The following is a 121,953-nucleotide window of genomic DNA, read 5'->3' on the forward strand; positions in this document are numbered from 1 at the left end:
CTTGCAACGCAACGCATTGGTGCCTTGCTGTGTCTCTGATGGCTCACCGGCTGATTGGACATGTGAACCTCTTGGCACTGTTGGTGCTGAATCATGTGGATATCAAACAATGACTGGCTGGACAAAACTGACAACTAATGAAATAACTTTGTGGGATTGTGACCGTCGGGGTGGGGGGAGGCTGTACAGTGAGCCGTCAGTTCTGCGCGCTGGGCCTATGGCGGGCCACTCTGCATGCTGGCTCTGACTCTGTGGACTGTTGGTGGAGTTTCCACCCCCGGCTGTCCACTATATATTGAGCTCAACATTCCACCCCAAGCACACTGGCACATGCAGGTACCGGTAAGACTTCATGTCCATTGTTGTTGATTTTATGTTCTTTGACAGTTTTTCCAAAGTCTTTTCAGTTTGACTTCTGCTAATGTTATCCCACATTGCATTATTGTCATTTTGGATATAGGGGGCATAACACATTAGCATTAACATTACATGTAGGATGTGTTTAGAGTGTCATCTTTGTGTTCTTTAGTTTTCACCCTCACCGAATGGTTCACTATGGCGTCGGACCACCAGAAGTCTGTAACCAAGCAGCAGCAGGCAGGCACCAGTGCGTTTAAGGTACAAGGACATGCAAGCAGACTGACTCTTTACAAAATCAAGCAAACTGAAACAGACTGAGCACAGAGGACCCCTGCACAGAGAACCGCAATGGAATGTAGGCATATAGCAGGTTTATTGTCCCAGAGACACATTTGGCACTGTTAACACAGCAGGCAACTGGCTTGGTACATGGGTATCCAGCCCAGCAGGCAAACATCTTTCCAAGTGAGCAGCAGAAGAATTATCCAAGGTACAAGCAGTAAGTCAGTGCACAGAGATGCATCATACCAGATGTACAAATTCAAGACAATGAGGAAAAACTCAGGTAATGTGTTTGCAGCAAAGGTGTGTATCAGAGGCAGAACAGTGCAGGACTATCGGTAGACAGTATGGCCACAGGCTAACGGCTAGCAGCTTATCCATGGGATAAGTATAAAGCACACAATGTCTTCGTGAGAAGAGCAGAAAAGTAGAAGGGATAGGAAAAAATATAAAAACACACACAAAAAAAGGTAAAACTGCAGGGCTATTGGACTGGCAGTCGTGTCCCTCAGCGCCGAATATAAACAGGAGCTTGGTCCCCAGACACATTCGGCATAAAATTTCTGACCAATCAGATGCGTTCTTTACAGTGGGGTGAAAAAGTATTTAATCAGCCCCTGATTGTGCAAGTTCTCCTACTTAGAAAGATGAGAGAGGTCTGTAATTTTCATCATAGGTATATTTCAACTATGAGAGACAAAATGAGAAAACAAAATCCAGGAAATCACATTGTAGGATTTTTTAAAGAATTTATTTGTAAATTGTGGTGGAAAATAAGTATTTGTTCACCCACAAACAAGCAAGATTTCTGGCTCTCACAGACCTGTAACTTCTTCAAGAAGCTCTTCTGTCCTCCACCTGTTACCTGTATTAATGGCATCTGTTTGAACTTATCTGTATAAAAGACACCTGTCCACAGCCTCAAAGAGTCAGACTCCAAACTCAACCATGACCAAGATCAAAGAGCTGTTGAAGGACACCAGGAAGAAAATTGTAGATGTGGACCAGGCTGGTTTAGAGTGAATCTACAATAGTTAAGCAGGTTGGTGTGAATAAAGCAACTGTGGGAGCAGTTGTAAGAAAATGGAAGATATACAAGACCATTGATAATCTCCCTCGATCAGGGGTTCCACGCAAGATGTCATCCCGTGGGGTCAAAATGATGGTGAACAAAAATCCCAGAACTACACAGAGGGACCTGATGAATGACCTGCAGAGAGCTGGGACCAAAGTAACAAAGGCTACACACTACACAGAGAGGGACTCAAATCCTGCAGTGCCAGGCGTGTCCCCCTGCTTAAGCCAGTACATGTCCAGGCCTGTCTGAAGCTTGCCAGAGAGCATATGGATGATCCAGAAGAGGATTGAGAGAATATCATGTGGTCAGTGAAACCAAAATAAAACATTTTGGTAAAAACTCAACTCGTCATGTTTGGAGGAAGACAAATGCTGAGTTGCATTACAAGAACACCATATCTACTGTGAAGCATGGGGGTGGAAACATCATGCTTTGGGGCTGTTTTTCTGCAAAGGGGACAGGACGACTGATCCGTGTTAAAGGAAGAATGAACGTGGCCATGTATCGTGAGACTTTAAGCCAAAACCTCCTTCCATCAGTGAGAGCATTGAAGATGCAACGTGGCTGGGTCTTCCAGCATGACAATGATCCCAAACACACCGCTCAGGCAATGAAGGAGTGGCTCCATAAAAAGCATTTCAATGTCCTGGAGTGGTCTAGCCAGTCTCCAGATGCAAATCCCATAGAAAATTTGTGGAGGGAGTTGAAAGTCCATGTTGCCCAGCGACAGCCCCAAAACATCACTGCTCTAGAGGAGATCTGCATGGAGGAATGGGCCAAAATACCAGCTACAGTGTGTGCAAACCTGGTGAAGACTTAAACGTTTGACCTCTGTCATTGCCAACAAAGATTATGTTACAAAGTATTAAGTTGAACTTTTGTTATTGACCAAATACTTATTTTCCACCATAATTTACAAATAAATTCTTTAAAAATCCTACAATGTGATTTCCTGGATTTTTTTTTTCTCGTTTTGTCTCTCATGAAGTGTACCAATGATGAAAACTACAGATCTCTATTATCTTTCTAAGTAGAACTTGCACAATCAGGGACTGACTAAATACTTTTTTGCCCCACTGTATAATCTTTTTAGTTTATTGATTTACAGTGATGAGCTTTTTCATCCACGGTTTTTTGCAGCTGCTCGACTCGTCCTCACCTCTTAAAGCGCGGTGATCAGCACACCTGCACTGAGCTTTACAAAGACATTTTTATACTTTTTTTCCTCCTTTATTTAGAATTCTGAGCTGAGCCACTCTGTATCTGCTCGCTTAAAACAGCTGATCCTCCGCGACGCGTCAACAACTAACACTATGTTCCACTCAAATGCACCTAAACTCTCTTTCTGAGGACCACATGATGTGAAAATGCAATAAAACTTTCTTACCTGTAAATCTGGACATGTTTTCTGCATAAATAAATGTTATCCATTCTTTGTGCGCAAACGCCAAAGCAGGGGCAAATCCAGATGGAATGGGGGCGTGGGGCAAGGATGTGCCCCACGCCCTCACAACACCCCTAGATTAAAGGTCCAGTTTTGAAGCCGTTTTTTACTACAACTACTAATATTGCTTAAAATAATAATTTCGACAAGTAAAATGTTGAGAGAATTTAAATGTTAGAAAAATGTTAGAATTTAATAGTTACATTTATAAACAATGTAGGTTTGAAATTGCAAGTTTTACTGTTACAGTGCTGTCAACAGTTAAATATGAGGTCAAGAGAGAGGTCTTTATTTTACTTTTTATAAAACAAGTATTTATTTTCATTGAAGTCAAGAAAGGGTGACTATAAAGTGAGTTTTGGCAAAACAGGTATCATTGTCATGTTGAGGTGGCAGAGGGGTGTTGTTGGCAGCTGGGAAAAGTAACTAAAAAAGTAACTAGTAATCTAACTTAGTTACTTTTACAATTGAGTAATCAGTAAAGTAACTAAGTTACTTTTTCAAGGAGTAATCAGTAATTGGATTACTTTTTCAAAGTAACTGTGGCAACACTTGATTTGTTAATGATCAAAAACAAAAACCTCATAAGAAGGGTGGAAAATGCATGTTTTTAGTACGTTTTATCAGATAAAATAAGAATTATATTTAAACTAGCCCCTCTTTAAAGAGCTTCAGTAACATTATAAATGCACATGTATGTGTATTATATACCACGTGTGAGTATTTTAGGGTTCTTATTTTATTTTCTGCTTGTCCACAGTTGATAAACTATGAGCAGGAAAACTTCCAAGGACGGTGTCATGAGCTGACTGGTCCCTGTAACAACCTGCAGGAAGCCGGTGTGGAGAAAGTGGGCTCCATCCTGGTGCTGTGTGGACCGTGAGTGTGGGCCACAGACGCTAAGACAAACATTACACAGCCAGTGGAAGTGGGCACGTTTTTTGTCCCCGCAGACCAAACATTCGGTCCAAATCACTTCACTCAGTGTGACAGAAATGAGTGGCAGGTTGTCGGCTGTTTTAATTGGACAACAAGGTTATCTTGTGTTCAGGAGGACTTCAAAACACAGTCAGGGGAGAAGCAGGCCATCACTGGAAGAAGAATCCGTAGATACAAGAGTGAATCTGTAACTGTATCCGTCTGTGACGCCCGGGTGTGAAACTTGTAGACATTAGTGATGGTTTCACATTGGAATGAAGGAATTAAGGAAAGAAGGAAGTACAGGGAGTTTGCATGTATGTGCTGGGTGGGGGAGGGGTGTGTGTGTGTGTGTGTGTAGAGGTGTGATGATGCATCATGAATCGTGTTAATCCTGCATGAAGCCTGTATTGACTCATGTTTTTTTTAATACCATAAAAAGTTAACTGCTGCACAGAAGAAATAACAAATCACAATCAGAATCATAAATGATTTATAAAACATACAAATAGGAAATGCATAACATGAATGATGACAATTTTAGTTCAAAATAGTTTCTTCAAACATTCACCACAGATGACTTTTGACATTAGTGTGAGCAGTGACGTAATTATGTATCGTGATACGCAATGAATCATGATAGGTGCATTATGATATACAATGGTCTCTCGCTATAACGCGGTTCACCTTTCGCGGCCTCGCAGTTTCGCAGATTTTTTTTTTACCGTAATTTTGCATGCTTCTTTTTTTTTTTTTTACAGCACATTGTGTTCTGCGTCCTTATCGGGATGGCTGGTCGTGGCACCGGTCAGCATCACCGCGATTGCTCTCACTGCCTCCGATGCGCTTACTGAGTCTGCGGGCTCGGTAAACGCCACAGCGGGCCACTCACACCGCCCTCCTGCTGTGCGGAGCTGCGGACAACTCTGGCAACAGGTCCAGAGACTACACTCGCTGTTGCGCTCTGGCAGCCACAAGGACAGGCTTCTTGCGGAAAAATCCGCAGCGCCCGCTGCATGGTCTCGGTAACCACAGCCGCAGAGCTTCGTGGGCCATGACTTGGATTCTTTGCGAGTCCCACATCCGTACCCCCGGAGGCAGTGGGCGAAGGGAGAGCACACGCATTGTGTTCTGCGTGTGTCTGTTTATAATCTTCTCATCCAGAAGAAAAAAGGGAGTGTTTGCACAGGTGAGAAAAGTGAGAAAATGTTAATGCCTGTTTGAGAAAAGTGTATAAAGTGTGTAGTGAGGGGTTTTACAGCCTTAAAACATCTATAATAATTGTAAAAACTGACGCTGACTACTTCGCGGATTTCGCCTATTCCGGATTATTTTTAGAACGTAACTCTTGCGATAAACGAGGGACCACTCTATATCATATCATGGAGCATGAAGTCTCCTCTTTGTACTGTGGTAAAATAACAGCTCCACTGGCACTTGAGCAAAGTTAAGACCGAAAAGCAGTTGGACCTTGGCAGCAGTATGTGCTGTCTGAGTCCCCTGATCAACCCTTGATCAACCATCACACAGTACAAGTCAATGCAGGTTCTTTCCACAGGTTCTGTGTTGCACTTTAAGTCAAAGTGGTGACTGTGAGTGAACACATTAGCCTTTTTCTTTGTTTCAGGATGAAGCATCCCCAGACATAAAGAACAGATGTGTGCAAACAATTGACAACTGTATGTTAAAAACTCGGGAGGAGCTCAGAGTCGAGCCGCTGCTCCTCCACATTGAAAGGAGTGAGTTGAGGTGGCTCGGGCATCTTTTCCAGATGCCCCCTGGACGCCTCGCTGGAGGGGTGTTCCGGGCACATCCCATTGGGAGGAGGCCCCGGGGAAGACCCAGGACACGCTGGAGGGACTACATCTCTCGGATGGCTTGGGAACGCCTTGGGGTTCCCCCGGAGGAGCTGGGGGAGGTGTGTGTGGATCGGGAGGTCTGGGCGGCTTTGCTTGAGCTGCTGCCCCCGCGACCCAACTCCAGATAAAGCAGAAGAAAATGGATGGATGGATGTTAAAAATATTCATTTACAAATGTTTTAATCCACTTAAAACTGGACGGAGGTGATCTTTGATCCATGATGCTATCATCCCTTTAAAAAAATTTAAGTTGGTCTGACCAGTATATTTTTAAATATGTGAACATGTAGAACAGAGACGTGATGTCATGCAGTATGAGCCAGTCAGGGGATTCTGCCAAAAGAATCAATAATGAAGGGGCTGAAAATGTGCAGCACTTCAGACATGACACTCGACCTCGACTTTGCTCCTGTACCTGATGTTGTTCCTGTCCTTGATGATGTTCCTGTTGTTCCTGTCCCTAATGCTGTCCTTGATGTTGTTCCTGTCCCTGGTGTTGCTGTTGTTGTTGTACCTGATGTTGTTGTTTTCCTTGACATTGTTCCTGTCCCTGATGTTGTTTTCATCCTTGATGTTACTGTTCCTGATGTTGTTCCTGATGTTCTCGTCCTTGATGTTGTTCCTGCTGTTCCTGTTAATGTTGTTCCTGTCCTTGATGTTGTACCTGTTGTTTCTGCCCCTGATGTTGTTCTTGTCCATGTTGTTGTTCCTGTTATTCTCGTCCTTGATGTTGTTTCTTTCCCTGATGTTGTTCTCATCATTCATGTTGTACCTGTTGTTCCTGTCCCTGATGTTGTTCTCATCCTTCAAGTTGTTCCTGTTGTTCTTGTCCTTGATGTTGTTCTCGTCCTTGCTGTTGTTTATTTCCCTGATGTTGTTCCTGTCCTTGATGTTGTACATGTTGTTCCTGTCCCTGATGTTGTTCTCATCCTTGATATTGTTCCTGTTGTTCTCATCTTTGATGTTGTATCTGTTGTTCCAGTCCCTGATGTTGTTCTTGTCCATGATGCTGTTCCTGATGTTCTCGTCATTGATGTTTTTCCTGCTGTTCCTGTCTTTGATGTTGTTCCTGTCCCTGATGTTGTTCCTGTTGTTCTTGTCCTTGATGTTGTTCCTGTCCCTGATGTTGTTCCTGTTGTTCTTGTCCCTGATGTTGTTCTTGATGTTGTTTCTTTCCCTGATGATGTTCCTGTCCTTGATGTTGTACCTGTTGTTCCTGTCACTGATGTTGTTCCTAATGTTCTTGTCCTTGATGTTGTACCTATTGTTCCTGTCTCTGATGTTATTCTTGTCCTTGATGTTGTTCCTGTCTCTGATGTTGTTGTTGTCCTTGATGTTGTACCTGTTGTTCCTGTCCCTGATGTTGTTCTTGTTCTTAATGTTGTTCTTGTTGTTCCCTTCCTTGATGTTTTACCTGTTGTTCCTGTCCCTGATGTTGTTCTCATCCTTGATGTTGTTCCTGATTTTCTAGTCAATCAATCAATAAATTTTTTTATATAGTGCCAAATCACAACAAACAGTTGCCCCAAGGCGCTTTATATTGTAAGGCAAGGCCATACAATAATTATGTAAAACCCCAACGGTCAAAACGACCCGCTGTGAGCAAGCACGTGGCTACAGTGGGAAGGAAAAACTCCCTTTTAACAGGATTGAAACCTCCAGCAGAACCAGGCTCAGGGAGGGGCAGTCTTCTGCTGGGACTGGTTGGGGCTGAGGGAGAGAACCAGGAAAAAGACATGCTGTGGAGGGGAGCAGAGATCGATCACTAATGATTAAATGCAGAGTGGTGCATACAGAGCAAAAAGAGAAAGAAACAGTGCATCATGGGAACCCCCCAGCAGTCTACGTCTATAGCAGCATAACTAAGGGATGGTTCAGGGTCACCTGATCCAGCCCTAACTATAAGCTTTAGCAAAAAGGAAAGTTTTAAGCCTAATCTTAAAAGTAGAGAGGGTGTCTGTCTCCCTGATCTGAATTGGGAGCTGGTTCCACAGGAGAGGAGCCTGAAAGCTGAAGGCTCTGCCTCCCATTCTACTCTTACAAACCCTAGGAACTACAAGTAAGGCTGCAGTCTGAGAGCGAAGCTCTCTATTGGGGTGATATGGTACTACGAGGTCCCTAAGATAAGATGGGACCTGATTATTCAAAACCTTATAAGTAAGAAGAAGAATTTTAAATTCTATTCTAGAATTAACAGGAAGCCAATGAAGAGAGGCCAATATGGGTGAGATATGCTCTCTCCTTCTAGGCCCCGTCAGTACTCTAGCTGCAGCATTTTGAATTAACTGAAGGCTTTTTAGGGAACTTTTAGGACAACCTGATAATAATGAATTACAATAGTCCAGCCTAGAGGAAATAAATGCATGAATTAGTTTTTCAGCATCACTCTGAGACAAGACCTTTCTGATTTTAGAGATATTGCGTAAATGCAAAAAAGCAGTCCTACATATTTGTTTAATATGCGCTTTGAATGACATATCCTGATCAAAAATGACTCCAAGATTTCTCACAGTATTACTAGAGGTCAGGGTAATGCCATCCAGAGTAAGGATCTGGTAGACACCATGTTTCTAAGATTTGTGGGGCCAAGTACAGTAACTTCAGTTTCATCTGAGTTTAAAAGCAGGAAATTAGAGGTCATCCATGTCTTTATGTCTGTAAGACAATCCTGCAGTTTAGCTAATTGGTGTGTGTCCTCTGGCTTCATGGATAGATAAAACTGGGTATCATCTGCGTAACAATGAAAATTTAAGCAATACCGTCTAATAATACTGCCTAAGGGAAGCATGTATAAAGTGAATAAAATTGGTCCTAGCACAGAACCTTGTGGAACTCCATAATTAACTTTAGTCTGTGAAGAAGATTCCCCATTTACATGAACAAATTGTAATCTATTAGACAAATATGATTCAAACCACCGCAGCGCAGTGCCTTTAATACCTATGGCATGCTCTAATCTCTGTAATAAAGTTTTATGGTCAACAGTATCAAAAGCAGCACTGAGGTCTAACAGAACAAGCACAGAGATGAGTCCACTGTCCGAGGCCATAAGAAGATCATTTGTAACCTTCACTAATGCTGTTCTGTACTATGATGAATTCTAAAACCTGACTGAAACTCTTCAAATAGACCATTCCTCTGCAGATGATCAGTTAGCTGTTTTACAACTACCCTTTCAAGAATTTTTGAGAGAAAAGGAAGGTTGGAGATTGGCCTATAATTAGCTAAGATAGCTGGGTCAAGTGATGGCTTTTTAAGTAATGGTTTAATTACTGCCACCTTAAAAGCCTGTGGTACATAGCCAACTAACAAAGATAGATTGATCATATTTAAGATCGAAGCATTAAATAATGGTAGGGCTTCCTTGAGCAGCCTGGTAGGAATGGGGTCTAATAAACATGTTGATGGTTTGGATGAAGTACCTAATGAAAATAACTCAGACAGAACAATCGGAGAGAAAGAGTCTAACCAAATACCGGCATCACTGAAAGCAGCCAAAGATAACGATACGTCTTTGGGATGGTTATGAGTAATTTTTTCTCTAATAGTTAAAATTTTGTTAGCAAAGAAAGTCATGAAGTCATTACTAGTTAAAGTTAATGGAATACTCAGCTCAATAGAGCTCTGAGTCTTTGTCAGCCTGGCTACAGTGCTGAAAAGAAACCTGGGGTTGTTCTTATTTTCTTCAATTAGTGATGAGTAGAAAGATGTCCTAGCTTTACGGAGGGCTTTTTTATAGAGCAACAGACTCTTTTTCCAGGCTAAGTGAAGATCTTCTAAATTAGTGAGACGCCATTTCCTCTCCAACTTACGGGTTATCTGCTTTAAGCTACGAGTTTGTGAGTTATACCACGGAGTCAGGCACTTCTGATTTAAAGCTCTCTTTTTCAGAGGAGCTACAGCATCCAAAGTTGTCTTCAATGAGGATGTAAAACTATTGACGAGATACTCTATCTCACTTACGGAGTTTAGGTAGCTACTCTGCACTGTGTTGGTATATGTCATTAGAGAACATAAAGAAGGAATCATATCCTTAAACCTAGTTACAGCGCTTTCTGAAAGACTTCTACTGTAATGAAACTTATTCCCCACTGCTGGGTAGTCCATCAGAGTAAATGTAAATGTTATTAAGAAATGATCAGACAGAAGGGAGTTTTCAGGGAATACTGTTAAGTCTTCTATTTCCATACCATAAGTCAGAACAAGATCTAAGATATGATTAAAGTGGTGGGTGGACTCATTTACTTTTTGAGCAAAGCCAATAGAGTCTAATAATAGATTAAATGTAGTGTTGAGGCTGTCATTCTCAGCATCTGTGTGGATGTTAAAATCGCCCACTATAATTATCTTATCTGAGCTAAGCACTAAGTCAGACAAAAGGTCTGAAAATTCACAGAGAAACTCACAGTAACGACCAGGTGGACGATAGATAATAACAAATAAAACTGGTTTTTGGGACTTCCAATTTGGATGGACAAGACTAAGAGTCAAGCTTTCAAATGAATTAAAGCTCTGTCTGGGTTTTTGATTAATTAATAAGCTGGAATGGAAGATTGCTGCTAATCCTCCGCCCCGGCCCGTGCTACGAGCATTCTGACAGTTAGTGTGACTCGGGGGTGTTGACTCATTTAAACTAACATATTCATCCTGCTGTAACCAGGTTTCTGTAAGGCAGAATAAATCAATATGTTGATCAATTATTATATCATTTACCAACAGGGACTTAGAAGAGAGAGACCTAATGTTTAATAGACGACATTTAACTGTTTTAGTCTGTGGTGCAGTTGAAGGTGCTATATTATTTTTTCTTTTTGAATTTTTATGCTTAGATAGATTTTTGCTGGTTATTGGTAGTCTGGGAGCAGGCACCGTCTCTACGGGGATGGGGTAATGAGGGGATGGCAGGGGGAGAGAAGCTGCAGAGAGGTGTGTAAGACTACAACTCTGCTTCCTGGTCCCAACCCTGGATAGTCATGGTTTGGAGGATTTAAGAAATTGGCCAGATTTCTAGAAATGAGAGCTGCTCCATCCAAAGTGGGATGGATGCCGTCTCTCCTAACAAGACCAGGTTTTCCCCAGAAGCTTTGCCAATTATCTATGAAGCCCACCTCATTTTTTGGACACCACTCAGACAGCCAGCAATTCAAGGAGAACATGCGGCTAAACATGTCACTCCCGGTCCGATTGGGGAGGGGCCCAGAGAAAACTACAGAGTCCGACATTGTTTTTGCAAAGTTACACACCGATTTAATGTTAATTTTAGTGACCTCCGATTGGCATAACCGGGTGTCATTACTGCTGACGTGAATTACAATCTTACCAAATTTACGCTTAGCCTTAGCCAGCAGTTTCAAATTTCCTTCAATGTCGCCTGCTCTGGCCCCCGGAAGACAAGTGACTATGGTTGCTGGTGTTGCTAACTTCACATTTCGCAAAACAGAGTCGCCAATAACCAGAGTTTGATCCTCGGCGGGTGTGTCGTCGAGTGGGGAAAAACGGTTAGAGATGTGAACGGGTTGGTGGTGTACACGGGGCTTCTGTTTAGGGCTACGCTTCCTCCTCACAGTCACCCAGTCAGCCTGCTTTCCCGACTGCTCGGGATCTGCCAGGGGGGAACTAACGGCGGCTAAGCTACCTTGGTCCGCACCGACTACAGGGGCCTGGCTAGCTGTAGAATTTTCCACGGTGCGGAGCCGAGTCTCCAATTCGCCCAGCCTGGCCTCCAAAGCTACAAATAAGCTACACTTATTACAAGTACCGTTACTGCTAAAGGAGGCCGAGGAATAACTAAACATTTCACACCCAGAGCAGAAAAGTGCGGGAGAGACAGGAGAAGCCGCCATGCTAAATCGGCTAACAGCTAGTAGCTACGCTAAGCTAGCGGATTCCTAAAAACACGCAAAGTGAATAATGTGTAAATAATTTAGAGGTGATTCAGCAGAAGGAGTGCTTTAGTTAAGGCACGTAAAGATTACACTGGGAAACAAATCGTAATCTAGATAAGTAGATCAATCTAACTGCGCAGATTAAACAGCTAACAGATACAGAAAAACACCGCTGTGCTCCGGAACAGGAAGTGATACAATACCGCAGTGAGAGCCAACCACCAGTAGAGGCAAGCAAGAGCAGAAAGCCCTTTAGTCCTTGATATTGTTCCTGTCCCTGATGTTCTTGTCCATGATGCTGTTCCTGCTGTCCCTGTCCTTGTTATTGTTCCTGTTTCTGATATTGTTCCTGTTGTTCTTGTGCTTGATGTTGTTCTCGTGCTTGATGTTGTTCCTGTCACTGATGTTCTTGTCCATGATGCTGTTCCCAATGTTCTCGTCCCTGATGTTGTCCTTGATGATGTTCCTGTCCCTGATGTTGTACCTGTTGTTCCTGTCTTTGATGTTGTCCTTGTCCTTGATGTTGTTCCTGTCCCCGATGTTGTCCTTGATGTTGCTTCTGTCCCTGATGTTGTACCTTTTGTTCCTGTCGCTGATGTTGTTCTTGTCCTTGATGTTGTTCCTGTCCCCGATGTTGACCTTGATGTTGTTTCTTTCCCTGATCTTGTTCCTGTCCTTGATGTGTACCTGTTGTTCCTGTCCCTGATGTTGTTCCTGTTGTTCTTGGCCCTGATGATGTTTTTGTTCTGTCAGATGGGTGGGCTACGAGCAGGCCCAGTGTAAGGGGGAGCAGTATGTGTTTGAGAAGGGGGAGTATCCTCGCTGGGACTCCTGGACCAACAGCAGACGCAGTGACACCATCATCGCCTTCCGCCCAGTTAAAGTGGTAAGAAAGCAAGTAACCCAGGGACAATGATGAATGAATGAAAGCACTGCTGTTGCATACTCTCATGTAACATATAACTGTGATGAGTTACTTCCTAAAATAACATTTCTGCATAACTGAAATAAGGGGGGGGGGGGGGCATGGAGTCTTAGTGGTGACCACTGTTACTTCACAGCAAGAAGGTCATGGGATCGCTTCCCACCTGGTCCTTTCTGTGTGGAGTTTGTATGTTCTCCTTGTGTTCTCACGGATTCCCTCCAGGTTCTACGGCTTCCTCCCACTTCCAAAGACATGCAGGTTAAGTGTATTTGACACATCAAAGTGATCATGTCTGTGAGACCCAAAAATCCTTTGGACACAGGAATTTTGTCCAAACATGGGGAACGTGTCGTTAATGATTCAAGGTCTTCATTTAAGGACTCTATGTGCTGAATCATGGAAAAACCTAATGTGCTGTTTGTCGGCTATATGTATTTTTTCTTTAATCCTCCCAAACAATCCTTGTGCAAAAACAGAGACAAAGTTACTGAAGATTGAAGTTATTAACGTTTGTTTGCACCACAGGTGCCACAAACATTGTCTCCACTGCCAGCACACCATCATTACAAACCTGAAGTCCCCTCAACTGGTGGCAGCATGGGGCTTGGACAGTAAAACTGTAGGTGAACGTGTGAGTGAGCAGGCGGGTGAGTTCCTGTCTCATCGCTTGTGTTAGCAATCACTCAAAAACCATAAGTGCTACCATCTTGAAAGACACCAAATTACACTCCCTGGCCACTTTATTAGGTACACCTTGCTAGTACTGGTGTCGCAGACTGAACGGTCCCCCTACAGATCACCCCCCCCCCCACCTTGACTGCGCATGTGTCATTTCAGAGCCTCAGCAGCGATGAACACATTAACACCTCATTTCTGCTTAAAACTGACTTTAGAATGATTTAAGCGGTTTTACTTTGACATATGATGGTTAATTATCACATTTGATTGGTTTGGGTGTAGAGAGTCAGACTCAGAGAGTCAGAGTCAGACGTGCTGCTGTGGCGCTCTGATTGGTCCCCCGTCTTTTATGATGAAATAATGCTGAATTTATGTGTAAATGATTGTTGTACAAAAGCTTCAGATATCTGTCGCTGAGACAGATGATAACGGAAGTGCAGTTTGAAGCAGAAACGAGGTGATAATCGGTAAATCGCAGCTGATGCTCCGAAATGACGCATGTGCAGTGAAGGCAGGGCGGACTGATCTGTAGGGCGACTGTTCAGTCTGCAACACTGGGTTGGACCCTCTCTTGCCTCCCGAACTGCCTTCATTCTTCAGGGCACAGATTCAACAAGGTGTTGGAAACCTTCCTCAGAGATGTTGGTCCATATTGACATGACAGCATCACACAGTCGCCCATGCAGCCAGTCTGTCCATTCTCCTCATGACCTCCGACATCAACAAGGGGTTTTCATTTACACAACTGCAGATCATTGGACATCTTCTCTTTTTCAGACCATTCTCTGTAAACCCCAGAGATGGTTGTTTGTGAAAATCCCAGGAGATCAGCAGTTTCTGAAATACTCAGACCAGCCGTCTGGCACCAACAACCACGCCACATTCAAAGTCCCTTAAATCCCTTTTCTTCCCCATTCTGATGCTCAGTTTGAACTTCAGTGGGTCGTCTTCACCACGTCTAGATGCCAAAAAGCACTGAGTTGCTGCCATGTGATTGGCTGATTAGCTGTTTGTGTAAACAAGCAATTGAGCAGGTGGACCTAATAAAGTGTCCAGTGAGTGTATAATAAAGACAAGTCAGCTTTCATCTGGTCAACTTTGATGCATCAGATCAATAAAAAAAAACAACAGCGTTGTATTGCCTCTGTAATGTGTCATAGACATGTCTGCCCCCTGCTGGATGGGTAGTGGATGCTGGATGGATTATGCCGACAGCCCTTCAGGTTTCAGCCTTAAAGCAGACTTGGTCCTGATTAATACTTGGCTGGGAGACCTCTGAGGAAGACCAGGGACTTGCTCATTCTCAGTTGACAGAAGAGAAGTTATTGTTAAGAAGTTAAACTACTTGTCAAAATTAAATGTAGCATTTGGGCAAATCAGTAGTTCGGGCAAACCTTCTAAACCAGACAAGAGAGAGAGAGCAATTACAGAGGCACTTATGTGGGCAAACTCTGGGACTGCACCAAGTGGCAAATGTCTATGTCCTCAGATGAAGCCCTATGCTGGAAGAAAATGTTGTAGATCCTTGATTGGCCACTTGAGGCTGGGTCCAAAATGGAGCAAATGGAGCACTTTCTAGCCACTGTAACAGTGGCTTCCAGTGGATTGTTTGCTGTTGTGACGCTCTTCTAAACTTTACACGGTTGTATATGTTTCTTTTATTTCTGTTTAGCACTATTCTGGTTGTTAAGTGTATCTGCTCTGAATCTTATTTAACTACAGTCCTGTTGTGACTCGATAGCAGTTAGCATTCGCTTGTTGTGAATTTTAGGTCATTATTTTACTCCTGTATAAATCTTAGGAGTGGCTAGCATTTTCGCTAGCGGGTAGCTTGCGGTAGTTAGTTCAAACCCCCCCCCCCCCCATTTCTTTAATACTTCTGTTAGTTTTTTTAGTGTAGCTAATTGTTTAGCTACATTAGTGGTTAGCTTATTCATTATTGGTTAGCTCGTGGTTAACTCGTACTTGCTTGGTTATACTCTTGAATTTTTGAGTGCACAAAGTACACTACTTTACACCCTCCGTAAATCCTGCATGATGGTAGAAGATAGGGTGGCTCACTTAGAGAGCCTTGTCCGTAAGTTAGAACAGCTTCTTAGCTCAGTGGAGATAGATGTTACGGGCACTCCAGATGAGGTTAGTGTCGGGCCGGCTAGCGAGCCCATTAGCATCAGCCTAGAAACACCGGCTGTGGAGGAAGGCTTTCGGACTGTGGCTAGGCAGAGGAAGCCCTGTAGGGCTTGGTGCCCAGTTGCGGTACCCCAATAACACTCACCACTGCAAACTGTGAATCAGTTCTCCCCCTTGGATTTGCCTGATGTTAATTCTCTGAGCCCACGAGTGACTTCCACTCCTGACTCCATGCCGAAACGCCGGACTTTAGTATATCACCCGCAAAGTCAGGTTACAGACGCCATGTGACGTTAAATGTATTCCTGGAGCCAGAGCTCTCGACATCACATCCCATCTTAGGGTGCTGAAGCTGCAGAAGGGAAGACAGACTAAGGGACATGACATGAGATATAGTCAGATAGTTATTCACGTCGGCACCAATGATGTCAGGATGAAGTACTCAGAGGTCACAAAAATGGACATAGAGAGGACTTGTGACCTTGCCAGAAAGATGTGTCGGCATCGATTAATAATCTCTGGTCCCCTCCCCTCCCGGGGTACTGATGAGGCGTTTAGCAGGCTGACATCGTTAAATAGGTGGCTGGCGCAATTTTGTAGACAGCAAGGCTTTAGCTTTATTGATAACTGGCCTTTGTTCTGGGGCCGCCGTGGCTTACTGATGCCAGACGGCCTCAGCCCTACTGGGGAAGGCGCCGCTATCTTGTCTGCGAACATAGATAGAGCTCTACAGGGAGGGTAACATTAAGAATTTACAGCAGGCCATGGAGCAGGTGATTGGAGACCCTGCAAGGCTTATGACAAATGTGGGTGTGGAATCCATTAGCTTAGCGGGTTAATTAGTGCAGAAAATCCACTACGGTGATAGTGCAGTTTATCTGCCAGGGAGGGAAATTCAAAGTTGAGACTAGGGCCTGGTTCCGTAGCCATGTCCATAGAAATCATAGAGGGATATGCTTTGCAAACTTAATACCCATTACTACATTGGATGATGTTGAAATTGATGCTGGCCCAATGGTTGTTCCAGCAATATCAAAGATTTCGTGTCTGCTACCGACAACGCACGTGGAATGTCTCAAACCTAAGCCTACTTCTAGGCATCTTATATATGCTACTCTGAAACCACCCCTAAATGCAAACAGTCCAACCGTCAACCCCACTGAGGTCTTTAGTCTGGGTCTCATTAACATAAGATCGCTATCCTCACAATCATTGCTGATTAATGATCTAATTATTGATCATCACTTAGATATGATTGGGCTGTGTGAAACTTGGCTTAAACCAACAGCTGTCCTCCTCTTAAATGAAGCCTGCCCACCAGCATATACATTTAGTCACATCCCTCGTGATGCAAAGCAAGGCGGGGGTGTTGCTCTTATTTATAAATCTAAGTTTAGCTTAGTAGCTGTTGGGGGTCACAAATATAACTCGTTCGAGCATCTAATTCTCCGCTCTGCTCAGGATATTACGCATTGCTAAGGTCAGAAGAATAAAAATCAGCCGTATTACTTTGTCAATGTATATAGGCCTCCTGGCTCATATTCTGAATTCTTAGATGAATTTGGTGCATTCATCTCTAACTTGTCATCAAGTGCAGATAACATTCTGATCATTGGTGACTTTAACGTTCATATAAATAAGCCTTCTGATCCCCTCTGCAAATCATTTATGGAAATTGTGGATGCATTAGGATTTCGGCAATGCATTCGAGACTTGACGCACATTTGTGGAAATACCCTAGATTTGGTTCTCACACGTGGTATTACTGTCACGAATATTGACATCATGGCTCTTACATCAGTGGTCTCTGATCACTCACTTAAGTTTACAGTTTCGCTACCGTGTTTAGTGGAACAACAACCTTATATATCACTACGGTGTTGCATCAACTCCTCAACTAAGACTGAACTCGAAGCTAGACTGCCTGATGTCTTAGCTTCACATTTGGCAAATACCCAATCAGTAGACAGTCTTGTGGATAGTTTAAACTCAGTGCTCAAAACTGCACTCGACATGATTGCACCTCCTGTGTTAAAACCGCGCTCCCCCAAAACACAGTCACCTTGGTTCAATGATTACCTGCGTGACCTCAAGCATAAGGCTAGAGGTTGAGAACGGAAATGGCGTTGTTCAAAATTCAAAATTAGAAGTATTTCACCTTGCGTGGTGTGATGCTATCTTAGACTAGAAGCATGCATTACTGGCTACAAAGCGGACCTATTACTCTGATTTGATCAACAAAAACAAGTATAACTTCTAATAAGTTCATGTTCAACACGGTGGCAACACTTATTCATGGACAACCACCTGTAGTTCGCTTTCCTTTTACAGCACAAGATTTCCTGGATTACTTTGAGAAGAAAATAGAATACATTAGGTTAAACATATTCCCGCATGCCTCAACCCAGCCACTACATCCTGCTATTGAGGTGGGCGCCATTAAATCAATCAATCAATCAATCAATCAATTTTATTTATATAGCGCCAAATCACAACATACAGTTGCCCCAAGGCGCTTTATATTGTAAGGCAAGGCTATACAATAATTACTTAAAAAACCCCAATTACTAAGGTATTACCCGATTTACAGAATTTGAGAGTATCTCTCTCGGCATACTGATGAAACCTGTAATGTCAACAAAAAGCACAACCTGTTTATTTGATCCTATACCAACAATAGCTGTTGAATGACCTGTGGCCCACTCTTGAGCCGATGGTGCTGGAAATTATTAATCTTTCTTTAACTTCTGGATCTGTTCCTAAATGTTTCAAATCTGCAGTGATTAAACTATTACTTAAGAAACCTAATCTTGACCCTAGTGTATTGAAAAACTATTGGCTGATATCAAATCTATTTCAGTTTCAATTTATTTACCTTTATATAGCGCCAAATCACAACAGAGTTGCCTCAAGGCGCTTCACACAGGTAAGGTCTAACCTTACCAACCCCCAGAGCAACAGTGGTAAGGAAAAACTCCCTCTGAGGAAGAAACCTGAAGCAGACCAGACTCAAAAGGGATGACCCTCTCCTTGGGCCATGCTACAAACATAAATTACAGAAATAATTCACAGAACAATTCACGGACAAATATATAAGAATTGCTGTTGGTGCACAGGACAGGAGGGTCGCCCACACAAACACAACTCCCATCTCTGGATGGAGCTGCACCTTAAATAGAGAAAAAACAGAATCAGGCATCAGAAAGACAAAAAAATACTGTATAATTTGCCAGCATTAATCAACAAGAAAAACAGAAGAAATACTAAGGTGATTGCCAGCCGCTAGCCCTAAGCTTCACTAAAAGACCCAGAATTTAGGTGAAGTTGAGGCCGCGGCCCACTCCAATTACTAATAACATGAATTAAAAGAGTAAAAAGTGTAAAACAAAACTACCAGTATGCTAGCCATATGAAAGGGAAAATAAGTGCGTCTTAAGTCTGGACTTGAAAGTCTCCACAGAATCTGATTGTTTTATTGATGCAGGGAGATCATTCCACAGAACAGGGGCACGATAAGAGAAAGCTCTGTGACCCGCAGACTTCTTATTCACCCTAGGGACACAAAGTAGTCCTGCACCCTGAGACCTTAAAGCCCGGGCTGGTACATAAGGTTTAATTAGGTCGGCTAGGTAGGGAGGTGCTAGTCCATGAATAATTTTATAGGTTAGTAGCAGAACCTTAAAATCTGATCTCACTGGGACAGGAAGCCAGTGAAGAGATGCCAAAATGGGTGCAATGTGGTCAAACTTTCTGCTTCGTGTCAAAAGTCTGGCTGCAGCATGTTGAACCAATTGGAGAGCCCTAATGCTAGGCTGCGGTAAACCAGAAAATAGACCATTGCAGTAGTCCAATCTAGAAGAGATGAACGCATGGATCAGGGTCTCCCCTTACCAAAAAATAGTACTGATAAGTATATAAAAAGTAAACTGGAAGTATACTTGAAACATACTTGCATGTACTACTTTTTGGTAAGGGTCAGCATCAGCCATAGACAGGATGGGAGGAATCTTCGCTATATTTCACAGGTGGAAGAAAGCAGTCCGAGTAATATTTCTAATATGGAGGTCAAAGGACAACGAAGGATCAAAAATTACCCCAAGGTTCCTCACTTTGTCAGTGTGATGTATGACACATGAGCCTAGGCTGAGTGTTAACTGGTCAAATTGATGCCAATGTCTCGCTGGACCAAGAACCATCATTTCAGTCTTTTCAGAGTTTAAAAGTAGGAGGTTTCTAGACATCCAACTTCTCACTGCTGCAAGGCAATCTTCTAAGGATTTTATGTGAACGAGATTACCAGCAGTTATCGGCATGTATCATCTGCATAGCAGTGAAAGATAATCCCAAAATGCCGCAATATGTGCCCAAGGGGTGCTATATAAAGGGAGAAAAGCAGGGCGGCTAATACAGACCCCTGAGGAACCCCAAATTTCATGTCACTAAGGTTAGAGGTAGTGTTACTGTACAAACACAGTGAGAACGACTGGTCAGCCGTGCAAAGGCACTCCCAGTTTTCCCAAAATGATTCTCCAGCCTATCAAGTAGAATACGAGGTCTGTTAGAAAAGTATCGGACCTTTTTATTTTTTGCAAAAACTATATGGATTTGAATCATGTGCGCTTGCATCAGCCAAGCTTGAACCTTCGTGCGCATGTGAGTTTTTTCCCGCCTGTCGGTTACGTCATTCACCTGTGGGCAGGCTTTGAGTGAGCACTGGTCCACCTCTCTCGTCGGATTTTCATTGTCAGGAAAATGTCTGAACGGCTGGAGCAGCGCTGCATCAAATTTTTCAAGAAACTGTGTGAGACAGCAGGTGGAAACCATTTGGAAAATTCAGATGTCTTTCAGTGAAAATCCTACGGGCATCACACAGATTAAGGAGCATTACAACCAGATTAAAGACGGCCCACAGCGGCTGAGGGCGCGCCTAGCTTCGAGCGGCCATTGACAGGCTGAAATGACCAGATCATTTCCAAAGTGAAGGCTGTGTTGATCCGGGACGCCGTGTGACTACCAGAGAAATGGCAGAAAAGGTGGACATCAGCCATTTTTCTTCAGATTCCACTGTTACAGGAGATTTTGTAATGAAAGACGTGCAGAGGCATTCGCGCGTCGGGATGAAGCCGCAATGGTGTTAGGTCTTCCACCATTCAGAAGATTCAGACGGCTTTCGGTGGCTTTTTAGTCGAGTGAGTATCCGAGAAATTGTGGAGAGCTGGGCATGTCACAACATGTCCCGTGAGACTTCCAACACGGACTTGCTTTTGTTCTCCACCATTGCACGACGTCCCGGATCAACACAGCCTTCACTTTGGAAATGATCTGGTCATTTCAGCCTGTCGATGGCCGCTCGAAGCGCGGCGCGCCCTCCTCCGCTGTGGGCCATCTTTAATCCGGTTGTAATGCTCCTTAATCTGTCTGATGCCCATAGGATCTGAATTCTGAATCTGAATTTTCCGAATGGATTCCACCTGGCTGTCTCACACAGTTTCTTGAAAAATTTGATGCAGTGCTGCTCCAGCCATTCAGACATTTTCCTGACAATGAAAATCCGACGAGAGGGGTGGACCAGTGCTCACTCAAAGCCTGCCCACAGGCGAATGACGCAACCGAAAGGCGTGAAAAAACTCACGCATGCGCACGAAGGTTCAAGCTTGGCTGATGCTGTAGGGTATTTTCTCCTACAAACATTCTTAAAACCTTTAACAAGACAAACAGAGTCAAAAAACACCAGTGAGACAGAAAGTCAAATTTAGCTTGCGAGGAGTGCAAACAGTCCGTACACGTAGTACCACTGAAAGCACTAAGGACTGTTGCGCCTGCTCACTCTTTTTATTAGGAAAACCTACCCACAGCGTGAAACTTGTCCTAAGGGGGGGGGGGGGGGGGAGAGAACGCATGACAAGTTTCTTCAAGTAAAACAAACACATGCGTCAATAAGTGCAGCTGCGTGGAGAAACAGTTTCTTTCCTTTAATCTTATCATCAAAGGTCAGCACATCCCGTTCTTGCAGGCTCTTCTGTTGCACTTATCATCTGTTCTGCATCATAAATTCACAACAGTCAAAACTGACCTCAGCATACTATCTTCACTCCCAGTTCAGACTGACCTCAGCATACTTAAGACAAAGTTGAATAACAAGTACATTATCAGGGTTATTTTAAAGACAGACAGGTACAAAGCAGCACAATAACATTTTCATCAGAAAGAAGACAAAGGTACAAATGTTTAACAGTGATAACATATATATATATATATATATATATATATATATATATATATATATATATATATATATATATAATCTTTAACAGATGCAAGCGCACATGATTCAAATCCATATAGTTTTTGCAAAAAATAAAAGGTCCGATACTTTTCTAACAGACCTCGTATGATGATCCACTGTATCAAATGCAGCATTGAGATCTAACAGCAGCAGAACCATAGTGGTGTCCGAGTCCATTGTAAGCAGAAGATCATTCACCACTTTATTGAGAGCCGTCTCAGTGGAATGATATTTTCTAAAAGCAGACTGCAGGGGCTCAAAGAGATTATACTCAGTACAATAGTCTACGAGCTGTCGTGACACCACTTTTTCCAGAATTTTAGAGCAAAATGATAGATTTGATATCGGCCGATAGTTCTTCAATACACTAGGGTCAAGATTAGGTTTCTTAAGTAATGGTTTAATCACTGCAGATTTGAAACATTTAGGAACAGATCCAGAAGATAAAGAAAGATTAATAATTTCCAGCACCATCGGCTCAAGAGTGGGCCACAGGTCCTTCAACAGTTATTGTTGGTATAGGATCAAATAACCAGGTTGTGCTTTTTGTTGACGTTACAAGTTTCGTCAGCATGCCGAGAGAGATACTATTAAATTCTGTAAATCTAGGTAATACCTCAGTAGTGGTGCCCACCTCAATAGCAGGGTGTAGTGGCTGGGTTAAGGCATGCTGGGATATGTTCAACCTAATGTCAGCTATTTTCTTCTCAAAGTAATCTAGGAAATCTTGTGCTGTAAAAGGAGAGCGAATTACAGGTGGTTGTCCATGAATAAGTGTTGCCATCGTGTCGAACAAGAACTTTGAGTTATGCTTGTTTTTGTTGATCAAATCAGAGTAATAGGTCCGCTTTGTAGCCAATAATGCATGCTTATAGTTTAAGATAGCATCACGCCACACAAGGTGGAATACTTCTAATTTTGAACAACGCCATTTCCGTTCTAGACCTCTTGCTTTATGTTTGAGGTCATGCAGGTAATCATTGAACCAAGGTGACTGTGATTTGGGGGAGCGCGGTTTCAACACAGGTGGTGCAATCATGTCGAGTGTCGTTTTGAGCACTGAGTTTAAACTATCCACAAGTCTGTCTACTGACTGGGTATTTGTCAGAAGTGAGGCTAAGACATCAGGCAGTCTAGCTTCTAGTTCAGTCTTAGTTGAGGAGCTGTTGCATCGTTGCAGTGATAAATAAGGTTGTTCCACTAAACACGGCAGCGAAACTGTAAACTTAATAAGTGAGTGATCAGAGACCACTGATGTAAGAGCATGATGTCAATATTTGTGACAGCAATACCACGTGCGAGAATCAGATCCAGGGTATTTCTACTAATGTGCGTCGAATCCCGAATGCATTGCCGAAATCTTAATGCATCCACAGTTTCCATAAATGATTTGCAGAGGGGCTCAGAAGGCTTATTTATATGAACTTAAAGTCACCAATGATCAGAATGTTATCTGCACTAGTTGACAAGTTAGAGATGAACGCACCAAATTCATCTAAGAATTCAGAATATGGGCCAGGAGGCCTATATACAGTGACAAAGTAATACGGCTGATTTTTATTCTTCTGACCTTGGCAATGTGTAATATCCTGAGCGGAGAATCAGATGCTCAAACGAGTTATATTTGTGACCCCCAACAGCTAATAAGCTAAACCTAGATTTATAAATAAGAGCAACACCCCCGCATTGCTTCGCATCTCGAGGGACGTGACTAAATGTATATGCTGGTGAGCAGGCTTCATTTAAGGGGAGGACAGCTGTAGGTTTAAGCCAGGTTTCACATAACCCAATCATATCTAAGTGATGATCAATAATTAAATCATTAATCAACAATGATTTTGAGGACAGTGATCTTATGTTAATGAGACCCAGTCTAAGGACCTCAGTGGGGTTGACAGTTGAACTGTTTGGGTTTAGGGGTGGTTCCAGAGTAGAATATATAAGATGCCTAGAAGTAGGTTTAGGTTTGAGACATTCCACGCGCGTTGTAGGTAGCAGACATGAAATCTTTGCTATTAATGGAACAACCACTGGGCCATCCACAATTTCAACATGATCCAATATAGTAATGGTTATTAAGTTTGCAAAGCATATCCTTCTATGATTTTTATGGACACATCTACGGGAGCAGGCCACAGTCTCAACTTGTTGAATTTCCCTCCCTGGCAGATAAACTGCACTGTCACCGTAGTGGATTTTCTGCACTAATTTCCCGGCTAAGCTAATGGATTCCACACCCACATTTGTCATAAGCCTTGCAGGGTCTCTAATCACCTGTTCTGTGGCCTGCTGTAGATTCCTAATGTTACCCTCCCTGTAGAGCTCTATCTATCTTCGCAGACAAGATGGCGACGCCTTCCCCAGTAGGGTGGAGGCCGTCCGGCATCAGCAGGCCACAGTGGCCCCAGAACGAAGGCCAGTTATCAATAAAATTAAAGCTTTGCTGTTGACAAAACTGCGCCAGCCACCTATTTAATGATGTCAGCCTGCTAAATGCCTCATCAGTATCCCGGGAGGGGAGGGGACCAGAGACTATTAATTGATGCCAACACATCTTTCTGGCAAGGTCACAAGTCCTCTCTATGTCCATTTTTGTGACCTCTAAGTGTTTCATCCTGATATCATTGGTGCCGACGTGAATAACTATGTGACTATATCTCATGTCATGTTCCTTCGTCTGTCTTCCCTTCTTCAGCATCAGCACCCTAAGATGGGATGCAATGTCGGGAGCTCTGGCCCCAGGAATACATTTAATGTCAACCGGCGTCTGTAACCTGACTTTGCGGTTGATAGAATCCCCTATCACTAAAGTCCGGTGTTTTGGCCTGGAGATAGGAGTGCAAGTCACTTGTGGGCTCGGAGAATTCACATCAGGTACATCCAAGGGGGAGAACCGATTCACAGTTCGCAGTGGCGAGTGTGATCGGGGTGCCACAACCAGGAACCAAGCCCTACGGGGCTTCCTCCGCCTCGCCACAGTCCGAAAACCGTCCTCCACAGCCAGCGTTTAGGCTCACTAGCCGGCCCAGCACTAACCTCATCTGGAGTGCCCATAATATCTAACTCAACTGCACTAAGAAGCTGCTCTGACTTACAGACACAGTTCTCTAAGAGAGCCACCCTATCTTCCAACATCGCGTAGGATTTATGGAGGGTGTAAAGTAGGTAAAGTAGTGTACTTTGCTCACTAGGAAATTCAAGAGTATAGCCAAGGAAGCACAAGCTAACCAATAATGGATAAGCTAACCACTCCTAAGGCTCACACAGATGCAAATAAATGAATTAAAGTTCACAGCAGTTACACTGAAAGAATAGCAGAAGTATTAGAAATGTAGGAACAGTAAATATCCAATCCAATCCAATCCACTTTATTTATATAGCACATTTAAACAACAGAACAGTTTCCAAAGTGCTGCACATAAAAATCATTATACAACTATACAAAACAATTAACCCACTCAGATACTAATAAATAAATAAACATAAAAAAAATAAAACAATAAATGAATAAAACACTGGGCCAAAGACAACAGAGGACCATACAACTCATGCAGAGCTAAAAGCCAGAGAATAAAAGTGGGTCTTCAGACGAGACTTAAAACACTCCACTGTGGGGGCTGTTCGAACGTGGAGAGGCAGAGCGTTCCAGAGTCTGGGCCCAGCCACAGAGAAGGCCCTGTTCCCCCTGGTCTTAAGTCTCGTCCTAGGCACCACAAGCTGGAGCTGGCCCTCAGACCTCAGAGCATGCGCTGGGGAGTAAATTTGGAGGACGTCTACAATATATTGTGGGGCCAGTCCATTTAAAGCTTTAAAAACAAATAATAAAATTTTAAAATCAATTCTAAAATTAACAGGGAGCCAGTGCAAAGACGCAAGAATGGGTGTAATATGTTCATGTTTTTTGCTCCCAGTTAAGAGGCGTGCAGCAGCGTTCTGGACTAACTGCAATCTGTGAAGTGTATTTTGATTAATTCCAAAAAAAAGTGAATTGCAGTAGCCCAGGCGTGAAGAAATAAAAGCATGCATGACGCGCTCCAAGTCAGATTAGGATAAAATTTATTTAATTTTGGTTAAAAGACGAAGCTGATAAAAGCTGGATTTAACAACAGCATTGACCTGCCTGTCCAGTTTAAGATCAGAGTCCATAATGACGCCAAGATTGGTGGCTGTGGGCTTCATGTGTTGACTGAGAGGGCCCAGGTCTAATCGAGCTGTGGAACCAACACTGGGCCCAAACACAATTACCTCGGTTTTGTTCTCATTTAAGCTAAGAAAATTTTGAGCCAACCAAGCCTTGACGTCTTCCAGGCACACAAGCAAGGGTGTCAGGGGCCTGCTAGAGTTCTTCTTAATAGGCAAGTAAATTTGAGTATCATCTGCATAAAGATGATAAGATATGCCATGTTTTCTAAACACCTGACCTAACGGGAGAAGGTATAGGGTGAAGAGAATAGGCCCAAGAATAGAACCCTGGGGGACTCCACAGTTCAGATGAACAGAAGACAAGGTGGACTCCCCCAGCCTGACAGTAAATGAACGGCCTGTAAGGTAAGAGTGGAACCAGTCCAAGGCTGTCCCCCTGACACCCACACAGTTCTCAAGAAGAGATAAGAGTTGCATGGTCAACTGTGTCGAAGGCAGCAGTCAAGTCTAAAAGCACCAAAACGGCAGAATCGCCAGAATCAGTGATTAAAAACAGGTCATTAAAAACCTTTAAAAGTGCAGACTCCGTGCCGTGAAATAATTTATAACCTGACTGAAAACTGTCTAAAATGTTGTTCGTTTCTAAAAACTCTTGTAGTTGTACAAGAACAGCTTTTTCCAAAATCTTTGAAATAAAAGTAAGCTTAGATGTGGGCCTATAATTAGAGATAACAGAGTTATCAAGACTCGCTTTCTTTAAAAGAGGCTCAACTACAGCCTGCTTACAAAACGCAGGAACTTTTCCTGACATAAGGCTGCTGTTGACCAAAACAACAACATCAGGGCTGATAGTTCCCCAGACCTCTTTAAAGAGTCGTGGGGGGATACAGTCTGAGGGACAAAATGAAGGTTTGAGATTTTTAACAATATTTGATAAATCTGAAAATAACACAGGTTCAAACCGGTCTAACACAGCAGAACAGGTGTGAGCCATGATTGAACTGGCCGAAGTGACAGTCATCCCAGCCCTAATACTGGCGACCTTATCACAAAAGAAATTTAAAAAGCGATTACAAACAACTGGAGTTGCTTCCAAAGTGGTGGATTGGCCAGGGTTTAACAAAGATCCAATAGTTTTAAAAAGAACACGAGGTTTGTCCCAGTTATCAGAAATTAGATTGGAAAAGTATTTTGCCTTTTCAGACCTGACCATATTTTGGAATTTTCTCCAACTTTTTTTTAAGAATTTGATAGGAGACGGTCAGTCCATCTTTCTTCCATTTGCGCTCCGCCCTCCTACACTCACGTCTGGCCTGTCGCACAGTTTCATTCAACCAGGGCGCATAGCTTTGAGTGGAGCAATAGTGTTCATAATGGTATTGCATGCCAAAAGAAAAGTAGATGCAATTTGTTCTGTGTCTTGGCATGTGACAGCTACATTGTTTTTTGAGGCAACAAGAAGGGAGGAGAAATATAAATATATATATATACCACTCCTAAGATTAACACAAGAGTAAAGTACTAAGCTAAAGTTCACAACAGTTACACTAACAGTTTACTAACAGAAGTATATTTAAAAAAGAAAATGAAAAAATGAAAACGAGTGTCCGAAGTCGCTAACGCAAGATAACCGCTAGCAAAAATGCTAGCCGCTCCTAGGATTTACACAGGAGTAAAATAATTACTTAAAATTCACAGCAGTTTGACTGAAAAACAGAAGTATTAACCAGGTAAAAAGAACCAGCTATAAAAATAATGCCGGGTGGGAAGGGAGGAGTTGACCTAGCTAGCGAAAGCTAAACGCTAGTGAATGCTAACTGCTAGCGAATTACAACAGGACTATAGTTAAATAACGTTCCGAGTAGATACAATTAATAACCAGAAGAGTGCTAAACAGAAATAAAAGAAACGTATACAACCATGTGAAGTTCAGAATAGCGTCATAACAACAAACAATCCGTCGGAAACAAGTTCCGATGGAAATCTATCATTTTTCTCTACAATTCTGGAAAAAGTGGTGTCACGGCAGCTCGTGAACTATCTTACTGAGAATAATCTCTTTGAACCACTGCAGTCTGCTTTTAGAAAATATCATTCCACAGAGACGACTTTCACTAAAGTGGTGAATGATTTGCTGCTTGCAATGGATTCGGACACCACTACGGTTCTGCTGCTGTTAGATTTCAGTGTTGTTGTAGGAGATAAAATAGCACATTCATTGTTCCCCTGGATAGGAGTGGGAAAAAATTCATTAATGATTGAAACTCTGAATTATCGATTGGGTCTGTTCATGAATGTAACTAAAAAAATAGTAGCAGCTCAAAACACTGAAATAGATGCTTTACGTACCATGGTGATGCAAAATCGTATGGTTTTAGACTTGCTTACTGGTTCACAGGGAGGAGTTTGTGTTCTGCTGAACACAACATGCTGTACTTTCATCCCAGACTCCATTCATTCAGTGGATATGCAGGACGCATTGGAAGAGCTGAATAAACTTCGTGATGCAATGCATAAAGACACCCTAGCCGTGAACCGGTGGAATCCCTGGTCCTGGTTGACTTCAGGACCATGTTGGCAGTTACTATTGAAAATGGTGACACCAGTTATTATAGTCCTAATTCTGATTGGACTTTGCATGTGTTGTGTGATCCCTTATATCAAAACAATGGTTGGCAAAATGGTGTCAAAAACATTTGTACAGTGTAATCTGGCCTTCCAACAAACTATGCCAAAATATCAAGCATTGAAACAGTCAGACCTTAGTGGAGAAAACTGTAATGACTGTACTGAGAATTATGATGATATTGAAAAGCTCACAACTCCAGTTCAAGCTTGAACTGTTGACGTGATGAGTTAACACACTCTTAGCCTATGAAGCTTTAGCTGAAAAAGTAATAAGACAAGTGGTGTAGTCGAATAATACAGAAAAACGGTTAATTTATACCAGTCGGTAGGAGTGATGTATGGTGGTGGTGTGGTGATAACAGAATCTTTGACAGACTGCCACGAAATGTGTCAGGTTATTGTGCATTAATATCATTATTGTTACCCATGACCCCTGAAGACGTTACGACATACGCAGCCTCTCTTATTCCTGAGGATTGGCAGAAAGGCATAGCCAGACATAGAGTAAAAAGAGATTGGAAAGGAGTAGGAAATCCAACATATATTGACGCAATAGGAGTCCCCAGAGGAGTGCCTGACGAGTATAAACTGGTTGATCAAATAGCAGCTGGATTCAAATCTTCCATCTGTTGGTGGTGTTCAATTAATAAAAACGTGGACAGAATAAACTAAGTTAATAAACTAACTAACTAAGCTGGGTGATGCCTACTGTATGTTTAACAGGTGATAAACAGGTGGGAAATGTTAAGGATTTTATATATATATATATATGTTATCACTGTTAAACATTTGTACCTTTTGTCTTCTTTCTGATGAGAACGGTGTTGTGCTGTTTGCACTTAAACCCGAGAATGTACGTGTTATTCAACCTTGTTTTAGCATGCTGGGGTCAATCTGAACTGGGAATGAGAAGCTGGATGTACTTATTATTATTATTACACAACTTGTTTTCGTAGCCGCTAACGACTGGGAGTAAAAGAACTGAAGGTTGAATTTTGACTGATTGTGATGTGATACTTAGTGTTCCAGGCAGTTGCAGAACAGCTGATAACTGCGAACGAGATGTGCTGACCTTCGACGATAAGAGTAAAAGAAAGAAACTGTTTTATGCTTACAGCTGTACTTATTGACGTGTGTGTTTATGTTACGGGAAGAAACTTGTCTTGCGTCATTCCCCCACCCTTAGGACAAGTTTTTGTTTATGTGATGAGGGATTCACTAATAAAAAGAGCGAAGCGCAGGCCAGACTTTAGTGTAGCCTTGGTGTACAGCCTGACTGCACTCCTCGCGTAAAATTTGACTTTCTGTCTCACTGGTGTTTCTTGACTCTGTTTGTCTTGTTAAAGGTTTTAAAAATGTTTGGAGGAGAAAATACCCAACACATTTGACACCGAGGATCATCATATTCTACTTGATAGGTTGGAAAATCACTTTGGGATTACTGGGAGTGCCCTTGCATGGTTGACGTCATACCTGACCAGTCGTTCACACTGTGTTTTGTACACTAACACTACCTCTAACCTTAGTGACATGAAGTTTGGGGTTCCACAGGGGTCCGTCTTAGGCCCCCTACTTTTCTCCCTTTATATTGCACCCCTTCGGCACATATTATTATTATTGGGCACGTTTTGGGATTACCTTTCACTGCTATGCTGATGATACTCAGTTATACATGCCGATAACTACTGGTAATCTTATTCACATAAAATCCTTAGATTACCTTGCAGCAGTGAGAAGTTGGATGTCTAGAAACTTCCTGCTTTTAAACTCTGATTAGACTGAAATGATGGTTCTTGGTGCAGTGAGACATCGGCATCAATTTGACTAGTTAACGCTTAGCCTAGGCTCGTGTGTCATACACACTGACAAAGTGAGGAACCTTGGGGTAATTTTTGATCCTACATTGTCCTTTGATGTCCACATTAAAAATATTACGATGACTGCTTTCTTCCACCTGTGAAATATAGAGACGGTTTGTCCCATCCTGTCTATGGCTGATGCTGAGACCCTGATCCATGCGTTTATCTCTTCTAGATTGGATTACTGCAATGTTCTATTTTCTGGTTTACCACAGTCCAGCGTTTGGACTCTCCAATTGGTTCAAAATGCTGCAGCCAGACTTTTGACATGATGCAAAAAGTTCAACCATATTATGCCCATTTTTGCATCCCTTCACTGCCTTCCTAGCCCAGTGAGATCTGACTTTAAGGTTCTGCTACTAGTGCATAAACTTGTTCATGGACTAGCACCTCCCTCCCTAGCTGGCCTAATTAAACCTTACGTACCGGCCCGGGCTTTGCGTTCTCAGGGTGCAGGACTACTTTGTGTCCCTGGGGTGAATAAGAAGTCTGCGGGTCATAGAGCTTTCTCTTATCGTGCCCCTGTTCTGTGGAATGATCTCCCTGCGTCAATAAAACAGTCAGATTCTGTAGAGACTTTCAAGTCCAGACTTAAGACGCACTTATTTTCCCTTTCATATGGCTAGCATACTGGCGTAGTATAGTTCTGCACTTTTTACTCTTTTAATTAATTTTATTAGGAAACGCAGCGTGCCGCTGCCTCAACTTTACCTAAATTCTGGGTCTTTTAGTGAAGCTCAGGGCTAGTGGCCGACGATCACCTTAGTATTTCCTGTTTTACTTCTTGTTTAATGCTGGCAAATTATACTGTACTAGCTGGGGTACCTGGCACTGCCCAGGTTAAATTGTTTTAGACATAAGCCAAATGCCAATCATTTTAATCAAAACAATTGCCCAACATTTGTTTTTGCAATACTGATGTCTTATAAATATAATAGTTGCTAAAGTTTGTCTAGCAGAACTATAAGGGGTGGACTCCCCAAACTAAGTGGAAGTACTTGGTTAAAAGACAAACACATTTGAAGTCCTTTATGCAGACTTTGTTTTGCAATCAAATTTATAACAAAATTACACACAAAAGGCAGGTAACAGTAAATGTAAATATCAGTGAATCAAAATTGAGGTAGTGGTGTATTTCACTGTTTTTATATTGCAATTTTACAAACAAAATGAATGTATTCAGACAGGAAGGCAAACTGGGTTGTACAGGACAGTCAGGTGCTTAACAGTTGAGAACATAAAGTAGCTGAAGAAAGGGATTAAATAAACAGAGATGGCCAACACATATACCGGGCTGGAAATTTGAATCTGCCTGGTCATACCCACAGCCGGCTATTTTGGGGGTAATTTTCAGTTCAACTTTTTAAAAAATGGTACCAGTTTGTTCCCCATATCACGAGGATTCAGAATATAGTTTTTAGGGCTACATATTATAGTTTGGGAGTTTATCGTGAACAGACAGACGTAGCCCTTTATGTATATAGATTTCTTGTCTTTCTGATGCCTGATTCTGTTTTTTCTCTCTGTTTAAAGTGCAGCTCCATCCAGACATGGGTGTGGTATTTGTGCTGGAGACCGTCCTGTCCTGTGCACCAACAGCATTTCCTATATATTCGTTTTGTGAATTGTTCTGTAATTTATGTTTGTGGCATGGTCCAAGCAGAGGGTCACCCCTTTGAGCCTGGTCTGCTTGAGGTTTCTTCCTCAGAGGGAGTTTTTCCTTACCACTGCTTCTCTGGGGGTTAGTAAGGTTAGACCTTGTGTGAAGCGCCTTGAGGCAGCTCTGTTGTGATTTTGCGCTATATAAATGAAAATAAATTGAAATCGGATTGAAGCATATTCCCATAGGAGCCCATGTTAAAATGTCCAACTTTAGCGCAGAAATAATCAATTGTTTTTTAATTTCTTAGTTTAAGACATTTAAGCCATAAAGAGTGACAGTGGCTCAGGTGAGCGACTCCACCTCTAATAGCATCTGACCATGTCTCAGTGTCCGCTCAATCAGGCTGTCTGTTTTGTTGAGAATATTTTTTACAAACATCTGGATTAATATGGCTTGTTGTGCGGTGAAACATCCTAATGGATCATCTCCGATGTCCCTGCTGCACTATACGCACTGAGTGGAAACAATTGTTGTATTTAATGTTGTATGCTAACAATGTTAGCATTTTTACCAGCTTTCGATAGCTTCATCCGTGCGATTACTGAGAAAATAAGAGGCTCATAACTGTTAAGGTCCACACCAAAGTAAATAGTTATGAGATCCACTGCGCAGTCCCCCAACGTATGCCTTGATAAACACCCAAACCGAGGTTAGCCTGTTAGCTTAGGTGATTTGGACTCGGAGAGGGGCGTGTACAGGCTTCTTTTGTCACACACTGAGCCGCCCACGCTCCACCCCTTTATGCATTAATGAGTTCATCATGAATCAGTGTGGGCGGGGCTCTCAATATGGCGACGCCCAGACCCGGGCTTCATATCGACTGTTAGAAACCTGTGAGTGACATCGTGCAAGCTTTGTCCAGTATATATCCAGTCTATGGACACCACTGTCTCTGACTACACATTGGACAGGTTCAGTGAAATTTTGAGCTTTGTAAAAGTGGGCAATCTTGTGTTTATGCTTTCCCTTGCTAATTTCACTAGCCCATCAGTCCATTTGGCCTTGGCCATGTAACATTTACACACACTCATCTTCAACCGCTTACTCCAATTAAGGGCCGCGGGGGCTGGAGCCCATCCCAGCAGTCATGGAGTGCAAGGTGGGGTTCACCCTGGACAGGACGCCAGTCTGACGCAGGGCCACATATAGACAAACAAAAACATTCACACCCGCACACACACCTACGGACAGTTTTAAAGTTTCCAATCCACCTAATAAATGTAAAAAAAAAAAAAAAAAAAAAAATTAATAATTTGAAATTGGAGGAAACGGCTCAAGTGCAGGCATCATACTGAACAGATGGGAGCTCAGATGCACACAGGTTACATATGGCATAATTTGCAGTTCCAGCTTCCTGGTTCTAAGAACAAAGAATAACAAAACAATTCATCAAGCACAGGTTAGAAAAGCTTCTCGTGCTCCACTCTGAGACTCAGACTGGCCTTTTCTAGGCTGCCGTCTCATTTCCCTCATGTCTCTTCAGTTTGTCATTTTTGTTGCATCTTTCATGTTGTTGTAATGAATTTATCAGTGGAAGAACTAATGTGGAACTGGAAGGAAAACTCAGTCTGCCTTACAGATATTACAGCACAACCGGCTACAAGACGATGCGATTAAATTGTCAGGATCAATAAGTTACAACATTTGAGTTTTTGGTGGTGTGCATCACTGCATCCACAACAATACAGAACTGTCAGACAATGGATCCATTCCCACTCCATGAAAGTAACTGCTGCAGCCACATAAAACATGGCCGTGGCCTTCTCCAACCACTAGGGTCCTCAACACTGAGGCACCTACGAACCGAATAAACCATGCTAAAAACACACCACATGGTTAAAATACCATCGCTGATGCTCCCTCACAATTTAAGTGATACTCCTCATCAGAGTCTTTTGAAGTAACCACTCATGTGACATCAAGTCATTCTAGTGGCACCCAAAGATCCTCCAAAGTGACCAAAGACATCTTCTTAGGTCACTGTTGAGCAACCACACAGCAAGACAGTCTTTAGCTTTTCTAGTTTGATAGTAATTAATTTATGGCTGTGACAAGTGATTTTTGACAGATCTGTTTCACAGACTCCTCCATCTATGGGTCCCTTGAGCAGAGGGTTCAAACCCTTGATATTAACTTGATGAAGTTGTCTGTGTTTCAAGCTTTTATTTTAACTTCGACCACTGTATTAAACTGTACGCACAGTTCACTGGTTTGATAAACTCTCTCTCAGGACAGCCAGGAGCACAAAATTGTCCTTTATGAAAACCCAAACTTTGAAGGCAAGAAAATCGAGATCATAGATGACGACGTGCCCAGCTTTCACGCACACGGCTACCAGGAGAAGGTCTCCTCTGTTCGGGTTCAGAGTGGCACGTAAGTCCATCTTCCACTGCTTTTTCAATAATATTCAAAAGAATTGTTTAATTGATTGATTGATTGACAGATATTTTATTGATGACTGAGTCAGCTCATTTGTCAGGAATAAATACTCAAACATTCTCTGAGTCCAAATCCTCAAAAGTGAGAATTTCTAGATTTATCTTTTCTGTTTGTAAATAAATATCGATGAGGTTTAACCATCATCAGTACCTCTGTATTCTCCGAACTGTTAAACGTCTTTAAAATTGACAAAATTGATGTAATTGCCCCCTGTATTATTGTCTTCAGTTTGACTTCTTTTGATCATATTTGATTAAATACTGTGGGGTGTTATGTGTCGGACGCAGCTCGGAGAACCGACCAGCGTTTGAAGGACCCAGTATGAAATAAGCAGAGCACGGTACAAAGGCTAACTGAATTTAATACATAACAGTGATAATATAATAACAAAAGGTGCGGCCTGGCGTGGTGCGCTCCCAGCAGCGCTAACGGTCCGGAGCCAGAAGCTGTTTCGGACCCAAGGACCCCGCCGACACCCCCCAGGTGGCCGCAACAACCGAGTCTGTGAAAGAAGGAACCATTATGTGAGTCCACACTCTACACACAGAACACTTAAAGGTGTACAAACAGCAAACACTTCCTGGCTTGATTACTGATCAGCTTCCCAACCTGCAGGCATGGAACATCCAGTTCACAAAACTCCACTGCAGTGGAAGCTGATACATGACTAACAAACAGCTCAATACAATAAGGTGTGAGGGACACCACATTTACTGACTGTATAACTGTTAGTCACAAAATCTAACGTACCTCAGGAAGTGTGCTGACGAGCGTGAAACCTCACCCCCTCCTCTTTCACAGACTGTGCATCAAACCTGGACGTTCTCAGCATCCGCTGTTGATGAGATGGCTCCCGAGACGACGATCTCACCCGTCTGGTCACAAGGTCGAGTCTCTGGCAAATACACACTGTGCACTCCAGTCTTAAATGCCAACATGTTCCAATCCATCCAGATGCACCACAGCTGTGAGTCCTGACGAGTCGCAGGTGATCAGGGTGAGGTCCTGACAGCCTCAGCAACACAGCCACTCAGTCCCAAACGCACGCCACCTGGGAGGAAAACCAAAAGACAGAAACAAACCGGCAGCCAGGCCCCCCCAGCCATATAACATGGGGTCCATAATAAATCTTCTTATAGGGTCTGCGTGGGCCCCAGTTTGATATAATGGTACTGTATATCCAAATAATCCATAAAGCCAGTTTTTTTTTTAAGCTTTGTGTTTTGTAACTTCTGCACCGTCACAGCAGTTTTCATTCAGGATGTTCGTATTTAATTTTGTACTGAAAAGTTGTAAAAAAAAATAATAATAATAATTCTCAAAGTTCTTTCCAGTTGAAATGTGTTTAATAGCCCAATACTCAAAGGTTCTTGGGTTTTTTTTCCCCCCAAAATAGATGCAAAGTAACCTGATTTTGTTATATTTTTGGGAGTGGCCTAAAGATCTTTCCAGTGTAAAAAAAAACAAAAAAAAACTGTTGGGGTCCACATGGTCCCAGGTGTATAGATGAGTTTCAGGATGTGTACTGATGAGGGTTAAACTGCTGTTGAGACATGACGCTGATGATCTTTGGGTATGAGAACCCATAACCGACATATTACAGACGAAACCCAACAACCAGCACATTAATAAAGACATCATCTCAGTTTGGATGACGTTTTGTTCCATCCTGTCTCCCCCTCCTCCTTGTCTGCGCTCCTGCTGCACCAGTTGGGTGGGCTATCAGTATCCCGGCTACAGGGGCTTCCAGTACCTGTTTGAGAAAGGTGACTATAAGGACAACACTGAGTTCGGGGCCCAGGTTCCTCAGATACAGTCGGTCCCGCGCATCAGAGACATGCAGTGGCACCATAGGGGAGTGTTTCACCCCATCAACTAAGCCAGCGACCCTTTCCTGTCTTGACCCCTGACCTCTGCACCCATGCTGCACTCCCACCTCCTCCCCTGCAACGCCAAACTGCATTTTGATATTTACTGCTCTTGCAGTTTCCATGTTGGTTGAAACAAATGAATAAATCCTGATTGCTTCTACGTGACTCACTGTCCCTTTGTGCACACAAATGTTCTCTGAGAAGAAATGTTTTACCAGGATAAGTTGTGGGCTACAAATACGGATTATGTTCAAAGTCACTTCATCTGTTAATTATTTGTATGATTAGTAATGATTGATTGGATTTATAATAGTAATGATCACAATATAGTAAACATTTATAAAACATAACAAACATGACAGTAACAACTAAATGACCCTCAGCTTTCTAACACAAAATGTGTGTGTGTGTGTGTGTGTGTGTGTGTGTGTGTGTGTGTGTGTGTGTGTGTGTGTGTGTGTGTGTGTGTGTGTGTGTGTGTGTGTGTGTGTGTGTCAGGGAGGCAGACAGAGACAGACAGACAGACAGACAAACAGTTGTCTTTCGGCTGCTCCCATTAGGGGGCGCCACAGCAGATGAGTCATTTCCATTTCACCCTGTCCTCTGTATCTTCCTCTGTCACACCAACCAGCTGCATGTCCTCCCTCAGCACATCCATAAACCTCCAGTTTGGCCTCCCTCTTCTCCTGCCTGATGGTTCCATCCTCAGCATTCTTCTCCCTATATACCCTGGGTCCCTCCTCTGCACGTCTAAACCATCTCTGACTTTGTCTTCAGACTGTCCCACCTAATCTGTCCTTCTGATATGTTCATTCCTAATCCTGTCCGTTCTCGTCACTCCCAGAGAGAATCGCAACATCTTCAGCTCTGCCTCCTGTCTTTTTATCAGTGCTACCGTCTCTAAGCAGGACAACATAGCTGGTCTCACTGCTATCTTGTAAACGTTCCCCTTCACTCTTGGAGCTATGCCCTCTGTGGCATATCACTCTTGTCACCTTTCTCCACCCACTCCACCCTGCCTTCTTCACCTCTCTAGCACCCACATTACTTTGGATACTTTCACCACCTCTACTCCTTAAAACGGCACTATTCCACTGGGCTCCCTCTCATTCACACACACATGCTCAGTCTTGCTCCTACTGACTTTCATTCCCCTGCTCTTCAGAGCGTACCTCCACCTCTCCACTCTCATCTTAACCAAGCAGCAAAACTCAAGCTCACATTTTGTCCCCAACCACGAAGTGCAGTTCCTTGACTGGCAGTTTGAGGCTAAGCTCCAAAACAGAGCACATTCCGATAGAAGCCATTTTAAAACAATCAACTTTAGAGCAGAAATAACCATGTTTACAGCCTGGTACAAAAAATGGTTTTGGTCTCCACAGAGAGTTTTCTTCTCCATGACAACTGTACAGGCGATGATTTTATTTTCTACCATCTTAGTTTAAGACATTTTTAGGGGTGGTGGCCAAGTGGCTAGTGCACTTGGTTTCAGTGTGGAAGGTTCCCAGTTCAAATCCCACCCCTGCCACATTTCTTCATGTAATGTGGAGTTGCGTCAAGAAGGGCATCCAGCATAAAACTTGTGCCAATTCAACATGCAGATCCACCTTGAATCTGCTGCGGCGACTCCAAGTGCAAACAAGGGAACAGCTGAAGGGACTTACTTTTAGTTTAAGACATTTTCATTGATAAAATTCTGTATAATTGTGGGCGTGGTTGCTTTCATTGACAGCAGCTGTGTGCAGCAGTGACTCCTTAAACCATAATGGAGCTGCTTGCTGTTGTGTCTATTTAGAGTATTTTATTACAAACACCTGGAATAATGTGGCTTGTTGTGCAGTGAAATGCCCTAATGGATCATATAAGATGGATCTGTGGCAATACTCATGCCGAGTGAAACCCTGGTCTTATTTAATGTTGTATGCTAATGGTGTTAGCTCTTTTAGCAGCTGTTGGTAGGTCCAATTAAAGGACATGTTGCACATTATTTAACGTCCCAGTTAGCAACACAACATCAAAGTATTCATGAATGTAACTATCTGTGTACATTTTAGTTATTTTTTTATTTTCATTTATTTATATAGTGCCAAATCACAACAAAGTTGCCTCAAGGCGCTTCACACAAGTAAGGTCTAACCTTACTAACCCCAGAGCAAACACTCAGGTAACAGTGATAAGGAAAAACTCCCTGTGATGATTTGAGGAAGAAACCTCAAGCAGACAAGACTCAAAGGGGTGACCCTCTACTTGGGCCATGCTACTGACACAATTCACAAAACGAATATACAGGAAATGTTGACGGTGCACAGGACAGGAGGGTTACAGAAAGACACACCACCCCCATCTTTGGATGGAACCGCGCCTCAAACAGAGAGGAAAAAAAAATCAGGCGGCAGAAAGACAACAAATACAGTATAATTTGTCATCATTAAGCAACAAGAAAAACAAAAGAAATACTAAGGTGATCGCCGGCTACGAGCCCTAAGCTTCACTAAAAGACCCAGAATTTAAATAAAGTTGAGGCCGCGGCACACTCCATTTCCTAATAAAATTAAGAGTAAAAAGCATAGAAACATAGTATGCACTAATGATTAGTTGTCTCTGATGTATTTTATTGCTAATTATCCCTCTTGCTGAACGGGTTAACGGGTGCATTTCTGGAAAACGTCTTCCTCAGCAATTCTCGACATTTCTCGGCTTGTGATGTACATCTTAGAATAAGCAGAAACATCCTGATGGCTGACAGGCAGAGCTAAATGAATGCCGTTATGTCCAGTAACGAAGCTTCTGAGCTTTCATTTGAGAGTGATGGATCGGATTTAGAGAGGAGACGACACGCTTCACTTTTTTAGAGTCTGTCGGATTTTGGAACCTGACATATGGGGACGCTGCTGTTTGTCACAGTATGCTGTTTTACTGCCACTGTGAACATGGATGTGGACTGTCTCCATGACGCTGAGATAATGGCTGTTCTATCTAATGTGCAAGAATCTTGGGAGAACTTGAGGAGCTGACAGCGGAGCTGCAGTCAGATGTTATTCTCTGACCGGCAATCACATGCAATCTGTGTGTGAGGACTTATAGTGGACCTGGACATGTCCTCCAGCTGGCGATCACAGGTGATCCGTGTGTGAGGACTCATAATGGAACTGCACATTGTGCTCCAGCTGCCGATCGCGGGTGATCCATGTGTGAGGACCTACAATGGACCTGGGCATTGTTCTGTAGCTGGTGATTGTGGGTGATACGTGTGTGATGACTTGTAATGGACCTGCACGTTGTTCTGCTGGCGATCGTGCACACGATCCGTGCGTGGGGACTCTTTGATGTTGTGGAATTTACATATTTAATCATTCTACAAATGTGTGAGTGACCTGTTCAGCTTTTTTCCCTTTTGCATTTTTTTTTCCCTCAGTGGAACTGGTAGGCTTTATTTTTATTTTACTTTGAGAGAGCCTGTCAGATTTTGGATCTTGATGTGTGCTGAGCAGCACACTATTTTAATGTTCATGCAGACCTCTCTGCTGTTTTTTAGGCTTTCTAATCACACAGATGCGGTTTTTAGATTTTTCACAGTTATATTGATGACAACACTTATATGCGTGCACAAAGCCGAGCGTCAAGCAAAAACTGATTTTAACAGGTTATGTTTATGACTAATGCCCGTGAAGGTGCACCAAGTCTTCTCACAGCTGCTGCTTTTACCATGACTGCATCAAAATTAACAGTTATCTAAAAATAAGTCATCACAACATGACATCACACTTATGTAAACGTTGGAATTAATCCTTGGCTCCGTTCTTAACGTTAGCAGCTACATTCCATTCAAGCAGGTGCTGGGACATCTCTAAAAGCTATGTCACCGCTCTCGGGAACACACAAGTATTCATGAGTACTTTGTTTTTGACAGTCTCTGTACCTGTTTGTTGCGAATGCTGTATAATTTAAAACCAGTCATGGAAGTGCACAAAGTAATCCCAGTGGATCATTGGATGCTCACTAACAGCCTAAATCTAAGTTGTTATGACTTTGGTGTGATGTGTCCTTTTATGCACAATTACACATGCACATTACAAATGCACAATTGTTTTCCAAGGTAAATTTTTTTTGAATTGGAAACCAGTGTTGGTGGAGGTTTGTGCTCTACGAGCGCAATGCTCTAGTTCATAACTATCCTCATTTCATCTTTTCTAATGCACTGCACTTCCTGGTTTACTCTGTCCACATCATCCAGCCTCTCTCTGTCTCCCCCCCATCACTTAAGCCCCTTTCACACGGGGCCACCGTAGAGTTGCAGCCATCTAAACAACATAGAGAAACCACATGACAACAATTGCAAATGAACATTATACCACCGAAATGTAATTTTTTATGCTTTTCGTCACATTAGTAAGAGACTGCATGTATGAGACCCTGCAAACTTGCTAAAACAAATATTCCAAATAGTTTGTGTCTGCTACATTTAACCTGCGTGGAATTTAATAAACGCAAACAAAATTTCAAACATTTCATGTGTACAATTGTATGCAAAAGATTGGGCACCGCTGATAATTTTGATGATTTTCCTTTATAAATCATTGGTTGTCTGGATCAGAAATTTCAGTTAAATATATTATATAGCAGATGAACACACTGATATTTGAGAAGTGAAATTAAGTTTCTCAGATTTATCGAAAATGTGCAATAATTATTGTAACAAAATTGGGCATGTGCATAAATTTGGGCACCCTTGTCATTTTATTGATTTGAATACATTTCACACTAATTATTGGAACATAAAATTGGTTTGGTAAGCTCATTGACCCTTGACCTCCTTACACAGGTGAATCCAATCATGAGAAAGGGTATTTAATGTGACCATTTACAAATGTCTCTCCTCTTTACATCTCTTCTAGTGAGTGGCAACATGGGAGGCTCTAAACAACTCTCTAATGACCTGAAAACAAATATTGTTCAACATCATGGTTTAAGGGAAGGATACAAAAAGCTATCTCAGAGATTTCAGCTGTCAGTTTTCACTGTGAGGAACATAGTTAGGAAATAGAAGGTCGCAGGCACAGTATTAGTTTAAGGCCTGAAGTAGCAGGCCAAGAAAAATCTCAGATAAGCTGAAGTAAAGGATGGTGAGAACAGTCATAGTCAACCCACAGACCTGCTCCAAAGACCTACAACATGATCTTGCTGCAGATAGTGTGTCTGTGCATCGTTCAACTATACAGCGCACTTTGCACAAAGAGTTGCTGTATGATGCTGTAATGCAGAGGAAGCCTTTTCTGCGTACACACCACAAACAGAGTCGCTTGAAGTATGCTAAAGCACATTTGGACAAACCAGCTTCATTTTGGAATAAGGTGCTGTTGACTCATGAAACTAAAACTGAGTTATTTGGACATAACAAGGGGCTTTATGCATGGCTGAAAAAGAACATAGCATTCCAAGAAAAACACTTGCTACCTACAGCAAAATTTGGAGGTGGTTTCATCATGTTGTGTGGCTGTGTGGCCAGTGCAGGTACTGGGAATGTTGTTAAAGTTGAGGGTCACATGGATTCCAGTCAATATCAGCGGATTCTTGAGAACAATGTTCAAGAATCAGTGACAAAGTTGAAGTTGTGGTTGTGGCTGGATCTTTCAACAAGACAACAACCCTAAACACTGCTCAAAATTTACTAAGGCATTCGTGCAGAGGAACAAGTACAACATTCTGGAATGGCCATCTCAGTCCCCAGACTGAGAATACTGAGAATATCCCCCTGAATATTATTGAAAATCTGTGATGTGATTTTAATCGGGCTGTCCATGCTCGGAAACCAACAAACCTGAGATGTTTTGTAAAGAAGAATGGTCCAAAATACCTTCACCCAGAATCCAGACTCTCATTGGAAGCTGTTGGAAGGGTTTAGAGGCTGTTATTTCTACAAAAGGAGGATCTACTAAATATTGATGTATTTTTTCTGTTGGGGTGCCCAAATTTATGCACCTGCCTAATTTTGTTTAAAGAATTATTTCACACTTTCTGTAAATCCTATAAACTTAATTTTCACTTCTCAAATATCACTGTGTTTGTTTGCTATATGATATATTTAACTAAAATTTCTGATCCAGACAACCAATGATTTATAAAGGAAAATCATGAACATTACAACCCCTGGCAATAATTATGGATTCACCGGCCTCGGAGGATGTTCATTCAGTTGTTTAATTTTGTAGAAAATAGCAGATCACAGACATGACACAAAACTAAAGTCATTTCAAATGGCAACTTTCTGGCTTTAAGAAACACTATAAGAAATCAATAAAAAAATTGTGGCAGTCAGTAACGGTTACTTTTTTAGACCAAGCAGAGGGAAAAAAATATGGACTCACTCAATTCTGAGGAAAATGATGGAATCACCCTGTAAATTTTCATCCCCAAAACTAACACCTGCATCACATCAGATCTGCTCGTTAGTCTGCATCTAAAAAGGAGTAATCACACCTTGGAGAGCTGTTGCACCAAGTGGACTGACATGAATCATGGCTCCAACACGAGAGATGTCAATTGAAACAAAGGAGAGGATTATCAAACTCTTAAAAGAGGGTAAATCATCACGCAATGTTGCAAAAGATGGTTGTTCACAGTCAGCTGTGTCTAAACTCTGGACCAAATACAAACAACATGGGAAGGTTGTTAAAGGCAAACATACTGGTAGACCAAGGAAGACATCAAAGCGTCAAGACAGAAAACTTAAAGCAGTATCTCTCAAAAATCGTAAACGCACAACAAAACAAATGAGGAACGAATGGGAGGAAACTGGAGTCAATGTCTGTGACCGAACTGTAAGAAATCGCCTAAAGGAAATGGGATTTCCATACAGAAAAGCTATCGTGGACTGTGGATGACTGGATGAAAGTCAATCTTAAATATGATCAATCTATCTTTATTAGTTGGCTTTGTACCACAGGCTTTTAAGGTGGCAGTAATTAAACCACCACTTAAAAAGCCATCACTGTGCTTGTTCTGTTAGACCTCAGTGCTGCTTTTGATACTGTTGACCATAAAATTTTATTACAGAGATTAGAGCATGCCATAGGTATTAAAGGCACTGCGCTGCGGTGGTTTGAATCATATTTATCTAATAGATTACAATTTGTTCATGTAAATGGGGAATCTTCTCCACAGACTAAGGTTAATTATGGAGTTCCACAAGGTTCTGTGCTAGGACCAGTTTTATTCACTTTATACATGCTTCCCTTAGGCAGTATTATTAGACAGCATTGCTTAAATTTTCATTGTTACGCAGATGATACCCAGCTTTATCTATCCATGAAGCCAGAGGACACACACCAATTAGCTAAACTGCAGCACTGTCTTACAGACATAAAGACATGGATGACCTCTAATTTCCTGCTTTTAAACTCAGATAAAACTGAAGTTATTGTACTTGGCCCCACAAATCTTAGAAACATGGTGTCTAACCAGATCCTTACTCTGGATGGCATTACCCTGACCTCTAATAATACTGTGAGAAATCTTGGAGTCATTTTTGATCAGGATATGGCCTTCAATGCGCATATTAAGCAAATATGTAGGACTGCTTTTTTGCATTTGCGCAATATCTCTAAAATTAGAAAGGTCTTGTCTCAGAGTGATGCTGAAAAACTAATTCATGCATTTATTTCCTCTAGGCTGGACTATTGTAATTCATTATTATCAGGTTGTCCTAAAAGTTCCCTGAAAAGCCTTCAGTTAATTCAAAATGCTGCAGCTAGAGTACTGATGGGGACTAGAAGGAGAGAGCATATCTCACCCATATTGGCCTCTCTTCATTGGCTTCCTGTTAATTCTAGAATAGAATTTAAAATTATTCTTCTTACTTATAAGGTTTTGAATAATCAGGTCCCATCTTATCTTAGGGACCTCTTAGTACCATATCACCCCAATAGAGCGCTTCGCTCTCAGACTGCAGGCTTACTTGTAGTTCCTAGGGTTTTTAAGAGTAGAATGGGAGGCAGAGCCTTCAGCTTTCAGGCACCTCTCCTGTGGAACCAGCTCCCAATTCAGATCAGGGAGACAGACACCCTCTCTACTTTTAAGATTAGGCTTAAAACTTTCCTTTTTGCTAAAGCTTATGGTTAGGGCTGGATCAGGTGACCCTGAACCATCCCTTAGTTATGCTGCTATAGACTTAGACTGCTGGGGGGTTCCCATGATGCACTGAGTGTTTCTTACGCTTTTTGCTCTGTATGCACCACTTTGCATTTAATCATTAGTGATTGATCTCTGCTCCCCTCCACAGCATGTCTTTTTCCTGGTTCTCTCCCTCAGCCCCAACCAGTCCCAGCAGAAGACTGCCCCTCCCTGAGCCTGGTTCTGCTGGAGGTTTCTTCCTGTTAAAAGGGAGTTTTTCCTTCCCACTGTCGCCAAGTGCTTGCTCACAGGGGGTCATTTTGACCGTTGGGGTTTTTCCGTAATTATTGTATGGCTTTGCCTTACAATATAAAGCGCCTTGGGGCAACTGTTGTGATTTGGCGCTATATAAATAAAATTGATTTGAATTGATTTGAAGTCATATTCAGTGATGAATCTCGAATCTGCATTGGGCAATGTGATAATGCTGGAACTTTTGTTTGGTGCCTCCAATGAGATTTATAAAGATGACTGCCTGAAGAGAACATGTAAATTTCCACAGTCATTGATGATATGGGGCTGCATGTCAGGTAAAGGCACTGGGGAGATGGCTGTCATTACATCATCATATTTTGGACACTTTTCTTATCCCATCAATTGAAAGGATGTTTGGGGATGATGAAATCATTTTTCAAGATGATAATGCATCTTGCCATAGAGCAAAAACTGTGAAAACATTCCTTGCAAAAAGACACATAGGGTCAATGTCATGGCCTGCAAATAGTCTGGATCTTAATCCAGTTGGAAATCTTTGGTGGAAGTTGAAGAAAATAGTCCATGACAAGGCTCCAACCTGCAAAGCTGATCTGGCAACAGCAATCAGAGAAAGTTGGAGCCAGATTGATGAAGAGTACTGTTTGTCACTCATTAAGTCCATGCCTCAGAGACTGCAAGCTGTTATAAAAGCCAGAGGTGGTGCAACAAAATACTAGTGATGTGTTGGAGCGTTCTTTTGTTTTTCATGATTCCATAATTTTTTTCCTCAGAATTGAGTGATTCCATATTTTTTTTTCCCTCTGCTTGGTCTAAAAAAGTAACCGTTACTGACTGCCCCAATTTTTTTTCCTGATTTCTTATGGTGTTTCTTAAAGCCAGAAAGTTGCCATTTGAAATGACTTTAGTTTTGTGTCATGTCTGTGATCTGCTTTTTTTCTACAAATTTAAACAACTGAATGAACATTCTCCGAGGCCAGTGATTCCATAGTTTTTGCCAGGGGTTGTATCAGGGGTGACCAAACTTTTGCATACAACTGTATAGCTCTGGAATAAACAGGACAAACAGTGATGTAAAGGCCAATAAGCAGGACGTTAAAGAGCAAACTTCACTTTCCCCCACAATGACATGAACAGGAAGTGATCGCGGCTCACATCAATTCCCACTGAAAATAATGAAGGAACAACCTGAGATTCTTGCATGTTTACATAAAACATGCACAATAACAAGGTCTATAAACCCAGATAATATCTTCACCAAAGTTTTAGGCACAATATACAAAGAGTTTTATGTTGCGATGTTAATACTGTCATCTGTGTAGAGCGGTTAAAGTGCAGCCTGATCAGGGCATCTCAGTGGATTTCTCAGTGTTAATGACATCTCGCAGAGCGCGAACTCGTCAAAGTTTTGCGAGCTTTTGTGGGATTTGAAACCTCAATAGGGTGAATGCTTGTCTGTCAGTTAACCTGCCTTCTGTAAACCATTTCATGACAATATTATGTGTTGATTTACAGCGTTTACAGAGTTTTCAGTTTGTTGGAGCAACCACGACTTTAGAATTAGTACTTTGTTACTGACCCTCATGAGGAATGTATTCTTTATGGAGAGAGTGGTGTTCAGTCTTATGTAGTTTATACTTTGCACCATTAGATGGCGCGTCTAGAAAGGTTGGACTTAGAAAGAACATGGGGATGCGAAGAGAAGAAGAAATCCAAGATAGTGGCAGAGCAATAAAATGTTTTAAGTTTACCTAAACATTGTTACATTAAACGGCTTAGTTACAACTGGACTCATTAAGAGGATTTAGTACAGCTATAATGGACTGATGTAGAAGGTGGCAGCCGTGGCAGAATGCTGACTGTCGTTAAACGCAAAAGAAGAAGAAGAACAACATTGATGCTACACACCCTAACAGTTGGTGGCGGTAATGCACGGCATCGGTTTGCAAACTGACAAAAATTCGATAGAAGAAGATGACGACTACACATGCTAAGCTAATATGCTACACGCCCTGAGGACGACTTCGCTTGTGGGCTTCATTACGACGGAGAGAATCTAGGTGTTTCTTCAAGACCTTGATATTAAACTCATGTAAGTTTGTTTTTTCATGTGAGTTCATCTACTTTAGGCGGAGTTTGGTGATATATTTTTTCCTTCAAATTCACGCGATTAACTAAAAACCTTATATTATGTATGGGTTGCCTCGGACTTTACTCCAAGCGCCCTCTAGTGGCCATTTATGGCCAATGAAATCTTCGACATCGACAAGCGAGTTCAGTGTCTCGTGCGCGCGGGGGCTGATGGGAAGGCATCATGACAAACAAATCAATCAATCAATCAATTTTTTTATATAGCGCCAAATCACAACAAACAGTTGCCCCAAGGCGCTTCATATTGTAAGGCAAGGCCATACAATAATTATGTAAAACCCCAACGGTCAAAACGACCCCCTGTGAGCAAGCACTTGGCTACAGTGGGAAGGAAAAACTCCCTTTTAACAGGAAGAAACCTCCAGCAGAACCAGGCTCAGGGAGGGGCAGTCTTCTGCTGGGACTGGTTGGGGCTGAGGGAGAGAACCAGGAAAAAGACATGCTGTGGAGGGGAGCAGAGATCGTGCTTGACGGCGGACGCGTAATCAACATAATATCGCTCACTACTACGTGCGGTAAATGGCATTTCTCATCAAAAGTAAGCATAATTAATGTTTCCCAGTACATTGGACTATGTTGTTACGGAAGTGTATTGCATTTACTGGATAAAAATTTTTTTTACCACTTATCTCGTATTTATGAGATCAGGATCTCGTAGTTATGAGAAAAGATCAGGTGTCTAAATGGTTTTATGTATATTCTAAAAAAAAAGACACGGGCTGGGCTCAGCCGATGATAACACACTGCAATTAAACACAGTGTGTATTTTCCCCTGAAGTGCTCCCAGATCAATGTCCAGGGAGGAGCACGGGGCGTCTTCAAGCTTTCACAGCCTCACCGACTGCTGAGGGACACAACGGGGCTCACTCCCAGCCGTGCGCATGCCAGTCTGTGTGCCCCGTGCCCTGCCTCGCTGGAGGAGTTTCATTCATCCAGGCACAGTTTAGGGGGAAAGCCACACTTTGAGTGCGCCGTGGTGTGTGATCACAGTGCAGTGTCGAAGGTTACAAATTGGCAGATTTTCGATTATGACTTGGGAATTCTCATGCTTGTCTTTACTGAGGGACTGGAAGTACGGAAGCCCATTCTACAGAAGCCCATTCTACAGAAGCGATTACACACACACACAATAAAAAAAATTAATAAAAATAGCCTGATCTCGTAATTATGAGATCCTGATCTCGTAATTCCGAGATCCCGGTGTCGTAATTATGAGATCTTTTCTCGTTATTACGCGATAACGGTCAAATTTTTTTATCTAGTGAATGCAATCCGCTTCCGTAACTGACGGCTGCGTACATGGCTTTGTTTGTCCCAATAGCCACCGACTGGAAGCGCACGCCGTGCATGCGTACTGGTGATGCTGAACTCACTTATACAAATTTGGTCACTTTTCAAAGTGGTCAGACTCGTCAGTAAAGTCAATTTAATGTACACTGGTTGATTTCAGGTCAGCTTGGTGTATAAATCTCATCGTTTCAGGCAGTGAGAGCTGTCAGCTGCCTGTTCGAAGCAAGTTAGAGACAAAACAAAACCAGCTGATTTCAATAGACTATAAGCGAGCTCAGCATCACCAGTACACATGCGCGACACGCGCTTCCGGTCTGCGGCTATCGGGACAAACAAAGCCATGTGTGCAGCAGTGATGTACTGGGAAACATTTATTATGCTTGCTTTTGATGAGAAATGCCATTTACTGCACGCAGTAGTGAGCGATATTACGTTGATTACACATCCGCCATCAAGTACGTGCATTTGTTTGTCCCGATGCCTTCCCATAAGCCCCCACAGCCCGAGATGCTGAAAACGCTTATAAATGTAGCCCGAGGTGTTCTTCATCGGGCAGCCAGTCGCGGAAGTATGAATTCTTGCCTTCGGATTGTCACTTCGCCGGAAGTGACATGGCTCTGCAGCAACCCATATGTTGCAGACATGAATGAGCAAAGCTCTTCGGCATCTCACCATGTCATTTCCAGTTCAGTTTGTGGCTTTTTACGGCAGTGTTGTCCGGTTTGTGGCTTTTTCGCCACTGTGGCTGAATTTTTGTGTCATTGACTTCCGCTGGGATGGCGGACAGCTTCTGTTAAGCTCTAACACATTTGCCCCGACCGATACCAGAAAAGCGTCTTGTTTTAAAACTGAGGTAGTGTATTCTAACTCAGACTTTACAGCGTATTGCTGGAGCACCTTTGCTTCGTGCTAGATTGCTGTGTACGCGCGCCGTAATACGGTATTTGTAATGAAGAAAACCGATGCTAAGCTAGCAACAGTGCCGGTATCAAACGATTACTCCCTGGTGGACGTCAATACCAACATGAAGAGAAAACCTTCTCCTGCTACCCCCACAAAGAGTTCAGCTCCACCATTAAAAATTAAGTGTGCAGGAATCTTCAGCCACGGCAGAGGAGGCTCTGGTTGCTGCCATAGAAAAATTGACCTCCAAAATTGACGAATTCAGACACCAATTAAGAGACAACTCGGTCATGGTAGCGACTGTTTCTCGACTCGTGGAAATTAATGCAGCTGAGATTAAAAAATGCAAGGTCAGGATTAAAGAAACGGAAAAAGAAATACGTACCACAGATCACCAAGGAAAACAAAGAGCTGAGAGAAAAAGTGGCAGAGCTGGAGCGGTATAAGCAGGGATGGAATTTAAAAATTCAAGGTTTAAAAGATAAAGATGATGAAAACATTCATGAAATCATCAACAGTATCCTGTTCAAGATACTGCAGCCCACCACAGTGTGCTGCAACAAGCGAAATGGTGGTCGACTCTGTTCATCGACTGGGAAGAAAAGAGGAGGGCAAACATCATCAGGTTATTGTGCAATTCATCATGAGATACCACAGGGATGCTTTCTGGAGGATGACCAAAAACTGTCAGACCTGCAAAGACCTGGGTATTTTCTTCAAGCAAGACTTCTGTAAAGCTGACCGGGAGGCTCAAGCGGCGACCTGGCCAAAGATGGAGCAAGCCAGGCTGCAGGGAAGAACGTCTACTTCAGAGGACATGTGGGCTACATAAGTGGTAACAGGATTCTTTTGGATTAATCTGGTTAAAACAGGCTACACTTACTTTGCACTTTTAACCCTCTGGGGTCCGAGGGCATTTTTTGGACAGTTCACTTGCCTGGCATAAATGTTTTATTATTGCTGTTAACAGCTCTCCCTGCATCCCACAATCAAGTTTTATGTCTCTTTTTTTTCAAGACAACCTATGAATTCAGAAGATATGTTTTTGTTGTGTTTTATAAGTGTAATAAAGGTTTACAATCAAAAATTGTCCTGGAAAAAATAAAGTGAAAAATTATTTTCCACATTTATTCAAAACACACAGCAAACTATAATAAACAACTGTTTTGACACTTTATAAAGGTAATTTGAGGTCTTGTGTGAAAGTGTGTACAACCAAAAGGTTCAAACGATAAACACAAATGCACATTTTGAACAATATATACAAAATGGTCTATGCGTTTTGTTGTCCATTGATATGGTAAACAGTGCTTTACGCAGAGAAAGCAACAGAGATATCCAGTAACATTCACATGCAAACTAGTGGAGCAATCCTGGTAGTTACACACTCTCTGTTTGAGCATGTGAGATTGTCATCAGAGGCTCTCCGTCTGCTCCTGCTTTCACTGATCGCTGTGCGTAATGGTGCAGGGCGCACTGAGTATGTACTAATAGTATGTACTAATTGGAGCTATTCAAATGAGCCAACTAGTAATCATCACTCCTGAAAACCATCTTTGGCTTTTCACGTGAGGGAAATCTGCCTTATGATTGGATTTTGGAAAACCATGTGACGGTGAACCAATTCCGATTGGACACTCACATTGCACATGTCATCACACAGCTTCTATGAGGAGTACAAAGATGGCTGATGGCTGGCACAAAAGTCCGCAGAATTGACTTTTCAGCAAAAACAAAAAACAAAAAAAACTATCTCATTTCATTCAAAAGTTATTCATAATTTGGTAAAGCTTGGGTTTGGCCATCGTATACGACGGCGTCGACCCCAGAGGGTTAAGTCTACTTAATCTTATTCCTGCGTATTACTTTAGAAAAATGTAATACGCATCCTTTCATACCTGGATGTAATCTGGTTTATGATGTTCTGTACACTCCTTATTCATACTATACACTGGTTATAAAAATTCTGATAAGCTATGCAAAAGATCAACTCCAAGTTGTTGTGTTTTTTTTTTTTTTTTTAATTTCTGGGAAAATCCCCAGTTTTATAATAACTGGAAAATCTCAGGGGCTTTGCTACTACTTCTTTAGATCCATACTCTCATTTCTTTTTTTTTTCCCCCTCCCCCTTTTATGTCTTTGTTACATTCTGTGTGCTCTTATGTTTCACTTAATGTTAGGGGTCTGAGAGATTCTGTTAAAAGAAAATCTATCTTTCTCTTTTGTAAAAAACAAAAAGTACAATGTTTACTTCTTCAAGAAACTCGTAATGAAAAGGATGAAAAAGTCTGGTCTAATCAGCGGGGTGACAAAATATATTTTAGTCACAGCAGCAATAGGCCAGCAGGTGTTGCTATACTCATGAACAATTTTCCTGGGAAGATGCTAATTACAAGATGATTCTGGTCATTGGATAATTTGTCTTTTGTATTGATGAAAATTTTATTGTCCTGGGGAATATGGGTACACTTCTGCCACACAAAGTGATGTTATCTGAATTATCAAATTCTCTTAGAGAACTAAGTCAGATATCCTACACAGAACATTACAATTGGTGGAGATTTTAATATGCTGGAAAATGAATGGCTTGAGAGATCTCTATCAACATTTCAGAATTATTTCTATAATCTAATAATTTCTGTCAAGTGTTAAATTTAATTGTGTGGCAACGAGATAATCCTGATGTACAAGCCTTTACCTGGTTTAAATGTGATGGTACTGCTAAATCTAGATGAGATTTTTGGTTGGCAACAGAAAATAGACATGATTTTATTTCCAAAGCTAACATTAGATCATTGTATGATTACACTCACTGTTTAACACAATAATGCTTGTCCCAAGAATAAAGGTTATCAGAAATTGAATTCTAACCTCTTAAAGGATAAACAATTCTGTCAAGAAATAGCTACTGCAATCAATAAGATTACAGTATAAGATCAGCATTTCAATACCCACAGAGACAAATGGGAATTTTTAAAATTTAAGGTATGCCAGATTTCTATAACCAATGCAAAAAGTTTGAGCAGGACAAGTAAACAAAAGAAGATGGAACTTGTCAAGGAAATTAACTCCATCTGTCACAAACCTGCACTAAATGAAGGTGATAAACAAAAGCTCATCCTTTTACAATCCTTCTAGACAATATTTACATCACCAAGGCCAAAGGTGCATATATAAGAGCTAGAGCAAGATGGGTGGAGGAGGGAGAGAGAAGTTCAGCTTACTTCTGTAGACTGGAAAAAAGAAGGCAAGAACAAAATACTGTAACAAAAAAACACTGTTAATTAATGATGAAGAATCCACAGATTCTAAAGAGATTACAAAAGGAATTTTTCAGTTCTATGGTAAGTTGTACTCCTCTTCTTACTCCTCCCATGACACTGATGCCTTTTTTGACCATGTTAAAGATCTGGTTCCCAAAGTGGATGATGTCTTCAGAGAGCTTTGTGAAGCAGAGTTCACTGTGATGGAAGTAGAAAAAGCCATGAGATGCTTATCTTTAGATAAATCTCCTGGCTCAGATGGTCTGACTATTAATTTTTATCAACACTTTTGGGAACAACTGAAAGAACTTTTCTTCCTAGTATTAAAAGAGATTTCTGATTCCTACACTCTACAAACAAACAAGGTATCATCACCCTCATCCCTAAACCGCGGAAAAATTCTAGATTAATTGATCATTTGAGACCAATATCTCTGCTTAATGATTACTATAAAATTTTAGCCCGTATGCCTCCAGACTAAAAAGTGGGATGACTGATTATTTCAGACATGCGATCAGGCTTTCTGAAGGGATGATCATTTCATAACAATATCTGCCTTGTATTGGACCTGCTAGATTACAATAACTTAATCAAACATCAATCAATCAATCAATCAATTTTTTTATATAGCGCCAAATCACAACAAACAGTTGCCCCAAGGCGCTTTATATTGTAAGGCAGGCCATACAATAATTATGTAAAACCCCAACGGTCAAAACGACCCCCTGTGAGCAAGCACTTGGCTACAGTGGGAAGGAAAAACTCCCTTTTAACAGGAAGAAACCTCCAGCAGAACCAGGCTCAGGGAGGGGCAGTCTTCTGCTGGGACTGGTTGGGGCTGAGGGAGAGAACCAGGAAAAAGACATGCTGTGGAGGGGAGCAGAGATCGATCACTAATGATTAAATGCAGAGTGGTGCATACAGAGCAAAAAGAGAAAGAAACAATGCATCATGGGAACCCCCCAGCAGTCTACGTCTATAGCAGCATAACTAAGGGATGGTTCAGGGTCACCTGATCCAGCCCTAACTATAAGCTTTAGCAAAAAGGAAAGTTTTAAGCCTAATCTTAAAAGTAGAGAGGGTGTCTGTCTCCCTGATCTGAATTGGGAGCTGGTTCCACAGGAGAGGAGCCTGAAAGCTGAAGGCTCTGCCTCCCATTCTACTCTTACAAACCCTAGGAACTACAAGTAAGCCTGCAGTCTGAGAGCGAAGCGCTCTATTGGGGTGATATGGTACTACGAGGTCCCTAAGATAAGATGGGACCTGATTATTCAAAACCTTATAAGTAAGAAGAAGAATTTTAAATTCTATTCTAGAATTAACAGGAAGCCAATGAAGAGAGGCCAATATGGGTGAGATATGCTCTCTCCTTCTAGTCCCCGTCAGTACTCTAGCTGCAGCATTTTGAATTAACTGAAGGCTTTTTAGGGAACTTTTAGGACAACCTGATAATAATGAATTACAATAGTCCAGCCTAGAGGAAATAAATGCATGAATTAGTTTTTCAGCATCACTCTGAGACAAGACCTTTCTGATTTTAGAGATATTGCGTAAATGCAAAAAAGCAGTCCTACATATTTGTTTAATATGCGCTTTGAATGACATATCCTGATCAAAAATGACTCCAAGATTTCTCACAGTATTACTAGAGGTCAGGGTAATGCCGTCCAGAGTAAGGATCTGGTTAGACACCATGTTTCTAAGATTTGTGGGGCCAAGTACAATAACTTCAGTTTTATCTGAGTTTAAAAGCAGGAAATTAGAGGTCATCCATGTCTTTATAGCTGTAAGACAATCCTGCAGTTTAGCTAATTGGTGTGTGTCCTCTGGCTTCATGGATAGATAAAGCTGGGTATCATCTGCGTAACAATGAAAATTTAAGCAATAGCGTCTAATAATACTGCCTAAGGGAAGCATGTATAAAGTGAATAAAATTGGTCCTAGCACAGAACCTTGTGGAACTCCATAATTAACTTTAGTCTGTGAAGAAGATTCCCCATTTACATGAACAAATTGTAATCTATTAGACAAATATGATTCAAACCACCGCAGCGCAGTGCCTTTAATACCTATGGCATGCTCTAATCTCTGTAATAAAATTTTATGGTCAACAGTATCAAAAGCAGCACTGAGGTCTAACAGAACAAGCACAGAGATGAGTCCACTGTCCGAGGCCATAAGAAGATCATTTGTAACCTTCACTAATGCTGTTTCTGTACTATGATGAATTCTAAAACCTGACTGAAACTCTTCAAATAGACCATTCCTCTGCAGATGATCAGTTAGCTGTTTTACAACTACCCTTTCAAGAATTTTTGAGAGAAAAGGAAGGTTGGAGATTGGCGTATAATTAGCTAAGATAGCTGGGTCAAGTGATGGCTTTTTAAGTAATGGTTTAATTACTGCCACCTTAAAAGCCTGTGGTACATAGCCAACTAACAAAGATAGATTGATCATATTTAAGATCGAAGCATTAAATAATGGTAGGGCTTCCTTGAGCAGCCTGGTAGGAATGGGGTCTAATAAACATGTTGATGGTTTGGATGAAGTAACTAATGAAAATAACTCAGACAGAACAATCGGAGAGAAAGAGTCTAACCAAATACCGACATCACTGAAAGCAGCCAAAGATAACGATACGTCTTTGGGATGGTTATGAGTAATTTTTTCTCTAATAGTTAAAATTTTGTTAGCAAAGAAAGTCATGAAGTCATTACTAGTTAAAGTTAATGGAATACTCAGCTCAATAGAGCTCTGACTCTTTGTCAGCCTGGCTACAGTGCTGAAAAGAAACCTGGGGTTGTTCTTATTTTCTTCAATTAGTGATGAGTAGAAAGATGTCCTAGCTTTACGGAGGGCTTTTTTATAGAGCAACAGACTCTTTTTCCAGGCTAAGTGAAGATCTTCTAAATTAGTGAGACGCCATTTCCTCTCCAACTTACGGGTTATCTGCTTTAAGCTACGAGTTTGTGAGTTATACCACGGGGTCAGGCACTTCTGATTTAAAGCTCTCTTTTTCAGAGGAGCTACAGCATCCAAAGTTGTCTTCAATGAGGATGTAAAACTATTAACGAGATACTCTATCGAGATGAAGGTTTTATTTTATTGCTAAATTTCTTTAAAGCCTTTGATACCATTGAGCATGAGATCATGTTCTGCACTTTGGAATTATTTGGTTTTGGACCAAACTTTATAAATTCAGTCAGAACACTCTGTGAAGAAATCGTGTGTTCTCATTGCCACATGTTTCTGTGTAGGCTCTCAGTTGTCCATAGTAGAGAAGCTTGAATCTTCGACTGGACTGGGTTGCTTGACGTGAGGATGTTTCGCTTCAAATCACAGAAGCTTCCTCAGCTAAAATTCTTGCTCTGGAAGTCTGACTTCTGTCTTGACTCTTGTAGAGAAGAATAAACCAGAAGCCAACAAAAGCTGAAGATGAACTGCAGACTGAGATCCACTGGCGACCTCTCTGCGGTGCTGGTATAGCCTCTTGTGTAAAAGTTGCTTCGTCTCACCTATGTAGTGTTCATTACAGTTTTCCTATGATACACTATATACATATGATACACTACATTGCTCTGTTTGTAACTAGGGATCCTGTCCTTAGGGTGAACTAATTTCTGTCTCAAGGTGTTGACTGGTTTAAAGTAAACTGGGATTTTGTGCTGTCTGAAGATCTTCTGTAGTTTTTCCCCTACTCCTGCTAAATAAGGGAGAGACACTCTTCTTCTTGGCTCCATCGCTTGTCTGTCTGGTCTCTTTGTTCTTTGGGACTTCTGCACTTTGTCCAGGGACCATCATGGGTACCCACATACTCACAGTATGTGGGTACCCACGATGGTCAGCAGTGCTGTGAAAAGCTGCTGTGTTCCTGCGTGCACGAACCATCGCACCGGCATCGTGCACGCCTCCCTATTGCCGCAATGTTTTGAGGTTCAATCATGCGATCTGTTTTGCTGCGTGTCGCCCTGGAGTTGTATGCCTTTGCACTATGTATGAAGGGGCCCTTACTCTGTAACATAACTAAGCATGATACATGGTCCAAACTATTCATTTTTAAAACTCTGTTGACTCAGCTAATAATTAGTAAAGAAACAAGTTTGGATTGTTCATTTGAATTTACTTCTCTCTCTCTCACACACACACAGGGGACATCACTTTAAAACACCCATCTTCAAAATGTGCACAGCACAACAAAGAATACGCGGTCGGCCTCCATAGCATCCCCTTCGTCAGACCTGATCTTGTACAACGAACTTGCTGAACCCAGTTTTTGCGAAGATTTTCATCCTGTGGAAACTTGAAAAGGCTAAAACCTTTCGCCCTTGTGTTTGTGCAATATGCTGCGACACACTGGTCAGGCATATTGACAAACAAGCCCCTGAAAGCTGTGTTTAATCAAAGTTTCTGCTGCTAAAAAATGTGTAAACAACTGCCGCCACGCGCGCAAGTCAATATGATCTACAGGTAATGGCGTATTTCAGATTTGGTGCTTAGCGGGAAGTTGGTCACGGGGCGTGCAGATTTTTCAGTGGCGGGATGTTCAAATGTTGTATATAACGGGAAAACCACATCCATTTCCCCAAAACGCTTAGGTTGACCGAATTATATAACCTTTGTTACATGTAATAAGACTATGTTGTCTTTGTCATATCCACTTTAAAGAGGAATACATTACGCCATATGTCATGCTGAGCTATGTTACGGGGTAACATATGACATGTCATAGAATCCAATGGATGTTGACCTTGTTGGACCTTTACTTTGGAGACCAAGCATTCAACACAGTCAAAACTATTCCATTTATTAATCCTATTAGCTCAACCAATAATTTGCATCACTTTATTTCTTCATCCAAAAATAAATAGACATTATTGTTTTCCTATTTCTCTTTGGTTCTTTTGGGGGGGGGGGGGGGGGGGGGGGTAATTTATTTGTTTTTAAATGAGTTGTTTTTATATAAGAGCATTGCTATGACGTGCTCTTATTTGTTAATCTCAGAGAAGACAAAAGCTCAGGGGACCCTGTTATCTATGGAATTGATGGGTCACATTTCCCCTCGGTGGCCTTGCCCAAAGTGAAAATATAACACATCTTTTAATTTAAAATGATGCACTAATTTTAAGGTTTGAACATTAACACACACAGATGCCAAAAGGCATTATGGGAAAAATGAGCCTCTGCTCATCACTGATTGGTTAATTATATGAAAAGAAAAGAAAAAAAAAAGTTACTGGAATGTGTTTGTTGGTTTTTACAAATAAATATGTATTAGTAAAATTTTTTTCATTTGTTAAAAAAATTTTAAAAAGGATGCCGGTGTTGTGATCTGATCACTGATCAGATCCCAACCGGCGCTTTGATTACCCGGTCTGATCAACACAGTCTGCCATGAATGAATGAGGCGCTGTGACTCAGTCGACTCATCAGCAGTCTGGTTGCGATGAAAATGATCCACCAAGACAAAATATAAAAAAACAAGCAAATAGAGATTTCTTTAACCCGCAGTGCAGCACACGGTTTACATTGTGGTTTACTTTTGTAATTTCACATACAGCAGCCCTAGCAAGATACCTTACAGCACACAAAAGGATCAAGGTCAAAGGTCAAGGTCACAGCAAGGTCAAACACTAAATTCAACGAAATAACTACTGGTCGCAATTTTTGAAATTTTCCCTCCACATTTGGCATGGACATAGTGATAGGCTTTGCCCTTAAGCTGTTACCTGGGATAAGCGATTGACCTTGATCTTCAGGGTTTCGCTTGAGGTCAAAGGTCACCTAAATTAGGTCAAACCTCAGATTACAGTAAAACATGTTGTGTAATACACCAAATTAAAGGGCTTCATGAGAGGATGCAGAATATAGCAAAAGTTTTAAGTTATGGCGTCACCATGCAAAAAACCATGCAAAATTTAAATTTTTAAGGGTTTCATTAACTCGCTGTGCAGCACACAGTTTACATCACAGACCTGCAACTTCACATATAGTGGTCCAATGGAGATACTTTTCAGCACACAAACGGATCAAGCTGAAGATCAAAGGTCAAGGTTACAGCAAGGCCAAACACTAAATTCAACTAAACAACTTTCCTGGTTGCAGTTTTTTTAATTTTGCCTCCAAATTTGGCATGGACATAGTGATGGGCCTTGCCCATAAGCCATTACCTGGGATAAGCGATTGACCTTGACCACCTCAGTGAGAGGATCCAGAATATAGCAAAGATTTTAAGTTGTGATGTCATTTGATGACATCATCAAAAAACATGCAAAATTAATTTTTTTAAAGGGTGTGATAAACCTGTAAATGATCATTGCAGACTCTTGTAAAATCACATGTAGCAGTCTTACCAAGATACCTTTCAGCACACAAAAGGGTCAATGTCAGGGTCACAGGAAGGTCAAACACTAAAATCACACCAAACCGCAATTTTTTTTATTTTTATTTTTTGACTCCAAATTTGGCATGAATATAGTATGTTCCCTTGCCCATCAGTCCCTCTTCACGATAGTCGGTCCTCATGGTACTCTCTTTTGCTCACCTTTTGGCAAGATACTGGTCACCCTCAGGGTGACTGCTTTCATTTTTATCTTGCCAAAATGAAGTTTTGCAAGATATGTTAGTCTGTATGTATGTTTGTTTGTTTTTTTTTTTTGGGGGGGGGGGGGGGGGGGGTGTAATCATTGCATTTTTCACATGTAACCCTCTGTGCAGCACACAGTTTACATCGCAGACACTTGCACCATCGCATATAGCAGCCCTAGCAAGGTACCTTTAAGCACACAAAAGAATCAAAGGTCAAGGTCACAACAAGGTGAAACAAAATAAAAAAAAACAACCTTCCTGGTGGCATTTTTTTTTTTTTTTTGCCTGCAAATTTGGCAAGGACATAGGCCTTGCCAATCTGCCATGACCTGGGATAAGCGATTGACCTTGACCTTCAGGGTTTCGCTTGAGGTTAAAGGTCACTCAGATTAGCTCAAACTTCAGGGTTCTTTTTATTATAACAGCGTAACGCTCTGTTACGCTGTTATAATAAAAAAATTAGACTGCAGTAGGGCCGTTACGTTGTTTTTGAGTGTGTGTAACAGGAAAACAGGAAAATAATCATTTGTCTATGTTGATTGTGGAGCCGCTGGTACTGATATAGAAGCAGCGTGTCCACAATGTATTCACCAACCTGTATCAAAGCCACTTCTGGCTTTTCTGCTGATTGAAGTCTCTAAATGGGACTCTTTTTCTGCAAGAATCATCCACTGCTTCACATGGACAGTTTTTATTCGTTCATCATTAACGTGCCTTTTATGTGGTGCAGACGTGGTTCTCTGTCGTGGACTGGAACATTAATATCTCCCGCTTCTCTGGTTCCTAAACTAAAGTTAGTGTCCCTCTTGAAAATATTAATACTAATGATAATATCCTCAAAATTCATTTCTGATTACTCTACATTTTGAAGTAAAAAAAAAATACCAAAGAAGGCCCTTTATAAGCCCATAAAGCAAAAGCTTCAGCGGGGTCAATGCCAAATCAGTCCCCGAACCCCCAGCTTCTTAAGGTGATATTTCCATCCCATTACTCTGAGGAAAAAATCCTGCTGAGAACCCTGAACTTCAGATTACAGTAAAACATGTCGTGTAATACATCAACTTAAAGGGCTTGATGAGGGGATCCAGAATATAGCAAATGTTTTGTGTTATGATGTCATTTGATGACGTAATCATGAAACAGTTTTGATTTTAAGGGTTTGAGAACGTGTAATTCATCATTGCAGACTCTTGTAAATTCGCATATAGCAGTCCTATTGACCTTTGAACACACAAAAGGATCAAGGTCAGAGAAAGGCCAAACACTAAATTCAACAAAACAACTTTCCTGGTTGCAATTTGTGCTTTCTTGCCTCCAAATTTGGCTTTAATATAGTGAATGGCCTTCAGTCCCTCTTCATGGTGGTCGTTCCTCGTGGAAGTCTCTCGTGTTCATCGTTTGGCAAGATACCGGTCACTCTCAGGGTGACCGTTTTCATTTTTCTTTGTTTTTAATACACTTTCTCAATTCAATTTCAATTTATTTCATTTACATAGCACCAAATCACAGCAAAGTTGGCTCAAAGCGCTTCACACAAGTAAGGTCTAATCTTACCAACCCCCAGAGCAAGCACACAGGTAACAGTGGTAAGGAAGAACTCCCTCTGATGATTTGAGGAAGAAACCTCAAGCATATCAGACTCAAAAGGGTGACCCTGTTCTTGGGTCATGCTACCACAATAGACAATACAAATATACAGGAAATTTTCATCTTTTCTTTCTATCTGCACCTGCGCAAATGACTTGCATCATCAAATCCAATGCGTGAGTGACAATCTCTGCTGCATTTGTTGAACATGCACTGTGATGCCTGCTGAGGCTGGCGCTGCCACTCCTTCCTCCTAGCTCGTTGCTCAGCAAGGCCTTTGTTCCTCTCCTGCTCAGCCCTCTGTGCACCTGTTCTGACAGTAAGGCACCAGGCTGCATGGTCCTCTGCACACTGCTCCCATGTGTTGACATTGATACTGCACATTTTCATGTTCTTCTTGCAAACAACTTTGAAGCGCAGACGTGGTTGACGGGCCAAACGACTGCCCTCTGCCAGCTCACCGTACAGTAAATCTTTAGGAATGCGGCCCGGATTCATTCTCCTGACATGGTCACGCGAACAAAGGCGCCTTTCGCCAAGAATGGTGAACATACTGCTCATGTTGGCACGTTCCAAGATCTCTGTGTTGGGCACCTTGTCCTGCCATCCGGTGTGCAGAATTCATCTAAGGCACCTCAGATGGTAGCTGTTGAGCTTTTTCCCATGTCTGGCGTAGGCGGTCCATGTCTCACTGCCGTAGAGGAGTGTGCTGAGCACGCAGGTCTGGTAGACGTGCAGTTTTGTCTTCTCAGTGAGGCTGGAGTTGTTCCAGACTCTGTGGCTTCGTCTTGCCATAACTGCTGCTGCTTTTGCAATGCTGCTGTTCCTCTCTGCATGAATTGATGCAGTAATAACATGGAAAAATAATAATTGTGTGACTCAGTTGGAGAGTCACACACTGTTGTGTTGTTGTTCTAGTTTTCTCATCCTGTTTCACCTCATATGAGAAAAATGTGTGCAGTGAGTGTAAATTCAGTGTCTGCGTGGTCTCTCTCTGACAGTGAAGATGCCTGTCCTGTGCAGTGGCTGTGTGGAGAGACGTGCTGTGTTGAAGCGCCCGAAGACGGGCCACTCGCTGTGTAAAGAGTGCTTCTTCTGGGCCTTTGAGGAGGAGGTCCATCAGACCATCGCGGCAGCAAAGCTCTTCAGTCCCGGTGAAACTGTCGGAATCGCTGCTTCAGGTGGAAAGGACTCCACGGTGCTGGCTCACGTAATGAAGCTCCTGAATGAGAGGTACAGCTATGGCCTTCAGCTTTCACTGTTGTCTGTGGATGAGGGCATCACTGGTTACAGAGACGACTCTTTGGAGACAGTGAAGAGGAACCAGCAGCAGTATGAGCTGCCACTGAAGATTGTGTCTTATGAGGAGCTGTACGGCTGGACCATGGACGCCATAGTGAAGCAGGTGGGCCTGAAAAACAACTGCACTTTCTGTGGAGTGTTCAGAAGACAGGCACTGGACAGAGGAGCCATCATGCTGAAAGTGGACAAGATATGTACAGGTAAAGATGATCATCAAAGTGAATCTCATCATTGACGTGTGACTGAGCTGCCGTGTTTGATTTCCTACTGTGGCTGCATGTTTTTTTTTCACAGGTCACAATGCTGACGACGTGGCTGAAACCGTTCTGATGAACATCTTACGCGGTGACATCGCTCGTCTGCGCCGCTGCACTGCCATCTCCACATACAGCGAGGGTGATGGTGTAGTGCCGCGCTGCAAGCCACTCAAATATGCATATGAAAAAGAAATAGTTCTTTATGCGTATTTTAAAAAGTTGGACTACTTTTCTACTGAATGCATCTATTCTCCAAACGCCTATCGCGGCCATGCAAGAACCTTCTTAAAGGACCTGGAGAGCATTCGGCCCAGCTCCATCATAGACATTATACACTCTGGGGAGAACCTGTCTGTGCGGGAGGGGGTGAAGATGCCTGTGCAGGGGACCTGCACCAGGTGCGGCTACATATCCAGCCAGGCGCTCTGTAAGGCCTGCGTGCTGCTGGATGGGCTGAACCGAGGCCTGCCCAAGCTGGGTATCAGCAAACACCACCGTCTCCATGACAAACTGGTGTCCCAGCAGCCTCTCACTGAGAACGAGGAGAGGAAGCTGAAACCTGTGGACTTCTGAAAGATTTGAACAGTTTTCTGAAGCTGCACATACACAATTGGGTCAAAAAGTATTTGGACAGTGACCCACCATCAGACTGGAGTTGAAATGACAGAAGTGACAGTATAGACTTTCATCCTTGAAGGGCAACTCTAAGGTTTTTCAGTCTGGGCTCTCTCTAGATGTTTTTGGACCAAATTTGGAGTTGGGATAAAAACACTTTTTGATACATTTGTGTCTTCAGTCTCACCAGGAAGAGGTTTAATGTGAAGGGGTTATTTCACAGAGCGCTGTTCTGCCAGCCCACTCATCAGCATTCTCTACACAATGAAAATGGGCTACCAAGATAAAAAATGAAAATAAAAAAATAAAATAATGTTTTATTACTCTGTTTCTGACATACACCACACGGTGCAGTACCGACCAGAACCACTGGGTTGAAACGGGGCTGTCGGCAGACGCTGGATCATCGTCTAGGTGTGACAGCTGCATTCATTTATCAAACATATGACAGCATGCCCCAGAGTTTTTAATACGGCCAACATACACAGGCTAAATTGTCATGGTGTGACAGGACCTTAAAGCTGCACTCCAGTCATCATCTGTCTCAGTTGGGATAAAAACACTTTTTTTTTATACATTTGTGTCTTCAGTCTCACCAGGAAGAGGTTTAATGTGAAGGGGTTATTTCACAGAGCACTGTTCTGTCCCATTTAATCCCAAATAGCAAATCGGGGCAGGTTTTGCAGCATCATCTTGATCCATCTTTGTCAATCATGAACAAACTTGGTAAATATAGTAGCTTTGGCACCAGATTTAAAACCAGGATCAAAATTTTGAACAGTTAAAAATATGATCTCAAAAATCATTGAGTACATGGTACCTTCTTTGTATTCGTAGTCTTAAGAGCTTCAATCATGTTTGAACATCTTTAAATGGGGTGTCGCCAACTGAACGCCCCCCCCCCCCCCCAAAAAAAATCAGTCTGCCTGCCGTCACTGTGCATATGCCATTTCTGAGTGTCACCAGCGATTCACTGATTATCACCTCGTTTCTGCTTAAAGGCCCTGTCACACCTTGACGATTTAGCCAGCGTATGCCAACCGTATTAAAAAAACACTGGCATAACAGTAAGTAAGTAAGTTTTGTAAGTTAAGAGCAAGTTGAAGCTCACATATGTAGCTGAGCTCAAAAATTTTGGGGCATGCTGAAAATTTTCAGTGAGTATCAATCAGTGTGTGACTCACGTCCCGCACATGCTGGACATAAATTGCAGGTAAGTTATGTGATTGTTGGCAGACGTTTCTTGTAATTTATTCATTCGTCCATTAATGCTGATTGGCTGTAAGCTGCGGTCCGTATGCAGAGCGACTGTTTAATTTACACACGGAAAAATATAAAGTCTGACCTGTTCATTTCAGTCCAAGTCACATGAATCCACATAAAGCTCCTGATTTTTGAAAATGACCTTGGAAAATCCTTTAATTCCTGACTGGAAATGTAGCGTTTTAAAGCAAGTCCCTCTGTGGTTTTTCTGCAGTGGGTGTGTTTCTTATGTGGTGCTGTGCTCTCATCACACAGAAGCGGTGTGATGATTTAAACTTTTAAAGCGCCATCGCTGTCGGTGTGATCATCAGACAACCTGATCGATCAGGGTGATCATGCCTGATTAATGCGCTGTTTAAACATTTAAAGTGCTGTGATCTGTCGGTGTGATCACCACACCGACAGATCACACAGCACATCATTATGATCGCACCTGATTGCGGTCGACTGCCTCTTTAAAAGTTTAAATCATCCCAGCATTTCATCATTCAAGTCTGTGATGACTTTATCAGCGGATGATCAGGAAGCAGCTGGCGCTTAAAGAGTCACAGCCCTCAATTCATTCACGGCAGCATTTTCCACAGCCAATCCACTCATCAGCATTCTGTACACAATGAAAATGGTCCACCAAGATAAAAAAAATGAAAATAAAATAATGTTTTATTACTCTGTTTTTGACACGCACCACATGATGCAGTACCGACCAGAAATGGGGCTGTCGGCAGACGCTGGATCATCGTCTACATGTGACAGCTGCATTAATTTATTAGACGTAAGACAGTGGGCGCCAGAGTTTTTAATACGGCCAGTGTTCTGTCGAGATGAGGTGCCACGCACCTCATCTCGACAGATAAGTCTGTCGAGATGATGTGTCGAGATGAGGTTCCTCGCGTAACTGCACGTATGCACTGAAAAAAAATGACGAAGTTCGCTTATTTTGATGGGCAAGTAAATGTATAAATTGTTCATCCAAATGTAATGTATAAAATCTACTCACTATAAAACGATAAGTATTTTTAACCTGGAGTTAGCTTATTTCGACAGGCAAAACATACATACGAGGGCTGTCAATAAAGTAACGGTCCTTTTTATTTTTTTCAAAAACTAAATGGATTTCATTCATATGTTTTTACGTCAGACATGCTTGAACCCTCGTGCGCATGCGTGAGTTTTTCCACGCCTGTCGGTGACGTCATTCGCCTGTGAGCACTCCTTGTGGGAGGAGTCGTCCAGCCCCTCGTCGGAATTCCTTTGTCTGAGAAGTTGCTGAGAGACTGGCGCGTTGTTTGATCAAAATTTTTTCTAAACCTGTGAGACACATCGAAGTGGACATGGTTCGAAAAATTAAGCTGGTTTTCAGTGAAAATTTTAACAGCTGATGAGAGATTTTGAGGTGATTGTCGCTTTAAGGACTTTTCACGGTGCGAGACGTCGTGCAGCGCTCTCAGGCAGCGTCATCAGCCTGTTCAAGCTGAAAACCTCCACATTTCAGGCTCTATTGATCCAGGACGTCGTGAGAGAACAGAGAAGTTTCAGAAGAAGTCGGTTTCAGCATTTTATCCGGATATTCCACTGTTAAAGGAGATTTTTTTAATGAAAGACGTGCGGACGGATCCGCGCGTCGGGACGCAGCCGACGCGGTGCGGCGGCACAGGAAAAACACCTCCGTGTTGATAACCATTTGTAAAATCCAGGCGGCTTTTGATGGCTTTCAGTGGAGTGAGTATATGAGAAATTGTTTAACAGGCAGGACATGTTCCAACTTGTCCTTAAGGCTTCCAACAGAGGTGTTTTTCCTGTGGCGGAGCGTCGCGGCGGCTGCGTCCCGACGCGCGGACCCGTCCGCACGTCTTTCATTAAAAAAATCTCCTTTAACAGTGGAATATCCGGATAAAATGCTGAAACCGACTTCTTCTGAAACTTCTCTGTTCTCTCACGACGTCCTGGATCAATAGAGCCTGAAATGTGGAGGTTCTCAGCTTGAACAGGCTGATGACGCCGCCTGAGAGCGCTGAGCGACGTCTCGCACCGTGAAAAGTCCTTAAAGCGACAGAATCACCTCAAAATCTCTCATCAGCCGTTAAAATTTTCACTGAAAACCAGCTTAATTTTTCGAACCGTGTCCACTTCGATGTGTCTCACAGGTTTAGAAAAAATTTTGATCAAACAAAGCGCCAGTCTCTCAGCAACTTCTCAGACAAAGGAATTCCGACGAGGGGCTGGACGACTCCTCCCACAAGGAGTGCTCACAGGCGAATGACGTCACCGACAGGCGTGGAAAAACTCACGCATGCGCACGAGGGTTCAAGCATGTCTGACGTAAAAACATATGAATGAAATCCATATAGTTTTTGAAAAAAAATAAAAAGGACCGTAACTTTATTGACAGCCCTCGTATACAAACATTTATGCTCCTAACGTAAAATACAGAAAATGTTTTACTTATTAGGCTATAAATACACTGAATACAATTAATAAAAAAAAAACTGATGGAAAAAACTGCGCATGCGCAGTTGCGCGTCGGGCGAGTTACATCATCTCCATATGTGCAGTTGCGCGAGGCACCTCATCTCGACGGGTGACGTCTTCAAGTCCGGGGTTGTTGTGTGTTGGGGGGGTTTGGCTGGACATCGTGGCTGTGAAGGAGGACGGGTGAGGGACACATGCTGTCAGCACACATCAGAGCTGATTGATTGTCTGAATAAGTGTTAACAGTAATTTGGTATTTTGTTACGCAGTATATGTGAATATTGATGAGAATTGTGCAGCTCGCTTCTCACGGCCGTGGCGTGCGGACTGATGATCCTCCACCTGTTGTGAGAAGCTGCTCATTTACATAAAGCTTAAATTCAGACCTGAATGTGTTGCTGATAGTGTGTGCCTTTGAAGGATATTAGTTGTAGCTGCTGACTTACCTCACCTTTTCTATCCTTCGCAGAGCCAGTTTGCCGTGTCCACCTGGGGGGTGTTTGGCGGTGAACGTGGGTCCAGTAGCGCCGGGCTTCAATCCCTTCGGGCGCTGGAGAGCGCGCCGTCCTTCGCTCCGCCAGATAAACGCACTTTTGTTTGTACACTGAGTATTGCACAAAAGGGGGAAAATAAATTGTTTTGTTTTTTCTGGAACCGCTTTCTGGTTATTTAGCACTGGGTTCAGTCAGACGCAGGTCCGCTCCTCAACCCGCGTCGGCACATAACAGTAGTTCCCGGCCATTCTACAATGGACCCAGCGGCCGCAGAAGCGGTTCCATTTGTCGAAAGAGTTCAAGAACACTTGGAGAAAATATTGGAGCAATTACAGCATCTCGCAAACCAAATTAAACAAACAGATGCCCGCGTTACGGAGCTTGCAGCGCAAGCCGTTCCGCTTCCTGCTTCTCCAGCTGTGGCACCATCGATACCGGTGCAGATAATTCCGTCACCCAGAGATTCGGCTTCCGAACTGATTATTTGTCGTCCGGAGTCTTATGCGGGAAACGTTGAAGCTTGTGTGTTGGGAAGGTGTCGTAGCACGGACCCACAACAGGGGGCGCAAATGAACGGACAATGAGTAAACCAAAAGGTAACAATTTACTGTTGTGACAATACAACTAAATGTACAGAAATTGCAAAGTTAATTAACACCAGGTGACGTGTGGGCAGGCTCGAAGATAGAAGACCCCGACGAGAGAGAGACCGCGCTCCACACGGCCTCCACCACCAACGGTCTGAAGAACACCGGAGCCGCCAAGTCCCGAATCCCCAGGTGACCTCTGTCTTCGGCTGTCGACCCTGGTACTGCTGGCAGAAAGCAGAGAAAAGATGAATGAGTATAACTCCTTACACTCAGTGGTCTATAGTCTGTACACAGTTAGGAGGAGAACCTCCACCTCCGAATCACACACTCGTGCAGCTCCTGTTTTTCCACTTATCTGTGACGGGGTGCGAGGCGAAGCTGTCGCAGTCACACCAAACGCCAAAATCCCAGATAAGGCGACAACCACAGGACAACGGCTGCAAATGAGATTAGATTATTATTCTGTAAGGATTCAGCAGAGAAGAATTACCTTACGGTAGTCGATTTCTCGGCGAGGAGGTGGAGTCACGATCCGGCTTTTAAGTTGGTGATGATGATGATGAACGAGTGACAGCTGGTGCAGGGGAAGAATGCCAGCTGTCACTTCTTCAGGGTCCGGCGCCCTCTCGTGCTTGGAGCCCGCACTCCAAGCAGGGCGCCCTCTGGTGGTGGTGGGCCAGCAGTACCTCCTCTTCAGCGGCCCACATAACATTGTGCTCCGTTTTTGATGCAATGTTCTCAGGGTTTTGCTCATACCGTTGCCCAACGGTTGCTGAATCTCAGGCAGGGGAGGCGGAGTGCGGCGGATTATTCTGTGGACTTCTGAAGTTTTTCTGCTCAGTCCGGTTGGAATGCCGCAGCTTTAAGCGGAGTGTTTGTGGATGGTTTAAATGATTCATTAAAAGACGAGCTAGCAGTCCGTGACGAACCAAATGATTTAGATGAGCTAATATCTCTGGTGATTCGTCTAGAAGATCGGATAAAGGAGCGTGGACGCGAGAGAGGGCGGACATCAGAGCGGGTTTTTTCGTCTCGGGGCTTTCCCCGACACAGATCTGGGCTGCCTCTTCTTCGCCCCACTGAGACTCCTCTGACAGGACTTCTGGCTCCTCTTGCGGATGAGCCCATGCAGCTCGGACGAGCTGAAGCCGCCATATTTCCCCGTCACATAAGTGTCAAGACAAATAGTGGTGACGTATCTCCAGGTGTTCTGGGACAGGCGAAATAATGGACACAAAAAAAAAAAAAAAATTTATTTGGGCTGTTCTTGTTTTTTGTAAGGGGTTATAGATTGTTTGGGGAGTTAGTGGCGGTTCTGGTGGAGTGAACGACTGGCGGTTCGGAGCTCGGCTGGACTCAGTTAATCGTTGGTTTTTATTGTTTGTATTTAGGTATTTTCTGTGTGGGATGGGGTCGTTTTGTTTTGTTGTTTTTATTTCCCTGCTTCCCTAATCCCAACCTCACTCGCCCTAAGACCGTTCGTCTTGTGGGGTGGTGGAGGTTGGTCACGCTGAGCGTTCTCAGAAGACCTCTGCACCTAGGGGGGGGTTGTCAGGGGCGTTTTTTTGGTTTGGTTAGGGCCTGGTTCCACTCCAGCCTCGGTGGGCCTTTGACCGTTCGTCATTGGTGTTGCCGGGGTGTGGTGCAGCAGGGACATACCTCAGTCAGAGGGGTGGGCCGATCTGTTGCCATTCGCCATTTCGGTAGTTCCACCCCTCCCGATAGGCTGGGGGTATGGTCGGGTTGGGGCACCGGACGTATTTCCGGTTTTCCGCTGCGCTTCGGGGTTGGGGCCGGGTTAGTTTTTCCTGTTTCCTTCCCCGGCTTAGTAATTTTGTGCCGTTTGCCAAAATTGAGCCGACGAAGGGCTCTGGGAGTGATCTGGGGTCTTTCAGGGTGCTGGGGGAGGTAACAGGGTTTGTCGGTTGTTTTATTTGCCCCGGGGTAGTTTAATGAAGTCCACCAGGGGTTGGATTTTTGTGTTTCTTTTGTTTCCTTCCAGGTTCCACCTCCAGGGTTTGATGGGACGGTCCTCTGGGGGGGGATTGGCTTGTGGGGCCGACTAGCCAAGTGTGGCCGGGTCTGGGGTTCCTGGGTTGTGGGGAGGGTGCCTGCTGGGGTTTGATGGTACGGTCCTCTGGGGGGCACGGTTGCTCCATGTGTACCTGGGGACCTCTGTGGGATTCTGGCTTTGGCTGTTTCTCCCGGAACTGGCGGTAAAGGTCTTCTGGGGGGTGTTGGGCTCTGCAAGTCGTTCTGGGGGGGTTGTTTGTTATTTTTCTTTGTGAATTTATGTTTGTATTGTGTTGTTGGGGCTGTGTTGGGTTTTTGCGTTTGGGAGTTTTTCTTTTCTTCCCGGGGTTGGATGGGACGGTCCCCTGGGGAGGTTTTGGGTGGGTTTTGTGTTTTTCTTGTATGTTAGGTTGGTACTTGGGACTCTTTTGGGGTTTTTGTTGATGCCAGCCGGCCTTCCAGCTGCGGTGCCCTGTCCTGCTGTCTGCGGTGGACCTTGGGAGCGTTACGCTGTCTGCTTCCAGACGACTACCCCGGAGGGAGGTGCTGTTCTTGGACCTGGTCTGTTCGGTCGCCGGGAGGCTTCCCGTTGAAGGGGGGGTACTGTTGTGTGTTGGGGGGGTTTGGCTGGACATTTTGGTGTTCTTTTCTTTTCTTTGCTCTCCAGGTGGTATGCAAACTGATTTATTGTCTGTGGAGAAGGTGCTGGCAGAAGAGTCCTTCACCCTCATCAACGTGATATGCAGCACCTGTGGATGATGCTCACGTGCAACCTTAAAGACTTTCAGCTGAAGCAGATAATGAGATGGCGTTCTGCATTTAAGCCATGTGTGATTCAAGCAGAATTGCCGGGAACTCGACCTTGTGACGTTCGTTTGTGAGACGCTGAGAACCGCGCCTGGGTTTGACACATCGTGCCTGTGAAGGAGGACGGGTGAGGGACACATGCTGTCAGCACACATCAGAGGTGATTGATTATCTGAATAAGTGTTAACAGTAATTTCGTATTTTTTTACACAGTATATGTGAATATTGATGAGAATTGTGCAGCTCGCTTCTCACGGCCGTGGCGTGCGGACTGATGATCCTCCACCTGTTGTGAGAAGCTGCTCATTTACATAAAGCTTAAATTCAGACCTGAATGTGTTGCTGATAGTGTGTGCCTTTGAAGGATATTAGTTGTAGCTGCTGACTTACCTTTTCTATCCTTCGCAGAGTCGGTTTGTCGTGTCCACCTGGGGGGTGTTTGGCGGTGAACGTGAGTCCAGTAGCGCCGGGCTTCAATCCCTTCGGGCGCTGGAGAGCGCGCCGTCCTTCACTCCGCCAGATAAATGCACTTTTGTTTGTACACTGAGTATTGCACAAAAGGGGGAAAATAAATTTTGTTTTTTCTGGAACCGCTTTCTGGTTATTTAGCGCTGGGTTCAGTCAGACGCAGGTCCTCTCCTCAACCCGCGTCGGCACATAACAGGGGTAGAGCGATGTGCGTATGCGCAGTAGCGCAACGCACCTCATCTCGACGGGACACCGGCATACACAGGATAAATCGTCAAGGTGTGACAGGGCCTTCAAACTGCACTCCAGTCATCATCTGTCTCAGCAACAGATACCTGAAGCTTTTGTACAACAGTCATTTCAACATAAATTCAGCTTTATTTCATCATAAAAGACGGGGGAAGCAATCAGAGCGCCACAGCGGCGCCAACATCATGTCAGAGCGTCAGTAACGACTCGCCAATTATCAGCTTGTTTTCTGCTTAAAACGGCCTTGTTTCTGCTTAAATCTGACTTTAGAATGATTTAAGAGGTTTTACTTTGTCATCTGATGGTTAATAATCACATTATTCCCTTTGATCGCTTTGGGTGTAGAGAGACAGACGTGCTGCTGTGGTCCCAAATGACGCATGCGCAGTGAAAGCGGGGCAGACGGATTTTTTGGGGGGCCGGTTCGGTCTGCGACAGGGGCATTCGTAGTGACTACGGCTTGAAATTAGTTTGGTTGTGCTCATTCATAGTAGAAAAATACCACTTAAACCACTGAGGAACTACTTCTATTTTATGCACTACTTTTATTTTGTACTATTCTATTTTCAGAAGCCAATCTAAATATTAGGATTATTTTTAAAGCAATTACTGTATTTTCTGGAGTTTAAATCATGGGAGTCTTTTCTAGGTTGGGAAATCCTGGGACATGTACTCTGATGAGACTAGTATACCCAAAAATCATATGTTTGTTAATAATTAGAACAGGCTTTCCCAGGAATCAAAGCATTTAACAGAAAGAACTCCAATAATACACTTGTAATAAAAGTTTACCACAACAATGCACATTACATAGCTGATTTAAAAAAAAATAAAATTCAAATGGACTCTTTTTTATTGTAATGTTTCCAGCGCTGTGGGACAATAATCCGTGTCCATCTGATTTCTTTTGTCCAAACTGCATCTTATGACATCCAGTATGTCATCCATTGCATGTTTGTTTGTCCAACTTGCTTATTTTTGAAATTCAGAAGTCCTTGTGTTAAGTAGCAGCACATGCTGTGTTGTGGACATGTGCTACACTGAGTTTGGGCAGCATGGTGACTTCGTGGGCAGCACTGTTGCCTCTCACATCAAGAAGGTTATGGTATTGATTCCCACCTGTGGCCTTTCTGTGTGGAGTTTGCATGTTAGCTTCGTGTTTGCATGGATTTTCTCCTGGTGCTCCGGTTTCCTCCCACATTTAAAGGCATGCAGGTTAGGTGAATTGGAAACTTTAGAATTGTCCAGGTCTCCCTTGCAAAAGAGGTCTTGATCTCCACAGGACTAACCTGGTTAAACAGCTGTTTAACAGGACCCCAGAGAAACACTGTTAAGAATTGAGTTCCACATATAGAAAATAAGATCTGACTTAAACTCTGGAAGATAATCACTTTTATGGCCAGTTTCCTTGAGACAAATCAGGGGATGGATACATGAACATGTCTCAGACTTAATTTTTATCAGTCATGAAGAAACAAGATGTGTGTGTGCGTGTGCGCACATACAGACCCTGCACTGACTCGCCTTTAAATACGAAATTAGAAAACTGTGATCATAGCTCATTCACTTGTTTCACAGCATTTGTTTTGAATCACTTGATTTATTAGGGGCTCCATTCAGTGCCACGCTGTCCAAACACTTATGGACCTGACTATCCGATACTTTACTGATGATAGACTGTTGTCCTGTCACATTATTGATGCACCTTTCACCCTTGGTTCTCGAAGGTGGTGTACGCTAGTAAATTGTAAACTAGTGAGTGGTTAGTATTCCAGATACTAATGACAAAAACTACCCTGTTTTGTCCAGCAGCTGTATATCTCACATCTGACACTCTGAGTATGGTCTATAATTATGACCTGGGACTCTTCTTGGTGGATTCAGAAAAAGGGGCAGGGACGTTAGCACGTAAGCCTGCTAACTTACAATCAATCCAGTAGAAGTCATTCTGTCATATGGTGCAAATCTAGTGGATTTGAAGTCCATTAGTAGCAAAGCCTACTACATTTGGAAGCAGATCTGGGGGCTGTACTACGAAGTGGGGTTACTGGCTTATCAGGGTAACTTCGGGAGTAAGTTGATGACGTGTGGAGTAACTTCCTGGTTAACCCGTACTACGAAAGGTGGATAGGTTTTGATCGAGGTATGCTGCCATGGCAATTTATGCTGTGTGCCAAACCTGCTCTGAGCAGGTTATGTTCTAGGTTAGCTTGAGGTTTTCACGTAACTACTCCCTTTATAAGTACCGCCCAGCCACCTTCAATCACTCCGAAGACAATGCCGGCCTACCTGGATGATCCGTTTGATATTGGGGCACAAATTGTGAGGGGCTCTCTTCGCAGGGAGAGGGTTTTTAAAGACCGCCAGAATCCGCTGACATACCCAGACAATATTCTCCATGAAAGATATAGATTCTCAGCTGAGGGAATTCGTTATCTTTGTCAGCTGATGGGGCCAGATATCTGTAACATCACCCATCGTAGCAATGCCCTGACGATCGAGCAGATAATATGCCTTGCGCTTAGATATTTTGCCAGTGGACAATTTATGTATTCCATCGGTGATGCTGAACATCTGAGTAAGAATACTGTATGTCATATGATTCGCAAGGTAGTACTTGCTCTATCTAAACTGTTGGATGCATTTGTCGTTTTCCCAGGCCATTTATCCGCAATGCAAATCGAAGGGTTTTATGCAATCACGGGTAATTACTAATATCAAAATAGGTCTAATGCATGTCCATTAATTAGGCGAAGTGGGGCTTATCAATAACAATTTCTCCTAGGTTTCCCAAGAGTAATAGGAGCCATTGATTGCACGCAAATCCCAATCAGTGCACCCCTGGGAGAGCATGAGGGCGATTATGTCAATCACAACTCTTTTCACAGTATCAATGTGCAGGTATAGCCGTTCTATTCGGCCTATTTCATATCCATTATCGTGTAGTCCACACTAAGCTCACCTTCTTTTCACTTATTTCAGCCACATATGGGTTGCTTTGATTTGGGTGATTTTTCTAAATATTCTAATATACAATTACTATAATTACATATTTCACATTCTTTTTCTCCCCACATGGGGCTGTCCTGTTGGATAACCTTCATGCCAAAGTGATATATATGTAACTATGTTAACAGAATGAGCATTAATGGCTTTAAATCCTTAGATAGGTAGCCTATTTAGGAAACATTAAATTAACCTAACATCTATTAGTAGGCCTATGCCCACTTCTGAATCGTGTTGCATCTGGGCGTAATTAATGAAAGAAGGTCATTATTTTACACATATCAGACATTCCACAGGTTAATCATCTGTAACAGATTTGGAGAACAATTGAACTGTACTTACGCATTTACCCGATCAGCAATACGTTGCCAACAAGCCTGTCTTGCTTTACTGGCAGACGATGTGTTCGATTTCCCCCTTAACGTTAATTTAAATTCCTCGTAGCTCCGTATAATAATCGTGCATTCTTCTTCGGTAAAGTAAGGTGCCCGCACCATCATTGAAAAATGGTGACGTGCGCTGCAACCTGCCCCTTTTATGTGAACGCGCACAAACTCCAATTAGGTTAACACAGGTTTAACAAATCAACGTCTTAATCAGCATCGTATTACCGATTAACACCACTTGAGAACACCAGGTTTTGTCAACCCCGGTTTAAGAAGTTAACCCTGGGTTACATCTGAGTAAGTTAACCCCGCTTCATAGTACAGGCCCCTGAACAAAGACATGGGGCAGCTACTATGCTGCCGTAGATTTGAGTTAAAGTAGGACATTACTAACACGTTAACAAAATAATGCTGATATATGTCATGTAGTCATTATGATGCTGAATTACGATGGTTAGCTACATGGACGGATTATTGCCATCCAGCGGCTTCTGTCTCTTATGGCGTGTTGTTGTCCATTTCCTGATAAGACGGTCCATGCCATGATATTGTCACACAAGCGTATATCTGGTCTTCCACAGCTTCTGAGACGTGCCACAAGACCTGTGATGACATTCCCTTTGATGTTGTGAGGATGTTGTTGGGAAAGTGTCGTGACACGGACCCACAACAGGGGGCGTTAATGAAGGGACAATGGAATAGCCAAAAAGTAACAATTTAATGTTGTGAAGGTGCACAACGTAATACAGACAGATACAAATATGCGTTATATCAATCCGACAAAAAGGTGACGTGTGGCAGGCTCGAAGATAGGAGACGTCCGGTGAGAGGAAAGCCGGAACCCACACAAGCCTCACCACCAACGGACCTGAAGAACACCGGAGCCGCCAAGCCCTGCACCCCAGGTGGCCACTGTCTTCAGCAGTCAGACCCGGTACTGCTGGCAGAAAACAGAAACAGTTCTGGATGAGTGTGAGTTCGCTCACTCAGTAATCCCACAGTCTGTGTTCAGTAAGGAGGGAGAACCTCCACCTCCAATCACACACTCGTGCAGCTCCTGAGATAACCACTTATCTGGGTGGGGTGTGAGGTGAAGCTGTCGCAGTCCACACCAAACGCCAACTCCGCAGACAGGGTATCCGTCCCAGGAAAACGGCTGCAAAAAGAGATCAGACTAATACTCGAATTTAAGGTTTAGCAGTGAATTACCTGTATGGTGAGATTTCTCGGCGAGGAGGTGGAGTTGCAGTCCGGTCTTTGTAGTGGTGGTGATGGGTGACAGCTGGCGTTGATAGATGACAACTGTCACCTCCAGCGGCTCCGACGCCCTCTCGTGCTTGGAGCCCGCACTCCAAGCAGGGCGCCATCTGGTGGTGGTGGGCCAGCAGTACCTCCTCTTCGGTGGCCCACACAACAGATGTCTCATCATGACATGTTAATATGTCAGTGATGAATTTTTCCAGACATTCCTGGAAATCTGGGTTTTTATTTACGTGGTGAACATTTCCGGTTTGCCTGAAGCCACTTCCGGCAAACTGGATCAGCAAGGCAAGCCAGTCTGTAGGTCGCCTCTGTACTCGTGATATTCCACAAGAATGTCAAGCTGACCACCAAGCTCAAGATGTACAAGACAGCCTTCTGTTTGGAGGTGAGACCTGGACAACTGACAGGAGACATCTGAAGCAGCTTGGATGTTTCCACATGAGGACCCTACGCTTCCTCTTGGGCATCAGATGGCAAGACAAAGTCACAAACCTGAAGGTCCTAGACAGATCAGGCCTCAGCAGCATTGAGGCCTTGATTATGAAAGCACAACTGCGCTGGACAGGTCACGTGATCTGCACGCAGCGCTCTGGCATTCTTCGTCAGGTCTTCTATAGGGGTTCTGTCACAAACACACGATGTCCAAGGAAGTGCTATAAGGACTGTATCAAGGACAGACTGAAGTACTGTGACATCTCTGCAAAGGAGCTGGAGTCTTGTGCTGAAGACAGCTAAGTGGCGCAGCACCACACACACAGCCTGCGTTGCCTTTGAAAGCAGCCGTAGGAAGCTGATGGATGATGCCAGAACACACCGAAAGGCCTCAGCTACAGCTGTATCCCCCACCGCATCATTCCAGTGCCCCTATGGTCCACAGGTGTGCGCCTCAGGAGTTGGTCTTGTCAGCTGCACTTGTTTCCACCAATGGAGTCAGCACAACCGTTTGACATCTTTGTAACCGATGGTCAACCAAAGAACGTTTGCATGACAATCACACAGTACTTTCTAGCATCAACAAGCAGGACTCCCATACGCAAATGAAAAACACCAACAGCACAACAAGGCGTGGACACTCTCAGAAAGAAAAAATAAATAAACAGAATAAATTAAGTAAATAACATACCACAGGGAAGCAACCAGTTGTCATCCCGCTGACGGGCCACAACAGCAATGCAAGACCAAAACTAGAAGCACTCAGAGAGTGCAAACCTCTGCCAAGGCCATGGGGTCACTGACGCCATAACATCTACACGCCGTGGAATCATTGAACCTAAAAAAGTCTAACAATGATTTCATCTGCTGTGACTGGATAGCATGTATCCTTAGCGCTTGGCATCAGTTTATTGCAACTTGCACCTTTCCCAGAAGCTACTGTCATCTGAGCACTGATATTGATATTGCATGTGCTTATAGACAAAAACAAGAGACAAAATTCAATTTATTATTCAACTAAACTGCAAATATATGAATTTTTTTAACATTTATGAAACACTTCTCTAAACAAGGCCATAGGGTCACTGACCCTAAAGAGATTCCCTCCTTGGCACAGTGATCTATTCAACAATTCAGTGTTACAACCAAAACTATGATACATACACTTTTCTTTCCTTTATGGGTGATTCTTAGACTACGGGCACTTATTATGTCCTTTGATCATATTGTATGAAAAACAGAAAAAAGGGGAAATTTCACACTTTTATAGTTATCTTTACAATGAAAGTGTGTTAAGAAATTTGTTCTTGTAGTCTATGATGACTTTTTCACCTTTTTTCAGCATCATTATATGCAAATATTGCCGTTTTGTGCTTGTCCCACACCCAGACTTTTGATCTTCAATGATAAAAATGAATGGTAAAGAAACGTTTTTTTCTAATGTTTTAAAATATCTCTGAATAAAATATCAGTAAAATAATCAAAACATAATCGGGGTATTCAATGTCATACAACTGTTGTGATTTTTTTTAAACAAAATGTAGTCCCACACTATTGCCGTAATTTCCACCACAACACTGTAATGTCCCTTTAAACAGTTTGTATGAAAGATTGTTTGGGTAGTTTCTATGGAGATAAACTGTTGTGTGTTGGGGGCGTTTGGCTGGACATTTTGGTGTTCCTTTCTTTTCTTTGCTCTCCAGGTGGTGTGCAAACTGATTTATTGTCTGTGGAGAAGGTGCTGGCAGAAGAGTCCTTCACCCTCATCAGCATGATTTGCAGCACCTGTGGATGATGCTCACGTGCAACCTTAAAGACTTTCAGCTGAAGCAGATAATGAGATGGCGTTCTGCATTTAAGCCATGAGTGATTCAAGCAGAATTGCCGGGAACTCGACCTTGTGACGTTCGTTTGTGAGACGCTGAGGACCGCGCCTGGGTTTGACACATCGTGCCTATGAAGGAGGACGGGTGAGGGACACATGCTGTCAGCACACATCAGAGGTGATGATTGTCTGAATAAGTGTTAATAGTAATTTGGTATTTTGTTACGCAGTATATTTGAACATTGATGAGAATTGTGCAGCTCGCTTCTCACGGCCGTGGCGTGCGGACTGATTAGTTGTAGCTGTTGACTTACCTCACCTCTTCTATCCTTCACAGACTCGGTTTGTCGTGTCCACCTGGGGGGTGTTTGGCGGTGAATGTGAGTCCAGAAGCGCCGGGCTTCGATCCCTTTGGGCGCTGGAGAGCGCTCCGTCCTTCACTCCGCCAGATAAACGCACTTTTTGTTGTACACTGAGTATTGCACAAGAAGGGGAAAATAAAATTGTTTTGTTTTTTCTGGAACCGCTTTCTGGTTATTTAGCGCTGGGTTCAGTCAGACGCAGGTCCGCTCCTCAACCCGCGTCAGCACATAACATAAACAGTGACATCAGAGCACATGTATATAGCGCCAAATCACAACAAACAGTTGCCCCAAGGCGCTTTATATTGTAAGGCAATGGTGTGGTGGAAATTACATTTACAAGGCCAATAGTGCCCGTAGTTAAAGAATCACCCTTATATTTGACACCCTTGACCATGAAAACATACCACTAGAACTTGGAATCACTTTTATGACTTTACTAGTTCAAAGGATATTGTATAAAAACGATTTTTCGGTAATGGCGGTTTTCTTCTGGATCTAGCTCCATAACATTTGAAGCTACATCAAATCTGATGACACCTTACTGAATCAGTACAGATTCAGCTACAATTTGGTGTTAGTTGTGCATCTCTAGCTTCATTTGTAACCTCACACTGGCACATTTTCTATTTTCCCTATATTTTTGCATATTCTGGATCACCAGATCCGGAATCCGGATCCGATCATCACCAAACTTTGTTGTTTGATAGAACATTTGACTATGTTACAGCCTAATTTTTTTCAAGCCTTTCTGCCTTGTTTTTGTGGAGTTAGAAACTAGAATGTCAAAATTCCCCCTATCCCGCAATGGTGAAGAATCGTTTAAAAAATTCCTGGATCCGGATCATGATCCAGATCACCACTAAAATTTAATCACTTGTTCCTCTTGTCATTGCCAACCACTCCACAAAATTTCATCAAAATCTGCTCAAAACATTTTGAGTTATCCTGCTGACAAACAAACAAACGTGACCGAACACATAACCTCCTTGGCGGAGGTAATAACCTCCAATCTGGTGCTGTGGTACCATCCCTGTTATTTAACTTCTAAAGTACACATTCATATGAAACAGTCTTGATCATCATATTTACCCATTCTTTAAACCATGGGGCTTTGGGGGTTTCCAGTGTTTAAGAAAAATCCTGGTTGCCCACTGAAACCCCAACCTTGATAACAGAGAATTGTCCTTTTGGTTTGTCAGCTATCTGTCCTTTATCACCCAGTAAACACAGTCTGGGACAGAGTGGCACAGTTCTTTCTAACCAATCACTTAGAACATGTACAACCACCATCCAGACGCATTTGGTAATTGGACATTCCCACAGACGTGTATCGGGGTACCGTTATCATCTTGACATTTTCAACACAATGAGTTATTCATAAGGTCTAATCTATTCAGTCTCACAGGGGTCCAATAATATCTTTGTACACTCTTATATTGTGCAAATTTGTCTTCACATTCCCTTAAAAAATGTTCCACATTGGGAAATTATTTTCATCCATTCCTCATTCCTGAAAACAACCCCAACGTCTTTTCCCCATAAAACCAAAGTTTTTAGATCAGTGCTGAGTGCAGAATTCATTCTACTGTAAAATACTGAGGCTCTGTGATGGTGAGGTAGTGACACCAAATACTCCAAAATATGGTTGTCTTCAATTTGTACCTGGTGGTGTCACCTTGGTTATAACAGATACTGCGCTGATGAATTTAATTTTTAATAGATTTGGACACCCAGGGTTTATTATTGGGATAGATGGAGATATACTTACGGGGGATAACTAAATCCTTACAAAAAGTTATGTATGCAGTGACTGTCTCTGTGAGATCATCTAGTTTGCTGCATACACCTTTAAATAAATCCTAATTTGTGCAACTAAAACAGTCCTGCAGACTGAGAATTGCCTCCACCGACCAAACTGGAACCAAACGTCGCAACAGTTTGTTTCTTCAGGACCGGTTTATAGGACAGAAGTAAATACATAACATTGTGACCCAACAAGCCAAGCCTAGTTTTTATTGACATAAAGACAAACTCCTCCCTCTCGGGATTTGTCTGTCACAGAGGGGTCTCTATCTAGCTGGAAAGGCTCCCCAAAGCCATCTAATTCCAAATCAGACTGAAGGTCTTGATCTTTGAGCAATGTCTCCCTTAAGGCAAGAATACAAGCACTTTTGTACTCTTCCACGAACTTCACATTTGCCTGGAGTTCGTCGATTTTATTTCGGAGTGACTGGCTAAAATGATCGTAGGCAGGGGTATCCGACGGAGGCCCTGTCTCTTTAGCCTTTGGCGCACGCGGCCCCTTCTTTCTTAGCCCAGATGGCCTTTGAATTCTAGCATAATTTTCCACTGGAAGCTCAGAACGGATGATCTCCACGGAAAATGTCACCATGGATCCATGGTGCCAACAGCATTATTACGTAAAAACAGGAGGAATTCATGGCTGTACCGTGGTTCTCCAAGTCCACTCCAAAAGTGCCAAAAAAGCATAAAAGTAACAGGAGGCTCATCATCATACCCCGGTAAGTCATTGTTTTTGCTTCCGTAACACCCCAACCCAGTAAATTCAGTATAAGATGAAAGTGAAACTCACAATACTGCAACACACACACACCACTGCTGCTACCTGTCGCCATGACCAGCGCCACATTCAATCCCTTCCCAGAGAAACTCCTTAACCAGTGCATCACATTTATTAAAAATAGATGGGGGCACTGTAACTGGCAGCATCATAAGAGCTGTTAAACTGTGGTGAAACCACCATTTTTATTACATTCACTCTTGCCCACAGTGTCAGCCTTATTTTATTCTACTTGTCCAAATTCATTTTTATAATTTGTAAAATTGAATCAAAGTTTAGATGATTTCTTCCACCTCCCTGCATATTTTAATTCCTAAATATTCCATTCCTTTTGGTATCCACTTAAAACTAAATTCTGTCATATCCCCACTACTAATCCCAGATATTGGCATTGCTTCAGACTTTATCCAGTTAATTTTATATCCTGATACATTAGAATACAGTTTGTATTGTGTCAGAGTTGAAATCTGTAAAAAACACAACTCAATTAACTAACAGAGAATGATCACGCCAGAGACTGAATTTTATTTCCTGATCAGGGAGAGCCAGCGTGACCCCTCGTTACTGTGCGTCAGTCAGCTCTGAAGGGCCTGCCCATTTTGCTCCTGAATTTATTAACACACAGACATATTACAGAACAATATACAAGGCACAGCTGTGTTTTTCAGTCAATTCATTCTGTATCACTTCGCACCTGGAAGGTGCCCTGCAGTCTTGCTCAGACAGATAGTAATTGTTCTTCAAGTTGAAACATTACAGCGCCAGCGTCGAACTTATGTATAGGCTGTGTTATTCTCTGCTCAAGGCCGAAATATTAATCTGTGCTCGACAAAAACATAGCTTTAGCAAAACAATCTGCGAATTCTTTCACCAACAAATGTTACTTTTCTCTGTGTTCAGCATTCAGCAAAAGAACAAGTGTTGTTTTCTCATGGAACAGTTGTAATGATTACTCAACAGTTTAGTTTATATTACTGTTTTAACAATGAGTGATTATTTAGAAGAATAGTGGTACATGAACTCTTATTTATATATATATATATATATATATATATATATATATATATATATATATATAAAACAGAGAACAGAATCAAAATAAAATGAAAGGCAGCATCAAGATAAGGGCATCAAAGTAAATATAAAGACATTAATATTTGATAATAATATTGACAATATATAGAAATCTCTATCAATTGTATCCATCAGGTGAGGTGTTGAATGACTTGAGTCTTCCAGTAGGACCAGTATGTCATCTGCATAAAGCAGCAATTTGTGTTGCCACCTGCGTGGGCTCAGGAACACTTCAGAAAACCATTGTCAGTTAACACAGTTCACCTCTACAAGTGCAAGTTAAAGCTCTATCATGCAAAGCAAAAGCCACACATCAACAACATCCAGAAATGTCGCCACCTTCTCTGGGCCTGAGCTCATTTGAAATGGACAGACGCAAAGTGGAAAAGTGTGCTGTGGTCTGATGAGTCCACATTTCAATTTGTTTCTGTAAATCATGGACGCTGTGTCCTCCAGACAAAAGAGGAAAAAGACCTGGCATCCAGATTGTTACCAGCACAAAGTTCAAAAGCCATCATCTGTGATGGTATGGGGGTGTGTTAGTGTCCATGACATGGGCAACTTACACATCTGTGATGGCACCATCAATGCTGAAAGGTACATCCAGGTTTTGGAGCAACACATGCTCCCATCCAAGCAACGTCTTTTTCAGGGATGTCCCTGCTTATTTTCAGCAAGACAATGCCAAGCCACATTCTGCACGTGTTACAACAGCATGGCTTCGTAGTAAAAGAGTGCGGGTACTAGACTGGCCTGCCTGCAGTCCAGACCTGTCTCCCATTGAAAATGTGTGGTCCATTATGAAGCGCAAAATATGACAACGGAGACCCCGGACTGTTGACCAACCGAAGTCGTACATCAAACAACAATGGCAAAGAATTCCATCAACAAAGCTTCAACAATTAGTGTCCTCAGTTCCCAAACGCTTATTGAGTGTTGTTAGAAGGAAAGGTGATGTAACACAGTAGTAAACATACCATTATCCCAGCTTTTTTGAAACGTATTGCAGGCATCCATTTCAAAATGAGCAAATATTTGCACAAAAACAATAAAGTTTATCAGTTTGAACATTAAATATCTTGTCTTTGTGGTGTATTCAATTGAATATAGGTTGAAGAGGATTTGCAAATCACTGTATTCTGTTTTAATTTACATTTTACACAACGTCCCAACTTCACTGGAATTGGGGTTGTATTTGTTGATCATTCTTCATAGACCCTACTTGGTCTGTATGAATAATACCTGGAAAAACATTCTTTAAACCAGTTGCTACAATTATGGTTAGGATTTTACAGTCTACATTAAGTAAGCGTATAGGCTGATAATAATGGATCCCTACAGTTTTTTGGAATGACTTATGAAAGCCTCATCGGATGTCGGTGGAAGAGATTGTAAAACAAATGCTTCATTGTATACTTTTTCTAGAACTGGAGTTAAGATATCTATGACGTGTTTATTATATTCAGCAGGGAACCCATCTAACCCAGGAGATTTTCCATTCTTCATGCCTAATACAGATTTATGTATTTATGTTTCTGTCACAGGGCCACCGAACAGCTTTGCCCGATCAAGAGACAACTTAGGCAGATCAGTGTTAATAAAGCAGCCAGTCAATGCTATAGGATCAGGGTATATATCAGGAGTATAAAGTGCCTCATAATATTTTAGTAACATTAATTTGTTTAGTGTTGGTCACTGGTTTATTCCCTTGCTGATATTAAATTACAGGAGTTACGCTGCGTTACCTGTTTGGCCTGCAACTTGTTTTCCCCCCCTTCCTCATCATAGGATGGCCCCAGCCTGAACAGAGCGTATTCTACATTTTTATTATACATTTCCTGAAGTTCAAACTTAAGTTTGTAAATGTTTTGATTTAGGTGGTTTGAGAAATTGTCTGCCGAATCCCTTTCATATGTGTCCTAATATTAGTTTCCAATTCCTTTATCTGACTCATATCCTCCCTTTTCTTTTTAGATGTATAATAATTTTCCCTCAAATATAAGCTTTAGATGCTTCCCATTCTGTTGATTTCCTGTATTTAATTTTAAAAAATTTCTGCAGATCTTCTTTTTACAACAAGTTAAAGTTAAAAGCCTCCTTAGATAATAGTGATGCATTCAGTATCCATCCAGCTCTTCTCTCCGGGTCATTATTTATATTGATTTCCAGCTCTACAGCTGCGTGATCAAATAGGGCCATTGCATTAATTTTACAATATGCAACTCACTTTGTTATACGGGTTGATATTAAAAACATCAATTCTTGAGTATGATTTGTGACATTGAGAGAAAAATGGATATTCTCTTTCGTGTGGGTTTGTCAACTGCCAAATGTCCACTAGACTGTTATCCTCACTTAACATGTGTGTAGCAGCTCTGTCTTTGGGTTTTGACGATGGGCCTGTGACAGTACTTCGACCTTTAAATACATCCCAAACTTGGTTAAAATCTCCTGCCAGAATTATATCACCCTCCATTTCTCGCAAGGTTTTAATTACTTCATGAAAGAAGTTTGGATCTCCTATCATTAGTGCATAAATATTGCACAACATCATTTTTTTTGCCATTTATATTAGCCTATATTAAACAGTTCATTCTGTCCTTTCATCATCCTTTGCCTGTTGCACCAAAGTAAAAGTCATATTTTTTTGTACAAGTATAACCACGTGCATTGTGTTTACTGGAAATTGAATTATGAAAAACATGTAGTACCCATCCAAACTTTAGTTTCATAGCCTCCTCAAACTTAAAATGTAACTCTTGGATGAACACTGTTCTGCTACTAAGCTATAAAACTTCACGGACTGACACCTCCCTACTTAGCTGACCTAATAAAACCCTACGTACCGGCCCGGGCTCTGTGTTCTCAGGGTGCAGGACTACTTTGTGTCCCTAGGGCGAATAAAAAGTCTGTGGGTCACAGAGCTTTCTCTTATCGTGCCCCTGTTCTGTGGAATGATCTCCCTGCATCAATAAAACAGTCAGATTCTTTCAAGTCCAGACTTAAGACACACTTATTTTTCATTTCGTATGGCTAGCATACTGGCATAGTATGTTACATTGCTTTTTACTCTTTTAAATTAATTTTATTAGGAAACAGTGGACTGCGGCCTCAACTTTATCCAAATTCTGGGTCTTTAAGTGAAGCCGAGAGCTAGTGGCCGGCGATCACCTCATTATTTTTATTTCTTCTGTTTTTCTTGTTGCTTAATACTGACAAATTATACTGTACTTGTTGTCTTTCTGAGGTCTGATTCTGTTTTTTTTCTCTCTCTCTCTCTGTTTGATGTGCGGCTTCATCCAGAGATGGGAGTGGGAGTTTTCTTCTGCAGGCCTCCCGTCCTGTGCACTAGCATGGACTCCCAAAAATTTCCTGTATATTTGTTTTGTCTATAGTGTCGGTAGCATGGCCCAAGCAGAGGGCCACAAACGCTCTGCCATGACGCATGCACAGTGAAGGCAGGGGGGTGCTGAGCCACTGGCACTACATCATGGGAGATCCCACCCACCCATTAAACTGCCTCTTCAGCTTGCTGCTGTCAGGGAGGACACTGCAGAGTCTCTGGGCCAGGACAGGACCAGCCGGCTGAAGGACAGTTTGACTCACCAGGCTGTCAGAACGCTCAACATCCTCCCTGCTCCCTCCCCATTTCCCTTGCTGCTCCCCTCACATGCAAACTCTGGATTCTGACACCCCCCCCACCCCCACCGTCACTGTCTTCTTACCTGTGACACCCACCTCACAAACACTGAACATATCCCCCAGGACTGCTGATGCACTTTAAATGAGTCTGAATGAGCTCATCAGTGTTGAATCACTGCTCAGTTTGCACTCGACACACTGCTCCACCAGGAACCTCACTGACCACATTCTACTGTCTACCGTTTTTAAAGATTTATTTTATATTCTACTGCTGTGATCACACATAAGAGACTGTTCGCTCTAATCTTGAAATCCCCTATATTAGCTATGCTCTGGTGGATTGTATGGTGGGAAGTGTACAGGTTTTTGGTAAAGGTATTGTTGTTGTTAATAATGACTGCCTTGGCCCAGAAAAGAGAATTTTGGGACAGAACATCATTAAACCTGTCTGGCATGCTCTCACACAGAGTAACCATTCAGGGCTTTCTGCTTTTAAAACAACAATGCTTCCAGCTGCAGGACGTGTGGTCCCATGCCTATGCAGAGTGCCAGCAAATTGCCACAGTGTCACCCCCTCCTCCCTACCAAGGGGTAGTCAAACTGCCACGACAACAGCCAGTTATTATACCACCTCAATCAGAAATGATTTTATGGCTATATGCATCTCAAAGTGCCCCAAAGAAATCATGTAATGTTCTGGTCGAACCCTTCCCTGACAGTGACAGTGACACAGAGTGGTGTGTGGGCCGCACCTTAGCTGACCTGAAGGAAGGAAGAGTACCTTGTAGAGTCTGTAACCCTAACCCTTACCCAGTGGAGGTCCCGCAGCGCTGACCGTTGGCCCAGGTAACAGAGGTTGCCACCACAGACATACAGTAGTGTTCAGAATAATAGTAGTGCTATGTGACTAAAAAGATTAATCCAGGTTTTGAGTATATTTCTTATTGTTACATGGGAAACAAGGTACCAGTAGATTTAGTAGCTTCTCACAAACCCAACAAAACCAAGCATTCATGATATGCACACTCTTAAGGCTATGAAATTTGGCTATTAGTAAAAAAAAGTAGAAAAGGGGGTGTTCACAATAATAGTAGTGTGGCATTCAGTCAGTGAGTTTGTCAATTTTGTGGAACAAACAGGTGTGAATCAGGTGTCCCCTATGTAAGGATGAAGCCAGCACCTGTTGAACAAGCTTTTCTCTTTGAAAGCCTGAGAAAAATGGTACGTTCAAGACAATGTTCAGAAGAACAGCGTAGTTTGATTAAAAAGTTGACTAGAGAGGGGAATACTTATACGCAGGTGCAAAAAATTATAGGCTGTTCATCTACAATGATCTCCAATGCTTTAAAATGGACAAAAAAACAGAGACGCGTGGAAGAAAATGGAAAACAACCATCAAAATGGATAGAAGAATAACCAGAATGGCAAAGGCTCACCCATTGATCAGCTCCAGGATGATCAAAGACAGTCTGGAGTTATCTGTAAGTACTGTGACAGTTAGAAGACGCCTGTGTGAAGCTAATTTATTTGCAAGAATCCCCCGCAAATTCCCTCTGTTAAATAAAAGACGTTGTGAAGAGGTTACAATTTGCCAAAGAACGCATCAACTGGCCTAAAGAGAAATGGAGGAATATTTTGTGGACTGATGAGAGTAAAATTGTTCTTTTTGGGTCCAAGGGCCGCAGACAGTTTGTGAGACGACCCCCAAACTCTGAATTCAAGCCACAATTCACAGTGAAGACAGTGAAGCATGGTGGTGCAAGCATCAAGATATGGGCATGTTTCTCCTACTATGGTGTTGGGCCTATATATCTCATACCAGGTATCATGGATCAGTTTGGATATGTCAAAATATTTGAAGAGGTCATGTTGCCTTATGCTGAAGAGGACATGCCCTTGAAATGGGTGTTTCAACAAGACAATGACCCCAAGCACACTAGTAAATGGGCAAAATCTTGGTTCCAAACCAACAAAATTAATGCCTAGCAGATGTGAAGAAATCATGAAAAACTGTGGTTACACAACTAAATACTAGTTTAGTGATTCACAGGATTGCTTGAACATAATAGTTTTGAGTTTGTAGCGTCAACAGCAGATGCTACTATTATTGTGAACACCCCCTTTTCTACTTTTTTTACTAATAGCCCAACTTCATAGCCTTAAAAGTGTGCATATCATGAATGCTTGGTCTTGTTGGATTTGTGAGAATCTACTGAATCTACTGGTACCTTGTTTCCCATGTAACAATAAGAAATATACTCAAAACCTGGATTAATCTTTTTAGTCACATAGCACTACTATTATTCTGAACACTACTGTACAAGGAGAGCAAGAGCTGGTTCTGAGCAGCGTGGCACCTGTCATGGTAGGAGTGTCGTAACCTCAGAACCTTCCCTTTAAATTTATTACAGGATCACCAGGAATGAGAAAATGAACCGAAGCATCAACAGGTCGACCAGCCCACAGATCTGCCCCCTCCCACTTGGTGGCTTCCTGGCCTGATCATCGGTGCCACCCAGCCGTCGATGGCACCTGTACTGGATTCAGCTCAGGCTGAACCACCTGACCCTCCTAGAGCACTGGCAGCCCCCTGTAAGGAACCCCTGCACTCGCAACGAGCCAATTTTGGCATTGCACCTAGTAGGTATGGTTATGAGTGAGTGGTTGGGATGACCACTATTAAAGAAGAGGGGAAAATGTCACAGAGCCAGTTGCCTTTTTTATTATTATTATTGTTTAGACTGAACAACTGAATTTTTTGCTGTGGTTTTAACTAGTGTGTTTTTTTAGCTTATTGGTTTTAGTATGGACTTTTAATTAGATACCCTTAACTGGCTCAGCTGGGGCTAAATGGACTGCACGAGGACACAGCGCTGATTGGGGAAGATGCACAGGTGTGCCGAATAAGAAAGGACGCAGTAGAAGGAGTGGGGATCGGGAAAACACAGAGGGGAGTGAGCATGGAGCAACAGCAGGAGCACAGGAGAGCAGATGGCGTGGGGCTGATACGGAGGAAAAAGGAGCCTGGCATTGATGTGTGGCTGGAGGAGCCCTCTACAGCCGGTACCTCTGTGAACCGCCTGTAGAGGGCTCTACATCTCTTCCTGGTACGGCGTACCTCTGCATAAGGGCTGTAGAGGACTCAACATCTCTTCCCGGTACGGCGTACCTCTGCGTAAGGGCTGTGGAGGACTCGCCATCTCTTCCTGGTACGGCGTACCTCTGCGTAAGGGCTGTGGAGGACTCGCCATCTCTTCCTGGTACGGCGTACCTCTGCGTAAGGGCTGTGGAGGACTCGCCATCTCTTCCCGGTACGGCGTACCTCTGCGTAAGGGCTGTAGAGGACTCGACATCTGTTCCTGCTGTACCACTGCGTTCCAGCTTACTTTCACCCCTTTAAAATTATTCAGTACTTTCTGGAACAAGTTGAAAGAAATCTGAAAATTGTTCTCAGTCAACTTGCAAAAAAAAAACAAAACAACAAAACAATTCTGATGATGTAGTCCGTGACGCCGTGCACTGACTTTGTGTACAGAGTGCAGTCTGCTTACCTCACTCCAGCGAAAAATTGAATCAGAAATTTGTCCATCTTTTCATTCTAACTCCATCCTCACAGCTCTTCAAGCCTCCAGACGGCTTACGGCGAAGTGGATTTGTTTCTTGTGTCAGGAGAATGAGCACCATCAATTAGTTCCTTCAAATCACCGTCCATCAGCAAAACAAACCCCGCCATGTTTCGTGCAATGGTACAACACATATGGAACCTAATTTGCCAGGTAAGTACAACATAACACAAATGGAATGAATAATCCGTGTCACGTGACATACAAAGCACCAATTAAATGACAAGGATCCACTCAGCTGTTATATAAATTGTGAGTGTAAGTCTCTGTCGCCTCCTGGTGGTCAGACCGGGGAGGGTCACCTGCAGGATTCTTTATTTGCTAACTTTTGTTGATCTTAATGCGAAAATATTTTTTGGTGGAACAGTTTTCTAAAAACAACGGAGCTTTTCTGCTGAGTGTACGGACGCCGCTGCATGCTGAGCCTAATATCATGAACGGCCACTAGGCGTCGCCCTTCGCTGAAGTTTAGGGTCGTGCGCGCGCTCTGTTAAACGGTACATATGCACACATTGGAGCGCGTTCACGCGAGCTCCTGTGGACGGTGTCGTGCTGTGGAGTCTGAAAGCTGGATTTCGGTTTCTTCCTTCAGCCGAGAGCTTTCTTAGAAAGCGGGATTTCGCTATGGACGATCTTGGTGAGTTTTGAGTGAGATTTTCTCTGAGAGGAGTCGGAGGAAGAGATTCGAACATATAATGGGACTGTCTGTGTCGAAAACACTCTCCGTGTCACCTCGCTTCTGTCACAAACATTGGCTTTAGTTTTGTGGGGTTTTTGTGGCTTTGTCGTCGGGTTGTGGTGGGTTAGCTGCAGCTGGTTAGCCTCTGACCGCCGAGTCCTCGCTGACTCGGGGACTTGACTTTATATGCCCCAAGACAGAATTGTGTTTTAATGTTACCTCCTCGACTTGAAGGTCTTTATTCCAGGGAACGATTTTGTTACAAGAACACAGACTTATGTTAAATTTCACATCTCTGTAATAAAGGACGTGGCTATACCACGAAACATGAACTCTACACCAGAGCCAGATCCAGCCTCTGTGGGGCCCGAAGGAAAAATCTGGTTGGGGGCCTCCTGTCTGACTCATGAGACACCACTGACACATGATCACCGATCCCTCCGCAATCTGCCCTCTTTTAAAACAGGTTCCTTCGTCTGTCTGAAGATGTGAACAGAATGAAACGATGTATAAACAGTCAGGTTTGGGTTTATGTGATACTGGTGACAAACCAATGCAGACGGTTGCCCAGTTCCGTATCACATTTTGTAACGTCCCGCTATACGGAGCCATAATGCAACTGAATGTCCTTTAATGGTGTATTGTTGTATTGGGTATTTGGATGTTATCTCGCTGAAAAAGTCAGGATGGGGTCCTTCTACTTAAAGTGTGAAGCCACATTATGTGTGGTGCTAACATTTGCCAGAAATGGATCACTTTTGCCAGTTCTGGATCGCGACACTCTGTTACTTTGAGGTCATTCTTGGCATCTAGCTGGAGCCCTTCTAATGCAGAATGATACACACTGTGCCCGAGAATGTGTTTTGTATACAAATTGATATAAATTATACTTATTAAATGAGAATTTACTTAGTTTCGAAAAGTGCCGTTATACGTTTTTACGAGCAAAAAATGAAGTGTGGAGGTGAGATTTCTCCCGAATTAAAAAGTAAAAGCCCCCACATTCATGCCTATTCGTGATGTTGAGATGACCCCCAAAGTCCACATGGCTCACAAGTCCTGACAGGAGGCTGCTGCTTCAGTGATCCGCAACTGGCATATTTTCGCGTTGGAGATAAATGCGCGCAGTAATTAAACAGCAAGACATAACACACTGACATTTTCTACCCAAGTAAGTATTTTCCCACTCTAGAACCAAAAACACAGAATGGTTAACTCACCTTTGCTCCGTCTTAGAGATGGTTACTTTCAAACTTGCAGGAATGAGTGAGTCAGAAAAAGCGCGCACAAAACAGACAGGGATGTTTTGATTCCTCTGCTGATCACAAAGATGTCTGGATCTGGTCGAGCTTGTGGTTGTTTGTAGACAAAACATCAGTCTTTCCATTGGTACCAAGTATTAGCTTATTCGTGCTGATTACGAGAAATGATGGCGCAAATACTACAGCAGTGATCCAAAACTGGGCAAGTGACTGTACTTTTAAAACTGCATGAATCAATACGTTTAAAATAATTGCATGTACTGCATTAAATACATTATTAATGCATTACTGCATTAAATAATGGCTTTTTATTGCTAAGGCAAATCTGAATGTTGGGCAAAGGCTATTCACCCAACCGTTGGGCAGATAAATATAATGTCTTACCTTATTCGCCCAACTGTGATCGTGTATTTGACATGTTTTGTGCATCTACACCACTTTTTAAGGCTCTATTGCGGTGTAAAGCACGTATGTTTGAGATGAGATATACTTGATTGATCTCACAGTGGAGAAATTATGTTTACACTCCAGTTACCTCAGACAGCAATTGGTCCACAATTATTTGACACATTTAACGGTGCCATCTTTAATTACTGCGAAAACAAAAACACCGCAGTGGATGAAAGCAGACAAACTTCATAAGTATTTTGAACGGAAGCCTGTTAGCGACGACAAAACAGTTCTGATGAACAAAATGCTGCTTGTTGTCTGTAAGATGGTGTTAGTTTGACACAGTTCTCTGGGAGTAATAAGCCAAACGGAACCGCTTTAGATCATAGCCCCTCCGCGGGCCGCGAACCCTCCCGCAGCCAGCGAGAAAATATCTGCCTACGTTAAAACTGGAAGTGAACTTAAAAACTCGCTCATTGGTCAGTTGTGGTTGGGTGTATATGCTCGTGTATTTACTTTATTGAACCAGCGGTTGGGCATATAGCCACACTGTGAATGTTGAGGCCCTGTCACATCTTGACGATTTAGCCTGCGTATGCAACCGTATTAAAAACGCTGGCATGCGTGGGTGTACGTCTAATAAATTAATGCAGTTGTCACACCTTAACGATTATTCAGCATTAGGGTCCTTTTGTTGAGAGAGTGGGTAGGTGATGGTCTAGTGGTTAAGGCATTGGGCTTGAGACCAGAAAATCCTCGGTTCAAATTCCAGTCTGACTGGAAAATCACTAAGGGCCCTTGGGCATGGTCTTTAATCCCCTGTTGCTCCAGGTGTGTAGTGAGCGCCTTTTATGGCAGCACCCTCACATTGGGGTGAATGTGAGGCATTATTTGTAAAACAGTTTGAGTGTCTGGTGCAGATGAAAAAGCGGTATGTAAATGCAGTCCATTTATCGTTTAGAGTAGAGCCCGACCGATATGGATTTTTTGAGGCCGATGCCGATAACGATATTTGGATGAAAAAAATGCAGATAATCGATAAATAGGCTGATTTGCTGATAGCCAATAAATCAGCCATTATTATGTATATATATATATATATATATATATATATATATATATATATATATATATATATATATATATATATATATATATATATATATATATTTTTTTTTTTTTTTTTTTAATAATAAAATGTTCTTTTTTGGACCCTTAAAAAAGGTATGAGCTGAAAGCTGAAATACAATTTACAAGTTATTTACAATTTAGTAAAGCTTGGTCCCAGCCGTTGTATACGACGGCGTCTGCCCCAGAGGGTTAATGGCGAACGGCAGTAATTCCCAGAACCCTTCCGGATGACCAGTGAATCTGAATGTTTCGACCTCTTAGCATGCTAGAAATAAGGTCTACACAACGTGGGCTTAATAAAAAGTGTGACCGACGCAATGAAGCACATTTGACACATTACTGCATAAACTGAGTTAATCAAACTGAGTTGAACTGAAACGGGAGAAATGTGGGGTGAATGTAATCGCAAAGTTATTACAAACAACATCCGTATAAACTTACTTGTATGCTTTTGTCAGCCAATCAGTGCAGTGTGACGGTGAACTACAGGGGCCGGTGATGAACACATTTAAGCAGGGGTGTAAGCAGCTCTCAGTTGAATGGAGTCAGAGCTGCATCTACTGGACAAACGGTGCAAGGACATATTACATTGCCGACACAAACATTATTTCAGTAACTTCTGTTTATGAGAAATTATCTGCGTTCTATCAGCAAAATTTCGGCCGATAGAGAGTACTTTGAAAAGGGCTTATATCGGTCGGGCTCTAGTTTAGAGTAGCATCAACTGAGTACATGGCACCATTTTGGGTCCAACTGTGCTGAACTACTGAATGAACCTTTTATGTTTTCAGTGTTTTTTTTTTGTTTTGTTTTTTTAATCATTTAACCACATACAGCAACACATCCAGGTACAGGTGCCATCAAAATCAATATAAAAATAGTGAAGCTATCAAATTTATATTAATTTACAATTTATGATGCTTTATTTAATTAACATAAAGCCTGATTTATGCTTCTGCAGCTCTGTAACTCCATGTCATGCAATGACATCGACGTGCGTGACAGTTTTAAAGTTCTCCGTCACTGGATTATGCTTTATTCTGGACTAATTTGACCCTCAACAAGCTTTTCTTTCTACAATCATCACCTCCAATTCAAAGGTAAGCTGTACAATATCCAGTTTTTACAGACTCCGTGTAAATGTGCAGACTTTTCTGATCCATTTGTAATCAGTGTGTGCACTGCAAAAACTATTAAAATATGATGGGAGATGAAGGAATCAGAAAAGTGTCAAATCACACCTTTTTGTGGTGTCTCATTGAACAGGTGCACGTCAGGAGCACAGTGTGGGAAAAAAATAATCTTTTAAACACAGAAATTATTCCGGTCGAACATGCTCGAGGTTTGTAACAGAAATACATTGAGTTCGGATCTGATATTTTATCTGATGTGAGTGGAAAAATCCATTATATTCGGTGTTTAATATATGGAAGACAATACAAAAACATTGGGACTTGTTTTGTTTGGTGACTGCGAATATCTGGCTTATACAATGACGGATTAGGTGAGTTTGATTGTACATGGGAGTGAACAATAAATTTACTTCTCAGACCTTTAATGATGACATTGCTTCCATCCCACACGGCTGACTTTATTTTCTCAAATTTTTATTCTGTCGGACCTGAAGGGACTCTGTACATCTTGAAGCCCTTGTGTCTATTTGTGCCTCCAAATGCACAACAACCCGCATTTTCAGCAATAAAATAAATAAAATAGCAGGCTTTACAATGCAGACAAATTAACAGCGAATGCTATTTTTGCCCCAAGATGGCACCACGAGTCACGTGACCATTTTTTTTCTACTCATTATGTCACTACTCTCTGTATCAAGGAACTGTAGTCAGCGTATGCCGACAACCCCATTTCTACCGAGTGGTTCTGGTCGGTACTGCACTGTCTGGTGCAATTTAACTTTATTTTATTTTATTTTTTTGTCTTGTTGGATCATTTTTATCGTGACTAGAATGCTGTTGAGTAGAGCTGCCACAAACGACTATTTTGATAGTTGACTGGCCGCTCTCTGCCGACTCAAGTTAGTCCAGTCAGAATTTATAACTTCAAAGCGAATCGCCATTTCAAATCAAATTACACGTCTTTCCAAACATTGAAATTCAAACAGTAAACTACAATCGACTAAAACATTTTTTTTCCTCCCAAAATGAGACGTCCTGCCTCCTTTATGAATTACATTGATGTTGACGTGCAGCACAGCCGGCTGAGCTCAACTCAGAGGTATGGAGTTACATTTCTGCCATTAATGTCTGAAAGGAAATGCTTTTGACAAAACTACAGATTTTGTTTATTTCTTTTTATGTCCAGAGTGTTGGGAAAGTGTAGGAACACGGACCCACAACAGGGGGCGAGAATGAACGGACAATGGAGGAATCAAATAACACTGTCTTTACTGTTGTGAAAAAGGCACAACAAATACAACTGATAACAATAGAAAGATTAAGTCTAATTCAAAGGTGTCGTGTGGGCAGGCTCGACGATAGGAGACGTCCGTCCAAGTCGAACCGGAACCAACCCGATCTCCTCCACCACCGGACCCCGGGGATACTGGAGCCGCCAAGTCCCGAATTCCCAGGTGGCCGCTGCCTCCGCTCGCCGGATCCGGTACTGCTGGCAGGAGACAGAAACAGTCAGGTGTGGGTGCGGCTGCACCCAGCAACACGGAGGGTGGAGAGTCCACCTCCACCTCTCGTCAACAAAGCAACACTGAAGTGCAGGAATATGTGTACTTATCAAAAGGTCCAATACGGTCTCCTGCTGTTCCACTCACTATCTGTGCAAAAGCAACAACGTATTATGTTCAAAAAGACAACACAAGTGGCTGAGTACGTTACCTCTTTGGTATGGCGATATCTCGGCAAATGAGGTGGAGATGCCGTCCTGCTGATATACCTCCGTCTTGATTGGGATCAGCTGTCTCCCGTGATGGATGACAGCTGTCGTCCTGGCTGCTCCTGTGAGGCGGCAGCGCCCTCTGGTGGTGGTGGGCCAGCAGTACCTCCTCTTCAGCGGCCCACACAACAGGACCCCCCCCCTCAACGGGCGCCTCCTGGCGCACGACCGGGCTTGTCAGGGTGGCGACGGTAGAAGTCAACCAGGAGGGCCGGGTCCAGGATGAAGCCCTTCTTCACCCAGGAGCGTTCTTCGGGGCCGTACCCTTCCCAGTCCACCAGATACTGAAAGCCCCGGCCCATTCGTCGAACGTCGAGGAGCCGGCGTATGGTCCAGGCCGGCTCTCCGTCGATGATCCGGAGTGCAGAGGGGTGAGGTGTGATGGGGTTTAATCCTGGAGACGTGAAATACCGGGTGAATCCGCAGTGAGGCCGGAAGCTGGAGCCTCACTGCGGCGGGATTGATGACCTTGAGGATTTTGTAGGGGCCGATGTATCGTTCTTGCAGTTTTGGGGAGTCCACTTGAAGGGGAATGTCCTTGGTGGACAACCATACCTCCTGCCCAGGACGATACGTGGGAGCCGGGGCCCGCCGCCGGTCTGCATGGTTCTTCGCCCTCGTCCGGGCCTTTAACAAAGCAGAACGGGCGGCACGCCACACCCGACGGCACTTCCGTAGGTGGGCCTGGACCGAGGGCACACCGACCTCCCCCTCAACCACCGGAAACAACGGGGGTTGATACCCCAAGCACACCTCAAAGGGGGAGAGGCCGGTGGCGGACGACACTTGACTGTTGTGGGCGTACTCGATCCAGGCCAGGTGGGTACTCCAGGCCGTCGGGTGCGCGGCTGTCACACAGCGTAGGGTTTGCTCCATCTCCTGGTTGGCCCGTTCTGCTTGTCCGTTGGTCTGGGGGTGGTACCCGGACAAGAGACTGACCGTGGCCCCCAGTTCCCGGCAAAAGCTCCTCCAAACATGCGAGGAGAACTGGGGACCGCGATCGGAGACGATGTCTGATGGTATCCCATGCAGACGGACGACGTGATGGACAAGGAGGTCCGCTGTCTCCTGGGCCGTTGGGAGCTTCGGGAGGGCCACGAAGTGGGCCGCCTTGGAGAATCGGTCCACTATCGTGAGGATGACGGTGTTCCCCTGGGACGGCGGGAGACCCGTGACAAAATCCAGGCCGATGTGGGACCAGGGGCGATGAGGCACGGGCAGCGGCTGTAGCAATCCCGGTGTGTTACGATGATCCGCCTTGCCCCTGGCACAGGTGGTACAGGCCTGGATGTAACCCCGGACGTCGGCCTCCAGGGACGCCCACCAGAAGCGCTGCTGGACGACTGCCACGGTTCTTCGCACCCCAGGGTGACAGGAGAGCTTAGAACCGTGACAGAAGTCCAAAACTGCAGCCCTGGCTTCTGGTGGGACGTAAAGTTTGTTCTTCGGTCCGGTTCCGGGGTCCGGGTCTCGTGTCAGGGCCTCCCGGACGGTCCTCTCCACGTCCCAGGTGAGAGCGGCCACGATAGCGGACTCCGGGATGATGGGTTCCGGGGGATCCGACGGCTCCGTTTTGACCTCATCTTCATGTACCCGGGACAAGGCATCCGATCTTTGGTTTTTGGTCCCGGGACGGTAGGTGATCCGGAAGTCAAAACGGCCGAAGAACAGTGACCAGCGGGCTTGCCTGGGGTTCAGCCGCTTGGCGGTCCTGATATACTCCAGGTTCCGGTGGTCAGTGAAGACCGTGAATGGCACGGACGTTCCCTCCAACAGATGTCTCCACTCCTCAAGAGCCTCTTTCACCGCAAGGAGCTCTCGATTGCCGACGTCATAGTTCCGTTCGGCTGGGGTCAACCTGCGGGAAAAATAGGCACACGGGTGAAGGACCTTATCGGTCTTCCCGCTCTGGGATAGCACGGCTCCTATCCCTGAGTCCGAGGCGTCCACTTCAACCACTAACTGGCGATTAGGATCGGGCTGCACCAGAACAGGTGCAGACGAGAAGCGCCGTTTCAACTCCTTGAATGCGACATCGCACCGATCCGACCAGGTGAAGGGGACTTTTGGTGAGGTCAGGGCTGTCAGGGGGCTAACTACCTGACTGTAGCCCTTAATGAACCTCCTGTAGAAATTAGCAAAGCCTAGGAACTGTTGCAATTTCCTACGGCTTGTGGGTTGGGGCCAGTCTCTCACCGCCGCAACCTTGGCCGGATCAGGAGCGACGGAGTTGGAGGAGATGATGAACCCCAGGAAGGACAAAGAAGTGCGGTGGAACTCACACTTCTCGCCCTTCACAAACAGCCGGTTCTCCAGCAACCGCTGCAGGACCTGACGTACATGCCTGACATGAGTCTCAGGATCCGGAGAAAAGATGAGTATATCGTCTAGATATACGAAGACGAACCGGTGCAGGAAGTCCCGCAAGACGTCGTTAACCAAGGCTTGGAACGTCGCGGGGGCGTTTGTGAGGCCGAACGGCATGACCAGGTACTCAAAGTGACCTAAGGGGGTGTTAAATGCCGTTTTCCACTCGTCTCCCTTCCGGATCCGAACCAGATGATACGCATTTCTAAGATCAAGCTTGGTAAAAATTTTGGCTCCATGCAGGGGTGTGAACACCGAATCCAACAGGGGCAACGGGTATCGGTTGCGAACCGTGATTTCGTTCAGCCCCCTATAATCAATGCATGGACGAAGTCCGCCGTCTTTTTTACCCACAAAAAAGAAACCTGCGCCCATCGGGGAGGTGGAATTCCGGATCAACCCGGCAGCTAACGAGTCCCGGATGTAGGTCTCCATTGATTCACGCTCAGGCCGTGAGAGGTTGTACAGTCTACTGGACGGGAACTCACTGCCCGGAACCAAATCAATGGCACAATCGTACGGACGGTGGGGGGGAAGCGTGAGAGCGAGATCCTTGCTGAACACGTCAACAAGGTCGTGGTACTCCACCGGCACCGTCCCCAGATTGGGCGGGACTCTGACCTCCTCCTTAGCTTGGGAGCCGGGAGGAACCGAGGAACCTAGACACACCCGATGGCAGGTCTCGCTCCACTGAACCACTACCCCGGACGGCCAATCAATCCGGGGATTGTGCTTCAACATCCAGGGAAAACCTAAAACCACACGGGAAGTGGCCTGAGTCACAAAAAACTCGATCACCTCCCGGTGGTTTCCTGACACCACCAGCGTTACAGGTGGTGTCTTATGCGTGATCGGAGGGAGTAGGGAGCCATCTAGTGCCCGAACCTGTACAGGCAAGGTAAGCGCCACCAGAGGGAGCCCTATCTCCCTGGCCCATCTGCTATCCAACAGATTCCCCTCAGAGCCCGTGTCCACCAGTGCTGGGGCCTTCAGGGTTGAGTCCTCATAAAGGATCGTAACTGGGAGTCGTGTGGCGATGTGGGTGTGTCCCACGTGAATGTCTCGGCCCACCCCTAGCCCAGTTTCTAGGGGCGGGCGTTGGAGTTTAACCCCTCGGGGCAGTCTCTCATATGGTGCTCTATTGCACCACAAACAAAACAAGCTCCATGGGCCCGTCTCCTTTGTGCATCTGGTGCCCTAAATGTTGCCCTACTCGTGTCCATAGCTTCGTCAGTAGGGGGAGCTGTGGCCCCACGGAGCGCAGGGGCCGTGGAGCGTGGGGAAGGCGGAGCGCGGTCGGAACCGGAAGGGAGAGTGACGGCGCGTACCCGGCCACGCCCTTCGTCTCGTTCCCGCCGACGTTCTTCTAACCGGTTGTCTAACCGTATGACGAGATCGATGAGCCCATCTAAGTCCCGCGGTTCGTCCTTAGCCACCAGGTGCTCCTTAAGAACCAAAGACAGTCCGTTTACAAAGGCGGCGCGGAGGGCAGTGCTATTCCAGCCGGATCTCGCAGCCGCAATGCGGAAGTCGACTGCATAGGCAGCTGCGCTCCGACGCCCCTGTCTCATTGACAGTAGCACAGTTGAAGCGGTCTCGCCTCTATTAGGGTGATCGAACACGGTTCTGAGCTCCCTTACAAACCCATCGTATGTGAGAAGGAGCCGTGACGTCTGCTCCCAGAGCGCTGTAGCCCAAGCGCGTGCCTCACCGCGAAGCAGGTTTATAACATAAGCTACTTTACTAACATCGGTCGCGTACATAACGGGATGCTGTGCGAAGACGAGCGAACACTGCATCAGAAAATCCGCGCACGTCTCCACACAGCCTCCGTATGGCTCTGGAGGGCTTATGTATGCTTCCGGGGAAGGTGGGAGAGGTTGTTGAACAACCAGTGGAACGTCAACGCTACGCACAGGGTCTGCGGGAGGGAGAGCCGCAGCGGCGCCCGGAGGGCGCGCTTCCACCTGCGCGGCGAGAGCCTCCACCCTGCGGTTCAGGAGGACGTTCTGCTCGGTCATCAAATCTAACCGAGTCGTGAAAGCGGTGAGGATCCGCTGCAACTCACCGATTACCCCTCCCGCGGACACCTGCGCGTCCTGTTCTTCCATTGGCCGTTCAACAGCCGGTTGACGCCCCTCGGGATCCATGACGCTGGCCGAGATATCCTGTTGGGAAAGTGTAGGAACATGGACCCACAACAGGGGGCGAGAATGAACGGACAATGGAGGAATCAAATAACACTGTCTTTACTGTTGTGAAAAAGGCACAACAAATACAACTGATAACAATAGAAAGATTAAGTCTAATTCAAAGGTGTCGTGTGGGCAGGCTCGACGATAGGAGACGTCGAACCGGAACCAACCCGATCTCCTCCACCACCGGACCCCGGGGATACTGGAGCCGCCAAGTCCCGAATTCCCAGGTGGCCACTGCCTCCGCTCGCCGGATCCGGTACTGCTGGCAGGAAACAGAAACAGTCAGGTGTGGGTGCGGCTGCACCCAGCAACACGGAGGGTGGAGAGTCCACCTCCACCTCTCGTCAACAAAGCAACACTGAAGTGCAGGAATATGTGTACTTATCAAAAGGTCCAATACGGTCTCCTGCTGTTCCACTCACTATCTGTGCAAAAGCAACAACGTATTATGTTCAAAAAGACAACACAAGTGGCTGAGTACGTTACCTCTTTGGTATGGCGATATCTCGGCAAATGAGGTGGAGATGCCGTCCTGCTGATATACCTCCGTCTTGATTGGGATCAGCTGTCTCCCGTGATGGATGACAGCTGTCGTCCTGGCTGCTCCTGTGAGGCGGCAGCGCCCTCTGGTGGTGGTGGGCCAGCAGTATCTCCTCTTCAGCGGCCCACACAACACAGAGGTCAAGGATCCAGTGACCATTTTCATATATATTTACTTTAAGACTCAATAAAATGTTGTTGACATAGAAAACTTGTAAAACCTACTTTTAGTACACAGAAAATTCACAAGGGAACTGATAAGGAATCGGATCAATAAGCAAAATCGATAATGGCATCGATATTGATAAAATGTTATCAGTACCCATCCCTAATAATGACAGTAATATTTAAGCAAACAGAGCTCTATTATCAGATCAGAAAACTATCAGTATCGGCAGATATCCAAATTCAGGTATCAGGATTGGATTGGATCGGATTGGAAGTAGGGATGGGCATTGATAAGATTTTATCTATCAATTCCACTTATCGATCCAATTCCTTATTGATACCTCCTGTGAATTTTCTGTGTACTACAGGTTTTCTATGCCAGCAGCATTTTATTGAATCTTAAAGTAAATACTTATGAAATTGGTCACTGGATCCTCGATCAAATACAGATGAGGCATCTTATGAATGTTGAACAATCACTTCAGTTTTTTTTTAAATTGGAGCAAGACGGTGCGCGCAGCGTGTCATCAGATTCTCAACCAGAGAGTGAGGATTCTGGAGATGATCCCTCTTTTGTTCTGGACGAGGAACCAGAGCAGGTGGATCCACCGACGTGCACATAGATCTCCACAGTGGGTTGGATCATGCGCTACTGTTTGCAGCTGACCTCCGTCCCAGCGCCGAGTCCTGGAACACAGAGATGCAGACACACACTGCTCCAGCAGTGGCTCCAGGTGTGTTTAATTTAAAGCATCGAGATCGTTAGCTTCGGTTTCGTTTTGTTCCTGTGTCGTCTCTTTGCGCTCTTGATTCGCAGGCTATTTGGTGATAAAGCTCGTTCGTCCACCTTTTCTCAACGATTTGTGACATTTTACTTTTTTCCCTTCGTTCAGGAATCGTCGTATGCCGTGTGACCAGGCCATTAAATACATAGTAGAATTTAAAAAAAAAAAAAAAAAAAAAAAATTTAGAATAACTTAAAGTAATACTTGTAAATGATTCTTGTGCAAAGACGAGAGCTGGTCAACATGCTGTATGGTGAGGCTGCTGCTCTGAGCTGTCAGTATGTCTCCAGCTGGAGAGGGAATGCATTCAGCATACGCTTGTTCCTGGAAAGCAAAAGTACTGGTTGGTGAACTTGGCCAGGAGAGTGTACTCTGCAGTGACGTTCTCTTTACCAGTCCACAGGGCTTCCCGACCGTGGTAAGGTGGTGCTGATGACTGCCTTTTGTCTCCAGAAGTGTTCCCTACTCAGTCAGCCAGTGCACAGGAGGACCCTCTTCTTTTTGCAGATGGTGGACCATCTTTAATCTACTTCTCATGATCTCTAATCTGCTCCTCTTTTTCATTTGGTACTAAATCATCATATTTTCCTCCTGGTCCTGCCCCACTACTTCTTCCTGTCAGGGTACAGCACATTTAAAGTTTGTTTACGTTGTGTCTTTGACACCATTCTGTTTATTTGTTTATTATTATTATATTGACCTGCACCATTTGCTGCAGCTTCAGCAGTGATTCTTCCTGCTTCTCTTCATCTGATGGGATTGACAATCCTCTAAATCTTGGATCAAGTGCTGCAGCTAGTTGAAGTGTGGCCTTCTCTTGCTGACATGCAAACAGTAACCGGTTTATTCGGTCTTGATGAATGACTTCTTTGGGAACTCTAACAAATGGAGGCTCCCCAGTGGTTTTCTGCGTGTAGGATGAACTTCTGCACTGCATATGTCTGTCTCACTCAGAGTGCTGATTTCTTTCTCTCTTTTTCTTACTTTGGAGCAAAGCAGAGGACTCTTTATCCATCTGCTATTATTAAACGTTGGCCACACGTGGCATTAACATAAGATGTAGTAAGTTTAAATATTGAATAATTATTAAGATCAAATTGGAGGGGGCCTCACCAGTGGGGCACCCAAATAATTAACAATTTTGAGATGTAATAATTATTTGGATCAAATGGGTGGACCAAAGTTACAATGAATTTAAATATTAAGATTTATTAATCTTTAATATTAAACGGTCCTCCTTATGGGGACCCAGGTAAGTCACGCCTCATTAGTAAAGATAATATGTACTTGAAATGACATTTAATTACCTCAGAGTTAGTAGGGGTACTGCCTAGTTTTTTTCTTTAAGACCAGGAACTTTAATCATTAATCAGTCACAAATCTAAAAGTTGTAACTTCTATGATACGATTGATCAACACTGTTTCCACCTGAACACAATAAAACCACTGCAGGGGTATTTACATATATTTATTTACAGATATGTCATTTTGAGGATATGAACAATGATTAAATAGTTATATTATGGACACAGATTGTTATTCATGAGATGATGAAAGTTAAAGCAGTGAAAGAGGTTTAAGGAATTAAATGACCAAATATGTTTTGCATTTTGGGTCACCAATTATTATTAAAATTATCAAACAAACTTAGCTGGTCCTTTTGATGGGCCGGTTTTGGCCTGAGCTTGCCTGGTTCTGGGGTTGAACCGCTTGGTTCTGGTGCTGGTTTTCTGATACTAGACGTTATTTCGGCTCGGTTTGCCGGCAGGGGAGAGACGTGAAGTAAAGGAGTCAAACAGACAAATGGGCAAAATTAAGTTTACTGTCACATAGATATAGTGGAATTCGGCTGATCCATCTGTACTTTGTGGGGGGGGAGCAGAGTAAATGGGGATCTCTGGCATTATTTCTTAAGCCTGGGTCCCACCGAATAATAAACCATGAATAATGAGCCACGCATGGGTGTGTCAGTGATCATTTGAAGAATGACCCACATTTTCATCTATCACGTATCCGCTACTAAGGTGCCTCTCTGTACCCCTCATGTGCCATGTGGCAGCCTCTAGTGAGCCACGACTGACCTGTCATTAGAGCCGTGAATGGCTCGCATCAGCCATGCTAAGCCACGTAGTGCAATGATAGTGCCATGTTAACGCAATGTTGGTGCACATCTAAGCATGGGTTTGGTTCAAACCTCTAGCCCTCCCACACCTGGTCCCTTTAAAGTCTGGATTTTCAATTCACAGCAGCATTTAAAGATGCCACATTTTTTAAATGCAGTCCAAACATAGACGCTCCAGTACAGTCCCGCAGTTGTGCGCTGTGCCCCAGGCTGCTGTCCACCTGTAATGCACCAGACCAGCTAGAACTGAACCAAGGGTTCCTGGAGAGCCGCCTCTGTGCTCCTCACTGGCTCCGCAGCTTGCTGGCTTTATTTTTTCTGCGGCATTAAACACACCGTGATCGCACTTTTAATTTTGTGTTTGTCCGCAAAGTCGCTCTTTTGCATGCGCACTGCTGTTCTCCATTCATGGACAGCCACCTCTGTGCTCCTTCTCACTGGCTTCCTTTCCATCCATGGCTTGCTGGCTTTATTTTTTCCCTTGCTTTTTCCCTTGCTGTGTTTAAAGCCAGTGAAAACACAAAGTGGGATCACACTTTTAACTTAGTGTTCCTCCATTTATTTCTGCAAAATTGCTCTTTTGCGCGCGGTGCCGTTCTGCATACAGAATGAGGTGGCTGCTTTACATACACCTGTGCATCACTTAAAAAAAATTCTTTATTTCTTCCGCAGCTTACAAGTCACCGTGATACAACTTTTATCTTTGTGTTATGTCTTCAGAATCGGTCTTTTTCATTCTCTCCTTGCGGCACAGCTCTGCTCTGCTTTTAGCAGCATCACTGGAGTTATTTCTTCTGCAGCTTTAAACATACATCCACTTTCACGCAGTCATCCAAATTGTAACTTTGTGTTCGTCCATTATTGACTGAAAAATCACTCTTTTGTGAGCCAGCGTTCTGCCTAAATGCTCCTTTGGAGCGTGATGAGTCACTGCGTCAGTGTGTACACACAGCGGAGCTCATGTGATCCATTAACAAGATATTAAATCAACCATAGGCATACTTTTACAGCTAGGAACTGTTTTATCAAGCCATAAAAACATTAAAAATAGTTACCGTAAGCTGTTCAAAATACATTCCACATGGAGCGGGAAAGAGGGAAAAAAGCATCCAGATGAAACGGTCCTCTGTGATTCCAGAAGCTATTAGAGGTGTTTTCAACATCCAAGGTTTGGCAGAAAATGACTAATCCGCTAGAAAATAATTATTTTATATACCGCGTCCAGCGCACAGAGCACGTGGCATTGTGTGTGTAAGAGGGCAGCCACTCCAAAAATAGCCTCTCAGGTCCTGCGTAGCTGCCAGGTGCACAGATAATGGGCTTTTAGCAGCCTCGTAAGCACCACACATGCCTCTAAGTCATCATAGTAACTCGAACACAAACTGCCCCACGCTGTTGTTAAATTTTGAACATCTTAAAATTAGCACCACGGTCAGAGAGGAGCCTCATTAACTGAAGATAAGAGCCACTATTTTCCACGATAGTTGAAGAAACCCTCTCGTAGCAAAGAAAATATGCTGCGTGGCTCATTATTCGGTGGGACCCAGGCTTAAGTCTAGCTGAGGATGGAAGGAAGTTGTTTTGAGGTTTTTAGTCCTAATGGACCTCAGCTGTCTGCCAGAGGGGAGGGTAACAACTAGTTTGTGTCCAGGGTGCGAGGGATCGGCCACTATCTTCCTTGCTTGCCTCAGGGCCCTGGAGGTGTACAGGTCCTGAAGAGATGGTAGATTGCAGTCGATCACCTTTTCTGCTGTGTGGATGATACACTGCAGTCTGCTCCTGTCCTTAGCAGTGGCAGCAGCGTACCAGACGGTGATGGAGGAGGAGATCATGGACTCAATGATGGCAGTGTAGAGGTTCACCATCATTGTTTTTGGCAGGTTGAACTAACTTAGCTGCCGCAGAAACTACATTCTCTGTTGTGCTCTCTTGGTGAGAGAGCTGACATTCAGCTTCCACTGGAGGCCCTGGGTGATGGTGATCCCCAGGTAGTGGAGGGTCTCTACGATGGTGACTGGGGAGTCACACAGGGTGATGGGGTTGGATGTGACAGGGGTCTCCCTAATGGCCCAGTCACACGGCACACGACGATTCCTGAACGAAGGGAAAAAAGTAAAAAAAAAGTCAAAATTTGTTGAGAAAAGGTGGATGAACGAGCTTTCACCAAACACCCTGTGAACCAAGAGCGCAAAGGGACGACACAGGAACAAAACGAAACCTGTCTCTCTCGCTCTCTCTGTCTCCCACTTGCTCTCTCTTTCTCTCTCCCTTTTTCTCTCTCTGTTTTGTGCTGCTGTGCTGCTTCTCTCGCTGTTTTTCGACGCTCACGTGCAGGATTTTAATGGAGTTTTTCCCCTTTCAGCGGACAGAGTCTCTGTTCAGCTTCTCCTCGGCTGCATGCTGAGCTGGTGTTTTATAGCCTCAGGACAGTGAAGTGGCTAACTTTTTAGCACACATTTTCAGCAACAATTCAACAGACAATTTGAAGTAGAGAGCCAGGCAGAAATGTGCCGCTAACCACAGCTAGAACACTGCGGAAGAGAGCTCTCTCAAGCAGACTGGCTTCAGAAAACCTCCCTCTCTTCTCTTCCTGCTCGGCAGTAAACAAGCAGAGAGCAAGCAACAGCAGTTGAGAGGATTCACAGTGGCTCTTCTCCGGTATCGTAAAATGTCGCGGGTTGGATCGGTATTGTCCGATACGTGGATTACATCCCAATACCAATCCGAGATCGGATTGGTCCCTACTAATCATAACAGAGGCTGTATATTGTTTTTCCAAACTCAATACATTAGACATCTGACACTTGATGCGTATCATGGTATTGATACATTTGTGTGTTTAATACTGGTTATATAAATGTTATTTAAATGCATTCATAAATTATAGTGTATGGTGTTGGTGTATAATACAGCTTTTTAAAACTTTAGTCATACTGCTAAATGTGTATTAGTTGTATTAGTATTTTGTTTTGCACTTTTCCTTACCTTATCCTAAATTGATATCACAACCTACATGTTTGGTTGATAAGATAACTAACTCCAAGAGCCTTAATCATTTTCATATTTGTCTTCCTTCACCCTAACTGACCTGATTTTAAACCTAGCACCCCAAATAGACCTATTAGACCCCACAGACTTTGAAAGAATACGAACAGTAATGCTGACCACAGATGCATTGCTCATGTTTGTTGTGTCGCCACCGTACTGTCGGACACAGAGACAATGCAAATGATTTTTTTCAACAGTGGACTAATGGCTCATAACACCCAGTGCTCATATATCAAAAATGCAGGAACAGGCTTACCAGTACTTGTACCGGTATACACCGTTCATTACTTGTACTGAACATCTTATCTTCAGTAATACTGTGATCTGGTATAGACCCCTACTATGCAATCCTTTTGGTTCCGTCTTAATTTTGGTTTCTTGTGTCTGGTACTTCTTTAGTTCTTTGCCCTCTTGACCTTAAGCCTGACTGTTGTACTTATAATTGTGTTTAAACATCACATGATTGTGTGCTATATTTGGCTAGACAAAGCTAGGGCTGGGTACCGAACTTCCGTTCTTTTGTGGCACCGACCGAAATGCTTCGGTAGTACAGAGTATCGAAACATGCCTTGTCTTTCAGTGCCAAGTTTCGGTCCCCAGAGGTTAATCACGTGCAATAAGAGCGGTCCGCAGCCATCCTCCTCTCAGCATTCAAGTCCGCCTGTGGACGTTGCAGAGCACGAGCAGCCTGATTAAAAATCTCCACCACTGGACTCCACTTCAACTGCAACTTAATACGTGCATCCTTTTGAAGCAATGAAGCACTGTTCCAACTTGCTGCATTGCTTCTTTGCCTTGTTGCCTTTCAGAAGCGGCAAATCCGCTTCTTAACTCCTCTGAGCCATTAAAATGTGTCAATCATGAGTCACTTTTGTGTGAATTAAAGTCACTAACTGGGATTCCTGTCTTGTTGCAAGAAAGAAACGTTCCGTTCAAACAGCTCCAGATGCACGGCTCTCTGCTGAGCGAGTCACGTTAGAAAGATAAAGTCTGGTCGGAATTAATAACTTCAAAACAAATCGCCGTTTAAATGAAATGACACCTCTTTCCAAATGTTGTAATACAAACTGCAATCGATCAAAAGTTTTTTTTTTCCTTCCCAAAATGAGATGTTCTGTGCTGACGTGCAGCAGCCAGCTGAGCTCAGCTCAGATTCTATGGAGAGACATTCATAGCAAAATATCTGAAAGGAAATGCTTTTGACAAAACCTACAGAATGTTTTCAAGTTTTCTTTTGCCCTGGAAATTATTTGTTGCTTCTTTTTTCTGTAAGAAAACTGCTTGGAGTGGAAAATTACTAGAGATGAAAAATAAAACTCAAGATTTGTACTATGTGTAATGTAATTTTCTTTTGTTAGAATTGATCTCATAAAATTGGTATTGAAAAAAGTATCATTCAGGAACTAGTATTAGTACCGGTTATATCGAAAATTTTTGATACCCAGCCCTAGACAAAGCTAACTTCTGTCACAAAAGAATCGTGTGTTTGTCCCTGGCATTTGGACAAACGGTCTGATTTTAGCTCCCCCAAATAGAAAATCAGTAAAATGATTTTTGCATTGTTGAAGCAGAGAGACTAGGTTGTATTTTTAGTTGGATCCACTGTGAGAATATCTCTAGGAGCTGCGATGGGCCAAAGAAAGGGCTGATTGTTTGTGGAGAGGGAGCTTGTGTCTCAAAAAGCAGGGGCGAGGTTGCAGAGGAATGTTGAACATCTCACTGTCTCAGGGTCCAGGGTCAAATGCTCTGGGTCTCTGACACACCTTCAGCTATGACTTTCAGCCCCATTCATTCTCCCACCAGAGGGAGGGCAGTTGGTTTGCTCTGCTTCTTCTCAAATGTTAGTTCCCTGCTTTTTCCATGAAGTACAGCTGGTCATCTCACTCCAGATTTTCTTCACACAAGTCAAAAGATGGATACATTAACATTTCAAGATAGATCACATCAGGATTTGGGGAAAAAAAAAATTGAATGAACTATTTCTTACCTGACCTTTTTAGGCACTGGAAAAGGGCATTTTTTTTGGAGTCCAACCCACTTTGAGCCAAATGTTCTCTATATTATAAATCATTCCAGGTAGTTATTTCTAGGTTTGAGTATCGAGAACCGGTTCTTTTCGGGTAGTGTTAAGAAATGATTTGATCTAGAGCCCGACCGATATGGATTTTTTTGAGGCCGATGCCGATAACGATATTTAGATGAAAAAATGCAGATAATTGATAAATCGGCTGATTTGCCAATAGCCGGTAAATCAGCCGATATCATTTTTTTTAAATGAATAAAATGTTCTTTTTTGGACCCTTAACAAAAAAGGTATGAGCTAAAAGCTGAAGCTTTGTCCTCATTTTGATTAACTTTATAACAGAGAAGAATTTTCAAGTTCAAAAAATGCAAAAATGCAATTGGAGCACTTAGATTGCTATTCAAATGGCCCAACTAGTAAGATATCACTCCTGAAAACGATCTTTGCCATATCACGTGAGGTAAATCTGCCCTACGATTGGATTTTGGAAAACCATGTGACGGAGAACCAATTCCGATTGGACACTCATATTGCGCACATCATCACACATCTTCTTTGAGGAGTACCAAGATGGCCGACGGTGGATTGAAAGTCCGCAGAGTTAACTTTTCAGCAAAAAAGAGTAAGTTTCTATCTCATATCATTAAAAAGTTATTTACAGTTTAGTAAAGCTTGGTGATGGAGTCGGCCCCAGAGGGTTAATGGCGAATGGCAGTAATTCCCAGAACCCTTCCGGACGACCAGTGAATCTGAATGTTTTAATCTCTTAGCAGTAAATGAAAGTTTTTCATGCTAGAAATAAGGTCTACACAGCGTGAGCTTCATTAAAAAGCGTGACCGATGCAATGAAGCACATTTGACACATTACTACATAAACTGAGTTAATCAAACTGAGTTGAACTGAAACAGGAGACATGTGGGGTAAATGTAATCGCAAAGTTAATACAAACAATATCCTCATAAACTTAGTTGTATGCTTTTGTCAGCCGATCAGTGCAGTGTGACGGTGAACTACAGGGGCCGGTGATTAACACATTTAAGCAGGGGTGTAAGCAGCTCTCAGTTGAATGGAGTCAGAGCTGCATCTACTGGACAAACGGTGCAAGGACATTTTACATTGCCGACACAAACATTATTTCAGTAACTGTTCTGTTTATGAGAAATTATTGACGTTCTGTCGGCAAAATTTCGGCCGATAGTGAGTACTTTGAAAAGGGCTTATATCGGCCGATAATATCGGCCGGGCTCTAATTTGATCCACCGACATCAATAGCCTTTTTGCTTAACGATTCTCTTATTGGTTCTTCAGAGCGGCTGTTGTTTTTGAGGGTGTTTGTCGGGAAAATTATCATCTCTCTATGTTGATTACAGACCCTGCAGCGGCTGGATTAAAGTCACTAACTAGGACTCTTGTCTGTTGCAGTCAAGAAACGAGAATCCTCCTCTGTTCCATTGGCACAGCTCCAAACACTGCGCGGCTCTCTGCGGAGACAGAGTCAAAGCAAATTGCCACTTTAAATAAAATAACCAAATGTAATACAGACAATAAACTACAATCCACTAAAATGAGACGTCCTGTATTTAGCGTGGAAACAATCTCAATTTGTGGCAAAAAGGAGGACTCCTTTTTGCCACAAATTGAGATTGTTTCCACCTTTGCTAGGGTTCAGTTTTGAAATGAGTGTTTGAAATATGCATTTTTAAAATACGTATTTCAAAACTGAAGCTGGATTGTCAATAACAATGCCGGAAACCATCTCAATTTGTGGCAAAAAGGAGGACATCTAGCCACCCTACCTGCATTCTTTATGAATTACATCCTGATGTGCAGCACAGTCAGGTGCAAGAGCTCAGCTCAGAGCTATGGAGAGATATTCATGCAAATAATGTATGAAAGGAAATGCTTTTGACAAAAACTACAGATTTTTTTTATTTCTATTTATGTCCAGAGATCAAGGATCCAGTGACCAATTTCATATTTATTTACTTTAAGACTCAATAAAATGTTGTTGACATAGAAAACCTATAAAGTCTACTTTTAGTACACAGAAAATTCACAAGAGGTATCGACAAGGGAATCGATAAGGAATCGGATGGATAAGTGGAATCGATAATGGTATCGATAAAATCTAATCAATACCCATCCCTACTTATTTCTGCATTAAACTTTTTTTTTGTCACACTATTCTCTACACAGCTCCCCTTACAGTACATATGTCACAAAATTGTCATTAAAAACTCACTGCCAGCCCGTCTTCCCCTGCTATCCATGTGCATTTGTTTTTAATGGAGGCAGCAAGCACAATCTGCGGAGCCATACAAAGAAAGCAACAATGCTTTTAGCTGTAATTTCCGCTAATTTTTTTTTAGGGGTTTATCGGTTTAGCTTTACACGCAGGGGTGGTGGAGAAATGGTTAATGAGCTTGGTTTCAGTTCAGAAGGTTCCGGGTTCAAATCCCACCCCTGCCACATTTCTCCATGTAATGTGGAGTTGCGTCAGGAAGGGCATCCGGCGTAAAACTTGTGCCAATTCAACATGCAGATCCACCTTGGATTTGCTGTGGCGACCCCAAGTGCAAACAAGGGAGCAGCTGAAGGGACTTACTATCGGTTTAGCTTTATAAAAGTTAACTTTTTAGTTAGCGGATTAACTGTTATTGAAGCTAAGTTTTTGGTTAGCTGTGGTCACCACTGTCTAAATGCTAGAGAGATTCAACTATATTATCTTACTACCCAACACTTTCAAGATTATATGCAAATCATTCTAGTGACAAGGGACACTGGCAACTTAACACAGTGTATATAAAAAGAATCAGCAGACAAGGGACAACACTGATGGCTCTGTGGATACGAGACCGTCGTGTGCTCTTTCTCTGGTTATCACAAGAGCTGGACATCAGCGATTATCTGGCAGATTTCACTTTTAACAAGAGATTTTGTCATGGAAAGCCGCGCGGAGGCTTCGCACATCACGACCGATTCGCTTTGGAAGCGAAGACAAAGGAACACCTCTTTCGGCGTGTCAGAGGACAAGTTTGGACATGTCCAGCTCTCCAAAATTTCACTGATACTTACTGGACTGGTAAGCATTGAAAGCCGAGATAGACATGTCCAAACTTGTCCTCTGACACACCGAAACGGAGGTGTTCCTTTGTCTCGCTTCCAAAGCGAATCAGTCGTGACGCGTGAAGCCTCCGTGTGGCTTTCCATGACAAAATCTCTTGTTAAAAGTGAAATCTGCCGGAGAATGGCTGATGTCCAGCTCTTGTGATAACCAGAGAAAGAGCACACGACGGTCTCGTATCCACAGAGCCATCAGCTCAGAAATGGTCCGGTGGCTTGTGTCGTCGGAGCGCGGCGCGCTGAGCGTCCTTAAAGGGGTCCTTAAAGCTGTACTACCAGACCTTATTCTCTGTGAAGCCCATAAAATTTTCACCGAAAGCCAGATAAATTTTTTGAATAGTTTCCAGGTGCCAGTCTCTAACAGCTTCTGAGAAAATTCTGATTGGAAAAAAAAAACCCAAATCATTCCGCCATTTCCAGACAATGAAAATCCGACGACCGAGTGGGACCACTCCTTCCACAAGGCGTGCTCACAGGTGAATGACGTCACCGACAGGCGTGGAAAAACTCACGCATGGGCACAAGGGTTCAAGCTTGTCTGACGTGAAAACATATGAATCAAATCCATATAGTTAAAAAAATAAAAAGGTACGATACTTTATGGACAGACCTCGTATCTCAGAGTCTCCTTAACCTGAGTGTCCGGATGAACTCCACAAATATATCAGTGAACAATGCAGTTTGATTGACCACGTCTGTGTTGTCTATGTAGACATTGGGGTAACATGGGTGGGGGTGGGGGGGGTGTAATTTTCAGGTGTCAGTCATACGTATATGGCATTATGGCAGTACTATCAGACCAAAGTGTTAGCATGCTAACTAGCCATGACTCTTAATGTAAAGCTTTCTGGCGTTTATTTATTTATTTCTATTTAACCAGGTTACTCCCATTGAGATCGAGATCTCTTTCACAAAGGAGACCTGGACAATTTTTTAAAGTTTCCCATCTACCTGACCTGCATGTCTTTAGATGTGGGAGAAAGCGGGAGGAAGCTGGAGGAGCCTGAAGGAACCCACGCAAACACATGGAGAACATGCAAACTCTGCACAGAAAGGCCACAAGTGGGAATCGGTTCCATGACCTTCTTGCTGTGAGGCAACAGTGCTAACCACTAAGCCACTGTGCTGCCCCGGTTGGCAGAGTGACAGCTGGATTACCACCACCATCTAGGCGGGAGTGTTAATAGACACAGAAGCCGAACACATGGCATTTCTCACAGTGAACAGGCTGTTCAGCCGGGACTGTGAGCGTTTAAAGATCTTTGTGAAGAACCGTAAAGGCAAAAAGGAAACTTTTATCGGCAACGTTGTGTATCCGAAGATTCTATGACAGGAGAGTGGAGTGTGATTAGTGGTGTGCAATATTGCAAGATCACAATATCGTTCCAATACCAAGAAAATACAGGGCTAGTATCGCAGATACCGATACATTTGAAAAATTAAGGTAGATGCAACATCAAATTGCTAAATCTGAATGAATGTTCATGACCTTTAAGTGCCCCCCCGGATTATTAATTACTTAAAACCCAGGTAAATAGATATTTGAATATTTGATTATCATAATAAAAAGTTTTTCAGAAACTGTAGAAGAGTAACAAAACAGTTTTCGCCATATATTGTCATGTCTAGATTTTTTCTTAACGAAGCAAAGTGCACAAAATTATCATTCAAGAACATAAATTCTTTTTTCAGGTAGAAAGTTCAGAAACTAAAAAAAATAAATAAATAAAAATTCTCTCCTTCATTGTATAAAATTATCGCTCCACAACAAATGTTCTAAAGCAAGTAGAATGTTCAGGAAATAAAATGCAAAAATTAAAACAAAATTTCTCCCATTCAGTGCACTTCTTTTCTGAATGCAGCAGCAAATACAGGAGAGAAACTGAAACTAAAGTATCAATCTCATTACACCGGTATCGATCAGTATCAATGGCAACTTTGGTATCGATATTATCAATATTTGAATCGATCTGCCCACTGCTGCTGGTGGTAATGATGTGGAAATAGTGTCAAAATGTATTACTTTTACATCGCTGCATAAACTTCAGTGACTAGTGTGATTGTGAAATCATGCCTATCATATAGCAGGTAAATGGCGAAATGAGGTTCCAGGATATGATTTCAGCATTTGAAATCTTCACCTACAACATACGTGAAAATAAAACAAATCTGAGATCAAGCCTTGGGAGCCAGTTGATTTCATATGGAATGACCCAATGGGAAGATTTTATGAGTATGTCATGCTTTAGTCATCAAATCTTTATCTGCTCCCCTGTTGTCTCCACTTTACGTCATCTTTGGTCTTTTGACTTAGCTTCATCTCATGAGATTCATCACCTCCATTCTTTCTGCACAGCTTTCCTCCAGATGTTGTCTGGTCTTCCTTATGACCTTTTGCTCAGTAATCTTTTCGATGCATAGCACATGTCCAAGTCATCTCCTTTTTGCTTTCTGTGATGATTCAGCTGATGCTGGCAGGCCATGGTAGGTTCCTGTTTAAAAGTTTATTTGGCCAGAAGATCTGGATGATTCTTTGTGTGAGCCATGGTGGAAACAATGGACAGTACTCACACGTGGCATTTTGTGAGCAACAGCATTTTTCCAAAAATGTAGTACTGGTTTGACATTGCTGTTGTGTGTCATGGCTTTTTAAAAATTTTTTAACTGTATTTTCTGGACATGAGCGTGTCTGTTTGGTAAACTTTTGTTGATTCTTCAGTAATAACCACCATACTTGGATTAGAACAGTGGTTCCTCAAGTGGGGTGGCACGTCCCTGAAAGGGGGCACAGTGGTATTTTTAGGGGGTGTAAGTTAAGTCAATTTTGCTGGTCACTGTTTTATGTGCATATGCTTCCGCTGCATTACTTTTTGTGATGCACAAACCAACAACGGACTATTTTTTCATGACGTTGGTCACAAAGTGGTGAACCTCAACCCCATCTTTGCTTGTGAATGGCTGAGACTATTGGGGGTGCTCCTTTTATACCCAATCGTGAGTGTCCTCATTTCCCAAATGCTTATTGAGTGTTGTTAGAAGGAAAGGTGTAGTTTAGGGCTTGTGGCCGGCGAACACCTTAGTATTTCTGTTTTTGTTGTTGTTGTTGTTTAATGCTGGCAAATTATACAGTATTTTTTGTCTTTCTGATGCCTGATTCTGTTTTTTTTTCTCTGTTTAAGGTGCAGCTCCATCCAGAGATGGGAGTTGTATTTGTGTTGGCGACCCTCCTGTCCTGTGCGCCAATAGCATTTCTTGTATATTCGTCCGTGAATTGTTCTGTAATTTATGTTGTAGCATGGCCCAAGCAGAGGGTCACCCCTTTGAGTCTGGTCTGCTTGAGGTTTCTTCCTCAGAGGGAGTTTTTCCTTACCACTGTTGCTCTGGGGGTTGGTAAGGTTAGACCTTACCTGTGTGAAGCGCCTTTAGGCAACTCTGTTGTGATTTGGTGCTATATAAAAGAAATAAATTGAAATTGAAAATTGAAATTGATGTAACGCAGTGGTAAACATACCACTGTCCCACCTTTTTTGAAACGTGTTACAGGCATCCATTTCAAAATTAACAAATATTTGCACAAAAACAAAAAAGTTTGTCAGTTTGAACATTAAATGTCTCATCTTTGTGGTGTATTCAGTTGAATATAGGTTGAAGAGGATTTTCAAATCATTGTATTCTGTTTTTATTTACATTTTACACAACGTCCCAACTTCATTGGAATTAGGGTTGTATCTGTACTCGGTCAAATCATATGTTTCCATGACACCACAATCATTCTTTTAGTCAGTAAAAAACTTATATACTTCAAATGGATTTACAGAAATTTACACAAGAACATACGTGACTTTTCTACGTAGACTTTATATCATTGGAAAAAAGATGCTGTGGATTTGAATGGATTTACAGGAACTTACACAAGAATATAAGTAAGGATGGGTTTCAAGAACTGGTTCTTTTCGAGAAGAACCTTTCGCGATAACTAGGGATCCTGTTCTTTGAGTGAACTAATTTCTCTCTCAAGGTGTTAACAGGTTTAAAGTTGACTGGGATTTTGTGCTGTCTGAAGATCCTCTGTAGTTTGTCCCCTACTTCTGCTAAATAAGGGAAAGACACTCCTCTTCTTCTTTTCTCCGCCTCCTGTCTGTCTGGTCTCTTTGTTCTCTGGGACTTCTGCACTTTATCCAGGGACCATCGTGGGTACCCACATACTGTGAGGGATTTCCGGACAAGTTGTTGTTCTTTAGCCCTTCACTCTGTAGTTGTGGGCACCTGTAGGGCTCTGTGTTGAAGAGTCCTGATTACCCCGAGCTTGTGTTCAAGGGTGTGGTTTGAGCCAAAGAGCAGATATTGGTCAGTGTGAGTAGGTTTTCTGTAAACACCTGTCTGGAGCTGCCTGTTCTCTCCAATCATAACATCACAGTTCAAGAAGGCTAAATGGTTGTTTCTGGCATCCTCATGTGTGAACTTGATATTGGAGTCCACCGAGTTGATGTGCTATGTAAAGTCCTCAACTTCCTGTTGCTTGATTTTAACCCATGTGTCATCAACATATCTGAACCAGTGACTGGGAGAGATGCCTGTGAAAGACGTCAAGGCTCTCTTCTCCACTCGCTCCATGTACAGATTGGCCACAATGGGGGATACCGGAGACCCCATCGCACAACCATGGATCTGCCTGTCGTAATTACCCCTAAACAGGAAATACGTGTTGTTAAGACAGATCTCCAAGAGTTGGCAGATGTGGTCTGGTGTGAGTTTAGTCCTTTCAAGTAGAGACGCATCCTCCAGCAGTCTCTGCCTCACAGCTGAGACGGCCTTAGCGGTGGGGATGCAGGTGAACAACGATGTCACATCAAATGACACCATAGTTTCATCTGCCTCCAGCTGAAGGTCCTTGATCTTGTTCACAAAATCTTGTGTGTTCTCCACATGGTGGTCTGATTTACCCACTAGAGGAGCCAAAATCCACTTGAAGTGCTTGGCCAAATTGTACGTGATGGAATCTGTGCTACATACAATAGGCCTGAGTGGCACGTCCTGTTTATGGATTTTAAGCAGTCCATAGATGCATGGAGTGGCGTCCCCAGGGTACAGTCTGTAGTATGCCTGCCTGTAGATGAGTCCCTCTTTCTCCAGGTTTTGTAGGTAGTTAATGATTTTCTTCTTATAGCCGCTTGTGGGGTCTCTCTTCAGATGCTCGTATGTATTGGGAGTCACTGAGCAAGTTGTTGATCTTGGTAAAACAGTTGAAACCCAGCCTTAACTGGGGAGGGGGTCTGAGACATGCTTTGTCCCCAGTTTACAATGGGGTACTCAGGTCAAAGCAGTTTCAGTCTTTTGTTCAGGGTAATGAGTCATTCACGTCATCAGGAGAGGCGTCAGTCCCATTGTTAGGAGGAACAGTTACCCTGTCATTAGGAGGGTGCTAACTAGAGCACAATAGGTGCTAATTAGAGCTATTGTTTAGTCACTAGCCTATAGCAGTCTGCCTCTCGGTAGGAGGGGTCTGGTTAGGTTTAAAACTCTAGCTTTTGTGGCTTCTGTTTGTTCTTTTCTACAAGGGTCAGACAGAAGTCAGACTACCAGAGCAAGAATTTTAGCTGAGGAAGCTTCTGCGATTTGAAGCGAAACGTCCTCGCGTCAAGCAACCCAGTCCATTCGAAGATTTAAGCTTCTCTACTATTTCTCTCATGAAATACTCAATAAGCATTTGGGAACTGAGGACACTAATTGTTGAAGCTTTGTAGGTGGAATTCTTTCCCATTCTTACTTGATGTATGACTTCAGTTGTTCAACAGTCCTGGGTCTCTGTTGTCTTATTTTGTGCTTCATAATGCGCCACACATTTTCAATGGGTGACAGGTCTGGACTACAGGCAGGCCAGTCTAGTACCCGCACTCTTTTACTATGAAGCCACACTGAATGTGGCTTGGCATTGTCTTGCTGAAATCAGCAGGGACGTCCCTGGAAAAGACGTTGCTTGGATGGCAGCATGAATGTGCCTTTCAGCATTGATGGTGCCATCACACATGTGTACGAGGTCTATTAGAAAAGTATCCGACCTTATTATTTTTTTCAAAAACTATATGGATTTGAATCACGTGTGATTGCGTCAGACAAGCTTGAACCCTCGTGTGCATGCGTGAGTTTTTCCACGCCTGGCCGTTGCGTCATTCGCCTGTGAGCAGGCTTTGAGTGAGAAGTGGTCCACCCCCTCGGCGGATTTTCATTGTCAGGAAATGGCGGAATGATTTGGGCTTTTTTTCCATCAGACTTTTTTCAGAAACTGTTGGAGACTGGCAGCTGGAAACCATTAGAAAAATTTATCTGGCTTTCGGTGAAAATGTTACGGGCTTGGTAGAGAATAAGGAGTGTTACTGTCGCTTTAAGGACGGCCCCCAGTGGCTGTGGGGCGCGCCGCGCTCCGAAGCCGCCATCAACAGGCTGAACGACTATTTCATTTCTAAACGGATGGCTGTCTGGAGCCGTGACCATAGTGTGCCATTTCTCTGGTTATCACAAGAGCTGGACATCAACCATTTTCCAACAGATTTCACTTTTAACAAGAGATTTTGTCATGGAAAGCCGAGCGGAGGCTTCGCGCATCACGATGGATTTGCTACTGGAGCGAGACAAAACCACCTCCGTTTTGGTCTCACAGGACGGCTTTGAGATGGCGTTCAGACAGCTGTCGGTGGTTTTTCCATCGAGTGATTATCTGAGAAATTGTGGATGTGCCTGGACATGCCAGAACATGTCCCGTGAGGCTTCATCACGGCGTTGCTGTGCGCCATGCGGCACCACCGTGACGCGCGAACCCTCCGCTCCTCTTTCCATGACAAAAAATCCTGTAACAGTGGAATGTGCCATTCATTTCCAAACTGGACGCTGTGTTTTATCCGGGACGTCGTCTGACTAGCACAGTTTTTCGGCACATTGAGACAGACGTGCAGACGAATTCCACGCGTCGCGGTGGTGCCACATGGCGCAAAGCAACGCCGTGATGAAGCCTCACAGGACATGTTCTGGCATGTCCAGGCACATCCACAATTTCTCGGATAATCACTTGATGGAAAAACCACCGACAGCTGTCTGAACGCCATCTTAAAGCCGTCCTGTGAGACCAAAACGGAGGTGGTTTTGTCTCGCTCCAGTAGCGAATCCATCGTGACGCGCGAAGCCTCCGCTCGGCTTTCCATGACAACATCTCTTGTTAAAAGTGAAATCTGCCGGAAAATGGTTGATGTCCAGCTCTTGTGATAACCAGAGAAATGGCACACGATGGTCACGGCTCCAGACAGCCATCTGTTTAGAAATGAAATGGTTGTTCAGCCTGTCGATGGCGGCTTCGTAGCGCGGCGCGTCCCACAGCCACTGGGGGCCGTCCTTAAAGCGACAGTAACACTCCTTATTCTCTACCAAGCCCGTAACATTTTCACCGAAAGCCAGATAAATTTTTCTAATGGTTTCCAGCTGCCAGTCTCTAACAGTTTCTGAAAAAATTCTGATGGAAAAAAAGCCCAAATCATTCCGCCATTTCCTGACAATGAAAATCCGCCGAGGTGGTGGACCACTCCTCACTCAAAGCCTGCTCACAGGCGAATGACGCAACTGACAGGCGTGGAAAAACTCACGCATGCGCACAAGGGTTCAAGCTTGTCTGACGCAATCACACGTGATTCAAATCCATATGGTTTTTGAAAAAAATAACAAGGTCGGATACTTTTCTAATAGACCTCGTAAATTGCCCATGCCGTGGGCACTAACACACCCCCATACCATCACAGATGCTGGCTTTTGAATGCTGGTAACAATCTGGATGGTCTTTTTCCTCTTTTGTCCAGAGGACACGACATCCATGATTTCCGAAAAACAATTTGAAATGTGGACTCATCAGACCACAGCACACTTTTCCACTTTGCCTCTGTCCATTTCAAATGAGCTTGAGCTGTGGAAAAAAATAACATTAAAATTTTTTGCCCATGGTAATATATATTACGACATATGAATATCTTGCAGAATTTTTCAAGATACACTGAAAATGCCTAAAAACCCTGTAGTTATTATGTCAGGCCTGTATGTGGTGCTGTAACGGTTCCACTGTGGAAGAGTTTTGTGGTAAGCCCCTTCCACATTGGCGTATTCGTAGAGCTGCATATTGCAGCATTGTGTTTCATTTAAATACGCCCGAAATGCACGTGTACTCAGCCTTTTTCCATGTTCGTTTCATACTTGCAGCTGCATGTGTTCGCTTTTTTAATGTGTGCACACAGTCGCGTGTACCATGCCGCTATTTAAACTAGGGCTGAAACGATTAGTCGAGTAATTCGATTACAAAAAATGTTCGAGGCAAATTCTGTGCCTTGAAGCTTCGTTTAACGTTGTAGTACATATGCCAGGCCTGTATGTGGCGCTGTAATGTCCCCAGAAAAACAAACAGAAGAAGTAGAGCAAGCGCTAATCAAATTAGCATAAAAGCTACAGCTTTCCAACGCGACAGAGGGAACTAAAGCTTTTTAGGAAAAAGATGGTCCACGCTGATCATAGCTTACTGTGCATTTAAAGCAAAGCAGTGTTTTTTTGTTTTTTTGTTTGTTTTTTTAACAGTTTCATCCGCTGGCTGCTCTACGCGCGGCGGCCGGCTGCTGCCTCTCTCTGCCCGGTGTGAGCGGCTCAGCTCTGCCCTCACACAGCTCCTTCCCGGCCACAGACAGTCTCTGGAAAAAGTCCACTCTTTCTTCTGTGTGACTCACAATGAGTGTTTCGCTTTTTAATTTTCGCTTTTTTGGGCAACACACAATGCTTCACAAACACGGGAACTCAAATAAAATAATAAAAAACAAGTGACTGCAAGGCTGCATGTTCAACCTCCAGCTGAAAATGAAATGCACTGGCTGAATCGCAGAGAGAGTGTAAAAAGAAATTCATGCAGGGAGCCAGTCCACCACCTTAATAAATAAATAAATAAATAAATAAATGAATAAAAATGGTTAAATTTTACAAGTTGGGGAAAACAAAAAACAGCCACAACCCATCCCCATTTCAGCAAAATGTCAAGACTTTGGCCCGACACCAGGAAAGATCCAAAACTTGTAAAGATGTGGAAAAAATAAATAATTACCTGGGAAAACAGAAAGGGATACATTAAATTTGATAATCTCCATGATGACGCAGTGACATTGTGCCATTATTTAGGGAGAACCCTGGACTGTTAATGTTTTAAAACGCAAAAGTACTTTTTATCTGATTACTCGATTAATCGCCAGAATAATCGATAGAATACTCGCTTACTAAAATAATCGATAGCTGCAGCCCTATTTAAACCCAGTTCACTCCTGCCGGCTGTGCAGAACACATCACTGCACTTGGAAAACAGTGGACTGTATCATGAGGTTTTTACAGTTGCATTACTGCCACGATCAGGGTGTTTGATGAGCGCACCGACATGCAGCAAGTGCGCTTTTATTTTAAAGTCACAGGTTTGATCAGACCTGATCGATCAGGGTGTTTGATGAGCGCACCGACATGCAACGAGTGTGCTTTTATTTTTTTTTTCAATGAAAGGCTCATGAAAAGTCTGCTAATGAGTCTTTCATTGGATTCAGGTGTGTTGGAGCAGGGAGACAACTAAGAGTATCAGTAAGGTAGCTCTCGAGGCCCGAACTTGAGCACCCCTGGTCTAGTGGTTAACCGTTGGGTTTGAGACCAGAGGATCTTTTTTTTTTTTGTTTTTTTTATACTGTTCCTACACGTCTAATAATTCTGCTACTTTTTCAGTGTTAACTGCTATGAATTTTAATTCATCTATGTCTGTGTGAATCCTGTGATGTTGGAAGATAGGATGGCTCTCTTAGACAGCCGTGTTAAATGTTATGGGCATCC

General features: G+C 43.2%; 3 protein-coding genes across 4 annotated transcripts in view; all 3 read left to right on the plus strand.

Annotated features, from left to right (window-relative positions):
* Nucleotides 1-261: 261 nt before the first annotated feature.
* crybb2 (crystallin, beta B2) lies at nucleotides 262-49,632 on the plus strand. Of its 2 annotated transcripts, XR_004560613.1 has the most exons (7): nucleotides 262-342; nucleotides 531-618; nucleotides 3,925-4,043; nucleotides 12,580-12,712; nucleotides 34,369-34,511; nucleotides 36,288-36,574; nucleotides 49,622-49,632. XR_004560613.1 is itself a non-coding variant. In XM_034169710.1 (6 exons), the coding sequence occupies exons 2-6, from the start codon at nucleotides 556-558 to the stop codon at nucleotides 36,454-36,456; spliced, it is 627 nt and encodes a 208-aa protein (XP_034025601.1). In that variant the 5' UTR covers nucleotides 262-342; nucleotides 531-555; the 3' UTR covers nucleotides 36,457-36,609. The 2 variants fall into 2 exon arrangements, 1 of the variants encoding a protein (XP_034025601.1); XM_034169710.1 differs by lacking the exon at nucleotides 49,622-49,632 and having other exon boundaries at nucleotides 36,288-36,609.
* On the plus strand, nucleotides 46,809-63,251 carry ctu1 (cytosolic thiouridylase subunit 1 homolog (S. pombe)). The gene is made up of 3 exons (XM_034169709.1): nucleotides 46,809-46,922; nucleotides 61,611-62,111; nucleotides 62,206-63,251. The coding sequence occupies exons 2-3, from the start codon at nucleotides 61,616-61,618 to the stop codon at nucleotides 62,739-62,741; spliced, it is 1,032 nt and encodes a 343-aa protein (XP_034025600.1). The 5' UTR covers nucleotides 46,809-46,922; nucleotides 61,611-61,615; the 3' UTR covers nucleotides 62,742-63,251.
* A 26,634-nt stretch (nucleotides 63,252-89,885) lies between these two features.
* Nucleotides 89,886-121,953, plus strand: part of pxnb (paxillin b) — a 144,949-nt gene continuing 112,881 nt past the window's right edge. Inside the window, exon 1 of the mRNA XM_034169711.1 lies at nucleotides 89,886-89,970. Coding sequence (XP_034025602.1) covers nucleotides 89,958-89,970 — 13 coding nt within the window. The 5' untranslated portion in view covers nucleotides 89,886-89,957. The remainder of the gene's footprint in view (nucleotides 89,971-121,953) is intronic.

The sequence above is a fragment of the Thalassophryne amazonica genome, chromosome 5, assembly GCF_902500255.1.
Source record: "Thalassophryne amazonica chromosome 5, fThaAma1.1, whole genome shotgun sequence".
NCBI classification, from domain to species: Eukaryota; Metazoa; Chordata; class Actinopteri; order Batrachoidiformes; family Batrachoididae; genus Thalassophryne; species Thalassophryne amazonica.

Coding starts and splice junctions, on each gene's coding strand:
- ctu1 (XM_034169709.1), top strand. CDS start 61,616: ATGCCTGTCCTGTGCAGTGGCTGTGTGGAGAGACGTGCTGTGTTGAAG. Junction 62,112..62,205: donor AGTGGACAAGATATGTACAG/GTAAAGATGATC, acceptor TTTTTTTCACAG/GTCACAATGCTGACGACGTG.
- crybb2 (XM_034169710.1), top strand. CDS start 556: ATGGCGTCGGACCACCAGAAGTCTGTAACCAAGCAGCAGCAGGCAGGC. Junction 12,713..34,368: donor CCTTCCGCCCAGTTAAAGTG/GTAAGAAAGCAA, acceptor ACTCTCTCTCAG/GACAGCCAGGAGCACAAAAT. Junction 34,512..36,287: donor GTTCGGGTTCAGAGTGGCAC/GTAAGTCCATCT, acceptor CTGCTGCACCAG/TTGGGTGGGCTATCAGTATC.